General features: G+C 39.5%; 6 protein-coding genes, 2 long non-coding RNA genes and 7 other non-coding genes across 16 annotated transcripts; 9 read left to right on the top strand and 6 right to left on the bottom strand.

The window, feature by feature from the left end:
* Positions 1-8,490: 8,490 nt before the first annotated feature.
* LOC122656279 (NAC domain-containing protein 30-like) lies at positions 8,491-10,131 on the bottom strand. Its single transcript, XM_043850761.1, has 3 exons — positions 9,951-10,131; positions 9,584-9,855; positions 8,491-9,096 (listed from the first exon to the last, which is right to left on the bottom strand). Exons 1-3 carry the CDS (start codon positions 10,108-10,110, stop codon positions 8,560-8,562), a joined length of 969 nt encoding a protein of 322 aa, XP_043706696.1. The 5' UTR covers positions 10,111-10,131; the 3' UTR covers positions 8,491-8,559.
* Positions 10,132-22,842: 12,711 nt separating this feature from the next.
* Positions 22,843-23,426, top strand: LOC122653788 (membrane steroid-binding protein 1-like). The gene has a single exon (XM_043847727.1). It carries the CDS (start codon positions 22,854-22,856, stop codon positions 23,391-23,393), a length of 540 nt encoding a protein of 179 aa, XP_043703662.1. The 5' UTR covers positions 22,843-22,853; the 3' UTR covers positions 23,394-23,426.
* A 1,720-nt stretch (positions 23,427-25,146) lies between these two features.
* Positions 25,147-25,218, bottom strand: TRNAD-GUC. The gene has a single exon. It is a non-coding gene; the product is annotated as a tRNA-Asp (tRNA).
* Positions 25,219-25,429: 211 nt separating this feature from the next.
* Positions 25,430-28,045, top strand: LOC122653787 (pentatricopeptide repeat-containing protein At4g39530-like). Its single transcript, XM_043847726.1, has one exon. The coding sequence runs from the start codon at positions 25,430-25,432 to the stop codon at positions 27,836-27,838; it is 2,409 nt and encodes an 802-aa protein (XP_043703661.1). The 3' UTR covers positions 27,839-28,045.
* Positions 28,046-30,542: 2,497 nt separating this feature from the next.
* On the bottom strand, positions 30,543-35,453 carry LOC122656110 (G-type lectin S-receptor-like serine/threonine-protein kinase At4g27290). Of its 2 annotated transcripts, XM_043850556.1 has the most exons (7): positions 34,026-35,453; positions 32,733-32,840; positions 32,062-32,240; positions 31,734-31,944; positions 31,347-31,584; positions 31,036-31,186; positions 30,543-30,949 (listed from the first exon to the last, which is right to left on the bottom strand). In XM_043850556.1, the coding sequence occupies exons 1-7, from the start codon at positions 35,278-35,280 to the stop codon at positions 30,641-30,643; spliced, it is 2,451 nt and encodes an 816-aa protein (XP_043706491.1). In that variant the 5' UTR covers positions 35,281-35,453; the 3' UTR covers positions 30,543-30,640. The 2 variants fall into 2 exon arrangements, with proteins under 2 accessions (XP_043706491.1, XP_043706493.1); XM_043850558.1 differs by lacking the exon at positions 32,733-32,840 and having other exon boundaries at positions 34,026-35,452.
* Positions 35,454-45,860: 10,407 nt separating this feature from the next.
* On the top strand, positions 45,861-109,301 carry LOC122657113 (protein furry homolog). The gene is made up of 20 exons (XM_043851892.1): positions 45,861-46,058; positions 47,185-47,319; positions 48,853-48,971; positions 49,620-49,665; positions 71,495-71,567; positions 71,652-71,709; positions 75,957-76,052; positions 76,232-76,349; positions 76,426-76,692; positions 78,389-78,490; positions 78,678-79,035; positions 79,131-79,244; positions 99,692-100,326; positions 100,479-100,669; positions 101,412-101,634; positions 103,605-103,724; positions 104,362-105,135; positions 105,845-108,960; positions 109,098-109,105; positions 109,196-109,301. The coding sequence occupies exons 2-18, from the start codon at positions 47,224-47,226 to the stop codon at positions 108,896-108,898; spliced, it is 6,444 nt and encodes a 2,147-aa protein (XP_043707827.1). The 5' UTR covers positions 45,861-46,058; positions 47,185-47,223; the 3' UTR covers positions 108,899-108,960; positions 109,098-109,105; positions 109,196-109,301.
* LOC122657116 lies at positions 102,408-127,139 on the bottom strand. The gene is made up of 3 exons (XR_006332215.1): positions 126,823-127,139; positions 116,586-116,597; positions 102,408-102,419 (listed from the first exon to the last, which is right to left on the bottom strand). It is a non-coding gene; the product is annotated as an uncharacterized LOC122657116 (long non-coding RNA).
* TRNAG-GCC lies at positions 115,078-115,148 on the top strand. The gene has a single exon. It is a non-coding gene; the product is annotated as a tRNA-Gly (tRNA).
* TRNAF-GAA lies at positions 115,155-115,227 on the top strand. Its single transcript has one exon. It is a non-coding gene; the product is annotated as a tRNA-Phe (tRNA).
* Positions 117,091-117,161, top strand: TRNAG-GCC. Its single transcript has one exon. It is a non-coding gene; the product is annotated as a tRNA-Gly (tRNA).
* On the top strand, positions 117,168-117,240 carry TRNAF-GAA. The gene has a single exon. It is a non-coding gene; the product is annotated as a tRNA-Phe (tRNA).
* Positions 124,688-124,758, top strand: TRNAG-GCC. The gene has a single exon. It is a non-coding gene; the product is annotated as a tRNA-Gly (tRNA).
* TRNAF-GAA lies at positions 124,765-124,835 on the top strand. The gene has a single exon. It is a non-coding gene; the product is annotated as a tRNA-Phe (tRNA).
* Positions 127,140-127,263: 124 nt separating the features above from the next.
* Positions 127,264-131,340, bottom strand: LOC122657115. Its single transcript, XR_006332214.1, has 2 exons — positions 131,122-131,340; positions 127,264-127,544 (listed from the first exon to the last, which is right to left on the bottom strand). It is a non-coding gene; the product is annotated as an uncharacterized LOC122657115 (long non-coding RNA).
* Positions 131,341-140,929: 9,589 nt separating this feature from the next.
* On the bottom strand, positions 140,930-141,699 carry LOC122657114 (gibberellin-regulated protein 2-like). The gene is made up of 3 exons (XM_043851894.1): positions 141,569-141,699; positions 141,276-141,318; positions 140,930-141,122 (listed from the first exon to the last, which is right to left on the bottom strand). Exons 1-3 carry the CDS (start codon positions 141,626-141,628, stop codon positions 140,941-140,943), a joined length of 285 nt encoding a protein of 94 aa, XP_043707829.1. The 5' UTR covers positions 141,629-141,699; the 3' UTR covers positions 140,930-140,940.
* Positions 141,700-144,179: the final 2,480 nt, after the last annotated feature.

Genomic DNA, 144,179 nt, shown 5'->3' with positions numbered 1-144,179 from the left:
TGTCAAGCGCGAGTTTGAAAACGTTTCCCATCATTTAGGACTTTTTATTTCTCCATCCCTCTGTATCTGGGCTTTGCCTAATGCACAACTTCAATTCTTGTGGCTTCCGTTACCCGCAGCTTTCTCCACCCCCTGAGATTGCCATTTGTCACCCCTCCTCCTCCCAATAGCACTCATCTCTAAGATCGCCGCACTTTCTTCTTCGGTCTTCGTCGTCCTCTTCCTTTCCCTTGTCATCCCTGGCCCTGGCTCTTCTTTTATTTTCCTTTTTTTTTTTTCTGTTTTTTGGTGAATCTTCTTTTATTTTCCTTTAAAATCCTATAAAAGGTTACCCATCATCGAGGGTGGTGAATGTTCACGTACATGAGCGTATCAGAACGACTCACAACCATCCAGATGAAATATTCCCACAAAATAGTAGGCCTATAAACGGATTGGATTCGACTCGGATACGGATTGGATGTAATCGGATTCGGATATTTCTTGGTCGAATACAAATACCTGTAAACGAATTCGGATGGATTTGGATGCGGATCGAACTCGGATTTTCTACCATCTGTTTATACCTCTGCCTTATGTAACCCGAACCTTCCTCCCCCTAGTGGATACAATTCACTCTCAATCCTTAGTTTTAGATCATGATTCTCTTCTCCTCATTTTCTAGAACATGTTGAATCTTCAAAAACCCTCAAAATCGTTATTTACTTAATTTATTATAATTAAGTATTCGAATTCGGATTTTTATCGGAATACTCGGATTTTTTTTTGAATATCTCTAATCGAATACGGATGCCCCTAAACTGATATGGATGCGGATCGAATTCGGATTTTCAGTTATCCATTTACAGCCCTACAAAATAGATTCTATCTGAACGACTGAGTTGTTCACATACACTTACGTACATGAATATTCCCTACACTCCCTATCATCCGTCATATCATTAAGGTTCATAGCTATTATTACAGACCCGGATATAACTAGGGATGTAAATGAATAGCCGAAATTCGTTTCTGTATCCGTGTCCGTATCTGTTTAGCACTATCTGAATCCGTCCGAAAGCTAAACGGATACGGATACGGATAGGTTATGCTGTTATAGCTATCCGAAAAGCTATATTTACATGTAAATGGATAAAATATCCGATCCGTATCCGTTTAGCACTATCCAAATCCGTCCGAAAGCTAATCGGATGCGGATGCGGATATAGCACTATCCGAGCCGAATCCACCCCTAGATGTAACATGTTGATTCATGTTTTATTTAAGTATGTTCTCGGTGATTACTCCACTCAATACATCAAAAATATGAGGGAGCATTGGTGATCAACACGGTTGCTAGTCCCGAGTCCTATGACGAGGCTGGCCAGCACCTCTTGTCACTTTCAAGTTCTTTGATGGATGCCCCGAGTCTTTTGACGAGACGGACATGTCCTCATTTAGTACCTAAACCCCTACTGAAAAGGGTGATAGTCATATAAGGTCACTACTGTTCATTTCGTTAAATTTCATTTCAGTATCTTTCTTTGTTTCCCCATATCATTATTTCCAAGTACTTTGATGGGAACCCCGAGTCCATTGATAAGGTGGACATCCATGAACCTTCATGTTCATTTCATTCTTTGAGTCCATACTTTTCTTCTTTTAAATAAAGATCATGCAATGAGGACATCGTACTCATAAATATATATACCATGTTAAAACATGAAGCTCATACATTTCATTTCATTAAAATCATATTGATGAGGTAATGATATCAAACTTGAAATACGCATAAAACCTTCTAGGACCGAGTTTTCCTACACTCACAATGAATGTGGTCCCATTCACTGTGGGGCGGGAGAGTGTGGGAAAGGGTATCAGAAGGGTATTTTGGAAACATACTAAAATCCTATAGGGATTTGTGAAACCTAGCATGGTGGGTGAACCGTCTATAGGTGGAGGAAAACTTTCTCCAACCTTCTAAACCATGAAGTATCATAAAAACTTTGGTGATATGTCAGAATTCCACTCACTTGTGTCTTTTTACTATGCTTGGTGTCCCAAATCACTTGAACAAACAAGATTTCTATATAAAGATAATCCAAATTCATTAGGGTTATCACAAATGATCCTAGCTTACTAAGCAAAACCTCACAATTCCCATTAATATAAACTCGAAACATCCATTATTGGTCATCTAGTCAAAGTGCCAATCGACCCCTCTTCCATCCGAACAACAACCGATCGACCGTTTCATCGAACCGGTCATCGCTTCCTGGAAAAACTCTGCTCGTAAAAGCAATTCTGCAATTTTTCTCTTAGGTTTTCAATGGGGTTTCCATTCCTTCCATTCAAACTTGGATTAAGACATAATCAGTTCACCATAGGGCTTCATGCAAACACAAAAGAATATTTAAAATAGAATTCGATTCAACTTACCTCAAGAGGGTGGAAATACTTCTTCCAACTACTTCTAATCCCTTTTCTTTCTCTATCCTTCTTTCAATTCTTCTCCAATCTCTGGGTTTCAATAACAAGAGTCGCCCTCTTTTGCTTCTCTCTCAGACAAATGAGGAATGAGCCCTAATTTCACTTAAGAGCCCAAGTTTAACATCCATCCGGTTGACTGCTTTGAGCATTCGATCAACCAGTTGAAGCATTGATGCAAGGCTTGGTTATTCGGAGGCATACCAATCGATTGCCAATTCGTTCGATAAGGTTTGGTTGACCGGTTAAACATCCAGATAATGTCGTTTTCTCTTGAAATGTTTTAACTGTGGTCATCTAATTGACCGCCACTACTAACCAGTTGGCCGGATCCTATCTTTAGACCTCTGCCTACTCAAACCTTCATATATCCCCCGTTCGGACTCTGATTAGCCTGCATCTTTTTTTGCCGAAAAGATAACTAAATGATATTCATTTCTTATGTTTTGAGCTTTTTGACTAGAGGGTATCTTAAAAGTCCCATGAAATTGCTGCTTCAACACAAAAACTGTTGAGCTGCCAAATCTACCATTATATTGTGGACCCTATTGATGGTCCAAGTTAGTCCTAGGATTAATTTAATTCATTTCAAGTCCTTAAAAATGATGTTAGCTAGGTTGAATAGGTTCTCGCAAGTCCTCGAAAGTAGTTGGTTTCGACCCGAGGCAAGTTGAATCGAATTCTATTTTTAATATTCTTTTGTCTTTATATGAAGCCTCGACCCTTTGTAGGTAAGTTGAATCGAAATCGAATTCTATTTTTAATATTCTTTTATCTTTATATGAAACCTCGACCCTTTGGAGGTAAGTTGAATCGAATTCTATTTTTAATATTCTTTTGTCTTTATAAGAAGCCCTATGATGAACTGATTATTCGTAGAGAGCCTAAAAGTGGGATTTCCAAATATTGAATTTTAATTCTGTTATCAATAGTAATAGTAAGATAACCATCACTAATTCACCATTTGTAATGTATCTTTAGCTTTTGTAAAAACACCGCCACCATCAGTATTACGGTATTACCTGATCTTTAGCTTTTCTACACTATATTCCAATTTTTAGTGGGCTAACCGCTGGACCTTTTGTGACGGTAAAATAACTGCAACTAAAAGTATTTTAAAATTAATAAAAGAATTGATTTTTTTTTGGGTCCGAAGTCCGATTCAGATCCTTTACTATCAAAAAATATCCAACAAAAAAAAAACTCTCATCTTTCTATCAAGTTGGTGAGAGTGACATTTGGCCTTATGCTGATTCAACAATCAAGTTTCAGATTAATTCAAAAGTGAGAAAAATCTGGTTTGTTCTCATATCAAACTCAAGCCGACCGGTCACAATTGATCAAAACCGACCGATCCACATGAGTTTCAAAACTAAAATAGCCTAGATTCTTAGGACCCGAGCGATGGTTAATGTCTTATTCCTCTCCTCTCCTCTCCTCACCTCTGCAACCTCTCGTCTGCAATAGGATAAAGGGTAAGGTGAGGATTTTTTGTTGGTCTGACCCTTGGATCACCCCAAGTGAGACCCAAAGTCCCAAACCAACCCAATAGAGTACAGGGAAACCCAAGAACTCCACGAATTCGGTAAACTGAAAGCACAACAGTCTATACTTCAACTCTGCAACTGCTAAATATAACCAAGGTAGTACTTCTAATAGTGATAGAGAACTTAAGAATCTTTCATCCACGTCAACCAAATTTTTATCTCCTACAATTCTGACACCCTCCAATTCCCCTACAATCCCTCACATGGGAGCTGAAATGACCACTTACACACTTCCCAAGGCAATGGGTAAGTGGTCATTTCATTCTCATGTGAGGGATTATAGGGAATTGGAGGGTGTCAGAATTGTAGGTCATAATGATCCCACGTCAACCAGAGGATCAAGAAAGACTACAACCAAATCAGCTTTGATCTGTTCATCAGCACCTACAATGGAGATTTGTAACTTTGTCAAAAAGACTTATTTGTATTTTGTATGTTCAGTTGGGCTGGGTCAACCTGAAGCTGATTCAGCGCAGACAAGCCCAAATTTGGCCCACCTGGCCGCAGGTTTTGGTGCCCAAACTGAAGTTCGGACTGGGCTGACCTTTACCCAGCCTGAGCAGAGCCCCATCCAAATTTACACAATATATGTAAGGTAGTACAAAGGAAAAAGACAGTACATTGTACATTCGGTTGAACAGATTAGAAAAAAAAAACCAGAGAAAGGAGAGTGATGGAGGAGAGAGGGAGAAGATGGAGGGAAAGGGGGGACTGCTTAAATATGTTGGATCGAACTAGCGCCACCCAACCCAACAATGTCTTTATTTATATTAAATCTGAATACCATGTAACAGATTAGAACAATAGAAAAAGTGAACCGATCGAGAGAGATGGGAGAGAGAGAGAGAAGATGGGGAGGGGGAAGGGGGAAGGGGACTGCCTAGAGATGTTTTGTTGGGTCAAACTAGCAGCGCCCCTTGTATGTTGGGTAATGTGGGGCGCACGGAAGTAGCCCGTTTTGGAAGTAGAGAAGTCTCTTCCTATCTAGGGTGTCAATTTTGGATCGGAATCGGTAACCGGACCAAAACCGTCCCGCTAGGAATCGAAATCGATCCACCCAATAGCTTATTGGTCCGGATATGGTCTTAGTGATAGATAATTGGTTCGGATTTGGTCTAGTCCCAGGAACCGTTAGAACCGAAAGAAATGACCAGGACTAGATTATAATGTAATAAAATCTAATGAATGATGTCATATAAAAGAAAAACAAAACTGTGAGCCCACTTGATAACCTTATGAGAAACAGTTTCAGGTGTTTTTCTGTTTCCGTTATAAGAAACAGAAAAACACCTAAAAATCTCTTGATAACGAAGTATTTTTTGTGACTGTTTTTGGAAACATAAATCAAAATTTATGCCCCTTGGAAGACTTTTGACAAACACGTTGGATATGTTCTGTCGTTTCTTAGCTGAAAATTGAAAAAGTGTGCCCAATAAAAACTCCTATATTTGTTCAGTATGCTCTTTTATAAAATTGAAAAAGTATGCCAAACATATCCTTTTGTTAATTTTTTTTTTAAAAAAGGGTTTTGCTTGTTTCCATATCTAGACCAAAAAGCTCACCAGTTCTATATCTATGATCCAGGACCATTAAGTAATGGGTGGTCCAGTTCTAGTTCAAGTTCCTAAACGGGTCCAAACATTATTATAATGTAGAGCCCAAAACAAGGACAATAGGAGTTGCTATAGAAAAACGGTAGCCAATATGTGTCAATATATATATTGTCATCTCATGCGAACAGATATCTTAGAACCGGAACTGCTAGAGAACCAGACCAATTGACACCCCTATTTGTATCTGGGATTAATTTGTCTCATGCACAACTTCAACCCATTTGGCTTTCGCTAACCCCTGGCTGGATTCTGCTCGTTTTGCAGGTGGGTGTGAGCGGCTATCGTGCTGCCCACAAGCCCATGCCTGCCACGTGTTTTTGGCTTCATCCGATGGTGAAGAAAGTGTTAATTCAAAATAAGAAGATAGCCATGCATTCGATGATTTTGAATCGATATTCACTTTTATTATTTGTTGGGCTCTGGCATCCGTGAGCAAGATATTAATAGGATTACGACTTGAGGGAGAACAATCACTTTTTGATTACACGCGATGTATCACATTTTCAGCTAAAGTGGGGCATTCTAATTTTTTTTTTTATGTTTTTTGGTAAGAAGTGGGGCTTTCTATAGACACCTCATATTGTAACCTCGGAGGGTATCTGTAACAATGATGAATGCTTCTTTAGAACTTAGGGAAGGTTCTATCTTCAGGCCTAGGGGATTCCCCATCATTTTTACAACGTTTGAGGTCATCCAAGTGACATGATAAAATACCTCTGAACGATAAACAAGGGCAAACTAACCTCAAAGTCCACCCAAATGTCCAAATAATGTGTTTTTTCATCATATTAAAATTTTGGTATGAAATAAACTCATTTGCCTATTGATCAGAAAAACATCTATTTTACCTATGTGGACTCACATTAGAGACAGTGTTTGTTGACCAGAATAGTCATTGAATGTCATACCAAGTCAAAGTATGGAAAAATTATGATTAAAGCCCTTTAGAATCATCCAATTTAGACTTTTAGAACCCAAGACACTAATGTTCAAAGTTTTGGGCCAAGTCAGTCAGGCCCATTCTGGTCCAAAACGAACCATTTTGAATTTGACTTTAGAGGGACAAAATCCTCAATGTTGAAGGGAATCAAAATCCTCTATTTCCACTTATCCGGTACTACCGTATACAAAAAATACCATCTTACCCCTGCTCGAGACCCTTGTCCGAACGGGATGAGACAGTATTTTTGGCCTTACTTGTATGTGGGGCGCATTGAAATACCCAACAAGCGGAAGTAGAAGATCAGGACTCATGTAAAAGGTGCTCTCCCTCGCATCGAACAGAGGTCCCAAGTTGGAGTTCTCAGGGTTGGGTGTTGACGAACATTGGACCCTGTTCGACTCTTACCTTCTTCGATGCACGTTTGACGTCGATGTTCATGCAATTGACATGGAACTAAGCCCATTAAGTGTTGAATTCTAGGTTTTTCCAAAAAATTTGGACTCTTCCTCTCTGCAAATTATGCCGCCACTAGTCGTTTGGACGACCCTTGGAATCCCAGAACTTCGTTAGGTTTATTCTTTGGGAACATCATCAGATAATTGACACCAAAGGGCACTTTAGTTTCCAAATAACATCTCAAGGCCCTCCTAACATCACTTTAACAATTCAATCTAACAGATCAAAATCACAAACCTGACCCTCTGAAGAGTGCCGGTTGATCTTACTTATAGCTTGGAAAGCAAAAATTGCAGAAATATTAAAATCTATATATTATCTTTGAAGCACATAAGATAAGGTTCCAAGGTTCTCATTGGAACCTTTGATATAAGCTTTAGTCCATCATTTGTGTTTCCTTCTTTCATATATGTAAGTTTCATATCAGTTTCTTGCTCAGTTTTATTTGTTCATTTTATTTTTTGATTTTTTCTTCTTGTGGATTCGAAAAAAGGAGCGTAGGAGAAGGGTTTACCACTTTTCAAAGGAGTTGGTGTTTACAGAAGAGATTATTGCATTGAAGTCAGTTTCCATCCTAGGAGCGATTTCTGGTCGTTGGAGTAGAGCCGTTAGAAGTCTTTTGGGTTTTTTTTTTGGATCGTTCTCTTCTCAGGTTCCTTGTCCGGTCAAGTGCGTAGGTTCTACTCATAGGAGGGGCAGAAATGACGACCTCACCCCTTACACAAACACACTGCCCGGATGGGGGTGAGGTCGTCATTTACGCCCTTCTATGAGAGGAACCTTTGCACCTAACCGGGCAGGGAACCTGAGAGGAGAAAAATTCCTTTTTTCTTGATTGATTCCTTGTATTTTGATTTTTTTTATATAGTTTTGGCTTGTCTCCCAAGATACGGTACTGATTGTATGTTTGAATTTTATTCTTTTCTTTTATCCAATTTTTAATTATCCATTAAAAAATAAATAAAAGGAGCAAATACATATTTATTCTTATATATTGCAGGAAAAATAAGAGCAATACATATAATTCTACAGTGCCATTTAGTATATAATACTTTAGAACAATCCACACTAAAGACAGAGAAAAAAAAAAGGGTTAGATGTTAGGTACTTGATCGATACGTTAAAAGCTCTAGAACTGATGGAACACATTAAATCAAACCCTTTAACCTATCTCATACTAGACTAGTCCAATCTAGCGCCCATACACTAGATCGGACTCCATTAGACACATAACATTAGAATACTGCACCATGTGATAGTTTCATTAACTATTAAGAAGAAGTTACAGATACCAAAGTTCATGATAATACCTAGTTTACAGTTATAAAAGGTAATGATAAATAAGAAAAACTTAAAAGAGAATGCTTTAATTTTCTCCTAGTAGCCCAAACTTGGAGGAGTTTGCTTTGCAAGAATTCCTCTTTATCATCACAAGAGTACAAATGTTTAGCTAATTAGCACTTCTTCTGGGATAGAAAGTGACCATACTTCCTACTATTCAGTCAACTAAAGGAACCCACCAGTAGTAAGACTGTTACAAGTTATTATGAAAGCAACCAAGGAGATTATTTCCTTGATTTAGGGCATCCAAGTCATAATCTTGTTGAATTAATGGGAAATTAGTAGTGGGACATGATGTAGTGTCACTAAGTTGTGATGCCAGAAGCTCATCCAAAGTTCTCCAATCAACAAACTGTGCTCCATGGTTGTTCCTTTGGTCATTATAATCCTCTTTTGAAGTACCACAAGGCTGATCAAAACCTTCTCTAGTGGCTAAACTGGTGGACAGTGTAGGGCTATCTAGTTGAGGAAGATCAATGAGTTGATGATCTAAGTCGTTAACATTCTCGGACACAAATTCTTGCTGCTCATAGCAAACAGGTTGATGAGGAAAACTTGTGGTTCCTTGGTAATTGTTAATTACTTGCACAGGACTAATTATATCTGAAAATGATCGAATTCCACTTTGTTCATGATCTCTTGCATAGTAAGCGCGATTCATCATTTGAAAACACTGTGCATGGCTTGGACTCGGCTTCTTGAATGCGCGACACACAACCCATCCTTCTTCCTGCAGTTTCCAAAGCGTTTTACAGAATTTTTAGAACTCTAAACATGTAATTTAAGTTTGGGATTTTCTTATTGACTCCCCTCAAGGTGTCAAATAATTTGTAACTTTACTTTTTTACTCGTTTTGGTATGAAACACATTCTTTTTCCAATGAAGGTAAAAACGTCATTTTACATATATACTCGAAAAAAAGGATCGTGACGATGACTCTTTTTTGATAGTGACATATCACTTACAACTTATTTTTGAAAACTCTTTTATACCCTTATCTTAAAAACCTTTTGAGAATAAGATGAAGGACAATTAAAAGAAATTGTCAAGGTCTAAATTGTCATTCAGACACTCCTAATTTTTATTTTTTTTGGGATAAATAAAAAATATATTAAGAAAAGAAAAGAAACAAATACAACTAAACTACCACAAGGGCTAGCCAAGGGAGAAACCCTAACTAAATCATAGAATTAGTAGAAAGTTTTGATTGAATTTACCTGAGGAGGTCCATGTTCAGATGTTTGGAGTCGATACTCATGCATGATCCAGTCAGATTTCTTCCCATGAGGTGCGCGGCCCTTGTAGAACACCAAGGTCTTCCTCATCCCTATAATTCTGTTTTTAGAAAGAACAGCTTTGTCTCTGCCTGTTGCCTTCCAGAATCCAGCTACAGTTGCTCTATTGGTTCTTGTTCCAGTTGGATACTTCTTGTCTTTGTGACTAAAGAAGTACCATTCATTTCTTTCCTCATTTCCTAGCTTGCATCTATCTACAATATTATATAAGAAATCAAATTTATTTATGTTAAAACAAATGATCTAAAGCTTATCTAATTAATAGAAATGTTCTGTTAATTAGTTATACCTTGGATGTCCCATGGCTCAATTCTGTAGAGATCAATTTCAGTGATGACCTCCATATCAATCTTTTGGGAATTCACCTTTCGTTTGAGATAGTAACCCACAAGCTCTTCTTCTGTTGGATGGAACCTAAAACCTGGTGGAACACAGGATTCCCCTTCCATTGTAGATTTTGATCACCTGAAAGTCAAAACCCACAATAGTGAGATTCACTATTTGAAGGATACCTGGTAAGAAATTCTCCTCTTCACCCATTTAGACAACAGAAACCCTACAATAGAGGGTCTGTGGATTGGGTGGATTAAGACTTAAGTCATCTGGTAGTCTATTTTTTAAGCACATGGAAGATGGCCTTTGGACCAGTGGCTCCCACTAATGAAATATTAAAGGGTACCTTAAATAATAGATACCTAGCCGTCCTACGTGCCTATTGTAGAATTGAAATGATTAAAGGCTCAAGCTCACAACTAAAGCCATTCTACTTTTCTGTTCAGAAAGATTTTCAGACACACACACACGCATGCCAAAGGTTATTGCATTAAATTTTCACTGTCAAGTTGGACGACATACTCTTCATTTAGGACCACTTAATCATAATAAAGGGTTCATTACTTTTGACATTTATAAAGCTTTGCATGCATGCTAATAAAGACAGAGACTCTCTAATTAATTACTGTTCACATTAATCCTTTCAAAAACCATAGGAAGACAAACATGCATACGAGACTTCAATGGTGATTCATCTTATTGTTGGGATTCGGATGGAACTCATCTTTTAAAAGCTAGTCATTAAGACGTAGCAGAAGGATCAGGTTACAAGTTTTATGAACTTGAAGGATCTTCTTCAATCTCTAGATATCTTGAAAGGGTTTTTCATATATGGAGAACTTCACACCACAAATTCTTGGGAACAAGTGGAATCCCACAGAGAACACACTAGTAACTTGATGAACAAGATTGAGAGTGAGAGTGAGGGATCTCAATGGTGCAAGAATGCAATTAGGTTTTGGGCACCTCCTCACAGTGTTTCACTCTCACATAGGGAAGAGACACAAAGAGGGAAGGCCACCTCCTTAAGTGACCAACCCAATTGGTCCAATCAGTTTCCCCATGGGTGAGTATCAAACCCGAATCGAGTCTGCTCAGGTTCAGTTAACAGGATCGAATTCATCTTTTAAAAACTAGTCGTTAAGGAGAAGGTGCTCAAGTCTCTAGAAGCCTTTACATCGTGCTACTCATATCCGATGTGGGATAATTGCTTTCACGTGGAACACAACACCTTTTAGGGTAAAATATTCCGACCTAATTATCCCTTTTCTTGAATCCGAATTTCGGAAAAAGAATGAAATTCAAGAATAAGTTTGATCATGTGGTTATCATCATCAACCCAATATAATTTGGGTGCAAGGTGAGGTTGATGACAAAGACTGATCTCAAACAGGACTCAAAGATTGTTGGGTGCATATGAAAATGGCAGACATTAAGGGACCCATCAAGAAACATAAACTTAAGTGTCTCCTAACAAAAAACTTGCTTTAGTTTCATGAATTTAGCAAAGTAAAAGATGTTACATAGGCAAATAAGGAGCCGAAAAGATTGAATTTTTAGAGTTTAGAAGCACAAACCTAGTTATGTATTGTTTTGAGTGGAGTGCACTCCATGCCTATGGTGGTGGAAAACCTATCCCCACAACCACAACCACCTCCACAACTTCAATCAATGGCAGCCGGAAAATATCATTCCATTCCGCCGCCGAGGACTTCTAGCTAGCTAAGTTGCAATTCTAAAGAAACCTTATCTTATCTCAAACCCTTTAATAAATGTGTGATCGATGCTCATCATTCAATGCCAAAACCTATCTCTTAAACTATTTTTATCTCTGGCCAACCACTAAATAGGTTTCTTCTCATGGATGAAAAGATTAAAGCATAAGTCAATAAATATAAGAATTTTGTCTTGAGAGTACTACTCACCGGAATAATGTGATTTTGCCTTGTTCTTCTGCTTGCCTCAGAGAGAGAGAGAGAGAGTTGTATTGTGTTAGGTGGATGTGGCTTTTGAGGTTTTATGTGCTTCTGAGTTGTGAAGGGAGAGAGGTTGAGAGATATAAACAAGAAGATATAGAGAGGAGGGGGAAAGGGTGTTATCGATTGCGCGTGGGGTGGCAGAGATGAAAGGGTTGTTTGGACGGCGTGACACCGAATTTTCACGCCACCCTCCACCGATATATTGTGTCTCAAGATTTTTCACTCCCACCCCCCAAAAAACACTCTTTGATTGGCCAATACAGCTCTCCTCCTCCTCTTTGTTTGGTATGCCGCCCTTTGCCATGTGTCAATCTCCACAGGTTGCCACCTGGCTGACAAGTCGTATTCCACTAATCCATATCATGTACCAATCATTTGTGTCCTTCTCAACAAATTCCTTCCCCTTGTGATCCCTAAGAAAGATATAACCCTTTTCTTGTTACATGGCTAAGCTTCTGTAGCCTATATCTTGAATTGGCTTGGCTTGGCCGGTTGGCTTTATGAAGGTGCCATTAAAGACATTTAGATCCATGAGGTTATGACAAGTGCAACCCCCCCCCCCCCCCCTAATGATACTTAACGTAATGTATTGCTTACCGTAATTAGTAAATTTCTATTTAAGAATACTTTTCCACCATATATCATGTTTGAGAACCAAGAAGCAAAAAAAAAAAAAAAAAATTCTGAGAATTAACTGGTCTGATTTAAACTTGCCAAGTTGATTAGTGAACCAAGAAGTGCATTCCATGAATGTGAATGGAAGTCTTCCGCTCTTAACTAATTTCGTCCTTTTAGGCATCACTATGCCTAGTGACATATAACACTTCACTATTTTTCGTTTGAGAGTACATGGGTTAGGCCATGTGATAGAGGACTCCACATATACCTCACTGGCCAAATTTTAGTTCAAAGCAAGCAAGAAAAGTTACTCAAACTATGATTCAAGTTTTTAGTAAAATTAACAAAATTCCATCAAATGGACGGAAAATTATCACCTCCAGTTTGCTGACTGGCCCAATTCCCCAGTTCCTCTAATAGGAGGATGGTGGACCCCACCCGGGCAGGGTGTTTGGGCATGGGTAGAGAGGTCATTTCAGCCCCCCTTTGTTAGAGGAACTGGGGAACTGGGCCGGTCAGCAAACTGGAGGTGATAAAGATCCTCAAATGGACATGAATATAAAATGCAAAATGACATCTTTTGTAATATTAACTTCTTCATCTACTCATTTAAACTGAAATTGTACCAATGAGATGTTTGACTAGTTCTCCATCACATGGACTAACCGATGTACTATTTTGAGGCTATTAGTGAAGTGTTTTTTTTACTAGGCATAGTGATAAGAAAGCTAGAAACCCTAATTATAATATGTGCAAGAGATTATTGTCTGGTCATGTAACCCCTACACCAGTACAGTGGCCAATGATAGTTCACGCATGGGCATCAACATAGATGCAATTTTTTTATTTCATAGGGAGCAGGGTGGTATGTACTTTTACACGCTACTGTGTCTGGGCTCAAGAGTTTCCTTTAAATTATAGCTAATTATCTGATGATTTTAATCACCCAATTTCCAAACTAGTACGTGTATTTCATTTAAGGCTTTGTGGTCCAACCACTTAACCTATCTAACAAAAAACTGTTCTAGCTTCATCATAAAATTTGGTTGACTCATTCAGTGGATGGTTGAACCATTGATCCATGACCCAGTACTCCCTTTTAAGTTTGAATAACTCAGAGAATGGTTGGTTCAATTAGTTCATCCGAGAGAGTCTCTCTGCCATCCCTCTTTTGGTAGATCATAAGTCCACTTCCCTCTTGGTAGAACTGTTCTCCTCTCAATCTTGGATAGGTCCACACTTAGGTTTTGGTCCCATCAATTGATTGAAAAAATGCCTAAGAGAGATTTAGATAGTTTAAGAAATAAATATTAGCTCATTATGTCCAGTGACCCAACAATGATGTACCCTCACCTCGGATCCAATGCAGTGTGAAAAGGGAAGAAGACTCATAGCCTGACACTGTATTTTACAATACACATAATAGCTATATAAGGTCATAAGGAGTAATAATGGATGTTTTAGCCGTCATATGTGGGGTCTCATACTCGAATAGGAACCCAAGTGTATTCACAGTTCTCTGGACCGGCAGTCGAACCACAGTTAGTGGATTGTTCACAATTGGACCCATATAACCCGGTCCGGGTCATATCGTTGGTCACATGCAATGACTGTTGACTTGCATGTCAACAGACTGTAATCTGATAATAAAGTTTCAAATCATGCTTGACCCATTGGTTGAACCGGGTTGATTCAGTTTTAAACTATGAAATAGGGCGCACAACTAATCAAGATTATGAAGAAAAATAAAGCACACCAAAGCTCCAATTATTTAAATAAACATAAGAAGGCTCCAAACGACCAAAAGTACAAAAGATAGAAATGTTTATTTCTTAGGAATCTAAAAAGAGATTTCGTCACTGATTATTGAATTCAAACCCTTTCTCTTCCCTTTGCTTTGGTTGTTATAAGACACTACAGCTCCGTACTTGTAGCTTATGAAGGAAATAGAGAGGTCAATTAACTTAAAACAACGGGTACGGAAGTGATTTTATTAACTATTTTATTTGCCTATCCCATTGTCTTATAGTGTAAACATTCCCTTGTGTTCAGTTTTGGTTTACTTGAGAAGCATTTCAAGGTTTCTTTTGCCTCCAAAATACAAAAAAACAATTATAAAGGAGTCAGGATCACGTTTGGTACCTTATTTAAAAAAACAATTCTTTCTTATCAACAACTTCATATATGTTTTTTGATTCTTCTGAAGGGCTACAAGAGTTTTCTTTTTTCTACATGCGTACCTACAACCTTGGATGGACTTGTGTCACAGTCCAACTGTTGGTTCCGGTTAATTAGAAGAATGAACTAGAGTGGGTCAGTTTTGTTATCTAACCAGACTAATTTAACTGGCCGGTGCCCATTTAACACCCGAAAGCATCACCTTCTTTGTTACATAGTTGAGGATATTCTATTAGTATTTTGTTTTAGGAAGCGAGGTCTTGTGATCAAAATCTTCGTTGCTGCATAATTTTTTGGGGCCATCCATCTGAGGCTCACTAGGGCCCAGAAGCTCTCAGTTCTTGCGTGACGTGGGGGTCATGTATGAACCCGGGAGAACTTAATCGGCCTAAAGTCGGATACCCCTCCTATCTCCCAAAAAAATATATATATATATTCCATTAGCATCTTTGGGGATTGAATGTTTTATAGATTAATCATTTCTGATTGTATCCCTTCAGTTGTGGTGGCGGTCATTTTTAAGGTATTTATGGTGAATCCAAAGGATGTCTTTTCTCGTCATAATCCATCAAATTTGCTTGAGGATACCCATTGTGTTCATATCCTTGATGCGTTTATCCCCCTAACTACGTACCTTCAATTCCCTCTTAGGATTGCACATTGCATCTCAATTACTTGGGAGGTCAAAAAGGCCAAAGCAAACTGAATGGGTGGTTAAGGAATTTGAGGGAGACATGATCAGTGTTATCGGTAAACTAACTTTTTGTTCTAAAGTTCACCATATCTGGCAAGAGAGGAATTATAGGTTATTTCGTAAAAGTCGAGGGTGAGTGTTGGAGTCTGGATCCTCTCCAATGACATTTAACCATCAAAATCAATCTCCCACCATCCATGTCCCCACACCCCATGGCTGGTGGTTAAATATTGTCATTGGAAATGATTTGGACTCTGAGTGTTATAGGTGAGGGTGTTGGTTTATTTCTTGATACAAATAGGGCTCTTATATAAACTTGAGTAAATATAACTCGGCTTCGATCTGACCTAATCCACGCATGTGTTAAAAGGCACTACGGACATCCATATCCATTATAAGTCCTATGAATACTTATAAACTTATTCTCACACTTGTTTGTGAGCAATATGAGACTTAAAATGTTCCTATAGTTTTTTGTTTTACTTTCTCATAAAAACAACAAAGCTACAATGTAAAAGGGTTAAATGTTTTGAAAATTAAACTTTTCAATAAACAAGAATTAAAACCGGCATGCCTAGTAGAGGAGTGTTTGATTAATTTGTTATTAAAATTGGATTTCACTTGACCTGATGTGCAGTAGATAAGGCTTCAAGGCTTCAGATACAAAACCAAGGTGCATCCCCGCCAGATCTAGAACCAAATAGACCATATTGGACTCAATTAGGGCACCTGGTCATGTTCAACCTTATCTCTTAATCCACAATGTATCAGACACTGGAAAAAAATTCCTTTGTAGTGCGGGCATCTGGCGGTGCACTACAGTGCGGACCTGAGAGTTCAACACGTGGAAGATGAAAACATCTAACTGTGCCGAGCTTGAGAAAAAAAAAAAAAAAACTTGCTTTACATCAAGCTCACACCGTTAGACGAAGCTTCTTTCATGTATCGAACTCTCAAGGTCCCATTACAATGCACCACCAGATGCCCGCGTAGGATTTTAATCCATCGGACACTACCCTTTACATGGTCAAGTGATTTATTAGGTAGAAGGATGTTTTCCCTTCAATCTAAGGACAATATCCAATACACCGAAAGCTACTCCTTCTCAGCCACATAATCATTTGATATCAGCCCACATTTTTCTAAACAATTTAATGGACCTTGATAGGTCCAACTCTAAGTCACATAATCATTTCACATCAGCTCATTCATCCACAAACCGACAGTCCAATTAAGAGAAGAAAACAGAATAGAAAGAGAAGAGTATTCATAAAGTGAGCAAAACAAATTTTTGGATTACCAAAAGCTGCAGCCGATGAGACTTTGAAAGAATTAAGCCAATTTTTCGGCTAGGACACAACACAAGTCTTCATGCGTCGCGTGATAAAAGAGTTACATATAAAGGTTCTAGATGGGTTTCTACAACCTATAATATATATATACCCAACAGTGACAATTGGACACTGACATGCAAACCGTATTATAATGTTCCCAATTACTTTCTGGTGCAGATAAGGCCTATTATCATCAAAGCACCTCTTTTCGCACAGACGCATGTTGATAAGCCATCAAATCAGTTCAGCCCATTTGATTCGTTGGCTTTCCATTAAGTTGAACTTCTTGAATGGATGGTGTTCAATTTAAGGGTGTCAAAATCTAAATCGAATCGGTTAAATTGGTCTAGACCGACAAAATTGAGCCCGATCCAAACCAAACCGATGGCTTATCAGTTTGGTTCGGTTCTAGTTTGTAGGTTACCGTACATTTGGTTTCGGTATGGTTCAGCCTAAACCGATGGGTCACCGATTGGCATGACCGATAGGACCGAATCGAACACTGAAACCAACCCCCGAACACTTAAAATCCTACCTAATTCCTATCCAAAACTAGTCTATACCTACTTTCCAAACGAACTAAACCGGATTGAAACCAACAGAAAACACTGGACCGAACCTAAACCAAAACCGAAAAGAGTCCTTATTGATTCGATTTCATTTTCTGAAAACTCATACCAAAATCGAAAAAACCGAACCAAACCATCCGATTGACACCCCTAGTGTCCATATGATGAACCACTGGATATAGTGTGTATTGACAGTGATAAAGGTGAGATTTCAATGGATATCATAAGGTGTGTTAATTGATAGAAGTGAGGTGTATGAGAGAATTGGTGGTTTTTTTTATTGGGGGATGGGTGGCTTTAGCATAGACAAACAGTGTGAATCAAGCAAGTGGGGTTTGGGGCGGTTTGTGGGACCGGTTGAGCTCCGACCCACTTCTTTTTTAAACAATATACTATATATATCTTCAACCAAATTCATAGTATCCAACAAAAGGGAAAATCCTTTTTTTTCTTCTTTTTTTTTTGGGTAACAAAAGCTTCTAGAGAGACTCTTAACTAGCTTGATCATGACTTGTCTCCTCTCCCCCACACCTTCTATATGGGTGGGTCCCACCTTCCTAGGTTCAAGAATGATATAACTGTCCAACCTCAGACCTATTCTTTAGAAAGAAAATATACAAGTGGGTATCACTAATGTGGTCCTGATGTAGAGAGTCTGTTATATGGGTTTAAACCTTTTTGACTCTGGTAGCTAAATTAGGTTCAATTCTGATCAATCAATCGATCAACTTGAAGTAAAACATCAAATAAAATCATGGATCACAATGATTTCGATTTTTGAATTTAGTAGTTGTTTTTATAACTGTTTATATAGTGAATGAGTGAAATTCCACTTTTCCGTCCCTTAAATCAACACCATCCAAACAGCATTTGGCCTGGTTCAGTTATTCATGTAGTTATTATCATCAACACTTGAAACCATTAATGGATCATAAGTATAAACTTTACATTATAATTAAATAACACCAAATGGGATATCATGCCCTTAAGACAATCAAGTATGTAATGGAAAGTGAATTTAGGCAATAAGGAGCAATAAAGAGCAATAAAGAGACAATCCAATACAATAACAATAGAGAAAGCAAGAGAGAAAGAGAGAGAGAGTTGAGAAGAGGAGATTCTGGAGGCCGCAAATCTGGCAGATGCCTTGTGGGGTTGTTATGAATTATCATTTAGAAGTAAAGCAACATTTCATTCACACGCTAGATGTGAAAGACACACTCTTTAATTTGAGATACTATATGCCTTGTGGCACTTGAAATAAGAATTAAGAGTAGTTGATAAGGTTAACTTTGAGTTGTTCATTTATAATCTACATAGTCTATATATATAGCCTAGACTGTGTACATGAACAGTTAGGTGATGGGGAGTGACCGGAAAGCGTTTCCGGTGGCAATGAGAGATCTCACAGCAGCACAACCCTTGTCTACATAAAGAAGATAATAAACCAATCCATTACGCATAGAAAATTATTGTTTCCATTTATCTGTCCTTTCATTTTTTCCATCACATCTAATAGGAAGGGAATAGACCCCATCCGAGCAGTGTGTTCGGACAGGAGGTAGGATAGTCATTTCCACTCCCATGAGATGTAATGGAAAAAATAGAAGGACATAAATGGAGACGATAGATCGGAGCATATTATGCTTTTTCAATGAAATCTCCGCATGCACATGAGTGGAAAGTAACACAAGATAAAGCTTAACACTTCTCTTATATTAAAGGTCTCTTATAAGTTATAACTATAGAAAATCAATCTATAGTTTGTATTTTGGCTTTTCTTGTCTAATGTTATACTGATTGGGAACAGCTTATTAGGACATTTTTTTCAAAATACTACAACGTAAGAGACCTAACTAATTGAACAAATGAGGAAGAAGGGTAGAAGTCAGAACGGTTGAAAAAAAAAGGAGAAAGTTTTACTTTGAGATACTTCAACGATGCTTCCATTATTCAAGTTTAAGTGGCCTAGACCGTACCCTTTGAAGTTGATATTCTACTTAAACTTTATTTCTTAATTGACTGGCCGGTTTTAAAAGGGCAAAATTTCGTTCTCCTTAAACAAAATTTTTTCCTTCTCTACCATTAATGACGATGGATCTGTCAAACCGAACCTACCATGTTTATGCAAAAGTTATGTTTTACTTTGGGTAAGGCTTAAGGATGTCAAAACCTCGTCCAAATTGGTACAATCGATTAGAAGAAATCTGGATCGAACCAAAATGATCTTTATCAGATTGGTTTTTCATTGGTGTATGATGGGACCGGTTGAAAATCGAACAACACCAAACCCACTGGCGTAACCGATAAAAAATCATCGAGTATAAGGTTATGAATAGATGAATTGATTATCCTTTTGATTTCAATATTAGTGAGAAGATTTTTAGTTGTGAGGGGAATTCTTACAAATCAATGAGTATGAGGTTATGAATAGAGAAATTGATTTGTGAAAATGTTTCCATTGATCTCCTTGTTCACTATACAAAATAAGTTTAATAGTCAAATGAATGATTTGATAGTAGGGTTCATTTTGTGATTGCAATATTAGTTATCTTTCATTTATAATGATAAATAATGATTTGATTTATAACAATGATTTCATTACAAAGTCTATTTACCCATTGATTTCAATATTAGTTATTTTTCCCTTACCATCTTTATTCAAATTACAATATGGACACATCAAATCAATTTTCCTATTCTTAGTTGTTTACTTATTTGACTTAAGAAAGGTGATTTAAAGTGTTTTTACCGAATCTTTCCTCACTACAACTTATGAATATAATATTTCATTGTGGTTCAATCCCGAAAACAAATTGATCTAAACCGGTATTAATCCATTATTGAAAAACCGTACAGAATTGAAGCGATCGAAAACCGAAGTTTCTTAACGATTTGGTTTTGATCTCTCATTCCTAGACTGAAACCGAGTCGAACCAACCATTTGATACCCCTAGTAAGGCCCTTGTAATCATTTATTCTTGTGGCTATATATGAATAGGGCAAGAAATATCTACTTGGTCGCATGGTCTCTACACAAGTGCTCGGGCCAATGGATGAGCACGCTTGGGTATCTACCCAGGGGCAGAAGCATCATCGCACGGTACTTTGTGAGAGGGCATAGTAAACACCACCAAGTAGAGATCTTTTTCCCATATGAATATTTTTGAGCTGCAAAAGCTCTTGTTATCTTTTTTTTTTATATGTATCCTATCTAACTACCCAAAGGGACTTTAACTACAAACTATAGCCCGGGGGGGGGGGGGGTGTTGTATACAGTGACGACTTATTTATTTGGTCTATATATCCTCTATATATAGTGGCTGTTTTTTAAAAGCGCCACCATATATATCTTATTAGCGATGGTATTTTGAATACTGCCGCTATTTAATTATATTTCTATACAAAAATAAATATATTAATATATGCATATTATTGTATATACGCATATATATAATATAATACTATTTATATACACTTATATTTATATATAAATATGTATAAATTTTTATATATAATAATAAAATATTACAATTTTTTTTCAAATTGTAGCGGTTGTAAAAACTACTGCCATTTTTAATTAATTAATATATATATATATATATATATATATATTATTATAACATATTAGATATAAAATGAGGCAGTTTTAGTAAAAACAGGCTCTGTTGAAAATAAATTTTATATATATTATATTATATAGATATTATAAATAATATGCATAAATTAAATAAATATTTATGATATATAACAAAATGGGATATATTATTTATTTTAATATACTTTTGCTAGTATATATATATATATATATATATAATATTTATTTGGATTTATTTTCAAAGTTCTATGTCTATACCAATGGTAGGTGTTCTAAGTTTCGTTCAGCTCCGTTGGTATTCAATTGCTGCGGCACATATGGCCACAGACTTCGAAAGGAAAAAAAAAATTACATAGTGACTTTTTTTTTGTACATTTAGTGACAGAAATTACTGCCGCTAAAGTTGGTTGTTTTTTTAAAATATATAGATACATTAGCTACCTAGAATCCATTCCAATAATTCATACCAAACAGAACCTAAATTTTATGAACATTTTGCAACTACTCATTCTTTAGTGATGCCAAAGCTTTAGAAAATGAGTGAAAAATCAATGTTTGGTTTAATACCAAAGTTACAAGTAAAAGCACTGAATATAAAATGAGCAATACAATTGACATTTAATCTGAAATGCCACAATACCAATTCATGGGATTTGGTGGTCTGACTAATCCCCTCCATTTGGCTTAAGTTGGTGAATAGAGAAAGTAAGCTTGCCTTAAATATGATGTTATGTAAATAGTATTTTCCATTAATTTGAGAAATTTTCATTGTGTAGAAGGAAGCAATTACTTGTCCGATGGTCTGCCACGTGGCAGATATATATACACATGGGAAGCTGGGTTTGAGCTGATGGTGGAACTATTTTCCATTGACCTTGGAATATCTTTCTTTTTTTTTTGCCCTTTTAAACCTTGGAATATTTTAATGCGTGGTCGGTTGGAAGCTGAAATAATGTGATCCACACCCGATCCAATTGGTATCCACTACAAACCAAACCCAAAAATCGAAGAGGAAAAAAAGGGAGATGGCTAGACATGTCAATCAAAAAATGCTAGTTACCATCCGGTCAAAAAAAACCCTGGAACAGAGTGAAGCCACTTGGCTTATGAATCGTTATCGTCTACGGTTCCTTGACCGGGGTTTCCTAGTGCCTCTCACAAGAAGGGGGTGGGATCCATCTGGGGCACCTGACCAAACACTCTGCCCTGGTGGGGTCCACCCTCCTCTTGTGAGAGGCACTAAGAAACCGCACCGGGCAGGGAACTGTATACGATAAAAATTCCTTGGAAAGGATTACCTACTGCAAAAGTGAAAACTAACTAAAGTGTCCAGCCTTGTGATTGGTGTTGGCACCCTTTCTATCTCTCTCTCCTCTTCACATGAATTGACCTCGCTACCCTCTTATGTATGAAACAGATCTACTAGAACTCATTGATACACTCCTCTATTCCATTTGCTCATGAAACCCTCTCCCCCAAAAAATATTAAGCATTTGGGCCTCGCCATACCAAACCCATTACAGTGAGTGGTGCGGGTCACCCATTGAACCCGCCAGTTGCCATTAATCCAAATTTGAGCTTTCCACCACAAGTGCAGAAGTTGTCTTCTACGCAAAAACAAGTGGTGTGTACATCTGAGCTACATTTCCAATACGCAACATAAAATACTTTTTGAAAGATTAAACAATAAAATAAGATAAATTATTTCTATTTTGGGACAATAAATAAACAATAAAGAAAAGGCTAAGCGAAAGTGTGTACATTTCCCAAATCCCAAGTATATTTCAAAGACTCAAAAAGAGTTCCTCTTATGTTTTAGGCTCCTTGGTTTCATTTCTTCAGACTTAAAAGAGTTGTTTCCTTAGCCTCAAATTGTGCAAAAAAAAATTATGGAGGCTTCTCTTCAACCACTTCAGCTTGGAGAAATCACAGAGGAAGAATTAAAGGCCTATGATGGATCTGATCCAAACAAGCCTTTGTTGATAGCAATAAAGGGACAAGTGTTTGATGTATCATCAAACAAGAGATTTTATGGGCCAAATGGGCCTTACGGCTTGCTCTCTGGGAAGGATGCTAGTAGAGGTCTTGCAACCATGTCTTTTAAAGAGAAGGATTTGAATGGTGATATCTCAGGTCTTAGCCTCATTGAACTTGACAACTTGCAGGACTGGCAGAACACCTTCAAGAGCAAGTACATTAGGGTTGGCACGATAAAGAAAATTAAATCATTGCCACTGCGTGATATCTTGGCTTACGATGATGCCGCTCAACGTGTCGAAGACGGGCTACCCGTCAATCGGGCTTCTACTGGGCCTAGTGAGCTTGTTGATGCTAAATCCGTCGAAGATGAGCCAATAGCTGTAGGACATGTGGAGGAACGTCAGCCCAAAGGATGTGACTATTGGTTCGGATGTTGGCCAAGACAATAATTGTAAGTTGTGTTTGATATATATTCTCGGAATAGATTCTGGAGCCAGAAAATAGCAAAAATCCGGAATTCAGAATGCGTTCTAGCCCAAGAATTTATTCCGAGAACGCATAGCATACACAGTTATAGTTTCCTCTCCAAACTACCTCATTCAATGGGTCCTTGGTGAAGTTTATTGACTACTTATTTTGCTAACAGTATAGGCTTGGGCTCAGAACTATAGGCCCATGTTCATACAACAAATCCTGAGCTTGGGCTAGGAGTTAAACCAACGAGCATGCTTGTGTGTTGGTGTGGATATGTCATGGGGTCTTGCTTCTGGTGCTGCTTCTGTGCCATAGAGCTTATATAAAGCCTCCACTGTAGGGTTGTAATTATTAAGAGAGTAGATGTCTCCTACATGGTAAAAAAGAACTATGCTTAGTGGGTTTGACAGTGGGGTACTTATGGATGTATGGGGATGGGGATTAGGGTTTCTCTGATTTGAGTGTGTGTGGGAGTGTTGATATCAGTTGTAATTCAAAACTTTTCATGCAGTGAAGAACAAATAGCATCCCTTGTATGTATGTTCAATAGCTAGGACATTTAAATCCTGGGTGTTCTTTTGTAGTTTGTTGTACTATGTTTCTTTCCACTATTGCGTCATTTTTAGATCAGGATCGTCTCCAGGGAGGTGTGCGCCCAGGGTGCTACTAGGGGGCATTCAACGGCTGAGTTGTGTTGCACGCATCTCGATGCATGCCTAGGGATGTGTACGGCACAGCTCAATGGCTGGCAGCACCTTGGGCGTGCTGGGCTCCCTGGAGACGAGCTAAATTTGTCATTTTTTGGGTCTAGTTGCACAAGAAGATCTGATAAAAAATAAAAATAAAAAAGCTTTGTTTTGTTTTAAAACATTGATGCCAAATCCTTGATCCAATTCCAAGCCAATACCAACTCATAAAATGGGAGTCTTAACCTAAACCAGAATCGGAAGTATGAAATTTCATTTTCATCTTTTTTGGTTAGAAACATCTTTCATCAATTTGACGTGCTTCAGATGAATGCCCATGCATACCTATTGGTATTCCAACTACTATTAGATCTTTCATAGTTTTTTCTTAATTTTTTGTTTTGCCAATTTATAAAATCCATTTCCTTTGAAACTTGATATGGAGATTGAGCTTGATATGGAGATTGGGTCTTGTCTTATTCTCAAAAGTTCTTTATGTTAAGGAAATAGGATTTTCAAAATAATTTGTAAATAACTTATTATTATATCATTATCAAGAATTGTCATTATTATGCACTTTAAAGATTATTAGACCCAATAAATAGAACATTAATTAGACTACAAAAAACCAATTATATGATCAGAGTGGCAAGAAAAGGATACATATTTTGAGATTAAGTTTTCTTTTATCGAGTTGACAAGAGAATTTCTTCATTAATGTGATGTGATGCTATGATCGGACTATGGATTCATCATTAACTCCTACTACCTATTTTTATGGTCGAAATTTTCTTCAATATTTTTTAAGGTCTGAAATAACCTTCTTAACCGATATTTTTTATGGTCTTCTTCATTCCAATCAAAAGGTCAAATGGGGTGGATGAAGAGAAACTGGATCCTATATTCTAAAGTTCATCCAAGGAGTGCATGTAGAAATTAAATCATTCTAGAGAATGCTCTTTTAATAGGATCGCGCCCAGGGTACCCAAAAAAAAGGGTAGCCCCACCAGCGTGCAAACAAATGAAAATCCAAAATGATAAACGCCGTTGCCGGGGATCGAACCCGGGTCACCCGCGTGACAGGCGGGAATACTTACCACTATACTACAACGACTTGTTGGTTATTTGCTTTCAAAATAATTTAGTAGTTTGCTAACTTAAAGTTCAAACCATAAAATATATATATATATATATATATATATTTTTGGAATAAAGACGGTATCCGACTTTAGGCCAACTAAATCCCCGCTGGACTCGTACATGACCCCCGCGCCACGCACGAACCGGGAGCTTCGGTTTGGTTATTTTTACTAGTTTATTGACTCATGAGAGGTTTGCGGCTTCCACTTGCTTTGAAACTCAAAACTTTCTTACCCTTTCCAAATAAACAACCCCGTCGTCATTTGAACTTAATCCATGAACCCCAAGCTTCAAAATCCTCTCCATCGTTACCTATTCATGTGGAGAAGAAAGACACAATTGCGTTTGCAGCTGCACTTGCCTTCTGTTCGAAGTTCAAATCAGTTGTTCTAGGCCATCAAATTCATGTACAGATCATCAAGTCAGGATTCTCCAAGGACGTCTTCTCACAAAATAATTTGATTGTTATGTACTCAAAATGTGCTTCAATAGGTTGTGGATTGAAGCTGTTTGACGAAATGACCGAAAGAAATGTTGTTTCCTGGACTTCATTGATCTCGGGTGCCATTCAAAATGGGGAGTTTGAAATGGGCTTGGAGATTTATTTGGATATGATGAGAGCTGGGTTGAGGCCTAATGAATTTGCTCTTGGTAGTGTCCTGAAAGGTTGTGCCAGTCTTGAGGATCTTGAGTTTGGTTTGTCCTGTCACTGTTTTGCCATAAAGATTGGACTTGAGAATAATTCTTTTGTTGGTGGTTCGGTTCTAAACATGTATGCAAAATGTGGGGATATTGAAGCAGCCAAATGGGTGCTTGAAGGTATGGACAGTAATGATGTTGGTTGTTGGAATGCCATGATTGGAGGGTATGCACTTAGTGGTCATTACTTTAAAGCTATGGAACTTGTTTCTTTGATGCACTTGAAAGGAATAATCATGGACCAACTCACATTTATAAATGCTCTCAAGGGGTGCTCAGATTTGGGTGATTTGAATTTTGGGAGACAGATTCATGGAATGATTATTCGGAGTCAAATAGAATTTAGTACTTCTGGGATGAATTCTCTCATGGATATGTACTTTAAAACTGGTGGACAGACCTCTGCTTTGAAGATTTTTGATAAGATGGGAGGGAAAGATACTATATCTTGGAATACTGTATTTTCTGGCTTATTTCTAGATGAGAATGCTAGAGAGGTTGCAAGTTTGTTCTCTAGAATGCTATCGTCTGGTTTGAAACCGAGCCATGTTACTTTCCCAATTGTGTTTAGGCTATGTGGGGCTGTCTTTAATCTTGTGCTTGGACTTCAGTTCTATTGTGTTGCTTATCATCTTGGGTTATCTAATGAAGCCCTTGTTGTAAACTCCCTGATCAATATGTTCTTCACATGTGGGGAATTAGGCAGAGCACATTCTCTGTTTGAGAGTGCCCACACCAAAGATATTAGCACTTGTAATGAAATGATCATTGGGTATAACTCAAATTGCTGTACACAAGAAGCACTAAATATTTTCTGCAAGGTTTGGGAGCTGGGATATAAAGCAAATGAGTTTACCTTTTCCAGCATCTTAGGGGCTTTTTCTAGAACTGAACACCAAGAAATAGTCAGACAAATCCATGGAGCTATAATCAAGTCTGGTTATGGTTTTTATGGATTTGTGTGTTGCTCATTAATTAATACTTACTCAAGAATTAGACTGTTGGAGGATTCAGTTATGGCTTTTAATGGGATTAAGAGATTAGATTTGGCATCTTGGGGGACTATGATTTCTGCATTTGTGCTAAGAGGCCATAGCTATGGAGCTCTAGTACTTCTCAACCGCCTGAGAGCAACTGGCGAGAAACCTGATGAGTTTATTCTGGGTAGTGTTTTAAACAGCTGTTCTAATATAGCTGCTTATCACCAAACCAAATGCATTCATGTGCTTGTAATAAGACAAGGGTTTGAGAAGCATGTGTATATTGCAAGTGCAGTTATAGATGCTTTTGCAAAATGTGGAGACATTGAAAGCTCAAGGTTGGCTTTCAATCAGGCATCCAGATATGATGATTTGGTCCTCCTAAATACGATGATCATGGCTTATGCACATCATGGATTAGTAGCTGAAGCATTTGAAATCTTCGAGAAGATGAAGGCAGCTAATCTAAAGCCCAGCCATCCAACTTTTGTGTCGGTTATTTCAGCTTGCAGTCATCTGGGTCTTATTGAGGAAGGTTGTAAGCTATTTGATTCAATAAGCTCAGATCATGGGATGGACCCTTCGGCAGAGAATTTTGGCTGCCTAGTTGATTTGTTTTCACGAAATGGATTACTTGAAGAGGCTAAACGTGTCATTGAAGTCATGCCCTTCGCTCCTTGGCCTGCTATTTGGAGATCCTTACTAAGTGGTTGTAGGATTCATGGAAACAAAGAATTGGGTGAGTGGGCTGCTCAGCAGTTGATTCAGTTGGCTCCTGAAAATGATGCAGGCTATGTATTGTTGTCAAAGGTCTATTCTGAAGAGAGTAGTTGGGAAGATGCCTCAAATGTAATGAAGAGAATGCAAGAAAGAGTAATTCGAAAAGATCCAGGATATAGTTGGATAGAAATATAGGAAATAGCTGTAGTATTCCTAAGCCCTATCAAGAGAGGAACTAGTTTTCACCAAAATTAGCCGCTGCAAAAGAGTAGTTTCAACTATTGGGGCTTCTAATTCTTCAGTATTCTTTGCTGCACACCAATATCACCTATGGTCAAGGCAACGATGTACATGCGACAAAATTTTGTGTTATGAGATGGGATTCTTTTATTCTTTTGTAGTCTAACCCCCCCTTGTTTCCTGGTTAGGAACAAGGAGTATCAACATAAGTCTGGTGATTCATTTTTGTGAACGTACATCTACATGATAGCAATGGGAATCAGGGTATAGATGACTGTCGAATGTTCTACCGTCCATTCCAGCACCACTAGGAGTTCTACTCTCTTGGTGGAAACTGCTATAGCTTTGGTCCTAGTTAGTTTGGAGGAGAACAAAAGATTCCAAAAGTGAGATATTTATTTTGTATATATATCATGACAATGAGGAAAGCATGGATCATTTGTTCTCTAGTTGTGAAGTATCAGGGATGAAAGGCAAAATTATTTGATCAATTCTGTGGCTGGAATGATCACAAATATACTTGACTTGTACTATTGACATGAGACACCGATGCTTATCATTAACTTCTAAACGATCAAAGGATTCCTTAGAGGCTGTTGGCTCAAACTCAACAAAAAGATAGAGAGCAGTGGCTTTGTAACTCACTATTGTCTGCATTACATCAATCTGCTCCCAAATCTTCTCCTCACTGAGTAGGACTTATCCAGAGACAAATACATAGAGGTCATTAATGTGCTATCCAACTGAAACTTTGGAGCAAGTACTCCAACCTTCTACAGATAGTATCTTGGTTCAAGCTCTTTTGCCCATGAAACAGTGAAGACAAATGGACTGCAGGACACTATCTTCATCCATGAAATGCCCCTTTTAACTCATGAACTGCTACATGCCATATGTAATACCATTTTGTCTTTCCTTTTCATGTCTTATAGGGAGAATTTGAACAATGGTCTTGGGCATTGGCTCCTTCCCCCTACATGTCAGTAGGAGTCAAGGACTTTAATCACCATCACATTTATTGTCATCTTTTGCGGGGAAAATTAGAAAATTCAGACTGTAGTAGGGTAGGGATTATTAAGTATGTTCTTTTCCGAATACAACCAAATTTATTCCCAACCAAGCAAAATGATGGCAATCGGTGAAGGAATTCATACTTCACCGTCGCTTAAGGAAAACTCTCTCTCTCTCCACATCCCCAGAATTTCCCTATGTGGAGATATTTATATACATATTTTTTGCCTGCTATGCTACAGGTTCAACATGAAAGAATGCGTGAAATCTCGAAGGAAACAAAACTGCAAGTCAGATTTGACGCTGAAGAAGGAACCTGGTTATTCTGGCACTTGAAGCAAAATCTCCAATCAAGTGGAGATTGGAAAAATCACTTGATTAATGTAGGCTTGTATTATATATATAGAACAGGTAGAAAAAAAAAAATCATAGCATATTAGTCTTGTATGTATATTTACAACGCATCGCTATATACTACATGATTTTACACATGGGCCTTTCTTCCAAAGGCATAGATCTGGAGATTCTGAACCGACAGACGCTTAAAAAGTGGCTGAAGGGATTCTTTCTACCCCACTAGCAAAGGAAAACTGTTGCATTTAGTTATAGGTCAATGAAACTTCCATATATCAGGTCAAACTATAATTGGTATGATTCTTTTTTTTTTTTAAATGAAAATTAATTCGTATGATTGTTACATCAAAAAATAAAAATTTGTATGGTTGAAAGAAATTGTGGTCAGAGGCCTCAAAGAACCAATGTAAAAGAAGTATTGGTCGGCGTTCTCTGTGGGGGGAGCGTGACCCCTGGGCACGCAGTGGCCAATGAGAGCACGTGAGTTAGCATCATGGGGGCAGGGCGACCATTTCGCCCCACCCCCTTGTGTCTTGGCGTGTGCGGTACACTCCCCCACCTCTCCAATAAGTACATAATCAAAACCAGGAATCTCTGTAGTTGGACACCATCAATCCAAAAACAGTGTAATTGAATGTGGTCATCAGATTGATGAAAGCCAGACCATCTGCGCTAGAAAAACTAGAGTGTGCAAAATAAATGAATTCCACAAATTTAGGTAAAAAAATTGGTAGATGCAGGAGGCAATAGCTTGGGGAATTTAATTGTAGAGCTGCGTTAAGCCACATTAGGTGGATAATAGGACAACTAAGACAGAAAACACAGGATCTAAAAGGATCATCAAACACTCTGAAAGAGTTTAATAATTGGAATACCAAACAACAGATCGGTAATCTGAAGCCTGACTCAACTTTGCCTTAAATGACAATAGTAGGCTAATTCTTCCATTCTCATTTTGATATATATCTAAGCACTATTAGACTATGTTAGACATGAAAATCTTTCCAATTCAGACTTGACGACGAAAAATGATCCCTAAAAAACAGCAGGACTGAAACTAATATTACAGTAACTTGCTTTTTATCATTCAATATTTGTCTTATGACTACCATACAAACAAGCAATGATCATAACTCAGTATGGTATGAAGATACATAATGAAATTTATCTAATATTGTTACAATTTGGCCATATGTAGTAGCCTACATGTTGGAGGATAGGACAATGTGAGATGAGAGATCTGAACTTGTATATCATCTACAGCATAAATACTATGGATTACATGCCCTCCATGTATCAAATTCAATGGCTTGGTTGAATGGTTCTTGATTCAGGAAACCCAAACACAGTTCTGCGCATACACATTAGGAAGCATTTGCATGAGGCACACCCTTATCGACCTTCTACCAAAGAATCCGTTACCTCATTTAAGGAGCAACTTATTGGTCCACAAGAGGATGACTCAATGCTGGAAAGACTTCTCTTTATGAAGCTGGGCGGTAGTTTAGGACTTGGAAGAGTTGCAATTTCACTAGCTAGCATCACAAGAACTGATGCCATGATGGGTCGTTCTATGGCATCTTCCTGTACACATAAGAGGCCAACATGGATGCATTTCAACACCTCAGCGGAATTGCATGTTTCTCTTAATGATGGGTCCATTAATTCCAATCCATTGCCTTCTTTCCACAATCTCCAAGCCTGGACAACTTTGAATCTATGGTTACAACATGAAGCATCAAATTTTTTGAAGGATGAGAATTTATTTATTTAATTTTTTTACTTACATGACTTGGAAGGCTCAAAAAGTGTTCGGAGTCATAAAAGCCAGTATTCTTCTTCCCACTAATGATCTCAAGTACTATAATACCAAAGCTGTAGACATCAGATTTCACCGAAAAGAGTCCATCTAATGCATACTCTGGAGACATATAACCACTGCATACCATTCTTAACAAAATTAGATCAAGTATTTCAATACTTAGTTTCTGGAAAGTGTTTGCTCATTTATTTATTGAAAATTTTGACTTCTACATTAAAGGGGAGGGGGGCAGGTAGGCTAAATACACCAGAGTTAGATTTAGATGAGAAAACTTACTATGTACCAACTACCCTTCTTGTATTTGCTTGAGTCTGGTCTCCACCGAAAATCCTTGCCATACCAAAATCTGATATTTTGGGGTTCATCTCTTCATCCAGGAGAATGTTGCTAGTTTTCAAATCCCTGTGAATGATCCTCAATCTAGAGTCCTGGTGTAGATAGAGAAGCCCTCTAGCAATGCCCAAGATGATGTTAAAGCGCTTTTCCCAATTCAGTAAAGAGCTTCTAATTTGATCTGTAATTGATTGCATGCGAGCGATCAGAATTAATCATCACAGCTATCAAGTCTAGAAATTCTGATCAGGAATATTTGGATCTTGATAATCATTATACGGATCATGAATTCTATGTTGGAGAGTAGAATCTCAGGTCATAGGAGCTAACCAAAAAGAAAAGAGTCCAAGCTCTTGTTAGGCATGTATTCATAGATTAGCATCTTTTCATCTCCATGAGTGCAGTAACCTAAAAGCTTAACAAGATTCCTGTGTTGTAACTTGGCAATTAGCATAACCTCATTCTTGAATTCTTCAAATCCTTGTTGAGATGTCTTAGCTAACCTCTTCACTGCTATTTCTTGCCCTCCAGGCAAATTACCCTGGAAAAGAGATCATTATCATTTTTACATTTTTTATTTTTTCAATGATAATTGTAGAATTAACAACCAACTACAAAATCAAAGGATTTAGATTTTTCAAGTCAGGGAAAACCTTACCTTGTATACAGGCCCAAACCCTCCTTCTCCCAGCTTATTTGATTCTGTGAAGTTACTGGTTACATCTTCTATGAATTCAAAACTCAAAAGTGGTATTTCAATGACTTCGTTTTCATCTTCTTTAAAATTAGCTGCATCCAGTATTAGTTTTGCAGTGGACAAACTAGCTCCTAATGAACCTGAACAATGGATAAAGGTGGAAGCTTTAATATATATCAACTAAAATGCAACATCTTGAGCCAGAGTGCTCAGGAGGGGGATCCAATGCACTCTATCTAAAACTGTCTATTGTACAATACTACAATGCATCTGGTTCCACAGTTCGGCTTCAGCTAGGAGATATCTTGGGCCAAAAATCAGCACTGCAAGTTATTATAAACCGTTTGATCTTAAGTTTATATGGAGTTCTAGAGGCATTTTATTTTTAAGCCATCCAAAGGAATGTCATAAAAAAAAAATAAGAAATGGAAACAGATTGATATCCAGCCAAATTGACTTCTTGACCTGTAGGATTCTTAGATGGAATCCATCAAGTGCTGGGCCCAAAACCTTCCAGCTAGTTTTGTGTCTTATCCTGTGCTCAAGGACAGTCATCTAAGGATACATACTCGGGCTCCAGACATTCCTTTTAGAAAATTGTTTTACTTTTATTGATCAAAGATCTGTTTCACCTTTTCTCTCAATTATCCACCTCCTTGAGATGCCCGAAACTAAAATTCCCGTGACAAAGACCACTATAGCAATGACAGGAAACCATCGCCTCTCACGTGTAGAACCCCCTGCACAATGAACAAAACAGAATGAAACATTCAAGTATCATAATATTGAAGTTAGGTGGCAGTTATTCTTTCTGCATTCGTAGGCACACCGAATTGATCCCATTACTCCAAAATTTTGGATTTGCTATACAGTATTACATGTAATGCAGGGTTTAAAGACCTACCACTGAACAGTCCTTTGAGATTCAAAGACCAAAAACCAACTCCAACGGATGAATGTGGACAATGCTATTGATTTACTGAAATGCAAGTTAAAATGTTTCCATCTGCACAGGTTAATTGTTTTTGTCACTAAACTCCCAGATGTACCAGATGTTGATTTGCTTTCATTGACAGCCTTCCGTACCACTGATTATATGCACACTTTCCCCAAAAAAACTTTGGTTCCGATAACTCAGAGACTCTAGGTTTCTTTTATATAATTTTGGTGTGTTTCTACATTTACCTCAAAGATTACTTATTCTGCATGTATCACCAACACTTTTTGTATTCTCTTCACTAGTCCACTTCCCATAAGCAACATAAAGAAGGAATCTATTTAATCTAAAATTCAACTCACTAAAGTTCCTGTCACGTATTACTTGGCAAATTGAATAAAGAACTACGATCAACTAAATTAATTATTAAAAATAAAAGTATGAATATTAAACTAAAAAGGGATGATTGTAAGAAGAAACCCCCATAAATAAAAATAAAAAACTGAAGTACAAGAGGTCTGAGTAGAGGGTTCAGCAAGGATTCCAGTTGATTAGCTACACAACTCTATCAATTATAAACAAAGTGTTAAGTTTCACCTTGAGAACTAAAGTTCTTGGCTGGATAACACTTGATAGATCCCCTGCAACTAGAGGAAAAAATGTATTTCCTCTTCTTAAAAGTACTTGATTTTTTATTTTGTTCTCAACCATTCAACCTTACCTTTCAGATATAAATAAAAATTTGACAACTAAACACAACCAGCCTCAAGAACCTCCTTTTTTTGGCCTTCTTTTCCCTCTTTTTTTCTGTTACCCAAAATGTAATTAATCCAAAGCAATGTCTGAACTGTGAATTGGATAAGGTAGAATACTTCGTTAAAACTTCTTTTGCTTGAGCTGGTTCAGGAGGTGATTAAATATGGTCTGACAACATTTGAATAAGAGGAACAACAAATAATATCAGTTATATAGAAAAAAAAATACTTACGGGAGTTGGATCCTGCGATACGTACATACAGTTCTTCACCTATGCTGCTGTTGTCTCGAATATCAACCAAATCACCAGACCAAAGGAAACAAGAGAAGTTACCACCACCCACATCAACATAGGCATAAGCACTACAATGGCAGCTTTTTAGGCATTCAGCTTTACAGTCCTCTGCACTTGAAGACCCTAACCACAATGTGGATCTTGTCATGTTTACATTTTCCACATGCTGGAAGCTGTCCTGTGATCCACATTGCAAAGCCATCTTTCTCTGGCACCCTGGTGAATGATCACCCAAATCCCAGTCCCGGATTGATGTGGGCCAGAACCCTGGTAAGCACGTACATGTTGGCAATTTGTAGACGTTGCATATACTGTAAGCCCCACAGGCAGCATAAACACCGCACTGTTCCGTTGGCTGTGACCAAAGTATGCTCCACTGCTGACTTGTATCCAACCATGTGAACAACTTCAGCTGGCCTGAAGTTTCCATCACAAGCCTTGACATTTTCAAAGAAGAAAATTCCAAGTAAACTGCTTCCTCTGTTTTAACTATGTAGGGAAAATAATTCTTATCCTCGGGGATATTGACCAACATAAGTGGGTGCCCAGTGGTTTTAGGCCATATGAAGAACTGATTCATTGCTTTCGTGTCGACTCCAAATGTGAAAAGTCCTAAGGCTGGGTCTTCAATATTTTTCCAAGAGCTGAGAAACCAATTATGTCCTGTGCTTAGATTCACTCCAATCTTCATGCCAGGCAAAAAAGTATCGGATGGATGATCGAAACTCTGCCATAGAATCCGAAAATGTGGATTGTTAGGGTCTCCTTCCATTATGATGAAGTTACCAGAATCGAGAAGCCTTGCAGTTAAATTTCCTGATGACATGGACAAGTTTGTCGACCAGAGAATGTTCTGTCTTTGGTCTGAAATCACAAGATTGCTGTCATTTCTAAGAGTAAAAACTCCGGTCGAGCCTGCAAGTGGGTTTTGCCTATTGGCAACCCATATGACTGTACGTTCTGGAAGGTGCTTGTACCAGATTCCAATATAGCGATTCTTGGAAGTACCTGGACTGAAGAATCCAAGAACAAACTTATCTCCTGAGGAAGTAAGCGTTTCTCCATCTATGATTGATTGGTTTGGAATCATGGTGTTTGAGGCTGAGTGACACAGGTCCCAAAAGCAGAAGAAGACCAGCAGCAGAAGCAGAAAATAGGACAAAGAGACCATTCTTTGATGTTTCTTGTTCATCCCAAAGCCTCAACTACAACATCTGGAGTTCATCTCCATTCACAAATAGCCTTTTCGATCATCAAATATGTGAAATAATAAGCAAGCTTCTACTAGTCTTTTTGTAAGCCCACTGGATTGACATCATATTACAGAGAAATCAAATAAATCTTCTAAGATCTAGGAAAATCCAATGATCAGAGGTCAAAAGTGACTGAACAGTGAGGATTGCAGCCACACGGATCATGCATCAAGAGTGAAGACCCTACCATATATGTTTTCTCATAATAAATATCTGAGTGGAGGGAAAAGGTAATGAGTGAAGTTAGCACTATTATTTGACGAACCACACGTTTTTATTATGGTAGGTAAGATTGGGTTTGGAATTTGGTCTGCAACCATGAGTGTTCATTCCAGAAAGAATAGAAAAGTTACTAGGATATCTAAGTGGGCATCAATAATGATAGGGATGTCTTTTGAAGTTCTACAAAATACTCCATTTTTTATGGTTACTAACCTCTGTATCTCCGAAACAGAGTATTTGTTTTCTGGAATATTGAAATCAGCCCTGGTAGTATCATTAACTTTGCAGTGGTCAAAGGCACCACAGGGTTTCAATTACCATTTCTCATTATTTTAAGCACTGTATCCCAATCTAATGATGTTAATCTCAGCTACTAATGGCGCATTGATGATCCGAATCCGTGTCCATATCCATTTAGCACTATCCGAATCCGTTCGATAGTTAATCGTATGCAGATGTGGATATAACACTATCCAAGCCGAATCCAATCCATTTACAGCCCTAGTTATTCCTTCCTTTTCTAGACTCAAATTGACAGGAAACTAACAAAATTCAAAAGAGATTATTAAAAATAGGTAAAACCTTCAAATATTACAAAGGGTAACGAACTGTTTGAGAAAATAAATGTATCAATTTTATTGATATCGAAACTGTTACAATACTTGACTCAATTAAACTACATCAGTGTGAATAAATAAAAGCACCTGAAAAAATGCCACTTTTCAGAGCTATTAGTAGCAGAGACGAAAAGGTGAGGCATACCAAAGGACTGGTCAATTCATTGGGCGCTGAGGAAATAGCTCTTCTTTGCCGGGCTCACTTGCATAAATCAACCCTTCAAGCTCAAACGGCCTCTCTCATGTCACAGGCATTCTAGAATAAAGAGATAGAGAACTTTACCAAGAAAAAGGAGTAATGGAAGAAGTGAAAGTGTAGACCTTCGAGAGGAAAAGAACAGAAGTGTTGGTAGCAAATCTCCATCAATCCTTAATGTGGGAGATTAATTGCTTTTCCGGAATCATACTCTGTAACAGGCAGAGCAAACCCTTTTTCCCATAATTATGTTACCTTCCGTGTTAATGATAAAATTCTCTCTTTCTTGGCCTTTCGCTTTCGCAGTTTTACTCGCTTAGTCGCTTCAGATACAGAAAGTTGGTTTGTCTACCTCATCAGAGTGGTCACTGTGGTGATTCCAAGGGATAAAATTTTGCTGCTAAAGGAAAATTCTTGTAGCACTGTACATGGTTCGATCCTACATCAATCATTCAATCTACCATTTGGACCGGCAATTTAGTGCAACAAATGAATATTCAAAACAATAAATAGGACTATATAGTATATACATAGTGAGTATTCATGTAGTGCAATACATTACCCAATACAAATACTTATGATGGAGGTTGGATTAGATTCTCGTATGAAAACCATTCTCCTAAATTAGATGACGCACACATGGAATCCACTCATTCTCTTGGATTCCATTTACAAAAATGATTTTAATTATGAGAATTTGAACCATTCACCACATGATGGGCTGGGATTAGATCATGCACAAGCAGAGTTTGCAGCAAAGTTTATCCCTTCCAAATGATTCTCTTCCCCCGGCTTCTGAGTCTTCTGATAGTGTCAACGACAAAAGGTGAGTAGTTGAAGATTTTATCCGGTTGGACCGAAAAATGGTTGGTGAGATGGTGGTCTAATGGTTGGTGAGTCATTGAATAATGTTTGAACTCGTTTAAAAAATGATCCTAGGTTTTAAAGCAAGAAGTCAAAAAGTTTTTTTTTTTTTTTTTTTTGGGGTGCAATTCAAGGGCCGAATAGCCATCATGGCCCCACAAGGAGGCAAAGAGAGGACCCACAAAGGGGGTCAAATATGGTACCAATATGCTCCACTTCTTGGAAAGCAATTAAATGTGGACTAGGTGTTGTTGAGGAGACTTGAACCACTGATCAAGCTCCCGACGCTATTTCTCCAAAGGAGCAGCAAACCAACAGGGCAAGCCCTTGATCGACAGAAGTCAAAAAATTAAGAATTTCTTTTTGTGCTAAGAAGAAATCATATATTATCTCCTTAGCAAAAAAAATAAAAAAGTGGCACATTATGCCTTACAAGGAACGCAAAATTTTGTTGAACAGAAACTATGAAGATATCTCTCCTTTAATGGATTAATTTAATTTTTCTTCAATAAAAAAAAAGTCAAAACATCCACATCATGGTTGGTTCCCTCCACTATAACATGGCCCAAAGACTATCCCTTATTGTGGGAGGAAAGATATTTTTTTTGGAAAAAACTTCTTTTAAGTGAGTGGGAATAAGGGTGATGATTAGTTTGGTTTTGGTTATTCAATTTGGTATAATGCAGTTTACATTTTGTCAATGTGCAAATCAAAATTGAACCAGATCAGAATAAATCAAGATCAAAAGCATTTTACATTTGATCTAGTTTTATCGATTTCTATTCAATTTTTGTTATCTAATTCACAATAGATTATATGCTATTATGAGAAAAAAAAAAAAAAAAAAAAGACAAAATTAAAAACAACCCAATTTGAAAAGATATTTTAACCCCTTGAAGATGGCATTCAAAAATAACCAACCAAGAAATTCGTCTGATCAAGCTAATCTCGCTGTTTTGATATGAAACAAACACTTAAATAGGTAGTATTCACTGTTAGGTATTAGTGTTCTTTGCCTACTCTTCTCACAACAAAATTAAAGATAATGGGTGATGATGGTAGATATGGTCGTATGGATATGGGATTAAACAATGGGCGGCTTAAACAATGGGCATGGAATAAATTATCGGTGATGATGGTACGTATGAAAAAGGATTAAACAATTGGTGGGGAATAAACTAAGGGTGATGATGGGAACTACGGAAAGGGATTAGAATTTGGGTAAGGATTAAAGAAATGGGGAACAGAATCGTATGTAGTACAGATTAAAATAAGTTGTGCCTTTTTCTCATTTTTCCATTTTATATATTTTATTCTTCATGATGTCGACGACATCATTCTCAATTGAAAAAAGAAACCCTCAATTGTAAAATGGTTTCTATTCGGTTAACCATTGGTTTACAATAACGAAATCGGAATCAAACTAGGAGGGAATCTATGAAATCAGAATCAGATCATTCCTGTGGTTTGATTCGGTTCAATCGTAAATGTATTTGATTTAAGTTTCATTTTGATAACCTTAGGTGGAGGGTATGCCAACACACACTCTCTCTTTCTCCCTTGTCCCTTGCACGCTCTTCCCTGGTGGGGTCCCCACCCCACCTCACCTCATTTTTTTTTGGAAGGTCATAAACTTTCACTATTATTACTTATTAAAGAATTACATATCACTAAATCATGTCAAGACTGATTGGAAGAGTTCAAGTAAGATTCCAAGTGTTTCCTACACTCCTCTTCGCGGGATTGCGAGTCAGGGAGATTTGGGTTGCTCTGAATAGCCTCCAAAGCTTCTGTAGCCTTAGCAATTTCAACATTGGCATTGCCAAAGGTGCTCTTGCTCCAATTCCTAAGTTTAACCCTACAATTCCTAATTTTTGTGTGCAATTTAAACAGGTCAGAACCTTGACATGTGTGATTCCAAGCATTTTCAATGACACCAGGCAGGTTTCGTTTTGAGGCCAAGTGGGAAGGCCATCCTAATCTGCCTGGTGTCATTGAAAATGCTTGGAATCACACATGTCAAGGTTCTGACCTGTTTAAATTGCACACAAAAATTAGGAATTGTGGGGTTAAACTTAGGAATTGGAGCAAGAGCACCTTTGGCAATGCCAATGTTGAAATTGCTAAGGCTAGAGAAGCTTTGGAGGCTATTCAGAGCAACCCAAATCTCCCTGACTCGCAATCCCGCGAGGAGGAGTGTAGGAAACACTTGGAATCCTTGCTCCAACAGGAAGAGGTGTATTGGGCCCAGTGCTCCAGAATTAAATGGCTGACGACTGGAGACCGAAATACCTCTTTCTTCCATACTGTGATGTCGAGGAGAAGACAATTTAATCATATCACCCGCCTTAAAAATAGTGATGGGGATTGGATTTTAGATGCCTCTGATTTAGCTACCCACATCACTAATTTTTTTTATAGGTTGTACTCCTCTTCAAACCCTTCTGGGATTGCAGAGTTCCTCCAGTGTGTGCCTGTCCGCATAAATCATGCTCAGAATGAAATGTTATGCCGTGACTTCACTGATGAGAAAATAAAAAGCACATTGTTTCAAATTGAAGCCTACAAAGCTCAGGGTCTTGATTGAATGCCGGCCAAGTTCTTCCAGTCCAAATGGCATATTGTGGGGATTGACCTTATTGCAGCTGTTAAAAGATTTTTTCAAAATGGGTTCATGTTAAGGGATTTTAATAGCACTGCCATCATTTTGATCCCTAAACAAAAGTGTCATGAGGAAATTAGTCAGTTCAGGCCTATTAGCTTGTGTTATGTCTTCTATAAGGTTATTGCTAAATGTTTGGTTAATAGGCTTAAACCCCTATTAAATTCCCTTATTAGCCCCAATCAGAGTGCCTTCATTCCATCAAGGACCATCTTTGACAACGTATATGTTGCTCATGAGATCCTACATCAAATGCGCATATCCAAAGGCAAAACTAACCATATGACTCTTAAATTTGATTTGTGCAAAGCCTATGACAAAGTGGAATGGACCTTTCTTGAATCTATGATTCTAAAAATAGGCTTTTCTAACAAATGGGTCCATTGGGTAATGCAATGTATCACCACTGTCAGTTATCACATTAGAGTAAATGGGAGGATTATTGGTCATGTTAACCCTTCCAGAGGGCTTAGGCAGGGATGTCCTTTCAATCCCTATCTTTTTATTTTCTACCAAGAAGCCTTATCCTGTTATTTGCTTCAAGCTGAGCTGAACCACCAAATCTCGGGAATTAGAACTAGTAGACATAGCCTGATTGTTTCCCATTTACTCTTTGTTGATGATTGTTTGTTATTTTCTAAAGCTGGCAGACATGAGAGTTCCATCCTAATAAATCTGTTGAATGATTTCTGCAAGGTGTCGGGTCAAGAATTAAGTATTAATAAATCTAGTGTGCTTTTTAATCCAAATGTGACCTCTTCAGTTGAGCAGGAGGTAGCCTTCATTCTAGGTTTTAAAGTTGTGCCCCTTCATGGGAAATACTTGGGCCTGCCGACTGAATTTGAAAGATCTAAAAGGACTCTCTTTTCCAACCTCATTGAGAGAGTCCAATCTAAGCTTGCGGGGTGGAAATAGAGTCTTTTGTCTGCTACCGGGAAAGAAATTCTTATAAAATCTGTGGCCACTAGCATTCCCCTTTACCCAATGTCCCTTTTTCTTCTACCCATCTCTATTTGTATCAAGCTGAACAAAATCATTAAACATTTTTTGTAGAAAGATAGAGCTGGAAAAGGGATCTTTTGGGTACGTTGGGAAAACTTTTGCATAGGTGAGTCAAGTGGGGGATCGAGCTTTAGAGACTTCAGGTGTTTTAACTTGGCTTTATTGACCCGTCAATGCTGGAGGATTCTATCAAATGAAGAGGCTATTTGGGTTAAAGTTCTCAAGGAAAAATACTTCCCTAACTCATCTTTCTTGAATGCCTTGCCTCGTCAGAAATGTTCTTGGGCCTGGAAAAGCCTCCTTAGGGGTCAGACCCTCTTGTTGGAAGGTATTCGTAGAAAAATTGGAGATGGGAAATCTACCTCCATTCTCCTTGATGCTTGGGTTCCTTCCCTTCCTGGGGGAAGGATCAGAGGACCAGTACTTAATGGAAATATCAATTTTGTGGAGGACCTCATCCTTCAACCCTCTAAACAGTGGAATGTTCACCTGATTTGCTCTTCTTTTGTGAATAGGGAAGCTCAAGCTATTCTGCAAATCCCTATCCCTATATCTCCTTCAACGGACTCATGGTATTGGGCTCCTTCCAAAAATGGTAAGTTTTCGGTACAGTCTGCATATTACTTAACTTTGAAGTCTAACATTGTTAGAAATAGATCTGACTGTGCTTCTGCATCGAACTCTGTTTTGGAAACAGCTTTGAAAATTAGACATTTTGCCAAAAATGAAACTCTTTTTATGGAGATGTTGTGTTAATGCTTTAGCTGTAAATCAGTTACTTTTTATTAGATCCATCACCCATAATGCTAAATGCCCCATTTGTCAGTTGGATGAGGAATCCATTGTGCATGCTTTGTTTCGGTGTTCTTTTGCCTCTTCATGTTGGTTGGCTTACCCTTTCTGTTTGGACACATCTTCCTTTTAAGGTAATGATTTTAAAGATTGGATTTACTTCTTGTTTGATAAGTATAGGGATGTTCCAGACCAACGCGACTATTATATCCAATGGTCATCTCTTCTTTGGCAAATCTGGAAAACCCGAAATAAGGTAGTATTTAACTTTGAAAATTCGAACATTGCTGCCACCATCAAAGCTTTTAATCATACTGTGGAAGAAGGTAGACTGGGTATAAGCCGATTTCTTAAGCCTCATTTACCCGATAATAATCCTTCTTCTTACTGCTTGTCTTTTGATTTCAGCCTGCCTGTTTCTTCTCCAACTTTTGTATTGGCTTTCACTGATGGGGCATGGAACAACAAGTCAATGAAAGGTGGAAGGGGGGTAATTCTGTTCGATGGAGTTAAGCGTTTCATTGCGGTAAAATGCAAGGCTGGTTCGAGTATCGTAGCAGCGTTTATGGAGGCAGAAAGTGTTCATGATGCTTTACTGCTAACTAGCAGCCTGGGTTTTTCAAACCTGGTTTTATTCTTAGATTGCTAAGCCCTTGTCAGCTCTCTTAACGGGATCCCATCCTCCCTTGATTGGGCTGCACTCTCCATTGTGGAGGACATTTTATCTATTTCCTCTAGTTTTATAAACGTTGAGTTTCGTTTTATCCCTAGATCTTTGAATAAGGAAGCTCACTTCCTTGCAATAAGAGCTTCTAAATTTATTTTATCTAGAACCTAGTGGCCTAATCCACCTCCTTTTCTTGTAAATATGACTTTTCTCAGCGGGAAATCCTCCTCTGCTGATTTTCTTTAATATAAGTTTAGTCTCTTGTCCAAAAAAAAAAAAAAAAGTAACCTACATTAGAAGAAAACATAAAACTAACTAGGCTATCCAGACACAATGTAAGGACTCCTTCCAAATATATATATTTTTTTTACCATCAATGGCTCAACTTAGAGTGAAATGGACTTTCCAGTTGAGCATTCTGGCTCAGTTTTAAAATTCATTTCAACCCTAAAATACTCATTTTAGGGTTTAACTTGACAACTACAGAGGGAAAAGAAGAGCCTTGCAAATCCTAAAAAAATATTTAGTTCATATTTGGGTAAGCTTCTAAATATTTTTTGCGGATTTGCAAGGATCTTAGAGATGGGGAGACAGAGATAACTATAGAGGGAAAAGAAGACCTCTCTTCACTTGTTGGCACAATAAGTTGCCTTTAAAGTGAAAAAGAGGTCCAAGATAGTTCCTCGAACCAAGAAAGGACAAGGGAGCAAGTAAAACCATTATAGGAGAGGATGGATTTCCAAACCGTATGGGAGATGGGGTAGTTGAAGAAGAGGTGATCAAGGTTCCCAAATGGGAGAGGCAAAGGTAGCAACAGCAGGTGTCAGTAATAGAACTCTAAGATACCTACCTGGTATGGGTGGAAAGGCGGCCCTATAGAGCAAGCCAGGCGGTAAAACTGAATATGGGGGTGGAGTAAGAAAATCGGATAAGGTGGGCCCAAAGAACAAAAGGGGAGCTAGAGTGGTCTCCCATGGGTGGTGGTAGTCCAAATAGCCATATATGAGCTTAATCTACGATAAATCCTCACATTGAGAATTTGTTCCCATCTGATTTGGATGAAGATATCCTAAGGATGAAAGCAAGCCAAAGACCATCAGAGAGAAGGAAGCTAACTTTGATGAGGTGGGACTGACCCACAATGATAGAGAGGAGAAGACCATCTTGGTAAAGGGGTTTACCATTGAGCCATGGTCATGCCAAAGGTTAGTAAGGTAGCCATTGGAGATGAGATAGTTGATGTGGTTGGTAGTGTGGACATGAATGTTTAAGACGACCTTGAGAGTCAGGGAGGCAATGAGGGGAGTGGAAATAGACCAAATGGAGTTATGACGAAGCCATTTTAGATTCAACCAGTCCACCCAAATGGAGGATCTAAAAGAGGCCAAGCCCTAGAGATTTTTAAGGAGGACAGCCATGTTGACTGCATTAAGGAGCGGAGGCCGAGACCCTCCTCAGCTTTAGGGGTGGAAATACTAGCCTAGGTGACTTTGTAGGTCCCTCAATATTCATGACCAAGCCATAGGAATTTAACTAAAAGGCTTTCGATTTCCTGAAAGACAGACTTGATGAGTTGAAGGTGGCTGGCATAGGAGAGCACACGACCTTTACAAGAAGAGATTTTGCGGGAGATTGTAGTCAAAATGGTGTAAATCCACCATAGCTGAGGTGCTCAGAAGATAATGGGACTTGGAGGTACCGATTAGGGAGAGTCCCAATTCCAACTCCCATTATTTTTGAGATGGAGTTTTGGGTCACTGAACATCAGTTGGCAAAGAAGAGGGCCGACTTGCTATAATTGATGGAGAGACCCAAAAAAGAGGAGAATCAATTGATTAGTTCCATGAGATTTTGAGTTGTGGAGTTATTAGCACGAAAGACGATGAAGAGTAACTAGTAAAGTATAAATTAATAAGCTTGATTTGGTGGTAGTACTAATACATATGAAGGAACCCAGAATTTGTAGCATCACTGAGGATGTCGATGAGGTACTAAAGGGAAATTAAGAAGAGGAAGGTGGAATAGGGGCGCCTTGACGAAGGCTGTAAATGGTCCATAATTGATTAGATTGGCCACCGTTAATAGTAACCTTAAAGCTTGAATTAGTGACGCACTTAGCAAGCCAGGAAAATGAAGCTGGGGGAGAAGTTGAGCCGGTGGAGGAGGGTGAAAAGAAAGCTCCATTGAGGGAGTCGAAAGCCTTCCTAATGTCAAGTTTCACTACCATCCTGGGCATTCCCTTCAGGAGGTTATACTAGTGCATAAGTTGCTGGTAGAGGAGGATATTGTCAGTGATGTTCCTCCCATGGATGAAAGCAGATCGGTTTGTAAAGATTAACTTGTTGATAATGGATTTCATCATTCGATTGGTCATAAGCTTCGAGATAAAACAATATATGATGAGGCTTATGGTAATTGGTCAAAGGTCGTTAAAGGACTCTAGGCTATTGCTTTTAGGGATAAGAGTTACTTGGAGGAGCTTGAGCTCTTTAATAAGACGCTTGTTAAGGAAGAAGTCATGAATGGCAACACATAGATTATCACCAGTGATGTCCTAGGTAGCCTTGAAAAATTTAGGACTGAACTCGTCGGTTCCAAGGGTTGTATCACCCTCATTATCAAAGACGACATGCTAAATTTCATCGAAGGAGACTAACTTGGCCATGTGATTGGCTTCCTCATTTGTGAGGCACCTACTATTAGGGACCTCAAGGATGGGGGAGAGTACTTGGGGGGAACCATTAAAGACGGAGCTGAAATATTCAGCTACTCCTTTTGTAATGGCAGAATCGTCAGTAAGACAATCGCCACTAATGCCCTTGATTCTGTGAATTCGATTGAAGTTTTAACGAGAATTGAGGGATCGGTGAAAGAATTCAGAATTGCCATTGCCGAGTTGAAGCATTTGATTCTGGTTTTTTGATGCAACTCGGATTCCTTGGCAAGGAGGAGCTGATAGAGACGCGTTACAACATGTCTCTTCTGGGAAGCAAGGAGAGGGTTGTTATGAAGGGATTTGAGGTTTTCAACTAAGGACTTGGCATCATGGTTTTGGGATTCAAGTGTTTTTAAATTGTTTTTGGTCTAGTCACTGGTCATGACACTCCTTTAGTTAATTACAGTGGAGCCGTTTGCACAACGACAATTTTTGTACTAGAATCAACTGAGTTGAGTTGGAATCAAGTGAGACTGATCTTAGTGGACTCGTTGATGCATCTTCAAAACTTGGATGAAACAGGTATATAGGGACGACTGGCTTTGCCTGAGTTTAGATCAATTTATTTTAAAAATCGGCTGAGTTAACCCAGATCGATTTTGAGCCCATGTAGAGAGAAGCTCCATCCACAATGCTAGAAAAACTTGTCCCGCTTAGGGCCCGTGCCAACTGGGCTTGGGCTTGGCAATCAAAGTGGCCACCTGTGGTAGAAGGGAAATCCCTACGGCTTAAACAGTAGATCGATGTTTTCTGCGTTGTTTTCCAACTTATTTTCAGTTTGATTTGCGAGTTTCCCTGGTTCAAGGTCTTGAAATCTTGCATCCGACGAGGAAACAGATGCTTTATTTCAGAATCGAAAAACTTCTTCGATCCAATGAGACTCCAAAACCACATTCTCTCAGTTCATCTCTGCGCAATTACAATTGCTCTCATTTCTTCAGTTCGTTAACAAAGTGGCCATGGCTTTTCCAAATTACAGGTATTCCTTAAATCTTCCACATGTTTTGAAATCTGGGAGATTCATTCATGAAAATTGGAGTTCGTTTATTTCCCAATCGTATGTTCTTAGAAGTTTCAAGAAATGTACATCCAAAACTAATTTCAGGAAGTATTGGCTTACTTCTCGTCTCAAAACCATACTATGACCGAAAACCATATTAAACTGAAATTTTAGGATCTATATGTTAGGGTTCCGCTGTTAACAAGTTTGCTGTTTGTGTATTCTATTTCTGTGAGAGGTTGTACTTCACATTCAAATTCTGTTTCTGTTTAATTCTGACACTTGAAGCTTGATTCTCATCATCGTGTCTCTACTGGTAGACGAGCTTGGAGAGGTGTTGTTACAATAGCCGGTTCTGGGAAGGTAGATTCCTTCTATATGTCCCTTCCCTCACTTCAATTCCTAAAGTGAGCCTTTTAGTTAGTTCTTTCGTTTCCCTTTTTTTGTTGGTGTGCTTGTTTTTTTTATCTTCCATGGGTTATTGTTGAGTCATAATTTTAATTTCTAATTGCATCTGTATCACGTGAATGACTAAGGATTCAAGTTACTAGCATATCTAGGGCTGAATATTGGGCTTTTACACTACCTTTTTTTACATTTTAATTTGTGCAAATAGTAGTTGTTCTCATTCTCGTGGACTGTTGTGAAATGCAGAAGCTCTCTGCTTTCCTCCATTCAAATATGTTGTCTTATTTTACAGCTCATGATAGCTATGCCACATTTGGTGATTCTTCCTGCCTGCTTCCCCATTTCTCCCCCTATACTCAACCTGTAAACCAGTCAGAAGCCAGAGACCTTTTGGATCATTAGCTTGGCACACGGCAAACCTTTGGGCTTCACCACATTAGAATACTGTCCACTTTCTGTGATCCTTCGGATTGTTTCCTCCTCACTTCCAACAGATTGAAATCCAGAAGGGTAGGGCATTTTAATGGGACTGCTCTGAATGTGGAAATATTAATCGATGTAGCACATTGAAAATTTTTTGTTCAGGAAGTCTTGGATTTTTTCTAGTGCTAGGTTGCTGCATTGGATAAAGTGATAGGCTTTGGTGAATGGAATTATCTCCTGTTATTTAATTTGGATATTGGTTATGCCTTTGTAGGTTTGGTTGAGGTGAAGATAGCATATTTAATTTGAAGAGATGAGAGCAGGCGGTGCAGCAAAGCTGATCGTTGATGCACTGCTCCAGAGGTTTCTTCCTCTTGCTAGGCGTCGCATTGAAACTGCCCAAGCACAGGTTGGATCTGAATTTGTGACTCAGCACTGCAAATTTGTATTAATGATATGCAGTCATAGTCTCTTGGAGTTTGATAATGGATTCCTTTGCCTATAGCACCAACAAATTCACATACTGTATAGGGCTCCATGTAATTGGGCAAAAAAGCATTTTAAACTCTGGACAATTGAAAAAGTATGGAAAAAATGAACTTTTCAGAGAAATTTATGCAATGTGGATTTTTTTACACCAAATTTAATCCTTTATTTTTATGCCTTAATAATTCACAGAATAAGTCTAGATTTTATATCTGTTATATTATTATAAATATTTGTTATCTTTATATTGACATGTCATTTCAATATGCTATAAATGAATTTGTATGTAAAACATATCATTTGGTACTGATAAGTGATAACTTGATTGAATTTCATATTAAGCATGAATGTAACCATAGATTACATTTTCTTGGTTTTTTTTTTTTTTGGGGGGGGGGGGGGGATATTATTCTACTGAATTTTCGACTGAATGTTTAATTGACAAAATTAAAGTATACCTGAACTATTCCCCTGTCAAATATTTTAATATCAATCACTAAACATGGGCAGTATTTGACAATGAGTTTTACTCGCATTAGTATGAGAATAAAGTTCATCATTGGTTACTTCCCTTGTAATTTTTTTTTCCAGATAAGTCCACTATACTTTTTCAATAATAGAAGTCAATTTGTCTTTCATGTAACATATTTAATGTGAATATTGAAGGAAAGGTGAATATCAAGAATGAGTGTAGGGGCTTTTCCTCTTCAGCAATATGGATTTAGGGCTTTGTTATATCTGTTTTTCCAATTTTAGCCCCTTAAAGATATGGTATGGTGCAATAAGGTGGACCATAAATGCATACAACCACAATGAGTTTGAAAAAAAAAAGGCAACCAAGGTGACTCCTAGGCGAGGCCTTGAGACCAATGCAAGGGCCACACTTGAAAAAAAACTTGGTGAATTCAGGCCTTTCCATTCTGAAGTGTCTTGGCAATTAAGCATCCCTTGGGTGAGGCCTTGATAACCATGGATCTACCATTCAATGCCTCCCAGCTGGGGGGATCTATTAGGCAATGTCCTTGAATGGTGATTCCCAAGGTATGTATCTATTTCCTGATCTCATGGAAATAGATATTAAAGTTTGTCTTCGATAACTCAGAGGGTTATCGAAGCTTAGAATCAACTCAAGCTAGAGCAATTGGAGAATTTGCAGTAGTATCACCAGTAAGAGAAGCAATTTTCTGAGATACCTAGGCAAAATAAACGGCCACCTGCCTGAACACGCCCTAACACAATCTCATGGGACTTTGTTCTCTTCCTAATAATAACAAGAGCAGAGAAAATGTCTGTCTGAGGAAGCATATGTTCTGATGTTGAAGATCCGACAAGTGGCGACCACAGAGCATACTTATTCTAACTTTTGATTATTATTTAGTACTTAATTTTGAACTTAAAAAATATGTCCAATTGTGTGAATAATTGGTTTTACTTCTCTTACATGGCCATTTAACAGGATGGACAGTATCTTCGACCTTCTGACCCAGCTTATGAGCAAGTGCTAGATTCGCTGGCTATGGTGGCTCGACATACACCTGTACCCCTTCTGGAAGCTCTTCTTAGGTGGAGAGAATGGTGCTGACAATTCCTTTTTTTGCAATATTGTTTTCAACTGTGTTTATTCATGATGCTTTATAGAATCATTTTGAAGCTATAGGACAGTTCACCCAGGTGTGACCCCAGTTCTAGAGGGTAAGAAAAAAGTTCTTAAATTAAGAAGTGGGGTCCTTAAGCAGGTTGTCCTTATAGACATTCAGAAGACTAGAGTTAATGATTTGGAGTTAAATGGATATGATACAGAAGCCCACACTTCCGCTACACTTCAAAGAGAAGTTGTTTTCTCTTAGCAATTTACTGTTTTCATTTTTTTTGATGAATCACTGAATTTATTAAGAAAAGAATATTAGAGAGACAACAAAATAATTTAGCTCTGTGCCCATTATCCCTAGTTTCTGTAATTTCTGTAATTAGAATTAATGAAGAACCTTCTTTTTCAGTTCAAGAGACTTTGTTTGCCCTTGAGCTTTCTATATGCTGTCAAGATAATGTTGATTTAACTGTCTACTATGCCCTAGTTGATCTTGTATGATCACGCATCCTGTGCCAAAAGAGTTCTAGAAAAGCCAAAACTTTGTCCTAAAAAAAATCCACTCATTAGTTAAGAAAAATGTATACAGCTTCATAAGTGTTTTCCACCCCTTATTTAGTCTTGAATGTGTGCAGTGAATCTCCAAAGGGTGCTAATGATGCCTCTACTTTTCAGCGAAAGGTTTGTACTGAGACACTACTTGTGTGTGTGTGTGTGATGGCTTTATCTCCCCTGTTTTTCCCTCCTTCTACCTTTTCTTGTTATTGTTGTTGTGATCATTGTCAATGATCATTATGTCTTTGGTTTTTGCATTGCATTTTAAGGCAATTTTCACTTCAGTTTTTAATGCAGCTAGTTGACATATGTTGATCCTGGTGTTTTTGAAGTGGTTGACAAACAAAATCTATTAAGACCTTGAAAGGAATATCATATATTTATTCTGTCAATTTATTATTGATTAACTAAAGTCTATTGGTCTTTCGGATCAAGCACTTACCGCTACACTAAAACCAATTGATGGTAGTGGAGGTGCAACTTTATTTCCTTATGCAACGCGGTCGGTTAGGCTAAGAGTTGTGAGGAGACGCTGACCTTCTAGGCCCAACAATCCCCCCTTAGCGTTTGCCGAGTGACTTGAAAATGCGACCTTGGCTTTGATACCACTTGATATTCCCTGGTCGACACTGAAAGAGGATGAATCAGTGTACTTAAAATTTTTCCCCACAGGTTGCAATTGTACTTAAAAATTTCTTCCCACATGCTACAATCCCAAACTGACCCTGACTCATTGACACACCAAACTGTCTCTGAAGGTACTGTAACACTGACACTTGTGTACACCAACGGTTGAAGCTATCCAATTTTACCGGTTATAGTTCGCATGAACTCCCACCTTCAATCAAGAATGGTCAAGCTTACCAAGAGATGCATGCCCATCCTGCAAAACAGAATTCACTTCTATGCATACACAAGCATCCACAACTCACAATATACGTGGTTTGACATTGTGTCTAGTGTCTACTACATCCACAGGGTAATGCCTAACCTTGGGCTTCGTATATTACCCAATACTCAACACTCAATACAATTTGATTGCTCCTACAGTCCAGGAGCCCCAACTTGATTGGAATTATAATATATGGAATGAAATATCAAATCCCCAATTTCACAAACACTTGGTAGGCATACATCAATCGACTACCTACAACTAATAAAAGGAACTTGAAACAATGAGATCACCTCTCCCCTGGTAACCTCGCTGATTGGCTGCGCTTCGGTGCTCAAATACCAACTCCGGCAATGTCCAAACATCAAAGCATGTAGCACCAACGATCCAATTTGGCAAAAACCATGAAAACCTAGTTTTCCAGCTCCAAAAGCGCTACAGTGATGTTCTTCCTTGAATTCTGAGCTTGCAGGAAAAAACTGGGGTCAATTTCGATCTGAAATAGCCAAGATATGGTCATTTTAAGTTGAACCCTTGGATAGGCAGAAAAATAGGGCATTTTGGACATTTTAAATAATGCTTGTGACATTTCATTACATAACTATCCGCTGGCTGACACGATGGCTGTTGGATATGGCTTCAAACAGGCGCGATAGATATCGTCTGTAGGATCTTTAAAGATTCCTTGACGGACTGACAAAAAACGGGAGCTCAGATGGCCTCCCAAACGGAATCTCTTTCAAGTATGTCATGCACCCGTGCAATATGCCAATAGCGAATTGAAGACTTGTATGAAAACCGTTAGATAAGCATCAAGATCGACTATCCGTAATGAGTAAGACAGAATCATAAATCATCAATTTTGTATGTGCGCAATATCCCTGGAAGTAGATTCTGTGTAAGCTTAACTTACCATCCCTCTTTGTACGAGACCAATGAAATTTGTTGCGGTGGAATAAACTGCGCCATGCTGCGTGCACGATTCATTCGCCGATCAATTTGGATCTTGCCACTCGATCCAAATCGAAAGTTGGTCAAGATTCTGTAACCACACTTCTTTGTATCCACCTTACTGAGAATTTAAACTTGTCGAGATTTCTTTTTTGTGACATTTTTAAACCTCATTGAAGCAAAAGGTTGAGCACCTCAAGTGCCACTCGACACTTGGAAGTTTTTCTTGAAAACCCCATGTGGCCTAAAGGCCTGTAGCATAGTATGGCATGCGGCTTGGGCAGCCCGCACATGAGGGCCTCTGCTTGCATGCTGCCTAACACGCGGGGGTTGTGTCCTTGCTCCTATGGTGCGGTGGCCTTGGCATGGCTGCGCCTGTGACTCAGAGGCCATGTCTCCCATGCGTGGCCCAGTGTGCCATGCATGCACTGCCTGTATTGTGTGGCCTAGCCCAATGCTCTTACCTTATGCATGTGTCTGATGCGGTCATGTGTGCCTACCATGGCCAAATGTACTTGGTCCCTCCATGCAACCAGCTATTGTGGATGCCATGTGACAATTTTTTTTAAAAAAAATTGCCACTACTAACTTTCATATCAGTTGCATTTCATCACACACCACCCAACTGCTTCCCAAGTATTGTAGCCACTTCCACCAATATCTTGGCCTTATTACCACCAAGACTGTGCATCCATGCATACATACACACATCATTATACAAACTTGACCACTGACACATACTGCCTCGACACTGTCTAAGCTCTCCAAATATTACTTGCCACGTGTAATAACTTCCAGCATACCAGAGATGTTGCCAACAATGGCAATATACCTCCAAATTTATCCCAGTTGCCCAACAATCTCCCCCTTTGGAAATGTTGGCCATACTGTAACTTATCTGCAACTCTTCAACTCCTCTCCTTTACAACAAATACAAAGGCGACACCACTCCCCCTCAATGTAAGCTTCCCCTATATACTCACCCATAGGAGTGCCCACTGCATCTTCCTATCCTACGGAGATTCTGTTCTATGCGTACACGTACTCCCCCCACACCAGTACCACTTGTCACGGAGTCTTTCAAAGTTGTCATTTGGGAGAGCTTTGGTTAATATGTCTGTCACTTGGTTAGTTGTAGATACAAATTCTAACCTCATTGCATTTGTAGTGACTTTCTCCTTCAAGAAATGATACCTTATAAGTTATATCAATGTGTTTTGTCTTGAGTGTTGCACAGGATTCTTGGAGATGTTGATTGTACTCATATTGTCACATATGATAGCCACTGGCTCATCGCTATGAATCCCAAGATCAGAAATCTTTGTCTTCATCCACAATACTTGTGTACAACTGGCTGCAACAGCTATGTACTCAGCCTCAGCTGTAGAGAGTGAAACTGATCCTGTTTCTTATTGTGCCAAGCAACTAAACTCTTTCCTAGAAATAATACACCTCCACTAGTTCTTTCCCTGTCATCCATACTACCATCTCAGTCTGCATTTGAAAATGATGTGAGTGAAATTTCCAGTTCTTGGGTACCGTAAGCCATAATCTATTGTACCTCTAAGATATCTAAAAATCCTCTTGACTGCCATCAAATGTCTCCTTGGGATTTTCTTAGAATCTGATCACCAAGCACACTGCTTGTAAAATGTCAGGTCTTGATGCTGTCAAGTACAGTGGACTTCCTATCATAGACCTATACGGTGTCTGATCAACCAAGGCTGACTCATCATTTACACTTAGCTTGCAACCCACAACCATAGGTGTACCTACTACTGGTTTGCTATTTGCCATAAAAAACTTTGTCAACATCTCGACATATTTTGTTTGGGAGATGAAGATTCCAGTTTCCTGTTGATTTATTTGCAAACCCAAAAGTAGGATAATTCTCTAAGTATGGACATCTCAAACTCCATCTTCTCTGCAAACTGTTTGCACATCTCATCATAGGGTCCTCGAAAGATGATGTCATCCACATAGACCACAACTACAAGTTGACTACTGTCTTCTAACATGACATACAAGTTACTATCAACCATGCCTTTCCTCAGTCCCAACTGATGTAGATATGTGTCTAACTTGGAGTACCATGCTCTAGTGCCTTCCTCAATTTATAGACCATGTTTGGATCATCACCAAGTTGAAAACCATCTGATTGCTCAATGTAGACCTCTTCTTCAAGATTGCCATTCAGAAATGCTGACTTGACATCCATTTGATACACTTTAAAGCCCTTGTACACTGCCAATGCTAAAAACATCTTGATGGACTCTAACCTTGCAACATGTGCAAATGTCTCGTCAAAGTCTATTCCTTTCATCTGGGCATAGCCTTTGCAAACCAGTCTGGCTTTGTTTCCTTCCACCTTTCTAACTTCATTCAACTTGTTTTTGAAGACCCATTTTGTACCTGTCACATCCTTGTCTATTGGCTTAGGAACTAACTCCCATGTGTTGTTCTTTTCAATTTGGTCCAACTCTTCATTCATTGCCTTCACCAAATGTTCATCTCTACAAGCCTCTTGACTGTCTTGGGTTCTACCTGTGGTAGTAAAGAAAATGTTGCGCAGTCTCATTCTTCGTCTAGTCTGCATCCCTTCCTCTAGGTCTCTAATAATTTGGTGCGATGGATGTATTTTTAACCATTTATTGTCTTTTGGTCTGCCATCCATGTTTGCTTCTGTCTCTTGAGCCTCTGAGCTGTATCTGATTTCTTTTTTGCCTCTTCTGTCTAATCAATATCATTAACTTCTTTAAAAACTGGAGCTTCTGACTGCACTAGCCTTGTAGCTGGTTTAAGCTCATCCACTTTCACATCTGAATTCTCAACCACCTTGCACAGTTTCTTGTTATAACACCTGTAAGCTTTACTTTTTGAAGAGTATCCCATGAAAATTCCTTCATCTGCCCTGTCATTAAATTTTCGCCGGTTGTCATCTTTCTTCCTCTTGATGAAACATCTAGAGCTAAATGCTCTAAAGTACTTTACAGTATCTTTCCTACTAAATCATAACTCATATGGAGTTTTGGTTTCATGTGGCTTCAACAGACACCTGTTTTGTATGTAAACAGAAGTGTAGACAGCTTCTCTCCAAAATCTTCTTGCAACATTGCCTTCAACAAGCATGTTTCTTGCCTTCTCTTGAACTGTTCTATTATTTCTCTCCACTATCCCATTTTGTTGAGGGGTTTTGGCTGCAGAATGCTGAATTCTAATCCCATGCTCATTGCAAAAGGTAGAAATAAATTCCATGTGTACTCTTTGCTTTGATCTGACCTTAAGCATTTGATTGCCCTTCCAGTCTCATTCTCAACCCTATTCTTAAACACCTTAAACAGTCCAAAGCCTCAATTTTGTCTTTGAGAAACATCACCCAAGTCATCCTAGAATACTTATCAATAAATAAAATGTATCTCTCACCTCCAATAGCTTGGGTTCTCATAGGACCACATAGATCAGTGTGCACTAGGTCCAAGGGCTTACTTGAATAATGCTCCTTAGGCTTGTAAGTTGCCTTTGTTTACTTTCCTTTTTGACATGTACCACACACATGATTCTTGGGAGTCTTGATCCTTGGTAGATCTCTAACTGCCTCCTTTTTACTCACCTTGGCTAAATTCTTGAAGTTATATGCCCCAATCTTCTGTGCCATAGCCAATGCTTATCTTCTTGAGTCTTGACTCAACATGTAACTGTTTTCAAGACCTTCAGAAAGAACATATAAGTTGCCAGTTTTTGTACCCTGTACCATTGTCTTTCCATTGCCTTTTTGTGTATTCCTACTTCCCTTTCTTCTTGCTTGCATCTGTGACTCTGTGAGGGAAGTAGTTTCTTGCAGTTTCTAACAATATGGTCCAACCTATAGCATCGGTAGGACTCAACACTCTCCTGTACCAAAGGAGCAAACCTGTTCCTGGTAGTGAATGTCATAGGCATGACTTGCCTCCTGCAATCTGCCGACCTATGTCCATAACTATTACAACCATAGCAGTACCCATAGAAGTAGCCTTGTCTCTGCCAAGTGTTACCTGCATAACCCCTGTGCCTTTGATAACTGACTGTAGTGTAGCCATCTCTATCAGTCTTCTTCCCAACAGATTTTTAAGTCCTTGAGCTCTTCTGTTTCTCGACAAACCTCATAAGATTGCTTGTAGTTCCTTTTCCTTTTGTCTTCACAACACCAGATGAGCTTGCTTTGTCATAGCCATGACTAGACTTGTCTCAGGCACTTGAGTACAAACTGCCTTGCCTTTTGACTTTAAAATAGTAATTGACGGAAATGAAGTGGCAGCTCTCAGATAATCCATCTGTTGCATTTCATCTAAAGCATCCTTCAACATCATCACCTGCTCTTCAAGTACACTGCACTCTTCTGTCTTTGAAGCAAGACTAATGCTCATGTCTTCAGTTATCTTGGTCTTCTCTTCAATAATAAGATTCAACTGAGTGACCATCTCTTCTTTCTCTACAAGCTAACTTTACATTCTTTTGTTTTTTCTTTCTTTCCACCTCGAGGTCTTTTAAAGCAGACCACAGTTCACCCTCAAGGCATATTCTCCTTCAACTTCCTCCTCTCCATCAGACTTGTCATTGTTCCTATGTGCGGTGTTGCTTCCCAACACCATAAAAAGTGTCTCAGTATGCTCATCATCAGATTCTTCTTCAATTGACTCATCCTCTGAAGTACTGATGTCCTTCTTTGTGATCAAGCTTCTTTTCTTGAAATTGCTTTTCTTCCCAAGGATGAATTTTTTCTTACCCTTCTTGACCTTGTTTGCCTGATCTTCATCATTCGAGTCATTGACCTTGCCTTTCTTTGGACATTTTGATTTTATGTCCATTGTCACCACAGTTAAAGCACTTCAAGAGAAGTTTTGCCTTATACTTTCCATTTCCCTTCTTGAATTTTCTGGCAAAGTAGGCAATGAACTCAGCATCTGGTTCTTCAGAGTCACTTTCTTTACTTATTTTCAAAGTCTTCATCTTGTACACTGCCTTGAAAGCTGCTTCCTTCCCAGTAGACTTAAGCTTGATCATCCTCATCTCATATACAGTTAAGGTCCCATGTAAGTCATCAAGTCTCATCTCATTCAAGTCCTCGGACTCCTCAATTGTAGAAACCTTGGCATTGTACACTTTTGGCAAGGACTGAAGTACTTTCTTCACCACTATTTCATCTCTCATCTGCTCACCTAGGCCTCAGGAATTAATGATTTCATTCACCCTGTTCATGAAACCATCTATTTTTTCCTCCTTAGTCATCTTCAAACTTTCTGTTAAATATATGGGCCAGAATACTGTGGGGGTATTCTAGACTTTTTCCTTTGTTATTTTATTGTTTTTGTATATGTGGTTTAGTCCCACATTGCTCATGTACAGATTGTACTATTTTATTATTCTTATAAATAAGAAGGTGCTTGGGATGAATTAAGCATTCAAGCATTCAGCCTAATTCTAATCTGTTAACATGGTATCATAGCAGATTTCGAATTAGGGACCCCCCCTCTCTTCCATTCTCGATTTCAGTCCCTTATTTTCCTTTTTTTCATTCTCGGCTCCTTCCTTCTCCTTTTCTTTTGCTCTTCATTCTCCCACTAGGGCAGCACTAATGAGGTGATCTACAAGATCTAGTTGCTGCCCTCCATTACCTCTTTCTATGGTGTAATTTTTCTGCTCGATAGGGACACTATTACCTGTCTGCGATATTTGGCTTCTTCAGTTTTTTGGGGACTGCTTCCATCTCTGCTACAAGGGACCACTCCTCGTATTTGAAGACCAAGAACTGCAGCAGGCTTTCTCCTTTATTTCTGTTCCTATCCTCAGATCTGTTCAAGACCCCCTAAGATCGATATTTCACAAAAAACAGGGTTTTTCCAAAAACTATCGATGTAGGGGCTGGTGACTTCTATTGGTTCTGATTTTTTGAAGGCTGGTTCTCTACTTATACAGTCACACTCGACCTTGGTTGGAGCTGCAACACTTTAGTTTTTTGGCATTTTACATCCTTTGTTGATTTTGGCAGTTCAGGGTTTTTTCCAAAACCCTGACCAATATCGATCTAGGGTTTACAGATTTCTGTTGCGGCTGATTTTTGGCAGGGTGTTTCAGCATTACTAGAAGACCATTCTATCCTATTTTCAGCTCCATCTGCAGTGTTTTTGCTCTCCTTATTCCCTACATCGATTTCAGCACTTTCAGGGTTTTTTTCAAACCTTGTAAAAATCGATCCAAGGGATTTACTTTGCTGCTGTTGCTGATTATAGGAGACCACTATTCTATCATTACCAGAGGGCTCCCCTCCAACTTTCAGCCCTTCACTTGCAGGCTTTCGTGGGTTTCTCTTCACAACAGCCCCTCTTTATGATTTGGGCTTCTCTACTGCTCTCATGGGTGACTCAGTGGATTCGACTGCTACTTCTGTTGGTGATGGACACAGCAAATCAGATTATCATACCTTTACTCCTAATCCAATCAAGTTGGATGGCACTAATTATTTGCTTTGGTCTAGGTCTGCTTCCTTTGCCATTGCTGGCCGTGGCCTTACTGGTCATATTACTAGCACCAGTGTTATGCCAACTAAGATTGGAGCTGCTAAAGACAGGTTAATGTAGTCCTAGATAGGTAGGAGACCTACTAGGAGCCAGACAACAGGATCAATCCCAAAAGGGGTTGCTGGTTCGAATGGACAACACTAGGATTTAGGTTAATTCTAGGGTTTAGGATGGGAATTTGGGAACGGGTCTTATATGACTTTAATATGCAGGTCTAGGGGGTTATTATGGGATAAAAATAATTGGATTTGGGAAGGTTTTAAAATTCTGCAATTTTGGGCAGAATCGAGTTGTAGGTTTTAGGTTTACTGGAGTGGGGGAATGGAGGGGTTGTAGTGGGGACTAAGGGCTAGGGCTAAGGTCGAGTGTGGGGAGTGATGTGGGGAATGTAGGCTGGAAGTAGGGTTTGAAAGTGAAGGCTAAATCTGGAGTTATGGGGGAATCCTAGTGGATGTAGGAGTTGCAGGTTAATGGAGATTAGGGTTTGATGGATGGAGGGGGTTGTGGATTAGGTTAGAGGATGAAGAGGGGAAGAATATATGTAAGGAACTAAGATTACTTACTGGTTTGATCTCCTTCAAAGACGACAGCAGCAGCTTGAAGAAGCTCGATTGAAGAAGAAGAAGAACCTCCCGGTACTGAATAGACGTAAGGAGTCGCAGGAGTCCACCTACCCTATCCACCTTGAGATCCACAAGGATATACACTCACAAAGAGCAGCAGCAATGGCAGCAAGCATAAAGCTAATTTTTATTAATCAAATTCGTATTCAATGCTGGCCTCCCTTACAAACTTATATAGAAGACTCAAAAATAGACTTAGACACTAAAAAGGAATGGCCTAACCCTATCCCTAACCTATTAGGTAACTTAAACCAACTAGGAAACTAAAATACTAAAAGAATAGACTCAAAACATCACTGGACTTATAGAGTCCTAATTCAGCCCAACTTACATCACATGATCACTTAAGTTGTCACATGACCACTTAACCATGTCATATGACCACTTAAATTGAACCAATTGGATGCAACCAATTTGAACCGGTTCAATTAAAAAAACATAAAAATAAACTAAGTATTGGGCTAATCCCGTATGCAACCTATGTACCCCTAGTTTAGGCTCATTAAAGTGGCCTAATACATAGAAAACCCTTGGGAACAAAGGCCCAACATGTATATAACCCAACCCTAGGCCTATTTCTAAAGAAATAAGCCCTATTTGGTGATGGATCTGCATCACAGGTGGCTGGCCAACATTGGAGTTCTCATGTCCTACCTCATTGGCTCTATGACTACAGAATTGTTGCATAATTTTTTTCTTCTTGACACAGCCTCGGAGATTTGGGCTGCTTGCAAGGAGACCTACGGGCAGCTTGGCAACGATGCCCAGGTCTATGAACTCAGGAAGAAGGTCCTTCACACTACTCAAGGAGAATTGACAGTCTCTAAATATTATGCTACTTTGCGTAGCCTTTGGCAGCAGTTGGATCACTTTTTTGACTTTCACCCAAGTTCCGCTACTGATATTGCCTCCTATAAGAAGCATGTGGACAAGATTAGGGTCTATGATTTTTTGGCTGGCTTAAATGTGGAGTACGATCAGATTCGTGTTCAAGTGTTGGGCCATAAGCCTTTTCCCACACTTGAACAATCTTATGCCTTGGTGTCCTCTGAGGAGAACCGTCGGGCTGCCATGTTGCACCCCCTATTACTGACAGATCAGCTCTCAAGCCTGCTGCCCCTGCCACTCCTGCACCTAGTAGCACTGCTTCTCTTGGTGATTCTACCACCGGGACTGTCGTTTGTGAGCACTGTCACAAACCCTATCACACCAAGGAGAAGTGCTGGAAACTTCATGGGAAACCGGCTGACTTTTAAGCTAAAAGGGCTGCCAAGACAAAGACAAAGACAAAGACCAAGGCACATCAGTCTGAGACTGTTATTGCAGGTCTTCCGTTGCTGCTCACACCCAGGATGATCTACAGGCATTCCTACGTATGCTCAGGTCTTCCGCTGCTACTGCCTTTACTACATCAGCTCCTGCCAGTTCTTCTGCTCCCTCAAGTTCACACTTTGCCCGGTCAGGTATTGCATTTGGAGGTCATTGTGCTTCTGTAGCTTCCCATCCTTGGATCATAGATTCGGGAGCTACAGATCATATGACCGGCTCCTCTAGTCTGTTTCACAGATATTCTCCCACTTCTGGGAAAGACAAGGTCAAGGTGGCTGATGGTTCCCTTTCTTCCATTTCTTGAAAAGGAATCATCAACTGCACTTCTTCTCTTCCCTTATCTTCTGTTTTGCACATTCCTAATTTTACTACTAACCTTCTTTCCATTAGTAGTATTACTCGTGATCTTAACTGTAAAGTCACTTTCTTTCCCTCTCATTGTGTGTTTTAGGATCTGGACTCTGGGAAGACGATTGGATTGGGTAAAGTGCACGGTGGGCTGTACCTGCTTGATGACGGTTGCTTCTCTCTACCACCATTGCCTTCTCTGCTACATCAGAATTCCATGGTCTCTTCTGAACTCTACCAGTGGCACTCTCGGTTAGGTCACCCCCCTTTAGGAATTTTAGCTCATTTATTTCCTAGTTTGGTCACCCTTCGTACTAAGGATGACTTTTTTTGTAAGGCTTGTGTTCTAGCCAAACAGACACGTTCAATTTATCCAGTTTCAAATAAACATAGTTCTTCTTGTTTTCAATTAGTGCATTCTGATGTTTGGGCCCCCAGTCGTAAAGCATCTATTAATGGTCATCGTTGGTTTGTCTCTTTCATTGATTGTCATTCTAGGCACACTTGGGTGTATCTTTTGCACACAAAAAATCAGGTTTTCTCATGTTTTCAGCATTTTCATAAAATGGTACAAACACAATTCCAGGCTACTCTCAAAGTATTGAGAAGTGACAATGGAACAGAGTACATAGAATCCCAATTTCAAAAATATTTAGTTGATCATGGCATCCTTCATCAAACTAGTTGTGTTGATACCCCTGCCCAGAATAGTGTGGCAGAAAGGAAAAATCGCCACTTGTTAGAGATGGCCAGGGCTTTGATGTTTGCGAGGAATGTCCCCTCTCAGTATTGGGGGGATGCGGTTCTTACTATGGCCTAGGTCATAAATAGGCTGCCTTCTAGGATTCTTGCCTCCTGTAGCCCCTCTGATGTTTTAAGGGGCGATTCCTCATTTATTGTGCCTCCCAAGGTGTTTGGTTGTGTGTGCTATGCTCGAGATACTATATCTCCAGGCAAGCTTGAACCTCGGGGGCTCCGTTGTATTTTCTTGGGATATTCTCCGACCCAGAAAGGGTATAAGTGTTACCATCCCCCTTCCCGCCGTACCATGGTTAGCATGGATGTTATTTTCCATGAGTCCCTTTCTTACTATTCTTCACCACCTCTTCGGGGGGAGAGTTCTAGTGAAGATGTGTCTTTTGAGATTCTTTTACCTAAGGTTGCTTAGGCTGCTGTCCAGCCTTCTTTACAAACACCCACGACCCCTTTACCAACACCCACGGTTGCTGCCCAGCCTCCTTTAGATGCTGCCCATCTTATTTTGGTTGATGCCCAACATCCTCTAGCTGTTCCTCCCTCACCTGATGGGAATCCTTTACAGGGGGAGACCATAGAAAATAGTGTTGTTAATGTTCCTATCCAGGGGGAGCTGACTCCAGTCTAGAGAACTATTGGTGAATTTCAGAAGAGAATTGACAACTCGAACATACTCACCTATACAAGGGGTAGATCCAACAGAGGGCAGTTGCAACCCACTATAGCACCAGTACCCATCCAATTGCCGGCTCCAGACCCGGATCCTATATCTCCTGGTAATCCCTCTCCTTCCGACCTATCTATTGCACATCGCAAAGGTACTAGGACTTGCACTTTACATCCCATATCTCGTTTTGTTTCTTATAGCTCTCTTTCTCCCTCTTTTCGTGCGTTTGTATCTTCTCTTTCCTCTATCTTGATTCCTAACAATTGACAGGAAGCATCTACAGATGGAAAGTGGAAGGCAGTAATGTTGGAAGAAATGCGAGCACTACATAAAAATAATACGTGGGATCTTGTGGCTCTTCCTCCAGGCAAAAAACCAATGGGATGTAAATGGGTCTTCGTGGTCAAACAGAAGGCAAATGGTTCGGTGGATAGGTACAAGGCACGTCTGGTTGCAAAGGGTTTCACTCAGACTTATGGGGTTGACTATTAGGAGACCTTTGCATCAGTGGCAAAGCTCAACACCGTCAGGGAGTTATTATCTTGTGTTGCAAATCTTGGGTGGGATCTCCAGCAGTTAGATGTGAAGAATGCCTTCCTTCATGGGGAGCTTGAGGAGGAGGTATATATGGACATTCCACCAGGCTTCTCTGATGGTAGGACTAGGGGCAGGGTCTGTATATTGAAGTTTGCTCTTTATAGGTTGAAGCAGTCACCTAGGGCCTGGTTTGGCAGATTTCATAAGGCTATGATTTCAGCAGGTTACAAGCAGAGCAATGCTGATCACACCTTGTTTATCAGACGAGTTGGTGGCAAGGTTACTCTTCTCATAGTCTATGTGGATGATATTGTGGTCACTGGTAATGATGATGCTGCAATCAGGGATTTGAAACTTCTCCTTGGCCGTGAATTTGAGGTCAAAGATCTTGGTCCTCTAAAATATTTTCTAGGGATAGAAGTTGCTCGATCTTCAAGGGGCATCTTTCTTTCCCAACGAAAATATGTCATTGATTTATTGACTGAGACAGGGCTGCTAGGGTGTCATCCTTCGGATACTCCTATGGAAGCTACTACAAAACTTAGGGAGAAAGAGGATGAGCCTGTTGACAAAGGTGGTTATCAACGGTTAGTGGGCAAACTAATCTATCTTTCCCACACACGACCTGACATAGCAGTTGCTGTAAGTTTGGTGAGCCAGTTCATGCATGATCCCTATTCCTCTCATATGGATGCAGTCCGTCGTATTTTGAGGTATTTGAAGTCTGCTCCAAGAAAGGGAATTCTTCTATCTCCCAATAGTCATCTTAAGATTGAGGCTTATACTGATGCTGATTGGGCTGGTTCTGCTGGCAGGAAATTTATCTCTGGCTATTGTTCCTTTGTGGGTGGGAACCTTGTCACATGGCGTAGTAAAAAGCAGAATGTTGTGGCAAGGTCCAGTGCTGAAGCCGAGTTTCGTGCAATGGCATAAGGCATTTGTGAACTTCTATGGCTTAGAGGATTATTGCAAGATATCGGTGTTGCTGTCCATCTTCCCATGATGCTTTATTGTGACAATAAAGCTGCCATTAGCATTGCTCACAACCCTGTCCAGCATGACCGCACTAAATACGTGGAGGTTGACTGACATTTCATCATGGAGAAGCTTGAAGCCGGCCTCATTTGTGTTCCCTTTGTGAAGTCTACTGATCAACTGGCTGATGTGTTCACTAAGGGACTGAGTAGCAAGCTGTTTCATCCTATCTTAGTCAAGTTGGGCATGCATGATATATATGCTACAACTTGAGGGGGAGTGTTAAATATATGGGCCAAAATACCGTGGGGCTATTCTGGACTTTTTCCTTTGTTATTTTATTGTTTTTGTATATGTGGTTTAGTCCCACATTGCTCATGTATAGATTTTACTATTTTATTATTCTTATAAATAAGAAGGTGCTTGGGATGAATTAATCATCCAAGCATTCAGCCTAATTCTAATCTGTTAACACTTTCAAATTAAACCCTGTAATGATGTAGCTTTGTTTCCTTTATCCGGTCATCACCCTCATGCACACTTTGAAGTTTGTCCCATATATCCTTGGAAGTTGCACAACCTGCAACCCTTGTAAACTCATTTGAAGACAAAGAATCTTGTAGTGCTTTCAAGGCTTTTGCATCATTTTCAGCATTTTTCATCTCAGCTTCAAGTACAATCTCTGTGGTAGGTGGAGTGTATCCATTTTTAACTGCAAGCCACACACCATACCCAATAGATGTTAGATAAGCCTCCATTTTAATCCTTCAGAAGTTGTAGCTTTTACCATCAAATATGGAATCCTGCTGCCATATCCTTCACTAGTTTCCATCCTGATACAGTCTTAGTGCTAATCTCGAAGTTGTTAGACTTATCTCCTAGGGGAACCAGTGGCTTTGAGTTAGAATGTAGGGAATGCAAGAGAGCAAGAGAACAAGAGAGAAAGAGGTGAGATGAGAGTAGGAGGATGAAGGAGAAGAAGGAGAAGAAGGAGAAGAGAAGAACAAGAGAGATGATGGTAGAATGTTGTATGTTGGAGAGATGTCTCCTCCACACCTATATTACTTCATTAATAATATGAAAGAGACTGCATACACCTCCCTAGGGAGGTAAAAGGTAAAAAAAGAGAAATTACAATACAAAGCAACTAGTTCCTAAAATACCCCTACTACATAAACTCTAACACAAAATGTATGTCATGCATTCCCAGTTTGCATAATAGAGTACCAAACTGAAGAGAAGTAAGTCCTTTGGTGAAGATGTTCGCCAATTGATCACCAGTCTTCACAAAACAGGTGCAAATGCAGTTAGAGTCTATTTTCTCCTCGATGAAACACTGGTCCACTTCGATGTGCTTTATTCTATCGTGTTGCACCGGATTGTGAGCAATGCTCATAGCTGCCTTATTGTCACAGTAGAGCCGCATAGGTTCTTCAGTTTCAAACCCTAACTCCTGAACCAATCATCTCAACCATATGAGTCCACAAACGCCATGAGCCATTGCCCTTAACTCTTCCTCTGCATTGGATCTAGCTACAATAGGCTGTTTTTTTCTTCTCCATGTGATCAAATTACCACCCACAAATGTGCAATAGACAAATGTAGACCTTCTGTCTGAGATGGATCCAGCCCAATCGGCATCTGTGAAACCCTTGACTCTCAAGTGATTGTGCTTGGCATACAATAGTCCTTCCCCTGAAGAGGACTTCAAGTATCTGAGAATGGGGTATACAACATCCAAGTGCCCACTCTTGGGAGCATGCACAAACTGACTCACCACTTCAACAACATAAGAAATATTTGGGCGAGTCATAGACAAATAGGTTAGCTTCCCTGCATCAACATGAGAGGGACCACAATCTTCTCTTAGTTTATCATTCTGTTCAATAGGAAAACTTGCTGGTTTGCAGCCCAACAACTCTCTCTCTTTCAACAAATCAAGAACAAACTTCCTTTGACATATGTTGATTCCTCTTTTGAACCTTGATACTTCAATTCCTAAGAAATACTTCAAGGGACCCAAATCTTTAATCTCAAATTGTTGAGCCAGGTAGGTCTTCAGCCTAGCTATCTTAGCTTTGTCATCTCTAGTCACTACAATGTCATCAACATAGACAATAAAGGCTATAATAGTACCATTCCCATGCCGGGTAAATAAGGTGTGATCAGTTTGACTCTGGGAATACCCATTCTTCATAATAGCTTGCCTGAACCTCTCAAACCAAGTTTTTGGGGACTGTTTTAGACCGTATAAAGCCTTCTTGAGGAGATACACCTTCCCTTTAGCTGAATGGAACTTAAAGCCAGAAGGGGGCTGCATGTATACTTCCTCTTGTAAGTCACCATGGAGGAAGCATTTTTCACATCCAAGTGATATAGTGGCCAGTCTCTATTTGCTGCCAATGATAAGAGGACCCTTGTAGAATTATGCTTAACTACAGGAGCAAATGTCTTCTGATAGTCAATCCCGTACGCCTGATTATACCCATTGGCTACCAACCTTGCCTTATACCTCTCAATCGCACCATCTGACCGATACTTGATTGGGTAGACCCACCTGCATCCAATTGGAACTCCCCCCCTGGAAAGATCTACCAGTTTCCAAGTACCATTCTTTCAAGAGCCATCATTTCCTCAGACATAGCTTGCTTCCACTTTGGGTTAGATATAGCCTTAGTGACATTCTTGGGAATGGAAACAGAGGAGAGGGCAGCAATAAAAGCAAGACCTATAAGAGGGAGAGCATCATAGGAAACAAACTGGGCAATAGGATTAGTGTAAACTCTCTTCCCTTTTCTAACAACAATAGGAAGGTCTAAATTAGAAGGAAGAGAAGAGATATCACTTGATTGAGGAGGATGGAGCTCAAGATGTGGATCCAAAGAGGACTCTTGGCAGGTTTTCTTACCCTTTCCTTTCAAGCTTTCACCTCTTTTGTACACAACAGACTCTTTATCATTGCTAGCATCAACACCTGAATGAGTATCAATATCAATAACAACCCCTTCTTCCACAACAGCCCCTTCTTTGTGTTTCCCAATTTCAAATAGAAACGGAGTAGGCAAAGGTAGGAGGAAAGGGATATCAACAACCTCTTCATTCCCACTATGCTCCCCTTGAAGAGGATGTTGATGAAAAGGAGTAAAGAAAGGTATAGATTCAAAGAAGGTGACACCTTTGGAGAGAAGTCGCCGTCGTGAAGAGGGATGGTAGCACTTATATCCCTTGGTAGAGGAGGAATATCCAAGGAAAATGCATTTGGGTGCCTTGGGGTCAAGTTGAGTCCTAGCAGATTTATTGACATGGACATAACACACATACCCAAAAACCTTGGGAGGAAGAGAGAAAGCAGAAGTGTGGGGAGACAATGTTTCCAAAGGGGATTTGGAACCAAGAAGTTTAGTGGGCATGCGATTGATTAAAAAGGCAGCAGTGAGAAGAGCTTCAAACCAAAAGGTTTTAGGAACGTGCATGCCAAATAAAAGACTCCTAGTGACCGCCAATAAATGGCGATTTTTCCTCTCAGCTACCCCATTCTGTTGGGTTGTGTCAACATTCAACAACACAAGCTACCTGATGGATAATGCCATTATTAGTGAAAAAGTTTTGGAGGCCACCATACTTGTACTCCCCTCCTTTATCAGAACGAACGACTTTGATTTTAGTTTCAAACTTAGTAAGAAGTAAGAACCATCTGATAGAAATTTTTAAAGGCATCATAGACATCACTTTTATGCTTCATCAAGAAGGTCCAAGTGGATTGAGAATAATCATCAACAAATGAATTGAAATAATTCAAGTATTTGGTTAGATAACTTACAAATAGCGGGTTAGTGGCAAAGTTATGGACATGAAGAACAGAGTCAAGAGAAATAGAAGAAGCGACTTGAACAGTAACCGTACTAGAAATAGAAGAACGGAAACCATCATCAATTCTAACCTTATCCCTACCAGAACAAATGTTGTAGGAATCATAACACTTAGACATTCCAGTCATATGGTCTGTGGCACCAGAGTCAATGACCCAAGAGGGTGTAGATGTAGAGGCCTGTAAGGCTGAGGCCGAAGAATCTAACTCTGTAGGAGTAGTGGAAGAGTGGCCTAGTCAAGACATCATCCGGCATAGTGTTGCAATATCATCCTGAGTAAGAGATCTGGTGTCTGTCTGTAGTCCATATGGAGATCCCATAGATGCAACCTTAGTCATCAAAGTACATGCTCTGGCTCCCCCTCTTCTGCTGCCTTGTATACCAGGGGGACAGCCATAAAGTATCTAACATCTCTCTCTAGTATGTCCAGATTTCCCACGGTCGTCACAGCTGAATCTATCCCTATCATTTCCTTGGGGTGGAACCAGGACTCTTCCTCCAATAGTTGACATAATGTAGGAATACACAAAAAAGTGGGGATGATACCCAAACCCAATGGGGAGTACACACTCTACCCAAACAGAGACAGTTCTTCTCAAGTAAGACTTCTCCAAACAACCTCTATCGATTTACTGATCTAGACAGGCTGAAGAAACACACTTACAAGATGGGGGTAATATCCAAATTCAAATGGGAGTATATTCTCAACCCAAAAAAGGTTTTCAAACACTAGTGAACATAGTCCAGCAACCAAAAAAGGCAAACATCTCAAAGAAATTCAGCACCACGACAATCTTGAAAGTATAGCTTCATCACACACCATTAGGGAAGCTCAAACAACATTCCTCAATAACACCAAGCATTGCCTCTTTGTAAAAACAATATCCAAATCAAATTGGGAGATCACACTCAACCCAAATACACAGTCTAACTTCGAGAGAGAAAAAAATCCAGCAAGCAAAACACAAGCTCCAAATGTGAAGAATTTCACTCAAACAAACCCTCCAAAGGGTAACAACATCTCATAACAACTCAAACAACCATATGAGGCATACCACAACCATTGCATTGCTGAAAGGCACCATACATTGCATTCCGAGCAAAAAATAGGGCAACAACACAATTCTGACAGTCCTGGCTGCTTGGAGGAGGATGAGTTGTGCTCCACCAACTCACCTCTTTAGTAACCAAGGCCTTGGGGGGTTGAAAGCCACCCCTTGGGCGACTCTAGCAAGCCCAGCTCCATTCCCAATATTGTTCAACGGAGTAGAAACCAAAAAAGAGAGGAAAAAACTGGCGGTACCTTTTGAACAGTAGATAATTGAGTTGTGGTTCCACAACCCTTCTCTTCAAGAACCAAGGGCCTGTGGAAGTGATAGAGGGGCCTAGGGCCATTCAAATGAGCCCTACCCCAGCTTCATCAACAGCTACATAAGAGAGAGGGAGCCATTCCAACACCGAAATCAGTATTCACGTGAACAATATCATGAACAGTATTTTGAGCTCCTATTGCTACACATACCTCCTTTTGATGTTCCTATGACCTTCTTCCAAGCTTATCTCATGGGTCCCTTTGAGTTTTTCACACAATGGTCTCTTCCTTTTAAACCCCTTTGAAACCTAGGGTTCCAAAGAGAGAGAAATGGAAGCGGAGTACCGGTAGGACGACTCTCAAACCAAAGGCTTCGCTCTGATACCAAGTTAGAATGTAGGGAATGCAAGAGAGCAAGAGAACAAGAGAGAAAGAGGTGAGATGAGAGTAGGAGGATGAAGGAGAAGAAGGAGAAGAGAAGAATAAGAGAGATGATGGTAAAATGTTGTGTGTTGGAGAGATGTCTCCTCCACACCTATATTACATCATTAATAATATGAAAGAAATTACATACACCTCTCTAGGGAGGTAAAAAGTAAAAAAAGAGAAATTACAATATAAGGCAACTAGTTAACAAACTAGTTCCTAAAATACCCTTACTACACAAACTCTTAACACTCTGATACCAATTGTTGATATTTTGGATCAAGCACTTACCGCTACACTAAAACCAATTGGTGGTAGTGGGGTGCAACTTTATTTTTTTATGTAAGGTAAGTGGTTAGTCCCAAGGTCGCGAGGAGATGCTGACCTTCTAAGCCCAACAATGTCCTTTGAAGTGTTTTTCCTTTTGATTCATTGTCGATTGTGGCAAATTAGTGGTCTTTATGTGCTGCTGTTCGTAATCAGTGACTATAAAATAAATGCTATACTAATAAAGAGGGAAGTGCTTTGTCTAATTAAACAGGTGTGTCATCAATATAGCCTTTGAACATTCTTAGCAATGATCTTGGTGATAAGATATATTAATATATAAAGTACAAGAAGAGTTATCTTCAAGATCGCTAATGGGACTTCTACCTCCCTCTAGCTTGATCACTGACATTCCGTAGTTCTCTTTTCTATTGTAGCCTTGTAGGAGCCCGCCCAGCTTACTCCTCAGGTATTCCTAAATCTGCCAAGGTTTCCTCTATTATCTTCCATGGCTCTTGGTTCCCCTCTCCCGAGCCTCTCTCCCTCCCCCCCCCCCCCCCCAAAAATCCTCCCCTTCTGACAAGATCCTTTGGCTCCCCTCCCATATTGGCCTTTTCAGCTCCAAATCCGCATAGAATTTTGTTAGACACCGTGGTCCCCTTGTCCCTTGGCACAACCTTGTGTGGTTCAAAGGTCACATCCCCCGCCACAACTTCACTGTTGGAGAGTCTTTAACCAATGCCTCCCTACCTAAGCTTTCTTCCTACACTGCCAGCTTTCTGTTTCCCCCTCCTGTATCCTTTATTGGAAGGGACATCAACCATCTTTTATTCTCTTGCCCATTTGCTTGCTTAGTTTGGAAAAAAGCCTTTAGACTCCTTTTGGCCCCGTAGTAGGAGACCTTTGCCCTTCTCTAGGGAGTGGCTTTGGATGGATATGTTGTTCTCTGGTAGTTCTATGTGTAATGTTGTTGGTAAGCTTGCGTTCGGTGCCATTATATCTCACATTTGGATGGAGCAGAATCTTCGAAGATGGACTTCCAAATCCCGCTCTCTTGACATGATTTGGAATGCCATCTTTTTTGATGTTAGTTCTAAGATTCACTTGTTATGTCATAGATCTATTGTAGACTCCCCAAGGAACAGGCATATTGTTGTATCCTGGGGCTTACCTCTATCACTTCTTCAGCCTTCTGGCCCTTCCTAGGGTTCGCGGCGTTGTGTAGTTCCCCCCCTCCTCTCCCTCTGTATTTCCCCCTTTTTCCTTTCCCTTGTTCTTCGTTTTGGTAATGAATTTTTTATTCACCCAAAAAAAACAGTACAAGAAAAGCACAATCATCTTGCTCACACATTTGTTTGTAATATGTTGGGCTTTGTTAGAGGGTCATCACTTGGTGTGATGGAAAAGTCTCGTTACTGCCAGCGCAGTGGTGCGGGTTCGAGTTTTGGGAATGATGCTTTCTTTTTATATTTGGGTGTTTTATCTTTCTCCTTGTTCTAGTTTCTCCCTCTTATAAATTTCTCTCCTTGCCAATTAATAAAGCAAAAAATTGTTTTCTACCAGCTAGGATGGTCCTCCCCGCCCTGGCAGGAGGGCTGAAGCAAATTTTATAAAACCAGAGAGGAAAGAGGTACAATTGGTGAAATAAGGCAAGGGATACTGAAATACATAACCAGACATAGAGGCATCCCTATGCAGTTAGGATTGGGCCACCGTATTACTTCACTCTTACCTTACTCTGTTGGAAAGAAATTGTTGAGGCTCCGTCTGGTTGCAAGTGAAATTAAAGGAAAGGAAATGATATTAACATAAACAAATTGAATACTTTGGTAGTCATTACCAACAATGATTGCATTTACTAACCTAAAATTTTCAAAATCTGGTTGGTCAACTTTAGTTATCAATCAAATTTCTTGGCTTTGAATTGGAAAATAAAGATTCCAATTAAAAAGTGTAGTTACCATACATGGGAATATTTGAAGTTGGTTATACAGTCATGATTACAAAATTTGCCATTAAAAAAAATAAATTTCACTTCCCTTCATTTCCCATTGCTTGCTACCAGATGGAGCCTAAGTGAAGGCCTTGTAGAGGAATTGTTATTGATAGATGAAGCAGAGGCCTGGCTCCCTTATAAGACAAGACAGCCTCCATGACCTCTGCATCCTCATAAGCTTGATAATGTGATGAATCTCCTTCCACCTCCCATTGTCGGAAATCCAAGGTGGATTAGAAGTTAAGGCCAAAGTTAGATCTCTAAGCTTAGCCCAAATTAGAATTGGTCAGACCAATTGGATTGGGGTTGGATTGTTTCCGTTAACTTTTGGACCCATATGAATCATGGACACATAATCCTCTCCTTATGCATATCATTCTTTGGTTTTCTTGTCTAGAAAAGCTGTCCATTTATTTTTCTCCAATACTAATGAGGTTCCTGTGTGGAGCCCAGCTTGCAGTGGAATGCATATTTTGCTCAGCATGTATTCGTTTTGTGGAGTGCTGCCCACAGGAGGGGCTTACAGGTGTTTTTTATTTTATATATGTTGCTTCTTGTGTCAGATTTTAATTCTTGCTATTCAAATGACATCGTCTAGTCACTATTTCAGAGAAACTATGGTCGGGGCTTGAAAATTTTGTGTTTGATTGGCTAATCAATGCTGACAGGTGAGGCTGTATTTATGTTGATGTTTAATATCTCTAACTTGCATTTTCTACTATTATCATCAACTGTATGTTCCTTGTATGCAAAATTTCAGCATCATCCTAAGCTTCATTTTCTCTTTCCTGTCAAGATGAGTAATTGTCGAGGCAAAGGTTGCCACGAGTACAATCTGTGATTTTTAATGGCTTTTATGTTTTGGTAATTACATTCTATTCGTGTGTGAAAAGCTATTTTGCTCTTCCAAGTTCTTTAATGAGTATGCGGGTTCCAAGCATTGTGAAGTGTGTTCTTGAGCCCAAGCATCAACCTAGAATATATCAAGCTGCTCAAGAGACTTTGTCATGGAGTGGTGGAGCCGTGGAGTAGAAACTTGAAGATCTAGTCTAGCTATCGATGAGGATTCAAGCAACTCTAACCAAAACTGGAAGATTTATTTTGTTTGCTTGAGTGCATTCCTAGGTTTTGGTTTTCATCTTGTAGTTATCTAGATGATCCTAGGATGTAATGATCCTGTGTGCAAGCTCAACTAATCACCTAAAAGGACTTAAATTGGAATACCTAGGATAGTGTAGACTAACCAAGTCAAAATGGACCTAATGGGTGATATTCATATTGATCTTGATTTAGCCCTCTGGTAATTTTTGTTGGACCTTATTTTGGTTCACTTGGCGTGATATGGGTTTTAACTGGAAGATATGTCCAAGTGATTTGAGCTAAAATTGGTATAAGGCCTAAAATGGCTCTGGCGGTTGATTGAGCGGCTGACTGGATGCTAGGATGAACGGTCGACCGGTACCGAGACCGGTGGTTATTGAGAACTTCTTATCGTAGACGGTCGATATGGCGGCAGACCGGACCATCTGCCGGTGAATGTCCGAGAGGTGTTCATTTTCAGTCTACATGATAGCGGCCGACCAACTTTGTGCAAGAGGTCGATCGGTGTTTGAAAAATTAGTCTGTTAACATAACGACTAGTTTTTTTTTATTTTTATTTTTTATTGTTGGAACTTTCCCTATAAATAGAAAAACATATGGGATTTAAAAGAAAGAGACTTTGGGCAATTGTGGGAAAACTGTCCTGGAATAAAACTTGAAAATCCAAAGTCCAAGTAAAGCTTAAATTTGCGAATCATATGAACTATTGATCGAGTGCTATTGAGCTTCAATTGGAGATTCATATGAACATATGAGCATATGAGCATCTGAGCAAAGGGATCAGATTGTATGAGCTTCAACTTGCTAATCTGCCTAAAGAAGGGGTATCTTGTCTTTTGGCCTTTCGGCCATTGTTATCACTTTTATAATGATTTGTGATGAAGGATATTGAGGCCCTAATTCTTGTGTGATTGGTCACGGAATGATCATTGTGAAAGGTTGATAGATTCTGGAAACCATTGTGGGTTTGATCTCGAGGTGATCATTATGTGAGGGTGTTTCTCCTACCCTGCAAGGAGATTTTGTAGTGAATTTCCAAGTTGGGGGCTGGTTTGGAGAGTAGACGTAGGACGGTATTGAGGCCGTGACAAACCACTATAAAATTGGTGTGCATTCTCTCTTCTTTCCCTATCTCTTCCATTTACTTTATTGTGTATTTGTTTAACTAACGAATCGTTGGAGTTTTGAGAGAGCGCGATAAGAAATTGAAATTGGGCTAAGATTCTGCAGTACCTAATTCACCCCCTCTTGGGTTGCCTATACGATCCTACAGTAATGCTGAAGAATTTTCATTAGATGCAACAGAAGCAAGAAACAAAGTTGTTTTGTCCTTACGTGACAGGAAAACATGTCACTACGCTAGTCTACAGCTTTTCACTACTCAAGTGTTGAATCAGAGGCCACTGTTGCCCCCCCTTAATTTTTCAACATTAACAGAACCCAAAGGTGGCAAGAATGTCATCCTACCATTTATTAAATGATGTCATGCACATTTAGAGAAATTTTTGGGTCAAACATTTTGTGTTGAAAATATCTGTTGACCTGTTTGGTCCCCCTTCTCCTGTCTGACATGAGTAGCTTTTAGGATGAGGATCATCTGATCACATCACATACCATCACAATCCCAACGCTGCGGGCATGGTGGCATTGCCGCGGCACAAGGCTGCAGGCATGGGTGCACTGCTGTGCACAAGGCTGCTGGCATGGCTGCATTGCTTGGCACATGGCTGCGGGCATGGCTGCACTGCCGCACACATGGCTGCGGGCATGACTCCACTGTCCGGCACATGGCTGCGGCGTGACTGCACTGGCAGGCACATGGTTGTGGGCATGGCTGCACTGCTGCGCACAAGGCTGTGAGCATGGCAGACATTGCTGCACTGCCGCACACATGGCTGTGGGCATGGCAGGCATGGCTGCACTGCCTGTTTTTTTCCCCCCTTATCCAAAGAAGGTATTTTAGTCATATCATTTAAGACGCATCCAAAATAGGGTGAAATAAACTAATATTGGATTGGGTAGTTTAGTAATTTTAAAGAGATGTTGGGTGAGACTCACACCTTTGTTAGAAATTAGACCCTCTATGTCAACCCTAACAACCACCACCGAGCACATAAGCAATGTGAGTTTGGAGGTTAGTATGAAATATGAGACGTTTCCTACCTCTTCTTTTTTTTGTGGGAAAAAGATCACTACCTGGTGGTGTTTCCTACGCCCTCTCACAGGGCACCGTGAGATGATGCCTCTGCCCCTTGGGTAGATATCTAGGGTTGCTCACCCATTGGCCCAGACGCTTGTATAGAGACCATGCGACCAAGTAGAGATCTCTTGCCCTTTTTTTTTTTAAATGAAGAGTCTATATATATGGGATGTGCTCGATCAGATTAGATTCTGTTCAGATCTGATTGTTTTTTTTCTCATTTGGTTTGCCTCAGAGACCTCTATCTTAGCCTCTTAGGCTCTATCTTATGTCAGTGTCTCCTCTCTCATGCTCTTTGTTGCTGTCATTGTTGTTATTTTTGTATCTAACGGCTGTTCGTATTGTGGTTATGGGTGGAGCAGTGGCCATGGCTCCTAGAATGATATAGAATGCATGAAAAAAAGACCCTTGATGTCCTCCTTGAAATTTTTTTTTTAAATTGTGTTCCTGCAACATTGATTCTTCTTGTGAACATGAATATCTCTAAGAGCATGGGTTTTCATTTTCCTGATGGCCCACTGAGGAAGGGCTCCCTGGACAGCCCAGGTATCTGCCATGTGGTAGCTAGGATGGGGCCTAGATTTTGTGGACAGGTAGATGCCGAGGTCCTTGCGACATGTCAAATTACAGCTCAAATGGATTTAGCCATATGGCAAAATAAAGTTTTGAAAATCCAGGACTACCAAGAGGGTCATACTAATTTATGGACTATGAACAGGGTGCATGCCAATACATGGAGGGTATATGATTGAATTAGTACTACATGCCATCCCATCCCATTCTTCCACGTGCACGACTAGTTCGGCCACCTAGGTACCCATTCATACTTGGGTAATGCAAAGATCCTTTTCCTATTTCTAAAACAGCAAAACAGTAATCAGCTTTGTCTGATTCATGCACCAGTTGAGTTGCTGTCAGTGCATTCATCACGCAGATAAGGACGTGGAGACTATGTACCAAACAGGAAAATAATAATGCCAGGTGATGAAGCACTTTTTTTTTGGGGGGGGTGGGTACTAGAAATGTAACACTATTAATTGCTAGTTATATATAAATAATGTAATATTTATGAAGAGAAGTAGAAAGAAGGAAGAAGAAGAAGAGAGGAGGAGGAAGAAGAGCTGCTGTGCAAGGTGGAGTCACAGCTGTAAATTAGACTGCCGCCAAGTCATTAATATTAATAGGTTTCAATAGGGTAGAAACCAAAAGACCAAAACACCCCTAAGAGGGAATTGTGAATTAGTTCTAGCGCTAATTCACGACTCCCTCCCCCTTTAACATCGACAACTTCTAACAACAAGGAGAAAAAGGTAACTTGGATATTGTAAACTGTATCTTGCGCCTCTTGGAGAAATTAATTCTTTGCAATTACCTGCTTTGGTATAACATTTAGCACAGTACCGGTTTATTTTTGTTATGGTTTATTCTTTCAATCATTCAATTACTTAAGCATGACAGAGTCAATTGTCTGGACTATGTTTGAAGATCCACACTGAGTTATGAATTCTTTTATCTTGTTTTTTTTCTGGAGAACCATGTAGATTGTAGTACTCAAGGGATTATCATTTTCTCATAATTATTTCTAGGCATTAACTGGATGCTCACTATATGCAGAGTTGTAAGCCAGATTGAATACCCGTCATTGGTTGATTTGAGAGGCCTACTTCTAGACCTAGTTGCTCAACTCCTTGGTGCTTTATCAACAATCAGGTTGCAATCTTCCACATGCTATTTTCATTAAGTGATATTCAGAGTATTAATTCAGTGTGTAAAGTGACGTTTCTCGTGCAAGTATTATTAGATGTTTGCATCCAGAGTTAGCTTTGCGCCCTTTTATTTTTTTCGATCACCCTGAGATCTGACTATTCTTGAAATATCTTCCCTTGTAGGTTTAGTTCTGTCACTGAGCGCTTTTTCATGGAACTCAATACTCGTCGCATCGACACCAGTGTTGCCCGAAGTGAAACACTTAGTATCATCAATGGGATGCGCTATCTTAAGCTGGGGGTATGTGTACCAAAACTCCAGAAGTCATTTTTTAATGTGCATTGAACCGAGAATGTAACCACCAGTTAATTGCTAGGTTAAGACCGAGGGTGGACTGAATGCATCGGCTTCCTTTGTGGCGAAGGCGAACCCACTTAATCGTGCTCCACATAAGAGGAAAAGTGAACTCCACCATGCGCTATGTAATATGCTTTCAAGCATTCTAGCTCCACTTGCAGATGGTGGAAAAGGCCAGTGGCCACCTTCTGGTGTGGATCCTGCCCTTACTCTATGGTATGAAGCTGTTGCTCGGATAAGAGTGCAGCTTATGCATTGGATGGAGAAACAGAGCAAACACATAACTGTAAGTGGGTTTTGTGAATCTCTCTTCTTTTAAAATTGGAAGATCTTGGCCATCTTGTAATCTTGAAGAAAAGCTACCTTATCTACAATTGTTTCTTATACCTTGGAGAAGTATATGTATTTTTTGCATATTTTTTGGGTGCAATCACTTCTTGATGGATATAAGATCAAAGTTCATGTGGTTGTATAATTGAATAATATATAGTCTCACTCTGCTATAGTTGTCACGGTGTCTAGGAGACCCAAGGCGACATTAACAAGGCATCTAGGTGCCGCCTTGACAACTATGCTCTCTGCTTTATAATACTTATGCTTTTGCTAATTGTATATTTGTATGATTGCATCCTTTCTAAGCTTTCCTTGTTGAATAGTTTGCAAAATCATGCAGAACATCATAGTTGTCAAAGCGTTGCCTAGCCTAGGTGTCTAGGTGCCTTGGTCGCCTAGATGGACGCATTGGTCATCTTGTTGGTGTCGCCTTGCATCCAGTCCCCCTCTAACGCCTTGGTTGCCCAGACGTCGTGATAACTATGCAGAACACAGGCCATGCAATGTCCAATGAAAGGAACGAAAAAAAAAGGAAAAAGCACAAAACACTTCTATATATATCCTCTTGCGGTCTGCTACTCAAATATTCTGGTGTTTTTTTTCCTTCCATAACCCCAAAACATATGGGGCTAATTGGTCACAAAGTCTTTCTTATCCCTTCCTAGAAATGGGATCTCTTCCCTCCTCACCAACTACCCAAAACCAAGGGGCACCCATAGTGGAGAAAATATCCCAGTCAAATAAAATTAGGATATGAAAAATCTCGACTGCTCAAAGTCCTAAGAAACAATGGACCAACACTTGGATTATTTGAAATGAAACCGACCTTCAAAATGAGCCTTCCTTACCTTTTCTAATTGTAAAGATTCACAGCTGTGCACTGGATTGTACTTCGGTAATGCTGACCATTCATATTGTTCTTGGACGTATTACACCTTCCTTTGATAGCCTTCATGGATCATATACACATCAGTAATCTTCCAAAACTGATATGGTCTCACTTCCATACACTTTGAATTCAATGAATTCTTTGAAGTGCGCAGAAGCTTTGAAAAATGAAAATCCTCTTATGAAGATAAGCTTTGTAGCCTCCCTGAATTACAGCTTTCCCAACCAAGTGGGTTTGAAGGTATTTTTACACACTTTCTCTATGTACGCTCCTCTTCTTGTGGATGTTCTTATTTCTCCACGAATTCATATAGGATATTGACTTTTTAAACCACATAATTATATACCTTTTCCTGTAAGTGATATCTGTGTTGTTGGAAAATCATACTTTATTACCTAGGTATCTATTCATAACGTCATATATGGTCTTATGATAGTTTCACTTCGTGAGATCATGTTTTTATTTTGTCTTGTGGCTTTCATATCCCCCCCCCCCCCAATACTGAACTTATCCTGTGTCAAACCTAAAGAAGTCAAGTGAAATCTGCCCTGGCCTGTTTATATTTAAATAAATGGACCGCTGAAACTTGATTTATCTTGTGCTCTCTCAAGCCATACTATGTTGATTCAGTCTGATCACTGATGTAGAAACATTAATTATATATGGCCATTTTTGCTACTAGTTCTTTGTACCTGGTTATTTCCTTTTGACATTTATTACTGTAAACCTCTCAGCCTGAGAATATATTTATTTTTTCTAGGTTGGCTACCCTTTGGTGACCCTTCTTCTCTGTCTTGGTGATCTTCAAACGTTCAACAGTAACTTTGGTCCTCACTTGGAACATCTGTACAAGCTTCTTAGGGTAAGCTTAATGAATGTCTTTTGTGACAACACAGTGGGACAAGCAGCAGTGGCTGATGTGATCCTTTAAATTTGTTAACTAGTTCTTATTTCTCTATGTTCTATCAGTTTGCAAGGATCTAAGCATCTTCTTTTATCTTCATTCTTTCTTTTTGGTATCCATATGATCTATTTGTTATCTTATGCAGGACAAGAACCATCGCTTCATGGCCTTGGATTGCCTACATCGAGTTGTAAGATTCTACTTGAACGTTTATGCTGATTACCAACCCAGAGATCGTGTATGGGACTACCTAGACAGTGTGACCTCACAATTGCTGACGCTTTTGAGGAAAGGAATGCTAACTCAGGACGTGCAGCATGATAAACTTGTTGAGTTCTGTGTTACAATAGCAGAAAGTAACCTAGATTTTGCCATGAACCATATGATACTGGAATTGTTGAAGCCGGATAGTCCGAGTGAAGCCAAAGTCATTGGCCTACGTGCTTTGCTTGCCATTGTCATGTCTCCTTCAAGTCAGCATACTGGTCTAGAAGTTTTCCGAGGTAATGGGGGAGGGGACCAAGGTGTTCGTAAAATCTAATTTTTATCTCGTTTCTCTAAAGGTTTTAACTTGTCTCTTGGATTCTAACCCTCAAAGGTCATCAAATTGGACACTACATTCCAAAGGTGAAGTCTCAAATTGAGTCAATCTTAAGGTCTTGCCACAGAATCTATTGTCAGGCTCTTCTTACTTCTTCAAAGACTACCATAGGTAATATTGTTTTAGCTTCCCTGTTATCTAGTTTGTCAAACCATGGAAAGGTGATGATATAATTCTTAAGGTCTTCTTCTATGGACTGAAAATTATTAGCAACTCATTACCTATATTGATAGGACATCTTAGAAAAGTCTCTACTCTCTGGTGATGGGTTTCCAGAAGCTTAAGGGATAAGGTTCAGAAACTCAGCTGAAAACCAGAATCACAATTACAGGTTTTGAAACCAGATTTAAAGAGAATTAATAACAGAAAATCAAGGTTCAGATATGGTCCAAAAGCTGGTCAAATATTCTATTCAGATTAAAAAGTAGAATATCAAAACCTGAAGTTAATCCAATGGTCTGATTTAAAGTTACAGAAGAATCCTATTTGAGATAGGACTTTCCAGAGCTACGAACTGATTGCAGTAATTGGGGTGACTTCAGGGCAGCAAGTAGATGTAATCAAATTAAGCCACAACAGTGGGAAAACTCAGAATTAATATTAGAATGATAATCTGAGTTATAAAGTTAAACAGAATTCAATAAAAGCAACTGGATGTTAGGTAAACAAACCAGAAAAATCAGAAATCCTATAAGTGATAGGACTCTAATGTTCTGACGTCTGATTGAACTTAAACAATAGGTAGGTTCAGAATAGGGTCCGATTGTGATATATGAAATCAGAATTTAGTTCTTAGCAGTATTAACTAAGAAATAGGGATTTGCAGCAGTAAAATTTAAGGTATAACTGGACAGAAACAAAGAGTTACTGACCTGATTGATGGAGCAAGGTTTTAGGACTCGGTTTTGCCCCTGGTTTCGCCAGGCCATGAAAACAAGTTCTGCCGAGATCTCGGCGAGATGGTTTAGTTTTTCCCGTCTCAATTCGGTGGTGGGTTTTGGTGGCCATATGGCCAAGATAGGTCCTGAAACTTGACATTCATGCTATTTTAGGCCTTCTAAACACAATGGAAACATTAGTTTTTATAAATTCGAACCCAAAATGGTACTTTGACTTCGGACCCTAAGTTGGTAGTCTACGATGTTCGTGAGGTCTACCCTATCGGCTATTCCACACAATATTTAGAATACATATAATTAAAGTAGAGGTGTAAAACAATTTAAATAAGCATTAGGATTTAAAAAACATCAAACCACAAACCATCTAAGCATTAGGCATTATATTCATAATCATACATGGTGATGGTTCGACGGTTTGTTAATAATTGTTGGAACCTTGGAAAGAGACAAAGATTAAACAAATACAAGTGTAAGTGTGTAACAAGTCCTACCATTTGAGAGTAGCTAATATTGAATGAATGTCAGGTCGGATCATCAAAACAACCTTCTTGTTGTTGTTGTCAAATCAAGCTCTGCTGTAATTGAATCACAAATGCTGGCCATGACATATTATGCTGGAAGTAATGCTCGAAGTCGTCCACAACAGTCCTATAAACTGAATCATCAACGTACTGGAGGTACCCTAACCTAGGGTATATATCTTCGAAACGTAAGGAACTTGATCGAGAGCCATCGCTACTAGATTGTGCCCGTGGAACCCGAACCGGCACCGACATGTATGGTTGAGGGGCTAGGAACCCAAAGATGCTTTCCACAAATCCTAACCCAGTGTATGACTGACCGTCATACTCATAGACATAGGGCAATGATGATGAAGAGCTGGCCTGCCCAAAGGCCCCAAACTGAGCATACCTAGTATAGTGACTATACTCGAAACTGGTGCTCCCCATGCCATATATGGATGATGGTGCACGCCATTGCTCCCCAATGGTGAATACCACTCTCCATATTCATGCCTCCAATATTGTCGGTCAAGCACTCAAGCTCCTGATCGTGTCATCCATGCTATCTTGCTGGTCCCCAGCTGAAGGTGTGAATCAGGCACGTGAGCCTCTTTTGTAGGCAAGTCCACCATGGTCCTCATCCTGTATGGTATGAGTGTACTGAGTCTCTCCTGTGAAGCGTACAGGCTCAAGCTCAGGCTCTGGCTCCTCTGGTAGTGATACCTCTCGTGTATACCCCCATGATCATCTCAATCATCCCTATCACCATCATCACTATGATCACCATCACCATGATCACCATCACTACCATCATCATCACCACTGCCAATACCCGAACCTGACAACTCAGGGTTCTCCTTGTCAACTCCACTAACTTGAGATTCGAAAGGTCGGGGTGTGTAAACGCACACGACCCTCGTGAGACGACATATACTCATCTACGTCAGTACCCATCTGAGTAGCTATCTCTGGTCCGGCCTACCCCCTGCCTGATCCATAATTGGCTCACCTCAATCCCTCACCCACTGGTGTAGGTGATCCTCCTCCTCATCTAAGTCAATCTGGAAAACATTGGGAAGTTCGATTGGCACGTTATCATCCTCTATGGCTTGGTGTATGTGCTTCATCTTCAATCTCATGTTGTAATGCACAAACACCAACTGCTCTAATTGTTTATGACCCAGTCGGTTCCACCTCTTGCTGTGGATGAGTGAGAATGTACTCTAGTTGTGCTTGCATCTGGAGGCGGAACAAGTTTGAGATAGCACCTTGATTGGTACCATTCTTAAGTGAGGCGCATTTTTCCCATAAAGGACCCACCATTCGCCTGCATTAGAAGTTTAGAATATTAGGATGATTTATAGGCACATGATTTAAATGGAGACAAGATGATATCATGACAAATAATGTAGTGGACCTACTAGGGTCTGCGGTTTGTTTACTATTCATTACAGCTTCACGATTGAAACTACCAACCCTGAAGACCTTTATCTATGTTCATTTCGAACATCCCTTGGATTAGTACACAATATAGTAAACTACTATTAATAAGTAAGTACCAAGTACCAACTCTCACTTCATTGTTGCATTTTGACTGCTCCTTAGATTTAGGGACCAATTTTGCCACCACTAACTCCACTGCTTCTATCAGTGCATCATCCAGCCCAAAGTTATACTTGTATTGATACCTTGGATTGAGATAGTATGCTGAAAATTCCATAAATAATTTGTCAGTGTTTATGAATATGTAAAATTGTAAATTGAATGTAAATTAAATATCTTGGACTAAACATATAAAAGTATAAAACTCACTAGCTTTATATAGTGGATGGGATAAGTGCTTCTCCCATTGGTCCTCAATGATTTTGATATACCCCTTCCCACCTCTAGGGGCTGCTGCTCTCATTCTTTCTTTCATTAGTTGCATGGCAACATACACATGTGGCAAGGCCAGCTTCTTCTCTGTGTCTATCATCTTTAAGACCCTTACCACTGGATCCAATATAAGAATGATCCTTCTCAACTCGCCAAAATTGGTCACTGGAGATGGTAGTCTATGCCCTACCCCCTGGTGAACTCGACTCTCCCCAACTAAACCACTCCTCGCCAGTAAACTTAGATCTCAAGCCAACCATCTTATCTTGAAAGCTTTACAATGCAATGTAGTTGGTGGCAAATCGAGTAATGCTAGGCCTCACCAAATCCCCTCCGCATTTGTTCCTTAATAATTGTAAAGAATATCCATGGTTATACACAAATGTGGTCACTTGTCTTGCTTGCTCGACCACACCCACTATCAAGGATTTTTTACCCATTTTTTTAAGCATGAGGTCAATGCAATGGGCTGCACATGGAGTCTAGTAAATATGCATCCTCTTACCTTTTCTATTCATCAATTTCTCTTCTGCCTTCTTAAAATTACTCCCGTTGCCCGTCACTACTTGGACAATGTTTTGTGGCCTTACTTCTTCCACAACTTCTTTCAACAACTTGTATATGTATATTGCATCCTTTCTCTCCTTGGATGCTGACTTTAAGAAGATGGTCTTGCCATCAAAATAGACCATGAAGTTGAGGATGGACTGTCTAGTGGGTCCAGTCCAACCATTGCACATAATAGTGACTCCATAGTTCTCTCATTTCCGCTTTAATGAGTTGATGTACTCTTCAAGCTCCTTCTTTTGCTTGGGCAAATACACATTCATCAATTCCCATGGAGTGGGCCCCTTCACTCATGGGCGTGCCCTCCCAACAATGTCAATCATAGCCTGATAATATGTCCCCTAAATAGCATTAGCGGGGATGCTATGATAGAAGAACTTGGACATTGCATCACCAACTTTCGCTTTCCAACCATGAACCACCCCATGTTTGTGTTATAGTTCTTTGTTTGGTGTCTTGCTGATTGTATATAAGGGGATCTTGGGAAAGAATCTCAATGGGATCGGGATTGAAGGATGGGGGTAGGGGTGGGGATGAGGATGCAACTCCCTTCATACTCTGTGTTCTCCTGAAAGGCAAATCCCTCTTCTTCCTCCTCTCCCCTGCCGGTCGTGCGTCTGATCCAGCTGGTCTTGAACTAGAGCCACCTGATCCTCTGCACATCTTTGTAGCCCTAATCCTTTCCATCTCAGCTGTCATCCGGCTCTCAGCCAAGACTTTTTGGTACCATTTCCACTCTACCTGTGACTCAAAAATCAAAATCCTCCCGCCTAGCCATGTACTCATCATTTTGTGGCTGTGGGTGTCTCTATAAGATTGCCTCATGAAACTCTTCCTATGCCCTTTGCTTTTTTGCCTTCTTTAATCTTCCTCCCTTCAAGTGTTTAGATATGCTGTATTGCACCTCATAAGGAACTTGTGTGCATTTGGCCACATCCTTATACCCACTAGCCAGATGCTACTTTAATCTGGTAGCCCCTCCAGAATTTAGAATTTTTTCTACAATAGTAACATCTTGACCTTTTCTTGTCATTTGACATTGGCTCTCAATGCAGCCATGCTATATCTCCACCTCCACCTCCACCTTCTGCCATTGTGCAGCAGTGTTAAACCTTGGCGCATTGTTTCATCAACAAATGCATGCATTATTAGCTATTCAACATCAATTCAAAGTCCTAAATTAATCATATAGCTATTTCCTATTTTTCCCTACCTCTTGTTTTTTTTCTTAATTAAAAATAATTTCTATAATTGTTTTCACTAATAATCATACTGTTGGAATATGTACTCCAGAATACCGTGGGGATATTCTAGTCTTTTTGGGGTAGTTTTATTCTTCTTATGTTATTAAGTGTAAGTGGGCTATATGGGTTTTAGTCCCACATCGCCTAGTTTAGTTTCTTTGTAATTTCCCCGCTATTATAAATAGAGGGGCTTACCTATCAACGAATAGAACACATTATTTTCTCTCATTCTCTCTTTCTAACCCACGATTCTACCAACATGGTATCAGAGCTAGTCTGATCTCGGTTTGAAAAAGAGAAAAAACCCTACTCCATCTCTCCAATCGACCTCTCTTTCTTCTCTCTCTGTCTTTCTCGGCTTCTCTTTCTGTGGTTTTCTTTTTCTTTTTTCTTGTAAGAGGGCAGCACTAATGAGGAAAACCTAAACCAATGATTTAGTTGTTGCCCTCCCTCCAACCTACCTCTTTTTTTCATGCTTGTGATTATGTAAACATTGATTTGCTCAGGTTTTGATCTGCTTTTTTGGAGATCTATTTTCTACAGTGTGTTTTTTTGGAATCGATTGCTGTTCTGTTTGAAGATTCCTTGGAGATCGATCAGGGTTATTATTGGGAACAGCTCTTTTTCCTGGCCAGTTTCAGATCTGGTTCTTGTTTGCCGCTATTTTTATTCGAAGAGTTTAATTCCTTGTTGGGTATGTGATACGCTGCCGCTACTACAATACCCCTGCTACCGTTAATGGTTGAAGGAGCTCTACTGCTATGGTTGGGTTCTTCGATGAATATGCGTCGGTTGCTTGCCGCTGTTCCTTTTTGAGGACTGGTTCGAAGGTGGAAGAAGGACATCCACCTGCAATTTTCTGCTGGCTGTGTTATTTGTCTGGGGATGGGGCTGCTATTACTGCCCTTTTATTTTTGTTATTATGTAGTGATTCTGTTGGAGAAGATGACTGCTGTTGTGTGAATCGAACCAACATCTGAAGAACCTCCGTTCGTTGAAGGTGCAGCCCTCTCTAGAAGAAAAAGGTCCTGCAGATTTACATATTGGTTTCCTGCTGGGCTGGTTGCGGTGTTTGGTGCTCTGGTTGTATGGTGTTTGCAGTAGTTGTGGTTTACTTCTCTTCCCTTGCGAGATTTTGCTGGGTTGCCACTGCATCCACGACTACCGCCCCTGGTTTCGTGAAGGAGACGAGGGGGTCTCAAAGTAATTGATTTGATGGGGAGCCTGACTGAAGGATTTCTCTGCTGCATTGAATCAAATAGATTCTTTTTTTTTCTGCCTTTGCTGGTTCCTCTTCTTACTTGGTTTCCGCTGCCCAGCTTTCCCTGGTTTCTCTGTCGTAAGGTTGAAGACAACCTTCGTAAGTTGGTTTCTTAAAACCTTATTTTGTGATTTCCCATAATACCCTTCTCTCTATCTCGTATTATCTTTTATCCATTTTTCACATTCCTTTCCTAGTTTACCCTTTCTACTAGGGAATTAAATTATTTTCCAAATCTGTCCTTGCACAATACATATTAAATCCCACTTGTGTCCATTCCCCAATTTGACTACCTAATTGACCCCTTGCAAAATTCTGGTTATTTACGGAACTGCCATTACTTTTTAATACATTCCACTATTTGACTACCCAATTGACCCTTGAAAATTCTGGTTTATTACCAGTTTGCCCTTTGGCTTGGATTGCATTTAAAAGTGGATTTCCACCAAATTACAACCATGCCATCCTTTTTTCCAACACCGTTCCCTTTCAACAATTCTAATTCCCTTCATATCCCATACCTTTGGTATTTACCCATAACACCTTTGGAAACTTCAAGTAAATTACAATTTTGCCATTCCTTCCTTTTTACTTACCCATAGCATCTTTGGAAAATTCTGGAAAGTTATGTTTTTGCCATTAGACCTTACATCATCTCCATTATTTGTTCACGTGCCCTACACGTGAGGGGGGGATTATGTACAATACACCTGCAAACATTGCAGAACGCAGAACTTGCAGGAACATTGGTGTAAAACATAGAAGATCAGTTTTCTCCACCATTGCCATTGGGTATCCTTCATTATTGGGTTGAGTTTGCCGTAAGGGGGAGATTGAAGTATTGAAGAGTATTGAAGATATTTGGTTGTTGCCTATTTGAGGGCTCTCAGTTGGGTTGGTCTAGTTTTTTTCTGCTGCTTGATTCAGTTTGTTTTCGCTGCTTGCTGCTCTAGTTATTTCACTTCAAGATTTTATGTCACTATGACATTCTGAGATTCATCATTGGATAGCTATTGAAGATCGTTGAATGCTGCCTTTTTTGGAAGACATTCCAGTCCCGGTTTGCTGATCATGTCTGTCCAAGTTTTGAAGATCTATTTTTTCAAGTTCTTGAAGGTTTATTTGGGAGCTGCATTCATATGTCAAACTGGATTCTACTGCAACTTAGTTTTTTCCCATTTTGTTCAAGTTGGGCATTAGTACCTTGTATGCGCCAACTTGAGGGGGAGTGTTAGCATTATTAGGAGTTCTTTTTTCTTTAGTTCAAGCTGGATCTTCTTTTTTTACTTATTTGTATAATCCAGCTTGAGGGGGAGTATTGGAATATGTACTCCAGAATACCGTGGGGGTATTCTGGTCTTTTTGGGATAGTTTTATTCTTCTTATGTTATTAAGTGTAAGTGGGTTATGTGGGTTTTAGTCCCACATCGCCTAGTTTAGTCTCTTTGTAATTTCCCCTCTATTATAAATAGAGGGGCTTACCTATCAATGAATAGAACACATTATTTTCTCTCATTCTCTCTTTCTAACCCATGATTCTACCAACACATACCATAAGTAATACAAAATTATAATGGATGAAACAAGAATCATCACTTTACATATTAAAATGCATTAACAATGCTTTTATTAATTTTAAATAATTTTCAAAACAAAACAGATATTTTTCACTATTTTTTGGATTTTCTGTAATTTAAAAAAATATATTTTTTAAATTTCAGAAATTAAAATAAATAATTTATTAACTGAAAAGAAAAGACACTGGGAGGCTGGAGATTGGCCAACAATGTTCAACATATTTTAAATTGAGTTTCAAACAATGAGTACAACTTTTTTTTTTTTGCAAGAAAATCATTTTATTTTACAGAAAAATAAATAAATAATTTAAAAACAGAAAAATAATTCCGCCTCCATCTATCCATAGGTGCACATTGTATCACATTTAATAACTATATAGTCAATAAACAAGTATTGATCATGTTTCTATGAAAAAAATTTTGAGAAGTAATTTTTACCTAGAAGTGTTCTTGAGATTCAATGCAACTCCCTCTCTGTTACAGTTTATATAATAAGGGTTGTTTGGGCACTAGTTTAGTATCTTATTGTCTTATGTTGTAATTTTACATTTTCACCTTTTACCTCCCTAGGGAGGTGTATGTAATTCTCACTTCATGTTAGTAAATCAAATAGGGGAGAGGAATCTTCTCTCCCTAACTTTTGGATGCATTTTTTCTTCTCTCCTCTTCCCTCCTCATCTTCTCTTCTACTCTTCTCACCTCCTACCTTCTCCTCTCCTCTGTTGAATCGATCCTTACACCATTTCCAACTTGGTAGCAGAGCAGGTCTTCGGTTTGAGAATCGTCCTACTGGTACTCCGCTACCATTTCTCTCTCTTTGGAACCCTAGGTTACAAAGGGGTTCCAAAGGAAGAGACCATTGTGTGAAAAACTCAAAAAGGAACCATGAGATAAGCTTGAAAGAGGTTCATAGGAACATCAAAAGGAGGTATTTGAAGCAATAGCAGCTCAAAATACTGTTCACGACATTGTTTATGTGAACAGTGATTTCGGTGTTGGAATGACTCTCTCTCTCTCATCCGGCATCTGTTGGAGTTGGGTCTTGGGCTCATTGAAGTTGCATTGGGCTTCTCTTTCAAGCCCCCTAAAGCTTGGTTGCAAAGGAGGGAAGCCCATGGTCTGCAACTCAGCTTTTCTGCCACTGCTACAGTACCACCAGTTCAGGAAAAAAAAAAAAAACTGTCTTGGGTCAGTTTTTCTCCTCCATCTGAGATCTGTAGAGGATGGAACCAGGTTCCTTGGAGTCACCCTAAAGTCTATTTTCAAGCCTATATAGGCTCAGGTGGTAATACCTAGCCCTCATTCTCTGCAACACCAAACTTTGCTGCTCTGTTTTACCGCCAGATTTGGACTGACAGTGTTGTGCTTGAGTTATTCAGTGGATGTTTGTTGTTGGTTATGGTATGTGAAGCTTTCAAGTTAAAATACAATGGATTCTCACTTTGTAATACTCACTTGATTGAAGATTTTTCAAGCTTTTATGAGATATTCGAAGTTTCCAAGGTTGTGAAGGCTATTTAAAGTGGCAATATATTTGCTTGAAATGTTGTGTATAATGAGTTTGATTGATATTGGTTGGTGAGTTACATAGAGACTTATTTGTTGTTATGGAATGAAGTTAAATCGTGAAGGATGTATATGAGTTGGTTTTCTTCAAGTTTTTTATGGTTACCTACTTGCTGGAATTTTTTTCTGCGTATTGAGAAGAATTTTTTGGGTAGAGAGTACTCCCCATTTGGTTTGGGTAACATCCCCACTGTCTACGTGTGTTCCTACATTATGTCAAAGGTCGGAGGAAGAGGCCAAGGGCCATCCCGAGGGAATAACAGGGATAGATTCAGCTGTGATCACTGTGGGAAATCTGGGCACACTAGCGAGAGATGTTGGATGCTTTATGGCTGTCCCCCTGGTATGCATGGCAACAGGAAAGGGGGAGCCATCGCACACACTATGATGACTGAGATTGAACCTATGGTATATCTATCTGGACTACAGACAGATACCGGTTTTCTCACTCTGGATGATATTGCAGCAGTTCACAGGGTTTTGTCATATCTGGATAGCTCTTCTTCTGCACCTACAGTGCAAGATTCTTCAGCTTCCACCTTACATGCCTCTACATTTGCTTCTTCTACTACCTCTTCGTGGGTCATTGACTCTGGAGCCACTGACCATATGACCAGCATATCCCAATGTTATGACGTTCTGGTAAGGAAAAAGTTTGGGTCGCTGATGGTTCTCTTTCTTTTATCTCTGGTAAGGGTAGTGTCTGTGTTACTTCTTCTATTTCCCTTGAATCCGTTCTTCATGTTCCTAAGTTTAACACTAACCTCTTATCTATGAGCCACCTAACCAAATCCTTGATTTGTTGTGTTACTTTTTGTCCACCTCTTTGTATTTTTTAAGATTTGGTGACAGAAGATTATTGACAGTGGACGTGAGGAAAAAGAGCTCTACCTTTTTGTTTAAGGGACCTCCCCCTTACCTATTGCTCAGTCTTATGCATGTGGGTGTAGTGACAGCAATACTGTTGACTCTGTGATGTTGTGGCATCAATGTTTGGGCCATCGTTCTTTCGGTGTAATGAGGGCAAAATTGCCGCACTTGTTTTCTTCCATTCCTTCCCATGTATTTCAGTGTGAACCATGTTTGTTTGCCAAGCATTGTCGTTCTCCTTATCCCTATCATGGTAATAGATCCAATGTTCCTTCCCATATTGTGCATTTTGATGTTTGGGGGCTTGCTCCCACGACTTCCTTGTTTGGTTATCGTTATTTTGTTTCCTTTGTTGATGACTATTCCCGGTCAACTTGGACTTTTTGATGAAACAAAAAAGTAATGTCTATGATGCCTTTAAAAATTTTTATCAACTCATTTGCACCTAGTTTCGTACTCGCATTCAAATTGTTCATTCTGATAAAGAAGGTAAGAATATGTATGGGGTGCGTCAACAATTTTTTACTGACCATGGCATTATCCATCAGGTTACTTGTGTTGACATTCCTCAACAGATTGGGGTGGCTGAGAGGAAAAATTGCCATTTGTTGGAAGTTACTAGGAGTCTCCTATTTGGCATGCATGTTCCCAAGACTTTTTGCTCTGAAGCCCTTCTTACCGCTGCCTTTTTAATCAACCGCATGGCCACTAAACTTCTTGGCTCCAAATCCCCTTTAGACTTGTTGTCTCCTTAGACTTCTGCTTTCTCTCTTCGTCCGAAGGTGTTTGGGTGTGTCTGCTATATCCATGTGAATAAATCTGCTAGGACTATGTTTGACCCCAAGGCACTCAAATGCTTTTTCCTTGGATATTCTTCCTCTACCAAGGAGTATTAGTGCTACCATCCCTCTTCCCAAAGGTGACTTCTCTCCAAAGATGTCACATTCTTTGAATCTGTACCTTTCTTCACTTCTTCTCAACATCTTCTTTAGGGTGAGAATAGTGGAAATGAAGAGGCTATTGATATCCCTTTACTCCCACCTTTACCTACTCCATTTCTGTTTGATATTGGGAAACATAAAGGAGTTGTTGCTGCTATTGATGATAATTCAAGTGGTGGTTCTGGTAATGAAAAGGATTACCACATTGTGTACCAAAGAAAGAAGAACAAGCAAAAGAAGACCTGCCAAGAGTCCTCCTTGGATCCACATCCTGAGATGCATCCTTCTCAGTCAGGTGATATCCTTCCTCTTCAATCTGATTTAGACCTTCATAATGCTGTTAGAAAAGGAAAGAGAGCTTGCACTAATCCTGTAGCCCAGTTTGTTTCCTATGATGCTCTTTCTCCTACAGGTGTTGCCTTCACTGCTGCCCTCTCTTCTATTCCATTCCCTAAAATGTCACTGAAGCTATGTCTGCATCCTTCTCAGTCAGGTGATATCCCTCCTCTTCAATCTGATTTAGACCTTCATAATGCTGTTAGAAAAGGAAAGAGAGCTTGCACTAATCCTGTAGCCCAGTTTGTTTCCTATGATGCTCTTTCTCCTGCATGTGTTGCCTTTATTGCTGCCCTCTCCTCTATTTCCATTCCCTAAAATGTCACTGAAGCTATGTCTGACCCAAAGTGGAAGCAAGCCATGTCGAAGGAAATGATGGCTCTTGAGAAGAACTATACTTGGAAACTGGTTGATCTTCCTAGGGGGAGAGTTCCAGTTGGATGCAAATGGGTCTACACAGTCAAGTATTGATTAGATGGTACAATCGAGAGATACAAGGCCTGGTTGATGGCCAAAGGATATAGTTAGGTACTTAGGTGTATAGGATTGATTATTAGGAGACATTTGCTCCTGTGGCTAAGCACAACTCAATAAGAGTTCTCTTATCTTTGGCGGCTAATAAAGATTGGCCATTGTATCAGTCGGATTTGAAAAACGCTTTCCTCCATGGTGATCTAGAAGAGGAAGTGTACACATGGTTTAAAGTATCGACCGATACGATACGATACATACCGATACGTCTCTTTTTTTTTAAAAAAATGGACTGTCTCGAATTGTATCGAAACGTATCGGCCGATACGATACGACCGATACATATTGATACCATCGATACGTCCAGTAAAGGATTATGTGGGTGGTTTAATACGTATCGATACGTATCGGCTGATACGGATCGATACATACCGATACATTACTAATACATACCGATATCGATACGTACCGATACATACCGATACCATTGATACATTCCATAAAAAAACCATTTTCACTCACAGACACGATACAACTCCTAATCTAATGAAAAAATGAAGGAAAACTCTTAACCAAGAGTCTAATATCTGGCATTTAATCTTGGTTTTTCACACTTTTAGAATAAAAAACGAATCAAGGAGTGCTACAACATCATCATTTGCATCATCCAATACTCTTCATGGCTATAGACGATTACAACATGTAAGAAACCTCATCTTTTATGACAATTTCAATTTAATGCACTTTTTTGGTTATACATTATTCACCGTTTTAGTGTTTATACATGACACTTGTTATATATTGCTTATATTGTTTTTTGTTCCGAAATTGTATTTTCATGTATATCTTGACCATTTCTATGCGTATCTGTATTGTTCAATACGTATCTCCGATACAATACGATATGATACGATACGTCTCTTAAAATCACCCGACCGATACGATACTCGATACTAATACTTTAAACCTTGAGTGTACATGCAAACTCCACCTAGCTTCAAGTTCCCTCAACTGAAGGAAAGTGTGCCTGCTCAAGAAGGCACTATATGGTCTCAAACAGTCCCTAAAGGCTTGGTTTGAGAGGTTTAGACAGACCATTTTGAAGAATGGGTATTCCTAGAGCCAAATTGACCACACTTTATTTACCCGGCGAGGTAATGGTACCATCACAACCCTTATTGTCTATGTTGATGATATCGTAGTGACTGGAGATGACAAGGCTGAGATAGCTAGGCTAAAGATCTAGTTAGCTCAATAGTTTGAGATTAAAGATTTGTGTCCATTAAAGTACTTGGGGATTGAAGTGTCAAGGTCTAAGAAGGGAATAAATATATGTCAAAGGAAGTTTGTCCTAGACTTGTTGAAAGAGACAGGGATGTTGGGTTGCAAACTAGCAAACTCTCCTATTGATCAGAATCTTAAGGTAGGAGAAGACTATGGACCTTCCTTTGTTGATGCAGGGAAATATCAAAGGCTTGTAGGGAAGTTGATTCATCTCTCTTTGACTCGCCCAAATATCACCTACGCAGTTGGGGTGGTGAGTCAGTTTATGCATGCTCCCAAGATTGGGCACTTAGATGTTGTGTATCGTATCCTTAGGTACTTGAAGTCCACCCCAGGAAAAGGATTATTATATGCCAGGCGCAACCATTTGAGGATAGAGGGCTACACTGATGCGGATTGGGCTGGTTCAATTTTTGATAGACAATCTACATCAGGATATTGTACATTTGTGGGAGGTAACTTGGTCACATGGAGAAGCAAAAAGTAACATGTTGTGGCCTGATCTAGTACAGAGGCAGTTTTTAGGGTTATGGCTCATGGAGTGTGTGAACTCCTATGGTTGAGAGTTGAGACGGCTGGTCCAAAAGTTGGGATTTGATACTGAGGCACCTATGAGACTCTATTGTGAGAACAAGGCTGCCATAAGTATAGCACACAACCTTGTACAGCATGACATGATAAACCATATTGAGGTGGACCGGCATTTCATTAAGGACAAGATTGACTCTGGCTACATTTGAACTCATTTTGTTAAGACAGGCGATCAATTGGCTGACATCTTTAGCAAGGGGCTCATCCCTAATCAGTTTAGTTCCCTTTTATGCAAGCTGGGAATGTATGACATTTATTCTTATGCAAGCTGGGAATGTGTAACATTTATTCTCCAGCTTGAGGGAGAGTGTTAGAGTTTATATAATACGGGTAGTTTGGGCACTAATTTAGTATCTTATTGTCTTATGTTGTAATTTTACTTCTTTACCTTTTACCTCCCTAGGGAGGTGTATGTAATTCTCACTTCATGTTAGTAAATCAAATAGAGGAGAGGAATCTTCTCTCCCTAACTTTTGGCTATACATCTTCTTCTCTCTTCTTCTTCTTCTCTTCTTCTACTCTCTTCCCTCCTCATCTTCACTTCTACTCTTCTCACCTCCTACCTTTTTTATCTCCTCTCTTGAATCGATCCTTACACCATTTCCAACTCTCTCTTGATGTTGAAGGTTCAATGTTGAATCCACAACCTTTAATCTTCACTTGGAGGTGAGATTTGCCAAAAAAAAGCACCAAACATGTGTTTTCCCTTCACAACAGACCGAGTGAGGCGAGACAGAGTGAGATTTCAAGTTTGGGGTCGAAATCTAGCTGAGAGGGGGTATTTAAATGACTTAAGTTTAGTCTGGTTCGACCGAGATAAGTGTCGAGATCTCGGTGAGATACCGAGATATTGTTGTATTTTGGTGTCGCTTGTGGTCTCGTCTCAAGTCCTGTCGAAACCGAGATATTTCCAAGATCTCGCCGAGACCTTGTACTATGCGATGCAGTAAAGAAGTACAAGAGAAAAATGGACCGAGCATCCGACCTGGAACTCGACTGTCTTCTCATCAACACATAGTTGTCACGGCGTCTAGGCAACCCAAGGCGGGGTTCAAATGCAAGTTGACACCAACAAGGCGACCAAGGTGCCTAGACACCTAGGCATTGCCTAGACGACTATGCATCAACCATCCTTAGCATCCCACCAAGGGTTTTGCATCCCATAACAGAGCACTCTGAATCCCACAAAACATAGAGGCAACAAAAGCCAATTTTATCTAATAGCAAAATCATATTGAGCTCTATGGCTTTTACATGAATTTATAGAAATTGAAAGTGTACTTACAATAGGAAAGGAAAGTGTATTTGAAATAGGAAAGAAAGAAATAGGAAATTGAAATAGTTTGTTCTTTAAACTAAAATTCTATCTTAACTAGTAAGAATAGGTGTCCCACATAATTAAAACTATTCAAAGTAGGAATATGAGTTTTATTCAGGCAAGACTCTATCCTATACTTGACAACTAAGGAAATAACAATTATTTAATGAAATAAAATATCTCAAGCTAACTTAATAAAGTAAATCCCCTATTCCTACCTCTTACCCATAATTTTGGCCCATTAAAGCGGTCTTTTACAATGGACTAAAGGCCCAACACATATATAACCCAACTCAATGCTTATTTCCACTAAAATAAGCCCAATTCTGTGTTATCTACATCATCTGGTGCCGGAGTTGTGGTGTCCAATATTGATTTTAGATAGGCAATGTGACGTGGTTGGTTGGGACTTAGCTCGATTGTGTGCACGGAAGGAAAGGGATTGGGAATAGATGGAGAACTTATTCGAAGGATGCCAAAAAGTGATACAATTTCCTATTTGGATATATGTAATTTAAGAACCAAAGAAATTTGCGTGGTTTGCGTGATATATGTAATTTGTGTGGTTTTGACCGTAAATCCCATTCCCTTGCTGCCCTCATGAATTGTTCCCCCCTCCCTTTTTGACTTCGTTGTTGCCATCCCCTCCGATGAGGAATTTCCAAGGCTATTCTTTCCTATAAATCCAATAAGGCTCCTGGGCCTGATGGTTTCAGTATGGGATTCTTCCTTAGCTGCTAGGACTCTATTAAGGAAGACCTCATCAAAGCTATCCGCAGCTTCTTCTTTAACCCCAACCAGCTTGCCCGAATCAATCAGACCTTCCTTTGCCTCATCCCTAAGAAAGATGGAGCTTCCTCCCTGTCTGACTTCAGACCAATCTCTCTTTGCAATCTCCTTTACAAGTTCATTGCAAAGATCCTTGCTAAAAGAATACAACTTGTCATCCCCTCTCTTGTTAGCCCAAACCAATCGGCCTTCATTTCTGGCCAAAGTATGCGGACAATATCATCCTCTGCTCTGAAATTGTGCGTGGTTTTGACCGTAAATCCCATTCCCCTGCTGCCCTCATGAAGATTGACCTCCACAAAGCATTTGACTCCTTTAGATGGGATTTCCTCTACGATGTGCTCTCCCAGATTGCCTTTCCCCCGTTTTTCGTTCATTGGATTCATACCTGCATCTCCTCCCCTACCTTCTCTGTTATCGTCAATGGCTCCTCTGCTGGTTTCTTCCATTCTAGAGTCGGGATCCGTCAAGGTTGTCCCCTCTCTCCTTTTCTTTTTCTCCTTGGCCTTGGAAGTCACCTCATCTCCCCCATTCCCAAATGTAAAAACCTCAACCTCACCCACTTGGCCTTTGTTGATAACCTGATGATCTTCTCCAAAGCTTTCCCCTCTTCCATCTCTACTATCATGTCTTCCCTTCATCTCTTTGAGAGCCTCTCTGATTTCCGCATCAATCTCCTTAAATCCAAAATCTTTCTCTCTGGAATCTCTGACTCTGACAGAGATCTCCTCCTGCGCCTGACTGGCTTTTCCCTTGGATCCCTTCCAGTGAATTACCTGGGCCTTCCCCTCATCCCTGCTAGGCTTTCCAGTCACCACTGCACCCCCATGCTCGACAATATCCGCAAGTGTCTCTAGCTCTGGAAAGGCAAGCTTCTATCCTATGTTGGTCGTCTTGAATGTATCAGATCAGTTCTCCAATCTTCTTATATTTATTGATGTGGCATCTATGGCCTCCCAAAAGCCACTATCAAAGCTATGGAAAACCTCTTTTGTGCTTTCCTCTGGAAAGGGAAAGAAGCTTCCAAATTCCTCCATCTATCAGCTGGAAATCCATCGTCTCCCTAAATATGAAGGGGGCCTTGGCATTCGTCGCATTCGTGATTCCAATACTGCGGGCATTCTGAAACTCATTTGGAAAATAACCTCTAGGCACAACTCCATTTGGGTCAACTGGGTGTATTCCTACCTTCTCAAAAACGACTCCATCTGGACTGCTTCCATGCCCTCTGAGTCCTCCCGGATCTGGCATAAGATCCTCCACCTTCGCCCCCTTACGCTTAGAGTTACCTCTTCCTCTATCATGGATGGATCATCCACCTCCCTCTAGCTTGACCCGTGGCACCCTATAGGGGTCCTTTACTTTGCCTTTGGGGCCAGGTCGATCTACTCCTCCGGCATCCCCTTATCTGCCCCCCCTCTCCTCCATCATCTCCCATGGTTCTTGGTCCCCCTATTCCTATTCTCTCGCAGATCTGGTCTTCCCTCCCCCCTCCCCCCTCCCGTTCTCATGCGGATAAGGTTATTTGGCTCCCCTCCACTAACGGTCTCTTTAGTTTCAGATCTGGTTGGAATTTTGTTAGACACTAAGCCCCCACTATCCTATGGCACAAGCTTGTATGGTTCAAAGGTCACATCCTCGTCACAGCTTCATTGTTTGGAGAACCCTTAGCCTTTGCCTTCCCACTCAAATATTCTTCATCCATCGTAGCATCCATGTCTCCCCTTCCTGTATCTTTTGTTGGAATGGAACCGAAGATACTGACCATCTTTTCTTCGGCTGCCCCTTCACCTCCACCATCTGGAAGAAAGCCCTTTCGTTCATTTAGCCTCGCAGTAGGAGACCCCTGTCCTTTGCAAGAGAATGGCTCTGGTTGGTCATGACTTTTCCCAGCTGCTCTATCTGCGATACTGTTAGCATGCTTTTGTTTAGAGCTGCTCTCTCCCACATTTGGATGGAGAGGAACATTAGGAGATGGATCTCCAACTCTCGCTCTTTCACTTGATTTGGAAAGCCATTTTTTTTATGTCTCCTTCAAGCTTAGTTTTCTCCACCATGGTCCCATTTTTTATACCCCAAGGATCAGGCATATTGTTGTATCCTGGGGTCTAGACATTTCTATTTTGTGGCTTCCTTCCTCTTCTTAGCTAGGTTTGAGGCTTGTATTGTCCCCTCTCTCTCCTCTCTTCCTTTGTATCCCCCCCTTTCTTTCCCCTCGCCCGTTTGGGGCTTTGGTAATAGATTTTTTATTCACCAAAAAATAAAATAAAAATTTAAGAACCAAGGATTTACAAACCAAGAATCGAAATCGGTCCAGGACGGTTTGGATTGGTTAAGAATCAGTCCAAACTAGCCCTAACTCTAGTTTCCATACAAGGATCAACCGATCCGGATCGGTCAGAATCGAGATCGGCCTTGGCTGATTCTGATTATTAAAACACTGTTAAAAACCATATGCAGGCTATGCTACCCTATGAAGACCCAATACCCACTTGCCCATTGGGGAAGTGTTTATTTCACAAATCATCTCCTATCCAAGATCACTTTTCTCCTTTAGGAGGCACAAAGTTTCCCAATTGATTGGAGGGCCCTTTGTTGCCTTTTTGGTACCCAGAGAAAGTTCCTTTGGTTCTCCTTCTATTTGATTAATAGATGCTCGGCAATGGACATCTAATGTGTTGGGATGTTTGCAAATGTGGCTTTAATGAAGGCTATCGATCCTCAAGAGACTTGTTCCAAGTGGCTAATTTCTTAAGGAAGTATTCAGCCATTGGATCGTAAAGCCCTAGGATTGCTTCCCTGTGAGAGGCTCTGAATATTGGTGAGGCCAGGTCTACAAACAACAACCATAACCTTATCCCAACTAAATGGGGTCGGTTACATGGATCCGAGGAGGCTATGACAGTAAAAGAAATAAGAGAAGTAAAAAGAAGTACAAGAAGTAAAAGAAAGAAGAATAATAAGTAAAGGAAAAAAGTCAAAACAGCATCCCAGAAACATTCCCCTACAAGGGTTCGGCTACTAGGGTCCTAGTCCTCCAAACAACTCTATTTGCGGTCATACTAGGATCGAGCCCTACTACATGCATATACTTTCTTACCACTTCTCCAATAGTCATCTTAGGCCTGCCCCTACCTCTTTTAGCTTCGTCAAACTGAATCTGATCACTTTTCCTTACCGGTGCATCCGTAGGTCTCCGTTGGACATGACCATACCACCTCAAGCGGCTCTCACGAAGCTTGTCCTGGATTGGTGCTACTCCCAATTTGGTTCTAATACAATCATTCCTTACTCTATCTCTCCTAGTCTTGCCACACATCCTCCTCAACATCCTCATCTCCGCTACACTTATCTATATTACTCTTTTTAACTGCCCAACATTCTGCTCCATAAGTCATGGCTGGTCTTATAACTGTCCTATAGAATTTCCCTTTAAGCTTAATAGGCATGCGTTTGTCACGTAACACTCCCGATGCACCTCTCCACTTCATCCATCCTACTTTAATTATGTGGGAAACATCATCCTCTATATCACCCTCTTTGTTCATGGTTGACCCCAAGCATCTAAAGCATTCACTTTGTGAGGCCAGGTCTATAACCCAAAATTAGAAGCAAAACAGACTCTCTTTAGAACTGAGGTTGCACTAACGTCTGCAGCCATACTGCTCTTTACAAGGTTGACTTTGAGCGCATTATACCTTTCAAAAACTTTAGAATGCCCCGAAGTCGGAAGATGTATTATTGTTGAGTTTTATTGAAGATCAAGGTATTGTCTACAAATTAGTAATGGGATGAATTGATCTTCATGTCCAATGCCTCGTTTTCTTCTAAGATAACCACTAGGAGATCTACTAAAGATACGGTGTAGAATTTTCCCATCATTACTAACATAAATACTGACTCCATCCCACAAAGACAGTCCTTACCTTTTTTTGACTGTCTCAAAACACAAATTAAGTAATGTTATTAGGAAATATGCCACATTAACCCTTGCATTTATTACCATTTTGCATTTATTATCTAATTTTAAAAGCATTTCAATATTAGTAATGGATGGACAACCTTGGAAAAACAGGGGAGCTTTTAATGCTTTAACCATCCTTCCTTGAACTTTGTGTTTTTCCAAGGGGACAACCGCGGGACAGAGGGAGTTTGCAACAGACTTTATTCACAGGCTAAAATACGGGAAATTAAAAAAAAATGTTTAATCTAGATAGAGGATAATGAAGGTTAAATATTCGCCTTAAACTTGGCATGCATAAGAACCATGTCGAATTTGTTAAGGACATTATGTAATTTGTTATTTTTATTATTATTGCTATTGTTATTAATTCTTATTCTTATTCTTATTATTATTTGTTCATTTTTCTAGCACTGTACTCTGAATGTTGGGCTATTTTAGATTTAATTTATGACATTGCCTTTTGGAATGATGATCTTTTCAAAACAAAATATGTGCTTCCCAGATGCCGTAACGAAGGAAAAATCTCAAGGTTATCTGTTCCGGTCAGTGTTGAAGTGCATACCATACCTAATCGAAGAAGTAGGTCGAAGTGACAAAATAACAGAAATAATTCCTCAACATGGCATTAGTATAGACCCTGGTGTCCGAGAAGAAGCAGTACAGGTGCTGAATCGTATTGTAAGAGACCTTCCCCATCGTCGTTTTGCAGTAATGAGAGGGATGTCCAACTTCATCCTACGGCTTCCCGATGAATTTCCTCTGCTCATTCAGACATCGTTGGGACGCCTTGTGGAACTAATGCGTTTCTGGAGGGTTTGTTTGTCAGATGAGATGCTACAAAGTGATGCTCAGGATTCAAAGCCAGTGGGCAATGGAAATGAAGAAGTCCACAAGTTATCGACTTCTCATCATTCCATGGATGCGATTGAGTTTCGTGCTTCAGAGATAGATGCAGTTGGTCTAATTTTTCTTAGTTCCGTGGATGTTCAGATCAGACATACAGCTTTGGAGTCACTGCGCTGTGTTCGGGCTCTGAGAAATGATATAAGAGACATCTCTCTGAATGATTTGTCTGATCATAAATTGAAAAATGATGCAGAACCAATATTTATAATTGATGTTCTTGAAGAAAATGGGGTGCGTTAATATCCTTATGATACTCTTCCCCTCACCCCCCCCCCCCCAAAAAGGAAAAAAGAAAAATAAGTGTCCTTTCTCTAAACAGGAGTATCATTAGCAGTTTGGATTCCCAGGTGTGAACCTCAAACTTGTTCCTCTGAATTTTACAGGATGACATTGTGCAGAGCTGCTATTGGGATTCTGGCCGCCCTTATGATTTGAGACGAGAATCAGATGCAGTTCCGCCTGATGTGACTCTTCAATCCATTCTAGACACTGATAAGAACAGATGGGCTCGCTGTCTTAGTGAGCTCATCAAATATGCTGCTGAACTTTGCCCAAGTTCAGTGCAGGAAGCAAAGTATGGAAATTTTCTGTCAGTCTTATTTTTTATTTAACAGGGAACATTAGTTATATTTATCACTCATAAAGGAAGTGTAATTACAATTGGGATCGGAAGTACAAGTCTCCAAAAACCTATATCTGCTATACATTGAAAACAGATGTGAAAAACAAAAATACATCAATCAAAAAACAAGGTAATTCACCTGGAAGACGAACAGTTTCTGTCTGAACAACTTCTTTGGAAGCCGAACCCCATTCAATTATGGCTCTGCCAAAATCAGCAGTTCTGGGGAGAATTCTCAAATGTCTTGAATATTCCTCTCCTTCCCAAGTCACAAACCACAGCATATGACAGTAAAATCCACAAGACAATTCCTTTTTCAGCTTTTAGGCACTCAGAGGCCATGAATAAATAATTGGTAACATCTGCATGCCATATGTAGACCGAACAGGCCAAAGAAATGTGACCATACTTTAAATGTGTGATAGGAGAATATGATCTACTGATTCCTTATGGCTTAAACAGGAGTAGGCTAAATGCATTGCTCCTGCATTTGCATTGTGTAGTGTCAATGAGATTTACAAATCATGAAAATGTGGGTGCTTAACTGCTTATTCATTTTGAAGAGACAGAAAAAGAGACGGGTGGGGGACATTGATATTTGAAATTGAAGGTTCTATTTATTATATTACTTAAAATATGTCCTGTTTTAATTTCAATTTGAAATCATGAATATAGCTTGTTTTCAAATTCCCAGGTTGGAGGTTATGCAACGACTAGCTCATATTACACCTATTGAGTTGGGTGGGAAGGCTTATCAATCACAGGATGCTGAAAATAAGTTGGATCAGTGGCTCATGTATGCAATGTTTGCATGTTCTTGTCCGCCTGATGGTAGAGAAGTTGGCAGCTTAACAGCAACTAGAGATCTCTATCATCTTATTTTCCCGTCACTAAAATCTGGATCTGAAGCACACGTGGTAAGTTGTTCTAATAGGGCTGTTTTATCTCAGGAATCATTGAGGTATCCTTCATTTCAAGTAGAATAGTGATGACCCTGCATTCTTGTGTTGAGGCTCTGAATATCGTGGCTTGGCCTTAACCATAGAATGTTCGCTGTACATGCACACACCTGCAACTAAGGGAAGATGGATTTCCTTCTGCTCTAAACATGGTCTGCTCAGACGTTTTCGATACAACTATACCAACTTTCTCTCACAGAGCAGAGCAGTCTGAACACCTTTTCTGATTGCACCAAAAGAAGGTTGTGCAATGAATGGTCAAAATCATCCAGTTTAGTTTTTGGGCTATTTTATAGTGGTAGTGGAACCATCAAGTGGTTGGCAATGTAAGTTATTGGTGCCACATGTACTGCTATGCTGGTTTATAGTTATTAGGATACCCCTGGTTTGACAGCTTCCTATTTTTTCAGTAGTTTTTTATCATTTCTTGCAAGTGCAAATATTTTCTTTTTTTTTTAAACCTCCACCCAATACCCCCTTTAACCCCCCCCCCCCCCAAGGTGAAAGTGGGATTTGATCCTAAGACATGGTGACAACCAGCTACTGTCCTTACCCGCTGCATTAACTGGCACCTTCAAAATTGCAAAATAAGTTAGTAAATCACAATTGCTACGTATCCTTTTGGGCTCCTAGTTGCGAGATGAACTTCGTGGGAGTATGTTTGAAGTACTGACTTTCTAGAGATTTGTGGATAATGGGTCATTTAGAGGCTTAGAAACAATTCTTGTTGATTAGCATCCTAACTATTTTTTCAATGTGATTTCCTTTGTGCTGAATTGCTTAAAAAGGATGCCATTCAGATACCAATGACTCCTGTACCCCTGTTAAATTGTTTCTTTTATTGATGAGAAATTAAAGATTCCGGTGGCATGTAATTAAACCATTGCCTTGGCAACAATTCTTATTTCTTCAACGCAGATTGGCCAAGAGAGCCTATCAACCACGCATCCAAAGATGTATACTAGGAGAGGGGACTTGTTGCATGTTGATAATTGATTACCCTTGTGTTTTTCTGGATTTTGTATAGACGATTGGGTACCTTTTATGCTTCTAATCCTTTTGAAGTTTAACCCTTCTTTTCATTTATGACTTTTGGAAAGCCTGAAAGCAGTGGTGGCTTTTATTTTACTGTTACCAAAATATTCAGATGTAAAATACTCGGCATTATTACTTGATTTCGGCCTTTAACAACTTATATGTTCTAAACCTAGTAACCTATTTTGGTCAATTAGGCACTTCCTTGATATAGTCTAATAAATAAACCTTTGGAGGCAAACCGTCTACATATTATCTAGCTTCAATTGAATATGATTTATCTACGGCATAATAATTCACATGTACATTGTAGGGATTGAGATCTAATATATGTATAATATATATATATATATATATATATATATGTGTGTGTGTGTGTGTGTGTGTGTATGTTTTTTTTTTTTTTTTTTGGGGGTGGGGGGAGGTTGTTGTCTGGGGAGGGTACTCAAATCATTATTAGTTGAACTTCTCGTACTCTGTGTAGGTTTTATAAAATAAATATCTAGCCAAATGGTTGACGTGGTTCTAAAGTTGCAGCTGGAAGTAAAACCATGCGGAGTTTGAGGAGGCTATGTTTCTGAATGACGCGGAAATACCTAAGCTAAAGAGTAATTTCATAAATTTTCTTTCTCTTAGATATGTAATTGATGATTGGTTCCTTTTCCTGTTCCTGTTCTATGTTTCTGAATGATGTGGAAATACCTAAACTAAATGAGTAATTTTACAAATTTTCTTTTTCATAGATATGTAATTGATGATTAGTTCCTTTCCTGTTCCTGTTCTATGTTTCTGAATGACATGGAAATACCTAAACTAAATGAGTAATTTTACAATTTTTCTTTCTCTTAGATATGTAATTGATGATTGGTTCCTTTTTCCTGTTCCTGCTGTAGCATGCAGCAACCATGGCTCTTGGACACTCACATCTGGGAGTTTGTGAATTCATGTTTGGTGAGCTCGCATCTTTTGTTGAAGAGGTTTCATTGGAGTCAGAAGGAAAACCAAAGTGGAAGGTATAGTAAGAGCTAAATCCCCCAAATGGCTTTAATTTTTCCTGAAAGAGAGATGTAATTAGGGTTGTCTGCTGCCTATATAAAATAGTAGTTGTTGTCCAAGTGCTGTTTGTAAATTGTCTTTTCCTTCCACTCATGGGTTCATTGGCCTTTTAAATATTTTCTGATAATTAGGGAATACAACACTAACTTTTACATGATGTAATGTATTGTCTAAATCAGGGAAACTTTTTCTTTGATTTTCTTCTGTTCAGTGTACTGATCCATTGTGTGCACAATTGTTAGTTAATACCCTTAATATCTGTATATAATTTATAAAACATATTGTTTGCATTATTTTAAAAGCCTGGCAGCATACTTTTGGCTTTTTAAAATGTATTCTAAGTAATATTTTCTGTACTGTATTATGTCAATCTATATGCTAAATTTTCACGTATGCTTGGGTGAATAATTGAGCTTACTTTTGCTTTCCAAATTCAAATTATTCGTTAACTTTGTTGTTACTTATCGTTTTTGTCTGTGTGTGGAATTGCCAACTATGGTGTGCACCCAGGGGGTGTTTATGTGTGTGTGTTTGTCATGATTTTTATGTTTAGGCCCACAACTTTAATGACATTTGATATCAATATGGAAGCAGAGTCAGAAAGCCCGTCGGGAGGAACTCCGTGTTCACATTGCAAATATATATCGTACTGTTGCTGAGAATATTTGGCCAGGAACGCTGATCCGAAAGCCGGTTTTCCGTCTTCACTATTTGAAGTTTATTGAAGAAACAACCAAGCAGATTGTAACAGCACCAACTGAGAGCTTTCAAGAAATGCAACCTCTCCGATTTGCTTTAGCATCTGTTCTAAGATCACTGGGACCCGAGTTTGTGGACTCAAAATCAGAGAAATTTGATATCAGAACTCGAAAGCGACTATTTGATCTTCTTCTCTCTTGGTGTGATGACACTGGAAGTATGTGGGGTCAGGATGGTATCAGTGAGTACCGTCGTGAAATTGAGCGTTACAAGTCAGCTCAGCACATCCGCCCAAAGGAATCTGTTGACAAAATTTCATTTGATAAAGAAATGAATGAGCAAATTGAGGCAATTCAGTGGGCCTCCATGAATGCCATGGCTTCCCTATTATATGGACCTTGTTTTGATGATAATGCAAGAAAGATGAGTGGCCGGGTTATTTCTTGGATTAACAGTCTGTTCATTGAGCCAGCACCCAGGGCACCTTTTGGCTATTCACCTGCTGATCCAAGGACTCCATCTTATTCGAAACATACGGGAGAAGGAGGGCGTACTACTGGTGGACGTGATCGGTATAAGAGTGCTCACCTACGTGTTGCCCTAGCTAAAACAGCACTGAAGAATCTTCTCCAGACAAATTTGGACTTGTTTCCTGCTTGTATTGATCAGGTAATTTCCTTCTCAGTTGCATTGGTCCTCACATCTCAGCTGGAAATGGCCAGATGTTTGCACTTTGCAGTATTGGCTGGTCACTTGATGAACAATGTCTTGGACAGAAAAGTCCCAAAAATATTACCGAATATTTGATTCGCCTTGTGACAAAAGATAATGTAAACCAGAATCTGAAGAAGAGAAGAGAATGGTGGAAAGGGGGACTATCTAGAGTGCTTAGAAAGGGGGACTATCTAGAGTGCTTAGATCGATACTCAGCAGTCCCCCCCCCCCCCCAATGTCTTATTTATATCCAACAGATTACATAATTCAAGACTCCTATTTGTAATGGGAATCTGAGATAAAGTCTAAATACAACTTTAGGACTAAATTACAAACTAATGTAAAGACTGACTTAAGTAAACTAGGACTCCAAAACTCTGCCAGACTCAAATCTCGATAGAGGAGAAATCCCCTATTGAGTGACACTTCATTGTACCACTCGGTACTAATATTTAACATGCCTAATTAGTTGCATTGAGATGTGAGGCACCAGTAGCATCATCCTTTGTATTCTGCTAGTTACCATATTTAGTTCACATTTCTTCCCTACCTTTACTCTTCATCATACTTCAATGTACCCTGTCTTTTAATAATAATAATAATAATAGTAATAATTATAGAGTGATATCTAGGAAGGACTAATTTTTTGCAATTTCTTCTCCAGTGTTACTATTCAGATGCTGCAATAGCTGATGGTTACTTCAGTGTGCTTGCTGAAGTCTACATGCGTCAAGAAATCCCAAAATGTGAAATCCAGAGACTTTTGAGCTTGATACTCTACAAGGTGGTTGACCCATCAAGACAAATACGTGATGATGCTCTTCAAATGCTTGAGACACTTTCCGTCCGTGAATGGGCTGAGGAGGGGACTGAGGGTTCAGGACGCTATAGAGCTGCTGTTGTTGGCAACCTCCCTGACTCCTACCAACAGTTTCAATACAAACTCTCTTGTAAACTTGCCAAAGATCATCCTGAACTGAGCCAGCTTCTGTGTGAGGAGATAATGCAGCGGCAACTCGATGCGGTGGACATAATTGCTCAGCATCAGGTCCTTACATGCATGGCTCCATGGATTGAGAACCTCAACTTCTGGAAGCTTAAGGATTCAGGGTGGAGTGAAAGATTATTAAAAAGTCTTTATTATGTGACCTGGAGGCATGGGGACCAGTTCCCTGATGAAATTGAGAAGCTTTGGAGCACAATTGCTAGCAAGCCCAAGAACATTAGCCCGGTCCTTGATTTCTTGATCACCAAAGGGATTGAAGATTGTGATTCAAACGCTTCTGCTGAAATAAGTGGAGCATTTGCAACCTACTTCTCAGTTGCCAAACGTGTGAGTTTATACCTTGCACGGATATGCCCGCAGCGCACAATTGATCACTTGGTTTACCAATTGGCTCAGCGGATGCTGGAGGAGAGCGTGGAGCCATATAGACCGAAGACTGATACTGGTGCAAATTTCATATTGGAGTTCTCTCAGGGGCCTACACCAACTCAAATTGCATCTGTTGTGGACAGCCAACCACACATGTCTCCGCTGCTTGTACGGGGTTCTCTTGATGGTCCTCTTAAGAACACAAGTGGGAGCCTGAGCTGGCGGACTGTAGGTTTAACAGGCCGAAGCATATCGGGGCCTTTGAGTCCAATGCCTCCAGAAATGAACATAGTTCCTGTCGCTGCTGGGAGGTCTGGGCAGCTCCTTCCGGCAATGGTAAACATGTCAGGGCCTTTAATGGGGATTCGGAGCTCAACAGGGAGCTTGCGCAGCCGACATGTGTCTCGGGACAGTGGCGACTACCTCATCGACACACCAAACTCTGGTGAAGATGCATTGCATTCTGGCAATGTGGTGCATGGGGTCAATGCTGGAGAGCTTCAATCAGCATTGCAGGGGCACCAACAGCACTCGTTAACCCATGCTGATATTGCATTGATTCTACTTGCAGAAATTGCTTATGAGAATGATGAGGATTTCCGTGAGCACCTTCCTCTGCTCTTTCATGTCACATTTGTGTCAATGGATAGCTCAGAAGACATTGTGCTAGAGCATTGCCAGCAATTGCTTGTTAATCTGCTGTACTCACTTGCGGGCCGGCACTTGGAATTGTATGAGGTTGAGAGCAGTGATGGAGAGAACAAACAGCAGGTTGTAAGCCTGATCAAGTATGTGCAGTCAAAGCGTGGGAGTATGATGTGGGAGAATGAGGATCCTACAGTTGTTCGAACTGAACTCCCAAGTGCAGCCCTCCTGTCGGCCCTTGTGCAGAGCATGGTTGATGCTATTTTCTTCCAAGGAGATCTCCGGGAGACGTGGGGGGCAGAGGCTCTCAAGTGGGCAATGGAATGCACATCCAGGCACCTTGCATGTCGTTCACATCAGATCTATCGTGCACTGCGACCCAGTGTCACGAGTGATAATTGTGTGTCCCTACTCAGGTGCCTTCACAGGTGCCTTGGGAACCCTGTGCCATCAGTTCTGGGCTTCATTATGGAGATTCTGTTAACTCTGCAAGTGATGGTGGAGAATATGGAACCAGAGAAAGTAATTCTTTATCCCCAGCTCTTCTGGGGGTGTGTAGCTATGATGCACACTGATTTTGTGCATGTATACTGCCAAGTGCTAGAGCTTTTTGCTCGTGTGATTGACCGGTTATCATTCCGGGACAGCACTACAGAAAATGTGCTTCTCTCAAGCATGCCCAGGGATGAGCTTGATACAATTGGCTGTGAGTCATCCGATCTTCAACGGGTGGAATCAAGGATTGGCAGTGCGCCACCAGCAAATGGGAAAGTTCCAGCCTTTGAAGGGGTGCAACCTCTTGTCCTCAAGGGGCTTATGTCAACTGTGAGCCATGGGTCCTCGATTGAGGTGCTCTCTCGGATCACAGTGCACTCGTGTGACTCTATATTTGGGGATGCTGAGACACGGCTACTAATGCACATCACAGGTTTGCTTCCCTGGATCTGTTTGCAGCTCACCAAGGACACACCTACTTCGCCGCTACAACAGCAGTACCAGAAGGCTTGTTTTGTTGCTGCCAATTTAGCAGTTTGGTGTCGAGCGAAATCATTGGATGAACTTGCAACTGTATTCATGGCTTATGCTGAAGGCAAGATCATGACCACTGATAACTTACTTGCTTGTGTGTCACCACTATTGTCTGCCGAGTGGTTCCCAAAGTACTCAGCGCTGGCCTTTGGACACCTGTTAAGGCTTCTGGAGAAGGGGCCAGTAGAATATCAGCGTGTGATATTGCTCATACTCAAGGCATTGCTCCAGCACACACCAATGGATGCTGCTCAGAGCCCTCATGTATATGCAATTGTATCACAACTGGTGGAGAGCACTCTGTTTTGGGAAGCGCTGAGCGTGTTGGAGGCACTCTTGCATAGCTGTAGCTCCTTGATGGGGTCCCATCCTCACGAGGCAGGCTTCTCTGAGAATGGGTTTGGTGGTACTGAGGAGAAAGTGCTGGCTCCTCAAAGTTCATTCAAGTCCAGAAGCGGACCACTCCAGTACTCCATGGGATCAGGTTTTGGGGCAGGCCTGACACCAGCAACACAGGGTGGTACAATAGATTCAGGTCCATCACCACGAGAGGTAGCTTTACGGAATACACGTTTGATTCTTGGGCGGGTGCTTGACTCATGTGCTCTTGGGCGGAGGAGGGACTACAGAAGGCTTGTTCCTTTTGTGACCAGCATGGGAAACCCATAATCTGATTTTGATTGCCCTCATCTCAGACGTCCTGCCTGTACGTATCACGCCTTCTTTTCTCTCTTTTTTTTTGTCCCGTTCTTTGGCCTGGGGCATGGAAAAGCATAATCTGATTTTGATTGCCCTCATCTCAGACGTAATGTCTGTACGTATCACGCCTTCCTCTCTCTCCCTCTCTCTCTCTCTCTTTTCCTTTCTTTGGGCTGGGGTTGGTGGTGGGGGGCCTCCCTATCTGTTTTCTCTCAGTGGACCTCTCCAGTGACTGAAGAGGATCCTTAACCTGGTAGAGGTGTTAGCAGTTGGTTCTGTAAATATGGTAAGTTCCTTGTATTTAATATTTTACAAGAGAATAATCCCATGTATCACCAATATTTAAGGAAGTACATCAGTTTAATGGCTGACTGTTAACTAATATTTGGTTCTTGGCTAAGAAAACATGCTAGTCACAAACCCCTAGAGAGAAAGAGAGAGGAACTCCAGCATTCAGCAGCTCAACAACAATGCCATAAATTGGCTGGTCTACTGGTAGAAAAAGGCACGCTTCTGGACGGCCTTTGTAATCACATCAGTGCGTCCCTTTGCAATGTCAATGCTATTTTCCTTTCACTGTGATGCTGTTCCTCCTAATTTAAATCACCTTGTAGTCGTCCATCTCATCTGTTCTTCTGGTACTTGGGATCCAATCAAGATGTGGTTCTGATCTGGATTGTAAATGAGATTCTTTTAATTCTTCTTTCCACAACTAATAGCCGCCCTGATAAACCTATGTGGGCCCGTCCCAAATCTGGTCTTTTTACCATCAAATTTATTTATTTATAGCAGCATGCAGTTTCATAACCCAACCAGACCAATTCTGAAAAAGTTCTAGTATTTCCCCTTACCTAATATAATCTAACAATTATTATGTGATGCCTTAATAAACATCTTTCTGCTTTCCTTTTCATCTCTAGAGGAATCAAAGTTAATACTTTTTTCCATGCGCATCCTGACATACTGAAGTTCTTCATATTTTCTGTGGCTGTCCCTTTTCTCTGTCGGTATGGTTCTATCTATTCTCCAAATCAGTGTTGGCCTCCCAAATTTCATTTCTTGAGCCTCATTGTGGATGGAAATAAAAGCCATTTATGCTACAACTTATCATGTTGTGATTACGCTCTCTGGATTTGCTGTGTGGTAGATTTGAAGAGACCGAAGAAGCACCATCTATGATTCTGCTTTGGAATGTAATAGTTCATTCCAAAATTGAATGGTCATTTCCCCAACAGGCTAGGTTCAACTGAATGCCCATTACCCAAACTATTCACTATTCACAGATTACAACTAGCGAGGTGGAACTGCTGTGTCGATGCCATGGCTAATTAGGGCTTTCTAAGCTCTTGGTTGTTGAGTACGTTTAATATTTTCACAGTCCGGGGTTTTTTTAAATGTAGTTTTTTGCTGATGTAGCTGCTTTTTGTAGTTTGTACAGAACAGCAGTTTAAGGCTACATAATACAGTGAAACTTTCGTAAGGTTATAAAATTTTGGCAAATTTAATGAAATTTTGGTTTGGTTTCAGGTTGAAATGACTAAAATCGAAATCCTTGATATTTTGGGGCTATCATACTTTTGCAGTTTTTGGAATATTCATAATTTTACAGGCAAAAATGATATAATCAAATGTTTCCTAGTCTTTACCCCCCAAAAAAAAAATCAAGGGTAAAGCTGTTTGTAATTAACCAAACCGGTAACAATAAACTTTTGTAACCTCTCTTTCTTACCCTTAGCCATATCACTTATGTCCTCATTTAAATAAGGTGCTTTTTGTAATTTCATAGCCCTCCCTCTTCATTTCCATGTTTCAGATTCGAGCTCTTTTCCACCTCCAATGTCCCTCTCTTCGACCTCTCTCCACCGGTAGCTTCAACAAGTAATGGATACTCAACTGAAAATTGGCAACAACAGGAGAAGGATAGCTGGCGAAACATAGTATAGGACACTGATTAGACTTTGCACTTACTGTGACATGTTTCTGATTAGAAACTATGGCTGAGAGCACTTAGTCTTTTGAGCATGGTTGCAAGTAGTTGGTTTCAGTTCTGATTCCAGGTCTAATAGAGTATCGAAAACAGGGGACACAAAATCAGTGCACTTGCCAACCATAACATCAGCTCTTAAGACCCATCTCTATTTTCTCTATCTGGGATGCTTTTTGGTATTGAATGTTGTTTTCGGTGCTTGCATTAAGTAGTACACATGAGGATTGGTTAAAAGAAAATAAAGAATGGGTACAAAATTCTTCCCTGTCAATCAAGGCCTCCCTGTTAGCCGCTTGACCAGGAGATTCATTATTGAATTTGGAGAGCCGCTGTGAAGCTTGTTCTTCCAAGTATCTGTACATTGAAGGCATTGCATTATGTGGTGCATGGGTAACCTTCTTTCACTTCCGTTTAGGTCTGAATTTGGTGTTCTATGTTTTGCACCTTCTAACACTAGTCAACCATGGCCTTGGCTAGCTTTGCTTGGTTATATTTGTTCTTCCATATATTTTAAGGGCATGTTTCGGGTAAAATACTAAGCGACTTGTGTTCCCAATTAAAAATGCACTACAGAAGAGCTACAATCTTATCAACAGTCTCAGTCTATCCAATCAATGCATTGGTCAAAGGTACCGATCTAGCTCGTGGTTTTGATCTGATCATAACCTAATTCTTTTTCTTCAAGAGGGATTGTATAACTGGTTAGGTTTAACTCTGCAACAACTCTAATCTTACTCGTTTGATACAAACTCCAAAGCCTCTGAGTGACAGAAACTAGGAAGATAAACACTAACAGCAGATCTACAATTCCAGCTGACAACAAGTTTTACAAATTCTGTGGCAGAAAATTTCTTGAGTCGGTAGTCCTGCATGAATCTTACTGTAAATTCATCGCAAAACCACAACCATGGCTCGTCGGAGAGCCTATCAGGAAAACGAAGTCTTTTCCAACATTCAGGATTGAGAGAAGCTCTGTACCAAGACTTATAGACGAAAGGCACGTCAATATGAGAAATTCCAATCCCACCCTCTCGAACAACTTAGCCAAACAATCGCTGTTCAACTCCTTCCAGTTCCTTCCCTCCATCTCTCTGTTATGATGACCTTGAGTATTTGATAGTTGCATTTATAACAGAATGCTCGAGAGAACCAAAGGATCCTAGCTTATGGAATTTAAACTGTCATGATGGGAACTGAAACAGTCCAAGAATGACATGGGAGAATGGAAAGTTGAAACCAAAGACTGGATTCTGTTGCGCCTTTCATTTACCTGCAGTCTCTATATAACCGTATTTGTTTATTGGGAAGCAGTTTTCTGTACGAGAGTGTGGCCTACACCAGCACTCCCATGTGTCTATCTCTCTCCTCCTTAAAACAAGGGGGCAGAGGTGTCTTTTCACACGGGGAGGAGAGAGATAGACTCATAGGAGTGCTGGCGTAGGCCACACTCCCGGACAGAAAACTTTTTCCCTTGTTTATTATAGGCAAGAGATCTATACTTGTTCGCATGGTCTCTACACAAGGGGCAGAGGCATCATCTCATGGTGCCATGTGAGAAGTCCTAGGAAACACCACCAAGTATATAAAAAGCTTCCTGCTTCCACGCATAGCGGGGCTGGAATGACCGCCACGCCCCCATGTCTGGTGGAAATTCCGTCACCCAATGTGCCACCGCACACGCTCTCATTGGTTGGTGTGCGCAACGTGGCCCTTGCGTCCCACACAGAGAACGACGCCCCATTGTTATTTTATCAGATCCTATCGAGGGTCCATAGCCACTAGGGCCTAGGGGTGACAGCGGCCAGGTTGGCATCCCAACTCCAAGAGAGAGGGCAAAGAGAGGGGGGAGGATGTTAGAAATCCAATTTGGAGGGGGGGGGGGAGAGTTGAACCAACAACCTCTCCAAGACAGAGAGAAGGTGGGGAGGGGAAGGAGGATGTTAGAAATCCAATTTGGAAGGGGGATGAGAGTCGAACCAACAACCTCTCCCTTGGACTTAGGTCAGGAACATATTGTGCTGGCAGGCACCATCACGCCAAGAGGCGCTTCCCCCATTTGTCTATCTTACCAACAACAACAATAACCATAACCTTATTCCAACTAAATGGGGTCGGCTACATGGATCCAAAGAGGCCATGACAGTAATAGGAATAAGATAAGTAGATGGGAGTAAAAAAGTAGCAAGAAGTAAAAGGAAATAAAAAAAGATAAAATAAAGTTATTAAAGGAAAGAATCTAAGTAGTAGTCAAAACAGCATCTCAGGAACATCCCCCTGTAAGGGGTCTGCTACACGGGTCCTTGTCCTCCAAACAACTCTGTCCGCGGTCATACTATGATCAAGCCCTATCACATGCACATCCTTTCTTACCACTTCTCCAATAGTCATTTTAGGCCTACCCCTACCAAATACGTCATTAATAACATCATCGGACAATCTAGGTTGTTAATTCCTTAGGGCATAACAATTGAAGGGGGACTAAATAAAACTTGAGTCCGGGTCATCTCCCCACATGGGGAGCCCCGTTTACCTATTTGGCAAACAGGTGGCAAGGGAACCTCCATCAACCTACTTAGCCTCGCCATTCTTCTCATAATAAGTGGGACCCATATCAATTTTTTAACGGGACAATTACTATCACTACTCTACACTTAGCCTACATTTACTAAAACTACCCTACCTTAAACTTCTTTTCTAATACTATCATACTTTTAAACTTTTACATCTCCTTCTACCCTCATGTTTTTAAATACCTAGATTGCCCTTCCTTTTCATCTAGTAAGCTGCTAGTCTATTTAACCTATTATTCTTCTTCTATTTTTTTATTAATTTTGTCATTAAAATAGTAAAAAATGAAAGCACCCACCCGCTTCTTCTCTCTCCCATTTTTTACTCCATTCAATTTTTTTATTTAATTAATTTTTTATTCAACATTTCATCCTCATCGTTCTTCTTCGAATAGATCATAGTTCTAAGTATTGGTATTGTATTGCCCGTATCGAGTGATATGTACCAGTTTTGCTAGTCATCGATACCATATCAATTGCACAGCACAGACAAGGGGTAAAATGATTAGAAAACTCATTTTTAAGGAGATTCAGGGGTAATTTTGTCCGATACAGCCGATCCAGGCTGATACCGTATCGGTATCATATCCGTTTTGCAGGTTACCGATACCCGTTCTGATACTGTGCACTAAAACCAAGGAACAGTTCGACTCTCTTCAAAGCACCCCACTTCTTTCTCTCCCTCTTTTTATTCAATTTACCTTTCCATATTTTTTATTTTTTATTAACCTACAACGCAATTCTCGAGTCGTCACTCTTCTTCTCCCTCTTCATATTTGTAGAAGCAGAAGGCAACTCTCCTTTTCCATTACAATTGATCTTTACACAACCATCTTCATCTCTCCTCAACCTCGCAACCATGGGATAGAATGGCACAAGATCAATCATCGGATTGTCTTTGCCTTCTTGATGATTTCAGTTGAGAATCCATGAAAGATGGATCGATTTCAAAGAAGGGAACACACTTATAACGGAGACAAAGGAGAAGAATTGGATCACGGTGAGGATCATGTCAATCTGTTCAAAGAAGAACGATGAAGATGAAATATTGAATAGAAAATTAATTAAATAGAAAAATTGAAGAAAAAAAAAAAAATGAAAGGAGTAAAAAACGGGAGAGAGAAGAATTGGGTGAGTGCTTTGATTTTTTACTATTTTAATGACAAAAAATAATAAGAAATAGAAGAAGAATGGTATGTTAAATAGATTAGCCTCAGGTTACTAGGTGAAAAGGAATGACAATCTGGGTATTTAAAAACATGATGGTAGAAAGTTAAAAGCGGGGTACTATTAGAAAAGAAATTTAAGGTAGAATAGTTTTAATAAATATAGGCTAAAAGCGAATTTTTATCTTCTCCTGTTACAGCACGGTGCTGTAGCGCATCGTGCAGCGCTGTCGAAGCCATGTGGCACAATGGACCCCACATGGTGCACATGGCCTTTACAGTTACAGCATGATGTGTTGCAGCATGGTGCTATAACAGGAAAGGATAACAATTCGGCTAAGTGTAGGGTAGTGATAATAATTACCCCTTAGTTCAACCTTTTTGAGCACTAAGAATCAGCAAATCAACAAGATAACTAAATGTCAACAAGCACCAGTGGTCTAGTGGTAGAATAGTACCCTGCCACGGTACAGACCCGGGTTCGATTCCCGGCTGGTGCAGTTTCTGCGGGGATAGCTCAGTTGGGAGAGCGTCAGACTGAAGATCTGAAGGTCGCGTGTTCGATCCACGCTCACCGCATAAAAAACTTTAACAAAAGTATTTTTTATAAGCCGTATTAGCTAAGCTAATTATGAAAACTCCCTCTCTTTTGTTAAAGGAGAGTGAAGCGAAAACAATCCCATAATGATTCAGCGTAGGCCGACACAAAAATGACTAATCAAACTCCAAATCTTTTCCATCTTTCCTTCTAGTGGTAAGGGGGCGGGGGTCATTCTCTTTTTTCTATCTGGGCATGTGCCGGACAGGTAGGCTGTGGTAGTGTTGACTCTTGAAAGAAGGTTCTTCATAGAAGAAATTTTCACTTCAGGTAATGTTTAAATCTGTGAATAGAGCTTATTGGAGCACTTGTTCAAAGTTGTGGAGATCACTCTGTCTGTCTCTCTCTTTCCTCCTTTGAAATGACTCCCTTATCTATGATATCCTATCCCGCACCCTCATTGCTGCTAAGAACTTAGTTTACTGCACATACAGGAGGTGTGCCTATCTCTATCCCATAAAACAATATTAGTTGAACATCTATGGAGAAAACATGGCCAAAACAGGTAATCCCCATAATCACAGGCACCCCCCCCCTCCTTGTTTTTGCTGGGTTGGATCCTCCAGCTCCCGTCACGGCTGGAGGAGAGCTATGTCCCTGGTTTAGTGGTTTTTTTTGGGGGAAATTACAAAATTGGCTCACATTGAGTTTTGGCTTACAAAAATAACCAAAACTTACTCCTTCGATACAAATTCCAAAATCTCTGACGTACAGCCATTAGGAAGCCAAACACTAACAACAGATCGACAACTTCGGCTTAGAACAAGTTCAACAAAGCCTTCGAGAGAAAAGTGCTCAATTCGATATTCGTTAATGAATCTTTGGGAAAGTCGTTTGAAACCCAACAAGCTTGGATCCTCGATATCCCATATTCCACCAGGGAAACGAATGTTTTTTCCAACATTCTGGATCGATAGAAGATCTATACCAAGACTTGCAAACTAAGGGGATGTCAAATATCAGAGATTCCAATCCAACCCTCTCCTACACCTTGATCAAACAATCCTTGGTCAACTCCTCCCAGTTTCTTGACTTTCTTCCTTCCTTCCTTCATTTCTCTCTCTCTCTTTGCAATGACCTTGGGATTTGGTTCCTCTGTAGCACGACATGGTTTTTCTCCCCTCATGTTCCTTCATCTGTAAGGTCTTGTAATTACCCCTGAAATCGTGACACGTGACATTACTTAATCCAACGGTCATGAATATCCAACTTTAACCCAACCCATTTTCTCTCCCCTCTCACTCCTCCCCATCTCTCCATGCCTACCCCATTCTTCTTTCTTCTTTCCGATTGATTCCGGCAGAAATCAGATTTCTGATTTTGTTAGGTGTAATTCTACAAAAACTCTGATCTTGCTTGGTTATCAAACATTAATACACCAAAAAACATAAAGTTTGACTCCAATGGTAAGGCTACTATCACAAAGAATCTTGTTAGTACTAACCGTGATCCATACAAGATTCACAATTGATAATATCTGATACATACAAATATGAATACTCACATTTAAGATTTAGAATCTTTATTCTCATAAACACACAATCCGACAACCATACAAATAGAATGCCTAATTCCATTTCTAAGTACAAACAATTTAAGGTTTCGACTTAGGACAAAACAATCTCACAAATTAATCATTGCAAATTAATATTATTTAAACCCTTTAAATTGATTTTGATACACATAAATTCAACAAATTAAATTGAGCATCATGTGACAGAAAATCTCTGGAGTCGTACGTTTCCATGAATTTATCCGTAAGTCTATCAAACCTCATACTTGCCCCAGAGTCCAACTGGGAAACGAAAGGTTTTTTAGTATTTAAGATCACCCAGTACCAATAAGCACCAGTGGTCTAGTGGTAGAATAGTACCCTGCCACGGTACAGACCCGGGTTCGATTCCCGGCTGGTGCAGATTCTGCGGGGATAGCTCAGTTGGGAGAGCGTCAGACTGAAGATCTGAAGGTCGCGTGTTCGATCCACGCTCACCGCATAAGATCTTTTAAAAAACAAATTTTTAATATGCCGTCTTAGCTCAGCTGATCTATAAAGAAAAACACTCTCCCTGCAATAGCTGATGCTTCTTCATTTCCAACTTGACCTCTTACAGATAACCCATTAAAGTTCTTGCAGTTAATGCAGGACACCTGACAATAAGAATTCTATTAGATATACACATTTTCAAAAAAATTAAACAAAATTATGAGTTTTGGGGTTTTAGAGAGTTTGATTGATTGATAGGATAATATATAATAACTTACTTGTTTGATACTAATTCGAAAATCTCTGAGGTAGAGTGATTTTTTTTTTTTTGGTAAACAAGTTTTTATTAGAAAATAAGACATGCAAAACTCATGGTGACAATGAGGAACACAACTCAAACAACCATCGATTGGAAAATCTCTGAGGTAGAGTGATTAGGAAGCCAAACACTGACAGCAGATCGACAACTTCGGCTTAGAACAAATTCAACAAAGCCTTGGACAGAAAATTGTTCGATTCGGTATTGGTTAATGAATCTTTGGCAAAATCGTTCGAAACCCAACAAGCTTGGATCCTCGATGTCCAATATTCCACCAGGGAAACAAAGGTTTTTCCAACATTCTGGATTGATAGAAGATCTATACCAAGACTTGCAGACTAAGGGGACGTCAAATATCAGAGATTCCAATCCAACCCTCTCGAAGACCTTGACCAAACAATCCTTGTTCAACCCCTTCCACCAATCCAAAACTCTTTAACATTTTCTTTATCCCTATTGTTTTGAAATGGTCAAATTAGCCCTCTTATGGACACATTAATCTCACCACTTTTAAGTTTTCAAATATTTTTTTTTATTTTTAAGGGAAAAAGAACTCTATCCCAGAGTGTGGCTTACACCAGCACTCCCATGAGTATATCTCTCCCTTTCCCATATGACAACACACCTTTGTCCCCTTGTTTTGAGGACGAGAGATATAGACACATGGGAGTGTGGCACCTGACCAAAAAATTACTTTTCTATTTTTTATTTCTTTTTTTTCTTCTTATTTGTGAGCAGCGAACCATTTGGGAATTTAGGATGGTCCTCTTCTAACTATGCCCGCACTCCACCCCTGTTGCAACCGCGACCACTCTGAATTGAACTCCTCTCCAGGGAACCCAGCGACCAAGGAGTGCTCGAAAGGGCATCCAGCCGTTGGGCTCTGTTGCACACATCCCACTGGCTGATTGGACAAACACAAGGATGTGTACGGCACAACCTAGCCATTCGATGCCCCCTGGGCACTCCCTGGACGTTGGACTCCCTGGAGAAGAATTGAATCCCGACCACTCCCACCCATTTTGCAAATTCCGCCCCTGCCCAAAGGAAGGTTCAAAATTTTTTTCTTCCCCCTTATTAGCAAAAACAGCTCATGATAGACCGACCACCACTGAAATTAGACAAACATTTACTACATGAGGATTGAATATTTGAATGGTAACAATAATAAAGTAAGCAAAAATAAAAATAGGAAAACTCACATGCGACGAGAATAGGTTAATAGAGAGGGTAATTTGGCCATTTTAAAAAATCTGGGAAAAGAAAAGGGTAAGAGTTCACTTTTTTTGTAGAATCAGAGGTGAACCTGACACAGGTCGGATAGTGGCATTATCATATTCATATCTATTTATAGAGTAATTTACATATACCACCCTTGAGGTTTAACGAAAGTATAATTTTACCCCCCCCCCCAGTTTTGGATAATTCTGTGTACCCCCTGAGGTTTACAAACGTTAACAAGTACACTCATGCCGTCAGTTCATTACTAACAGGGTTAAAATCAAGGGGTAAACTTACAAAAATGCCCCTTCAAGAAAAAAATAAGGGAAATTTACACATACCACCCCTGAGGTTTGACGAAAGGATATTTTCACCCTCAAGTTTTGGAAAATTCTACGTACCCCTCTGAGGTTTGCAAACGGTAACAAATAAGCCCATTCCGTCAATTCATGACTAACACTGTTAAAAATTAGACTTGAACTGACAGAATTGCGCTTACAAGAAAAAAAAGAAAAAAAGAAAAAACACCTGCAACTCATCTTCCCCAACCCCAATCGATTTGAGGAAGATAAGTTGCAGGTATCCTTGTAGGGAACACCAGGGAACCGATCCTGATTCACTCTCTTTCCTTTCCCTCTTCCATTTGCTTGAGGTTTTAACCCATTTGTATCTGTGTTTCTAGCTTTTGCTTTTAATTCTATGATCAACTTTATTCGCTTTTGCTCTTTAATGAGCACATGGTTAATTTGATGGGCAAAGTAATAATTTCATGTTAAAAATAAAACACTACCCTTCTTCTCCTAATGGCCACATCACCACCACTGCCACCATAGCCCCACCCGGCCACCAACCTTCCCAAAGAAATGTAGATAATCTATTATCAAAAATTGAACAATCAAATGAATTTTTTTTTTATTTTGGAATATTTCATATTGACAACTAAAACAATTTCAATTTCTTGACCAATAATCTATTTGTTTACTATTTCATGAAATCAATCCGAAATTGAAATAGATATCATACCAAATCTAGCCTTACCAAACCTCGCCTTGTTCAGGTCATCCCAATAATCACGGATTCAGATCCATTCCAACACGCATCGGACTGCTGAGCGGGCTGGCAAGCATATCAAGGACAAGACCTGCAATCCAATGCGCACTGGAGAAGATCGGTTCCCATAATCACACACTCCCATTGATGAGTTTGTACCATCTACAGGAGCCACAAAATGTTGTTATTCAAAACTCATTTTCTGCAGAAGTTGAGAGAAATGTGGGAATGCAAAATTTCCAGCTAATCTCGAACCCTCAAGAAGAAGATAAATAATTCAAATCAATCCAATCATAAATTCAAAACCCATTGTTTCCATCCATGGCTCTATCCGTTCCTAGCGCCTTGAATCCATAAATATCCACACACGAGAGAAGTATCTCTCCTCTCTTGTAGTTAACTTTTTTAATGATTTGGCTTCGTTGTTGTATCTAAAGCGAAACTCTCAGCTTCTCTGTGAACTGAACTTGGTTTTTTCTTCTGCTATTGACATTGCAGATGTATATGTTTTATGGTCAAATGTTCTCTAGGCGCACGATGCACACAAACAAATGGGGATAGGCAAAATGATGACCCAGCCCCCCCCCCCCCCCTCAATGGTCAATGGCCGCCAATATGTTTGGGCGCAACCTGTGCTCTGATGCAGAGAACAATCACCCAAGTTTTATTTACTGGCTTGGGAGATTGTAGTACACACTGATAGTGTGCACTTCATGTTGCATTAAAGTACTACATTATGAAAACTCAAAACCACACACAAAGAAAGCAAGGAGATATTTTAGTGAAGCATCTCAAAGTTCATCAAGTACTAGAGGGAAAAGGATTCTGTCCAGCCGTGGACTGTCCAGCCCCGTTAAACGACAGCAAAAACAGGGGTGGGGTAATCATTTCACACCTGAGACCCACCTGTAAAGTGACTAATTTCCACCCCTGTTTTTGCTGTCGTTTAGAGGGGCTGGACGCTCCAGCTCCCACCACAGCTGTGCAAGAGCCAAGTCCGTACTAGAGAGGATAAAAATTCGCAAAAAAGACAACTAACATATAATAGGGAATATTTTGGACCTTCTGGTTAAAAACCTACTGAGTCCCATGGAATCAATACTTCAATTAAATAGAAAACCACTCATCATCATCATTGATAAAAAGTTTCTCAAAAGAAAAAGAGTCATAATATTCTGGATGCTGTTCTAAACTTGAACCATCAATCATAAAGGTCTTGATGTGAGAACCCATCTTTAATATCACTTCATCTTCTGCCAGAAAACCGAAGCAATCCCTTGCATCAAGTAGAACTAGGTCTTTACATCGATCCCTCCAATATCATCTGCAAACTCTCAGGCGGTACTCCCTGGTTTCCTTCCTAAGCCACAAATACTTGATCTTCGGAAGTAAAATTACAATAACTGATGCTTCTTCATTTTCAACATGACCTCTTACAGATAGCCCATTAAAGTTCTTGCAGTTGAGGCTTACTTGAATAATTATTTCCTTGAAAGGAGGTAGAGTGATTCCCAAGTGTAACCGCTACAAATCCTTAAATTTTCCTACAAGTTCTGGGGTAAGTTTACAATAATTTTTCAACACAACAAAAGGCAAGCCTAAGGCTTTCAATGCAGGACACCTGCTAATGAAAATAATATTAGAGATATAGCCAAAATTAAATAAATAAATAAATAAATAAACAAAATTATTAGTTGAAAATCTATGGTGTAAAAATGGCTAAAACAAATAGAGGAGTTTTGGGCTTTTAGAGAGTTGATAGGATAGTATAATACATAATAACTTACTCGTTTGATATAAACTCTAAAATCTCCGACGTTGTATCACTAGGTAGCCAAACACTGACAGCAGATCCACGACTTCGGCTTACAACAAGTTTAACAAAGCCTGTGATAGAAAAGTTCTCGATCTGGTTTTTGTGAATGAATCTTGACCGGATAAATGGTTTGAAGAACAAAAAGTTTGGATTGTCGAAGTCCCATAGGTCAACAGGGAAACGAAGTCTTTTCCAACATTCTGGATTGAGAGAAGATTTATACCAAGACTTGCAGACCAAGGGAACGTTAAATAGCAGAGATTCCAAACCAACCCTCTCGAACACCTTGACCAAACAATCGTTGTTCAACTCCTCCCAGTTTCTTCCCTCCTCCATCTCTCTCCATTACAATGACCTTGAGCCTTTGGTAGTTGGGTTTATAAGGGAATGCTCGAAAGACCAAAAGGGTTGTCCTAGATTTTTACTGGAATTTGAGAATCGTATTGGGAACTGAATTGGAACGTTCCAACTCCTCCCAGTTTCTTCCCAGGCCTGACATGGGAGAATGGAATTACCGGGAAAAATACAAAAAGAGACATGGGAGAATGGAAATGGGAAAAGCCTCAATTAATCCGTCAAGACTTTTTAATTTTTTTGTTGACAGGTAGGCCCCAATGAGAGTTGAACTCATGACCTCTTAATTGTGAGGTGTTGGTCCTTACCAACTGAGCTACCTCCTTGGGGTAATTCTCCAAAACTGGATTGAGCTTTCTCATGGGGAATGGAACACTACCCGGTCGTGAGCCTTGCTTGGCGACCATGCCCAAACACACAATACCGCCTCGGGGCACCCTGAAAAATCCACATTTACATGGGAGCAAGTTGGTCATTTCCAACTGCTACAAGGCGGTTCTGTGTCTGGGCGTGGTCGCCACCGGGTAGCATTCTTTCTCCCCTTTCTCATTTACCAGCCTTGTCTCGAGAACCCACATTTTTTTTTTTTTTGTAAATGAGTACCCACATTAATTTATGGGATAAAGAACGCCACCCGGTCTTGCAGTGCCTACGCCTATACACAGCCACGATCGGCACAGTCATTTTGCACGAGGCTATATCTGATTATTTGGGCGTAGGTACACATCGCGTTGTGCAACTAGGTGGCGATCATTTTGCGCACGGTTGTGTCTAGGCGCAAGTACACACCACTCTCTGCGATCAGGTGGTGTTCCTTTTCCCTTAGTTTATTTTAAAAGTTTTGGGAAAAAGAACACTACCTGGTCGCGTGCAGTGCGTGGCTCCTGCTCCTAGACACATGGCTGCACAAAATGACCACCTCACCTTGAGAAGGGCATGGAGACTCCCAATGTACAAAGTAGACAGCAGAGTGGAGACCAAATAAATTAGTGTTCCTTATTTCTCCTTCTATGATCTTCCATTAAAACTTATGATTTTTTATTTTTGAATCTCCATTTCTAGGGTTCAAGTAATGTCTACTACGGTTCTCAATGATTCAATGACTAATCCAATCGAGCATCTGATATCCGCAATGAAGCAGATTTTCAGGAGGAACTTGGATTCTCCGAGAGCCATGAACTAGACCTGTTAAGGCTTCTTTGTTCTTCGTTCTTCTCCTTTGGGTTTGAAAAGGGTTTAAAGTAGAAAAGAATGGAAGAGAGGTTTTGTTTATAATGAAGGGCAATATGGTTAGTATAGTAAAAGTCTAACATTTTTTTTAAATAAGTTAACAGCTTGGATTAACTTATTAAATATTTAGAAAAATAGGGAAGGTATGTATAAATAGTGAAGAAAGACGGATGCATCGATAATTAATCAATACCTCAAGGGAGGTACGTGTAAATTTCCCTAAATTTATTTATTCAAAAGTACACATTAAGTTGGACATAACTAATAAACCCCCAAAGTGAGAGACTTATAACATTTTAATGCCTCCACTTAGCAATATCGCATAATAGACATAAACTTTTCTGAAAACCCTTTTAATACCTCCACTCAGCAATTAATTACAGTCACCACTATAGTCCATCGAAACAGCTTATTCAGAGAATCTTGATCATCAATTGGACATAAACTTTTCTGAAACCCTTTTAAAATAGAATTATTAATAAATAATAACAATATTTTAAATATTTTTTGTAAACTATTTATAAAACTGTCATCTTGTCCAATCACAATTTGATATCTTTTTTAAGATATTCATGATTTCAAGAAGTGAATTTCTTTTTGAGCATCTCTTTCATTCACAAACATACATTGTGAATTCAGATCACTAATATATAGGAAGCAGAGGCATTAAACGTTATTACAGCAAAATATTTAAAGTTTGACTGCAATGATAAGGACTTTTCAGGTATGGAGACTAAAAAGAACTATCACAAAGAATCTTATTACTACTAACACTAATCGATACAAGTTTTACAATTGATCATGCCCGATTTACATATAAATATTAATACTCACATTTATGATTTTGAATCTGTCATTCTCATAAACACACAATGTGAGAGCCATAGAAATAGAATACCTAATTCTATTTCTAATTACAAATAATCGCACAAATTAATATTATTTAAACCCTTTAAATTGGTTTTGATAGACACACAAAATTCCAACAAATTAAATTGAACATCATGTGACAGAAAATTTCCATGAATCTATCGATAAATCCATCAAACCCCCCACAGTTCTACATCGTCGACGTCCCGGAGTCCAAAAGGGAAACGAAGTCTTTTCCAACATTCAGGATTGAGAGAAGCTCTATACCAAGACTTGCACACAAAGGGCACATCCAATATCAGAGACTCCAATCCCACCCTCTCCAACACCTTCACCAAAACAATCCTCCTTCAACTCCTCCAACTTCCTTCCCTTCATTCTCTCTTTGTCTCGCTCCATCTCTCCGTGAAGGGAAAATAATGCAAATTAGATGATTTTTAAAGAAGTCTCTCTTCTGAGAAAGGAAAGTGATGGGCCCAGTTTATTTTAATGAACAAACTATTACTCAATTAAAGGGAATTTGAAAACCTATGGGGTTACTCAGTTGGTTAGGATCAACATCTCATATTAACTAATAAGATCACCCAATACCAACAAGCACCAGTGGTCTAGTGGTAGAATAGTACCCTGCCACGGTATAGACCCGGGTTCGATTCCCGGCTGGTGCAGTTTCTGCGGGGATAGCTCAGTTGGGAGTGTCAGACTGAAGATCTGAAGGTCGCGTGTTCGATCCACGCTCACCGCACAAAAATCCTTGAAAAATTAAATTTTTATAAGCCGTCTTAGCTCAGCTGATATATATTTTCAGTTCAGGCAATTTTTTAAATCAGTGGCTAGAGCCTATTGGACCACTTGTCCAAAGTTGTGGGGCTCACTGTTTCTCTCTCTCTCTCTTTCCTCTTTTGAGATGACTCATTCATCCATGAGGAATTGGGATCCTCTATTTTCGCCTGCCTGATACTACTATGTGTCCAACAGATACAATAGGGCGATGAAAAGACCACCTTACCCTTGCCCAAGCGGGAGGTAAGGTGGTCTTTACCACTTGCTGTATGTAGAGCGCACGGCAATACCGGGCAGGCGGAAGTAGAGGATCCGGACTCATACCCTATAGCACATGACACTCTCTCTTCCCTCTTTGATATGACTTGACTCCCTTATCTATGTATCAAGGATATCTCAATACCTGATCCCCATCATTATCTTAACCGAACGAAGCCAAGCGTGATCAACAACTCCTACGTTCTCTCACACGCACTAATCATCCTTAATGAAGCAGATTTTGCTGGGCTGGCCCTCTAGCTCCCGCCGCGGCTAGAGGAGAGCCAGATCCAGAGGAATGATTCCTAATCTTGAATCAGAATGGCCAATTTTGGCTAGTGGTATCGACCGGTCCTGAAACTGATCCGATACATCTCTACTAACAAGGGTAAAAAAGGTTTAAAAAAATAGTTTTTTTATGGAAAAAAAGGGACAAATGTATCATATTTGGACCGATTATAGCGATTATAGGGCGCTACCAATCTGATACACCGATCCTGATACCAAGATTACGAATCATACTAGGAGTTGTGTCCCATGAGCGAGGACCAAGAAGAGTGCAAGAGTGGAGGTGGGGAAAGAATTTTGGATAGTGGGCACGATGGGACTGAATATTAGGGAAGGTTTGAGAGGAGCGCAGAGGTTTAAGGGTATGTATGACAACGTTTCTGTTCCAAACTACTATTTCTGAATCAGAAACAGTATTTTGTTTTTCTGTGATTTTAGAGTAATTCTAAATCAACAATGTAGTATGGTAAACCATAAAACTAGAAAAAAAAATTGTTTGTGCCACAAGAAAAAAAAGAAACATATGGATTGCATACTAAGAGAAGAATTTCTTCTATTTTATGGTGATGATGGTGGCAATGAAGGTAAAGGTTGAAGTGGCGACAATGGTAGTGTGGGGGTGGGGGTGATGGAGGTGGTGGTAGCAGACATTTTGGCTTTCAATATGTGTCTGTTTTTTTGGAGCTTTTTTTTGGTGTTTTTCAAAACTGTATCAGAATCATTTCTATTACTCGGTTCATACCAAATATATATATATATACAAAAATGGACCGGGCTACACATGCAGGATCCTCCTCCTAGAAACCCAAAAAAAAAAAACAAAACACCAGAAATGATATTTTGGAAGGCTACCATACAGACCCTCACTATCTCAAACTCGTGGATATGCACAGAGATGGTAAGTTGATTTGGTGGTCTGATGCGGACGCAGCAATTAGAGTAGGTGCTTCCGAGCATGTGCAACGGGGTTAGGAGAGAGAACTCTGGTGGACCATGCACTCAGCATCCTTAATAACAGATCTGGGATCTGGGTTTATACAATGGAGAAAAAAGAACCACTAGGAATTCCAAATGGAACATCATCAAACAATGAAACAACATTGAGGAGTTATGAAGTTATACTTTAAATGCATGAACCAAGAGTTCTACAAACTGGACTAAACTTGGCATCTGAACCAGGTTTACTCGACAGCTACAACCTCACCCACCAAAAAAAACCCAATACAACAAATTATAGGCTGGATTTGACATTTTTCAGAGACCATGCAATCCAGATTACATTTTGCCAACCACCGAAATTTCAAACACATGTTTCCAGCACATCTAATTTCTGCCACCAAACATTCAGTTGATAGTTTGTACATTATTGACCATGGAATAGATGGGAACCCAAGATTGAGCACAAACCAAATTTGCTAAATCATCTCACAACCATATGGCTCATAATGTATGAGGGTTTCTTCCATTGTTCTTCAGTGGTTCCTATTCTCGAACATTCCCAATTGGAATAGATGAAGGATGTATTGGCACATGGAGATTTCAGATTGGTCTGAAACATAATAGATGCCTAGACGACTTGGATATCTGTCTTAATGCTAACAAAACTGCCAGATGGTAGATATGGCTGGGTGTGCTGGAAACCCATCCACAAAGCTAAAAAAAACCCACTACTTTCACCTAAAGTTCCAACATATGCTGCTAGACTATTTCACTCTCAAATCTCAATTTTACAAAATGATTACCAAATGTGGAATACTTGTGACACAGCTGCGACAAGGAATAACATTGGTGTCCAGGTGTCAAAATCCGGAAGGCCTAGTATCACACCATGTCAACAGAGAGCAGGCTAGCCGGTGCGCTGGACAAATCAGAAGGTACAACCACAGCAGATGAAGAAGAAGCAGAGCATTGCAGCCAAGGCAAAGGACTCGAACACTGTGATCAAAGTCCACATGACATTATCCACAACAGAGAAGTCAAGATCAGGCCACTGGAAACTGTGTGGAGCCCACCTTGGTGTCAAGTATGAGAAGTCGAATTCCGGCCATCGGGAGATCAGTGAAGATAAAGAGAAGTCAAAATCCAGCCATCTGAAAGCCAATGAAGACCACCTAAATCCTGCCATCTGGAAGCACAGGAAATTTGGTTTTGGGATGGGGGGTTAGAGTGAGTGCAGAGTTGGTTTGTGGTTGTGGTGATCTCAACGTAGCAATGTACACATGAAATTTTTTGAGAAACACAAAAAAATGGCACAATTCAAGGACAGAATGAGTCCATATTATACACTGCCCATTTTATTTGTGAACGTATCCAATATTATTCCATTTCTGCCATATTTTTCATTTTTAGGTTATATATGTAATTAGAAAACTTTCTTATATTTGCAATAGATATAAATAATATCTTTGGAAAATTTTTTCCTGAACATACAGGCCAGAACACAATCTTGCATAGCTGGAATAACTGCCACATGACAATGGCTGTTGGTCAACCAAGCCACGAGATAGATGCTGAATTCCCCGAATAGACCAGGTGCCAAAATCTATGGCTCATCATATTATTTACCACGTTAACTTTTTAAAACAACTTTCAAGACATTATTGACACGTGGAGAAGTTAGATTGGTTTTGAATCTAAGCCACTACTAGATGACGATGTGGACAACAATCCCCACTGAACTTGCGACACAAACTGCCACATAGCAGTTTCGCCAGATTGGGTTCCAGAGTTGCATATGCCAGAAAATAAAGGCGAGTTGGAATGCTTTCTTTCCTTGCATTGCTGGTTCAATTTTTTAGAACTATGTTAGAAGTTCTGTGATGATAGGATGCAAACACCAATACTATAGTCAAGGATACAAACATGAAACACCAATAACATAGTCAAGTCGTTAATATATTGGAAAGCAAAATAACAGATGAATTATTCTAGTACTGAGCAGACATAACCACTGGCAACAAAGGCAACAGGTTTGAGTTGATCAATTATCATACGCATGTGAAAAGAATGTGGATGAGTCTCTTCAAGATATTTTATAGTTTCGAGTATCAAAGTATTCAATCTTGTCTAGGGTTAATAGAGGTTTTCGAGTACCTGAGTCTTGGAGCATTCACTCTCTTGATGACCTTCAGGATGTATTCATTCCAAGAGAGGCCCACAAAAAAATTTACCAGCAGAGGTAAGGTAAATTTTGTTCTAAGTCCTTATTATTGCCTTTCAGGAATTTGTCTAAACTTCAACCCAAGGATCCCAACAATACCGGAGTCCCAGATCTATAATCCATATAAAGCTTTCTGGAAGCCTCACACTGTTTCTAAATGCAAAGCATCGGGGAAGTAGATATCCAACATAAAAGGTTATCACCTCTAACGTGTACTGAAAGAGGCAGGTGGGTTGGTTCCTCTCTCCTTATATTTGTTTCACGTGTAAATTAGAAGGCTGTCTCATGTCCACGGTAAATAGCTACTCTCTCTTGCCAGAAAGTTTTGGTCCACGTTCTGGTAGTGTCTGAGATGCAGTAGGTTCCCCTAATGATATAAGGGATCACTGATGGAATTCTATGAACTCCACTTTACGTCCCCTTCAGCTCTAAGGGAAGTTCTTACGGGAGGCACACTTCTTGCTATTTTTGTAGTGCTTGTGGGAAGCGAGGAAATGGAACTTTACAGGATTCATTTTCTCCCAGGATCTCATTCAAAAGGTTCTCAGTTCATCAAACTGGGCTGCAGCCAATCCATATTTCAGAGAGGTTTCACATACCTATTCTACGAAAGAAGGGATTTGTCTTTAGCGAAATTCTCACTCCAATAGTCCAATTGGGGTCTACATATTCCAATGATTTGGTGGCTGACTTTGATAGAGAAGCTATTATCAGACAAATAATTTGCTTTTAGCACATCCCTCTATGACTTTCTTTTAACCATAGTTGTCACGGCATCACGGTGATCCAAATCGGTGGAGGGGTGTCACGTCGATATATCGACATGTCGCCCGCCATGGCAACCATGTTTTATTTTTTATTTTCTCTATTTTTAATGTGTTAATAGATGTATACTCAAGCCATGTTTTATTTTTTCTCTATTGTTTCTCAAGTTTTAAGAAGAAAATTCAGAAATCGAAGAAGAAATCGAAGAGGGAAAGAAGACAGGAAGAAGAAATCAAAGAAGAAATCGAAGAGGGAAAGAAGAAATCGAAAGAAATTGAAGAGGGAAAGAAGAAATCGAAGAGGGAAGAAGAAATCGAAGACAGGAAGAAGAAATCGAAGAGGGAAAGAAAGACAGGAAGAAGAAATCAAAGAGGGACGCCATGGTGTAGGTCGCCATGCAACCCTCTCCAACGCCAGGACACCATTACAACTATGCTTTTAACTGCGCATTCATTACCTCCCCTACCACCCCCCCCCCCCAAAAAAACAATTCCCAAATCTATGCTTGTATTCTTTCACTCTTGGGTGGCTCTCTCAGGCATCCACAATCATGGGCAAAGTTTAGGCCCATTACTAAATCATTCATGCCTTGGGTGGGGACTTATTAGAAGATCTTATTTTATTATTTGCTTGTGTTTTATCACTACATGTTTAGTAGCATGTTGTTACTGTAATGTTACTAGATATTAGTTTCTATTTTATGTCAGATTGCAAAATATTGTAATTAAGTAGGACTCTTTATAAAGTCCACCTACTTCTTAGTTTCTAATTTGAGTTCTACAAGATGGATCTTATACTAGGATTAGTTTCCATTCTATTTACTATTTTGTAGAGAGATATTGCTCTCCACACAAAAGAGGGGCTGCCTACACACACCCCACGATTTTTTAAGTAAAGAAAAATTTGTCTTTGTTGTTGTTCTTCTATTCTGGCATGCGATATCAAGCAAGTACCCGAAGTCTATTTCAGTTTATCCTCTACTGTTCTGGAAGATTATTTGAAAACATTTATTTCTGTTCATCACTCCATACCAGATCTGAGATTCACTGCTGGTTCATTGCAGTTAGGAGAGACCTATGGTTCCCCTGTCTTAATATCTTTTTGCTGCAACCATATACATGTAATATCTCCACATCCAATCATTGAATGTTTGAGAAATTCTGGGGTTCATACCTACTAACCATACTCATCCATTGACAAGAACTTGGTCTGGATCACCGGATCAGATCTACAGATTGGTAGATTATGGTAGTTACTAAATCAGAGATCCCAGTTGCTATTTTCTATGCCTCTAATGATTATTCAATCTGTCTAATGGATTACCTTGGGTTTGATTATTGAGTGGGTGATCTTTTGTTAATTTGATAGTGAGTTGCTGTGTTTATGTGAAGTTACAGCTAAGTTACTAATACTGAAATCTAGTTGCTATTTTGGTGATCCTACAACTTCTGCACACCTTACCGTTGGATTGGGATCAAATTTTGGGGTATTGGGAGAACTATTAATACTTTTAATTTGGGGCTGATCACACTTGTTGCTTGGGAGATATCACCAGTTTAATTTTCTGGTTGTGCACTTCCATGGTCCTGCTGTGGATAGGATTCTGAAATCTATGATGATATTAGATTGAACCCGTTACACTCTCTTTGTGAGTGTGGGTGTGGATTCTCAAGTAATTTAGTTGAATCCATAGGATTGAACGTTAAGAAAAAAAAAGGAAGGAAGGGAGGGAGGGAGGGAGGGAGGGAGGGGGGAGGGGGGGGGGGGAACCACCAACCTTGGTCCTCAGCACAATATTTAGAATATTCCTCTATGGAGCTGCTTCTTGCTATTCAGCGGCAGATGCTTTATTTCCACCTCTATGATCTTCAATATTCTGACTGAAGTTGTCTGTTTGCTAGTGGAGCACCATCTGCCACAAAACAGGGGAAAATAGAATTGTTATGTCGTGTCATTATTTTTATTTTTCCCAATTTATTTCCCATATCCATTTAGAGACAAAACCACATGCGTAAAAAGCCAAACCAAAAGGCAGAGTACTTTATATGGAACAAAGATTAAAATCATACTTTTTCCTATGAATAGCGAATTAGTAATCAGCACAAAAAGAATATAGACATAAAGCCCTCATATAAGAGCATCCTCAACAAAAATCATCATGAGAACAAAAGGAAAAGCAACATAGGAAGCTGTAATGGTAGTCAACATTACATTCACAACAAGCAAGAGATGACCTTTATCCAAAACTAAAAAATTGCATTAAGCATCTCATTTCAGGGCCTTGTGGGTGAAAGCATGAAAAGTCTCTGTAAATTAGGCTTCTATCTAATTTTACCATTTCATTAAAGGAAAAACATTTATTTCACTGTTTGTTGTTTTGTTACAACATGTACAACCCCCCCCCCCCCACACACACAAAAGAAAATGCTCTCGACATGATTGATCCCTACCTTTTAATAGTCATTAGAGGGAGAGCAAGAAACAAGGGACATTTGAGGCTTCTTCATGGGACTGCAATAGCCAGATTATATGAAAGGATTTGAGGGAGAATCAAGTATACCAAACCCATTCATTGGAAATAAGTAATGCATGTCAAGGCAAATTCATGTCAGCCTTGCAGTGGCTTACATAATACTCAAAAGATCAAAATCATAACAGTTCAAAGTTATAACAGTCCCAAAAACCATCAGCACTCCAGGAAATATTTGATACTATATTTTACGCCATCAAAGAAAGAAAAAAAGTAATAAAGCTTACACACAAGAGAATAAACATATCTAAGCAACACCATTGATTGGGCTAATAGCTAAGTGGCTACTCATACTACTGAAATCCCCAAAAATGTAATAAATATCCTCCAAAAAAGAGAATTAACAACTAGTGTTCTGAGGTCATAAGAATGAGGAAAGATATACTTTAATCATTCACGTGCTCTTCAACACCACTAGAGCAAAGAGAAAGAGGTGAGGTAAGTTTAATTTGCAGAAACTAGATGTATTATTTAGGTCTCAGAAAGCAACACACTTGAGAGGATGCTCAAGAAATTTACCCAGGTAACTAATAGGATAGATCCTGAAAACCCATAAAACAATCTTGTAGCGCCATATGTTATAGGTAGAGGTAATTTAGAGTTGAGACAGGTCTTAATTACTGAAAGTTACTTCAAAGTCTCACCAAAAGAAAAGGTTAATTTGAAGACTTACCATTCAGTTTAGAATTTTTTTTATTTTTAATTTGTATAACCTTTCTGGATAACCCCAACCAATTTGAGGGAATTTGACAAGAAGGTTTAAAATATTGGTATCAGGTATCGTATCAGAAGGGTGATTTTAAGAGACGTATTGTATCGTATCAGAGAGACGCAAGAAACACTAGATACGCTAAATACAGACAGAAATGGTCAAGAAACATATGAAAATGCTTAAGATATATGCAAAATACAGTTTTGAAGCATAGAACACTATACATAAGTAATATGTAAAACATATCATGTATAAAATAGAAAACAAAGTACGAAGAAACAAGTGCATTAATTGATTGTACATAAAGGATGAGGTTTCTTACATGTACTATTACTAATACCAAATTGTTTTCACGTATCGTATCGGTACCTTAAAGATGCGATACATATCAGTTAGTATTGGCGCATGCAGAAGGATACTTAAAACCTTGCATGACAATATCCTGAGGGTGGCTGATTCCATTACGCTGTCTTTCATGAAATTACCAACCTGCTCTGTCACTATATGCCAGAGTTTTTTCGATAAGAGTGAGATTTTTAAAATTTGCTGAGGATCTTACAAAACCATAGATTTTCTTTTGGTTGGGCTTTCAGAAACCATTATATTTTCAATTCACTTTGGACTCCACAGACATCCAAACATATTGAGATAGCTCAATGTGTTGATACATTGCAATAGAACAATTCAACTTTACTTGCCCCCATCACAGAAGTGGAAGAAGGAACTAAAGAGAGATTTATATGCTTTCAAAGTTTAATTTGGTCTGGGTGGATGTGTTTTTCCAATTTAATGGCGGGTCATACTGCCACTGTTTTGATATAAGCACAACTTTAATGTACCAACTATTTTTTTTCCCTTTTACCTATAAAAGTTTTTGCAAAAAAATTTGTAAGCAGGGATTACTACTCAAAGTCAAAACTCCTTTTCAAAATCATAGTTCTCCAAGCTCAATAAAATTTTGACTTCTTTCTGTTTATCAGTACTATTATTCTGGACCAGTAAACATGTTTGCTGCTGGAACTAAACTCATACTCATGAGCAGAACCTTAACTTTTGTAGAAAAAAAAAACCCCATCTATAAAAGAAGAGGTTGCCAAGGTCAAAAATAATCCAAGCCATGAATCAAGACTCATGAAAACAAAACTATGTATGCTTACTATTTCTACTAAATATTAGATAAATAACTCTAGAAAAGCCGTAAAAATGAATAAATCAGGTTGTTATTGATGTCTTGGTGATTTTACTTTGATTTTCAACCCAAGCATTCTCAAGGTAGTCAAGAATGTTAGAACAGGATTCAAATAAACGATAAAAAGTCATTGGGTTTGGTTGAGTTTAAGGTGACACTTAGTTCAGTAAGTGGTTAGCCATTTCCACCGCAAAATAGAGTAACAAGTAGCACATGTTGTACTTATATTCTCAGTCTAAGAGAAGCAAAAGACACTCTTATGGGTGTTCACAGTTATCAAGAAAAGCAAAAGACATACTTTTGATATACCTCATTCCAAAATTAAATTCAATAAGGATATTTGGTGCAGACAGAAAAAACATAAGTTCAGGTTTTTCCTATTTCACACAGATAAACAGCAGATAAAGCTTCAAATGTTATAATATTCTAATCTCAACAAAACAGGGTAAAGCTCAGCACAAAAACACATCAAATGAAAACTTGAAGTCAAACAAAAACTACAGACAACCAATGAAATATCGAAACTTAGGGTTTCAAATAATATTTTCTAAAGGTTGCCGCAAAGGTTCGTTCAAAGATCAAATTCAACTCTTATCAAAAAAAAAAATCAAATTCAAGCACATGAAACCCACTAAAAATATGCTGGAAACAAAGAAAGATAGAGTTCAAGAGCCGAAAAGAGTGTCACCTGGAATCAAGAGACAGCCTTGAAGATGAAGTTTCTTCTACAATAAGTAAAGGGTTCTCGGTTCTCGGTTCTCGGTTCTCGGTTCTCGGCTTTGGTTCAGATTGAAAACTGAAGAGGGACTGCAATATAGGGCTTCGGCCTAAACCCCAGTGAGAGCAGAGATCTAAATCTAATCTAATGGGGCTTTATAGGTGTAGCAATTAGCTAGAGATGATCCAGGAACATAGCGTTGGAGGGAAAAGAATTACAGATAAACCTAACCCCTCAAATCTTCAATGATGACTATCAAAATTAAAGCAATTGATATTTTCTTCGCTGGTGAATCATTTTTGTCGCTTTTAACGATTTAATCATCCTGTCACGTCAAGTAAGTAAACCAAATTTTAAATAAATTTCTTGAAATTTTGGTGGTACGAGTTTCAAATTTAAATTTTACAATCTTCTGGATATTCTTTCCCGGGAGATACTGCTTAAATTGAGGATGTCTATCCATTACAACCTTTGAGCCTAGAGGGTAAGGTTTTATTGCGTGACGATATTACTCTTCAATAAGAGGAGAAATATTTGCCCCCAAACATAGACACAGGGAACCCTCCTAAAATGACATCGTCACCCTTTATGAAAAGTGAAAATGCCTTCCCTATTGATATTTCTCCATGCGTTTTCATTGATTCCTACGGTAACATTCTCATGTTTCTATCTCTTCTACTCAAAAGAAGATGGTAAAAATGTTTTTTTATATGAAAAACAAAAATATAAACTCGTAAAAATGCTGGCATAGACCACATTCCAATACAAAAGACTTTCTCTCAAAACTTTTTTTTTTTGGTAAAGTATCTCAAAACTTAACAGATAAGTAAAATATGTGTTGACCTTCTTAGTTAAATGGTAGGATTGATTAACACATTCCCTCCACATGGCCCTAGGACTGTAAGGGGCTTAGTTAGTAAGTTCGGGAATGGCAATTGAACGGGAACGGATACGTACGGCAATTAAACAGATTAGACGGTAATAATACTTTAAAAAAATTCGGTTTCATAAAACGCATATAGTAATAATATGGTACGTATTTAATACGGGTATAATACGACATAGAAGACAATAATACTTTAAAAAAAACGGGCATATATTCATTATATAACATGCATTCATCACCTAATAAACAAAATAATATCATGATTTTATGAACTAAAATAAACACAATAATATAATATGTTATATAACATCTCTAAGATTATCATTTAACATACAAAAATATCAATAATCTACAAGAAATGAATGTAGATTGTCTGAAAATGAGATGAGCAAGTTGATTACCTCATCATTAAATCATTCTTTCAACATTACATTTCTTTCTATCTACAATGAGATAACCATATATTTTTGACCAGATGTGTTATTGTGAAGGGGAATGAGTTCCCACTAATTAACCAACACAAGACAAGAGGGAGAGTTCCAGATATGGATCTCCACTGTACACATTAGCTACAAGAGACAGAAAAACAAGAATAAAATAGAATAGAGATTGAGTCGTTCTCGCCAATATCACACCAGATTCATTTGCTTTACTACCACCATCCAAGTTCAAAGACCAGAGAAACAAGAGGAGAGTACAAGACTTAACTGCCGCTTTGTTGAACGGAGATGGGGAGGATGATTGGAGATGGAGGGTGGCTACTGTTGCCTGCTACGGTTGGATGTTCAACGCAAATCGAAAGGGACGAAAGGGAAAGTGAAATTGTTTCCCTAAATTCTAATCTTTTGGGTTTTTTTTTTTTTTTAAAAGGTGTATAATACGTGTATTATACGAGTATAATACTCGATCGATTAAAAAACACATTTTTTTATAAAAATATGGAAAAATACGGGGACGGGAGTATTATACGTTTAAAAATTAGGATACATGTATAATACGCATATTATACGCATATTTACGAACTAAGGTAAGGGGTACCCATGTAGATATTTTTGTGTCGGTAGGTACGACTTACGAGGACCACTATTATAGCATAAAACGGGTCAGATCTGTCATGGATCTAGACAAATTTGAACCCATGGTGGTGGTGGACCCGAGTCACCCGATACATGAGGGTCTCATATGTGGATGTGATCTTTTTATGAAAAAATAAAAAAGGTAATTTATACATACCATCCCTGAGGTTTGACGAAAGGATAATTTTATCCTCCAGTTTTAGAAAATTTTGCATACCCCCTGAGGTTTGTAAACGGTAACAAATAAGCCTATTCCGTCAATTTATGATTAATACTATTAAAAATATGATGTGAATTATTGAAATTGTCCTTTCAAGAAACAAAAAAAAAACAAAAAAAACCTACAACTCATATTCCCTAATCGATTTCGAAAAAATGAGTTGGAAGTATCCAAATACTCACAATTAGATAATAAGAAAGTCTATATCCATAACCATCACCATGGCTATACATACATTATGGGAAAAACCCATTAAAATTGGGAGCTTTCAGAACTAATAAACCAACTGAATCCCATTCCAGCGATGTCAAATCCATCTTCTCCAAATCTTTTAGGGTTTGAAAAAAGAGAAGATGAGTTGGGCTTTCTTCTAGAGATTCATGAGGAAAGAGATGGATTTGGATAGAAAAAGAAGAAAAACCCCCTTGTGGAGAGGCGGTCCAGCTGGGGAAAGGTGATCACAAAATCCCATTATTTTTCAATTCTTTGGTTCTTTCAAATATTGGGTTACGTTTCTGAATCTGATTTCGATTATTGATTTTTCAGTCACTCTGTAATGCGTGTGGGATCAGAAACAGAAAGAGAAGGAGGGCTCTCCTCGGCTTGAACAGTCCTTTAGATTTTACCATTTTTAGATCGACCAACCTTGAACATCGATCTTCTCTGTGTTGCAGGGTAAGAAATAGAGAGAAATGGTAAGAAAAGGGCGACGTTTTGATCAATCCAATCTCCAACCATGGTAGCTCAAACCCAGCTTCAACTCCATCATGAGTTTCAGGTGCGCAAAGGGGGAGGATTTGGGATTTTCCCCCAATTTCAAACCCTAAATCGTTGAAAGGGTTTTGAAACCCCAATGGCAAGGGTAATTCCGTCAGTTCATTCATTCATACAGGCAGACAGGGCCAAACTTGCACCCCCTTATTCTGCATAAAACCTGCAACTCATCTTCCCCAAATAATTTTTAACACTGGTAGTCACCTCTTATTTTTAACACTGTTGGTCATGAACTGATGGAATGGGCTTACCTATTACTGTTTGCAAACCTAGGGGGGTATGCAGAATTTTTCAAAACTAAAGGGTAAAATTATATTTTCGTCAAACCTTAAGGGTGGTATGTGTAAATTATCCATATAAGAAAGGCATGTGTTCTGAATTTGAATACATATGGTAGAGATGTAAATGGATAGCTAAAAATTAGTATTCGATTAGTGTTCAAATCCGTTTGGAGGTTTTCGAATCTAGAATTTTGGTTTTCCAATAACAACTAAATCCCTCCGAAAGACAATTAGATTCGGATAGTTCCATTTTAGATCGGATAAATATCCAAATAATTTACTATTTGATTGTGAAATGCTATTAGTTTAATATTTTTGTAAAAACATATGATATATTACTATATTATCCTTATTATAAACACTTTTATAAGAATATTTTGGTAATCGGAATCGATAATCGATAATCAGAGTCGAAAATCAGTGACCATTGTCGAAAATCTATAATCGATATAAGTCAGATTCGGTTACTAATCCGATAGTTTATCGGATTGAATACTATCCGAATATTCGATAAACTCCCGAATTTAGATATGATATTAGTTTTTAAAATTCAATCGGATATCGGATTGGTTATGGATATGTCATTTGGTAAATTGATTTGGATTCGGATAGTAGTAAATCCAAGCCGAATTCGATTCGTTTACATCCCCACATATTGGTGATTTTATTATGAGAAAAAGAATTGTACCCGATTGCGTAGATCAAATATATATCACATTAGTGATCTGAGGCTTTATATCAATCCTAGTCAGATTATTTTTCTAACTCCATAGAGTTGGTAACACTATCTCATTAGTCTCACCAGGTACATATCCAAGACAAGCTAGACCTTTACTCTTTGCCTATATTTGGAGGCATTGACTTAGGTTCTAACAAGTAATAATATATTTACAATTTATATCTTTTGTCTTATGGCTTTCGATCCAGCATTCCCACAAAGCCATAAATCATGGAATTTTAACTTCCTTGCTTTTTTTTTTTTTTGCTTGGTCTATCCTACTCAAGGGCCCAAAGGCCAACTACAAGCTAAGGAGAAGGCTAAGACAAGCCCACAATCTACAACTAAGGGCAGGGGGCGGGGGGGGGAGAAAGATGCCTTTTTTTTTGCACAAATGCAATTCAGGAGAGTCGAACCTTAGACCTCCTGGGGGGCATGCACCAACTTGCAATGCCTCCAGCCAACCGAGCTTGCGGTTGTTTGCACTTCCTCTCTATTGGGTGCTCCCATGTAACTACGTGCCAACTGTTATCTTCTAATTCACCAACAGTTGCAACCTTGGCTGATGGTCTGTTCAAAGGCTCTGCCTTGTGTGAAGACACCGTGGTTTAGGAAGTAACACCCATCATTCATTGCTCTCTTTTTCATGTCTTAAACATCATAATTTTTTCATCTTATGAAAAACAATCACAAACTGGTACAACTCCATAAAGTTATATTCACTAATTCATTGACACCGATGAAAAATAAAACAAAAACTGAAATTATTGTCTGAATTTTTTTTTGTATAAACGGAAAAGGCGAGATCTCCTCTCCTTATATAGTAGAGGGAGCATGGTTTGAAGTATCAGATCGGATCGGCCGATTTTGGCTGGATCAGATCGATATCGGGTAAGACCAATCCCGATACCGATCCGATGTAGTTGAACGGACAAGGGTAAAATGTAAAAAAAAAAAACAAAAAATTTTTTTTTATAAGAAAACAAGAACAAAAGTGTTATATTTGTCCGAGTTTAGATGATCTCGATCCATATCGGCCGATCCAATCCCGATCCGATCTGATCCAAGCCGATACCGAAATCATGAACCATGAGAGAAAGAGACACAACATATATAGGGATGTCTCCAAAACACACCCAACAGAAAAACCAAATATAGTTTGAAACTTTAACATTAAAACATTAAAAATTCCAACAAGGGAGAGGGAAGAAAGAAAAAAAGTCATGGAAGGAATAAGGAATTCGGAAGGCCTGAATAGGGACTGCTTGATAAGGGTGTTCGAGAAAGCAAGATTAGAATCACTAGCCCTAGATATCCCATTCGTCTGCAAGTCATGGTATGAAGCTTCTTTGAATCCCGAATGCTGGAAAGTTGTTGAATTTCCCAAGTTTCTTCCTTATAACTTATCATCACATCCAAGATGTGGTCTTTTTATGATTTTGGGGGGGAGAATATGGCACAGAGGAGAGCTTGTATTTCAATTGCTTCGTAAAGATTGTTTTGAAACGGAGCCAAAGGTCTGCTCTCAAGGTTGTGCTTCCAGACTTTTGTACCACAGAGTCATTGGAATATGTCGCGGAAGAGTAAGTTTTACTTTCACTTTCTAGGTGTGTCTTTCCTAAACGGCCTTGTATAGATCTGTACTAACCATGGTTTAGTTCTCGGAAATTGGATCGCGATCGATCTTGACAGATATATGATCTGATATCGATCCAGATCATTCAGAATTACTTAAATCGGCCTTAACCGATACCAATTTGATCTGATCCAAGATTACAAACCATGGTCCTAACCATCAAATCCAATAAACTAAATTGTAAACTGTCATGAATTGTTTTGAGACTTGAATCCTCTCCAGTGCGTCAGTGTGTGTTAAGTGTGCATCTGACGGTTCGACAGTACATTCGATGCATGCCAAGGGTGTCCAGTTCCAGTCCACTGGAGAGGATCTGGTTCGATTGTTTTGGGTCACCCAAATTGGTTGACGGTCCATGACTACTATCCTGGTTTATGTTTTAATAGTTTTGATTTGAACATTCTATAAAAACTATGTACTATTGTAGTAATGTCAAATCGGTCACTCTGGTCCTCATCACTGTGGATCTAATCATTGCACCAAGGCCCATCCTCTATATATATTTTCCATCGATCATACCTCAAAATCTAGGCAGCAAATTAATCAAGATTCAAACTGGATGAAGAACTATTAAATTAAAAAACTATTCAAGAACAGCAACGAAATTGTTTATTTATGAGAAAAAGAACTTCGTCCAGGAGTGTGGCCTACACCAGCACCTCCATGAGTCTATGTCTCTCTTCCTCATATGAAAAGACAGCTCTGCCTCACTCTCTGACAGAAAACTGCGTCCCTTTATTTATTACAAATAGTATTCCTTTATCCTGTTTGTTCCCTTTCCGAATCTGATCTTACATTGGATACCCTGAGTACATAAAAAAATTTTAGGGAAAAGACAGGAGATTTTGTTGTATGCTCAGGGGCACTTGTGTCTACCACCATGGGTGGTCATGTGGGCATAGCAAGCGCACGTATCATAGTTTCCAGAAGTCCCTGGTGGCACACAGCCACAGCGGTTGCAGCATGTGTTGCACGCCCTTATGCACATCTTATTCCTTGACGCCTTGCTGCATCTGTAGTTGCACTTCCCAGGACAATCTATCAAACTCAATTCACAATTCTTCCAATTAACAAACATTATTAATAATAATCTCAATTTTTAAATGTTTAATAAAGGAAAAATTTTCACTTAATTATCCTAAAACTTAACATTAATTTATTGGATGATTAAGAATCTATTAATATTCATACCAATTCCTTGAACTGTCAATCGCCCTCCAGTATAAACAGCTATCTGAAATTTTCAGAATAAATGAATCAATCGGATGAGATGATAATAGTAAAACAAGGAGAAAGAAGGGAGAGGGTTCTGTAAGAAACTAGTATATTGAGTCCACCAATGAGGAGTGACGAAACGGTTTCGTACGTAAGGGGTAGAGAGGTCATTTCTTGTAAGGAAGAGAGAGAGAGAAGATGCTAGTGTGCCCTTAGGCTTAAAGAACATAATACAGTGAAGAATCACACATGAACCGAAGAAAACTCACCTCAAACACAACAAGGAAGCAGAAGACTATGAGCAGCAATGACCTGTGAGCTCTATCCATGTCTTAACCCAGAGAGAGAGAGATTAAAGAAGAAGGTGGGGATACAAGAACATGTAGCCACTTATATAAGGGAGAGAGAAAGAGAGAGAGAGAGAGAGAGAGAGAGAGTTTTAACAGTTAAGACTTACGTGAAGAGAACCTAGTGATTATTTTAACAAACCCATCCACCTTTTCGGAGTTTCACACATAATACATTTTTTATGAGTCCTAAGATTGAGAAGTTCACTCTTGGAAGACCAACCAAGAGTAAGAATCTAGTGTGTATAAGAGTTCCATCACACACAAAAATCAGATTTCTTCCATCACATCAAACCATACAATACAGATAATAGAGTTAAAACTTTCCAATTACACCAGTTCACCATTTTGAGATAATTTCTCAAATTTCAGTCTCCATTTACAAGAGAAAAGCCAAGAAGGTGTGAGTCTCTATAGTATTCTCAATCAGCTAAGTGAACAGTTCATTTTAAGGACCTAAGCTTAAGTGGGAAGTGTCTGTTCCAATCAGAAAATCAAACCTAGGGATGCAAGTTTGGCCCTGTTGGCCTGAACCTGCCCTGAGCCTGAACAGGGCTTGGGCTGAGATATTTGGCCCTAAGGGCGAGTCAGGGCTGGAAATTTTTGGCCCTGAGTCAGGGTCGAGCCGGGCCAGGGTTGAGGTCTCGAGCTAAGCCTACCCGGCCCGGCCAGGCCCGACCCTGTTTAAGTTAATACTATAAAATATATATTGATATAATATAAACTTTAAACGTCACCCACATTGTGTAATATAATATATTATATATGAAGACAATAAGTGATATAATTCCCTACATTTTATTACAGTGTTATTTTATGTAAAATTGATAATTTTCTCTCCGGCCCATTCCAACTCATGCTTTTCCTTCCCCCTCCTCATGATCAGGGCCTTCCTCCTCCCCATGATTAGGGCCAATCAGGGTCAGCCCAGCCCAACCCTGAGGGCGGGTTAGGGTCGGATTTTTTTGGGCCTGAGTTAGGGTCGGGTTGGGCCTGGGCCCAACTAAGGGGACTTAAGGTTGGGCTAGGCTTCTATAAAGCCCGGCCCAACCCGACCTTGTTGCAGCCCTAGCCAAACCACCACCACATACTATAAACCAAGTTTGAACGAGTTACCATAATCAATTGGGAGAGTTTGGGATTGGATTCTTTTATAGGGGAAGTGATGAGTCCACCATAATTGGTTTTGTCTGAAGCATACACTCAACCACAACTAGAATTTAATATGGGTTCTACGATTTTCGTCGCCCCTTGATTAAGAGGGTGGTTTTTGTTATTGGTGAAACTTGATCTTAGTTTTAATCCAGAGAGTATCGTTGATTCTTCGGCGGGCTGTTTTGGGTTCAAAATCCGAGAAGGGCTCGTTGAGATCTTCGATTGATATATTATTGCCTTATGTTGGTTTGTACCTCGGACCAATCCGGGTGGACTTCTAGGGGCAGTTTTGTACTTTCGTGGGTTAGGATCTTCTCTTATCTCTTTGAAAGAAGAAGAGAGAGGTTTTGTAATTTTTCTTCATCGAAATAGTGGATTTGGAATATCGCTTGGCCGTGGATGTAACCTACCTTCTTGGGGTTGAACCACGTAAATCGTTGTCTTGTGTGTCTGCTTTCTCTTTCTCTTTTCTTTTTCCAAATCGCCATTCTGCTTTGTTGTTATTTCCCTAAAAATTTCCTCCCGCATTGCTTATTTAGTTATTGCTATATCTGGTGTTCAGAAATGTAGAGAGTTTTTGAATGTGAAATTAATACTGGAAAAGTTGAATGCTGCCTCAGGTTTTTCTTTCTGTCCTACAACCAAACGCAGACTAACCTTATAGAAGGCGCAATGTAGAAAATGTAATGCTCAGTGGTTGGCTAGACTTTGTCATTCCTTCCTTGGAGCTTCTTCCTCTAACTTTCTTTGTAGGGTATGAAGTGATCTCATTTGTAGAAAGCTTGTTAAGTGTTTCTTTCAGATAGCCATTCATGGTTTTAAGAACCCACGCTGCTCTATGAAAATGAAATCTATTGCCTAAAATTGGATTTAATGGTTGGCATTTTCAGATGGCCTAATTTTGAAAGATACAACATTTTGAATTTATGAATGTTCATGTTGCGTCCAGAAACCGTCGATAGGTCCCTCCTAGATTAATTTGCAAGAAGGATTAGATGAGCAAAGGAGAATTAATCGAATTCAAGATGATCGTTGGGTATATAGTGTGGACTGTAGGTAGAGGCAATGATGGAGAGTCCCGTATGGTGAGTCTTTTATTCATGGTAAGAGATCTTGTTGCAGAGTCCTTTTGGGAATGTGCTTCCCTAGTTGGTAGGAGTCCATTTAGTGTTAGGAGTTTCCATATTGTAGCCCTACCTAGCTGCGATATAGCAGGATTTGGAAACGTGTCACCTTCCACGTGGGGTTGGTATCCTTTTATAAATGTATTTTTCATTCCGGATTGGTCAGGTACCGTACAGGTGTAATCCGACGGGCCGGAGCTGCTCTGTGCAATTGTGGTCCTGCCACGTGTTGCGTTAGTATCAGCGAGCCTTAT

The sequence above is a fragment of the Telopea speciosissima genome, chromosome 3 (assembly GCF_018873765.1).
Source record: "Telopea speciosissima isolate NSW1024214 ecotype Mountain lineage chromosome 3, Tspe_v1, whole genome shotgun sequence".
NCBI lineage: Eukaryota > Viridiplantae > Streptophyta > Magnoliopsida > Proteales > Proteaceae > Telopea > Telopea speciosissima.
This window is presented reverse-complemented; position numbering and strand designations above follow the sequence as displayed.

What these genes read in the sequence shown, in the direction of transcription:
- LOC122653788 (XM_043847727.1), top strand. Translation starts at nt 22,854, where the DNA reads ATGGAGGCTTCTCTTCAACCACTTCAGCTTGGAGAAATCACAGAGGAA.
- LOC122657113 (XM_043851892.1), top strand. Translation starts at nt 47,224, where the DNA reads ATGAGAGCAGGCGGTGCAGCAAAGCTGATCGTTGATGCACTGCTCCAG. An exon ending in TGGTCTAGAAGTTTTCCGAG is followed by an intron (nt 79,036 to 79,130) that starts GTAATGGGGGAG and finishes TAACCCTCAAAG; the next exon opens with GTCATCAAATTGGACACTAC. An exon ending in TTCCTGCTTGTATTGATCAG is followed by an intron (nt 105,136 to 105,844) that starts GTAATTTCCTTC and finishes TTTCTTCTCCAG; the next exon opens with TGTTACTATTCAGATGCTGC.
- LOC122657114 (XM_043851894.1), bottom strand. Translation starts at nt 141,628, where the DNA reads ATGGATAGAGCTCACAGGTCATTGCTGCTCATAGTCTTCTGCTTCCTT. An exon ending in GCTTCCTTGTTGTGTTTGAG is followed by an intron (nt 141,319 to 141,568) that starts GTGAGTTTTCTT and finishes TGAAAATTTCAG; the next exon opens with ATAGCTGTTTATACTGGAGG. An exon ending in ATTGACAGTTCAAGGAATTG is followed by an intron (nt 141,123 to 141,275) that starts GTATGAATATTA and finishes TGAGTTTGATAG; the next exon opens with ATTGTCCTGGGAAGTGCAAC.
- LOC122656110 (XM_043850556.1), bottom strand. Translation starts at nt 35,280, where the DNA reads ATGAACAAGAAACATCAAAGAATGGTCTCTTTGTCCTATTTTCTGCTT. An exon ending in GGTTTGGGCCTGTATACAAG is followed by an intron (nt 31,945 to 32,061) that starts GTAAGGTTTTCC and finishes TCTCTTTTCCAG; the next exon opens with GGTAATTTGCCTGGAGGGCA. An exon ending in AGAAGGGTAGTTGGTACATA is followed by an intron (nt 31,187 to 31,346) that starts GTAAGTTTTCTC and finishes AATGGTATGCAG; the next exon opens with TGGTTATATGTCTCCAGAGT.
- LOC122653787 (XM_043847726.1), top strand. Translation starts at nt 25,430, where the DNA reads ATGAGAGGTTTGCGGCTTCCACTTGCTTTGAAACTCAAAACTTTCTTA.
- LOC122656279 (XM_043850761.1), bottom strand. Translation starts at nt 10,110, where the DNA reads ATGGAAGGGGAATCCTGTGTTCCACCAGGTTTTAGGTTCCATCCAACA. An exon ending in TGAGCCATGGGACATCCAAG is followed by an intron (nt 9,856 to 9,950) that starts GTATAACTAATT and finishes ATAATATTGTAG; the next exon opens with ATAGATGCAAGCTAGGAAAT. An exon ending in CTGAACATGGACCTCCTCAG is followed by an intron (nt 9,097 to 9,583) that starts GTAAATTCAATC and finishes TGGAAACTGCAG; the next exon opens with GAAGAAGGATGGGTTGTGTG.